This window comes from Prunus dulcis, chromosome 5 (genome assembly GCF_902201215.1).
Source record: "Prunus dulcis chromosome 5, ALMONDv2, whole genome shotgun sequence".
In the NCBI taxonomy this organism is placed as follows: domain Eukaryota; kingdom Viridiplantae; phylum Streptophyta; class Magnoliopsida; order Rosales; family Rosaceae; genus Prunus; species Prunus dulcis.
The window spans coordinates 15,422,077-15,552,242 of NC_047654.1; the positions used below are offsets into that span (position 1 = coordinate 15,422,077).

Below are 130,166 nucleotides of genomic sequence, written 5' to 3' on the forward strand. Positions count from 1 at the left end.
ATGAAGTTTTCTTGGTCTACCACTTCCGTAAAGGATCCTCGAAATTTCCTCCAATCTTTAAGTTTTGAAGTAGGTTATATACGAGCTTCTTGACGTCTTCCACACACATGGTCTGCCGGTTATGTTGGTGATCTTCGTAATTTGGGCAAAGATGGTTGACTTCCTCATTGGCTGGCAAAGGCTCCTAGGTTGTCTTGCCCGTGGGGCGGATTAGTAGATTGAGCCAGCAAGGATTCCTTCATGGCTTGTCGCCATGAGTTGTTTCTCCAGTGGGTTGGTGAGCATCGGTCATTGCGTTTGTCATTCAATTGTTAACGAGCTCGTTCGCCTTGTGGGCCCAGTCTAGAATTGATGCTTCCTTGTGGGCCCAAGCGAGCATGGATATTGGGTTGTGGGCCCAACCTCTCATGCACATTGGTCATTGGACCTAGCCTCGAATGGATTGTCAACCGACACAGAGTACGGGTTGCAGATGTCTGCATTTCTTCAACATAATTTTGTTCTCTCCCTGGCTTTTTGTTTTGTTCAACCAGTCTGGGACCTCTCAAAATGATTGCTGGTATGCTCTTCCGTCCTTCTCAAGGCCTTATTTCAAGTTGATCTGCCTGAGTAGCTGGCCAATTAGATTATTTTGGTCTTCGACCCTCTCTGTGAGTTCATCGACCTGTGAGTTAAGGCCCACTTAACTGCGTGAGTCAGGAAGAGAGGTGTGGATCGGGCCCAATGGCATATGGGCTAGGGCTCCATTAAATGCGTACACGGGTGCATATGTCAAGTGTGTTTGCAAAAGGGGGAGCGAATGGATTTGCTCCAAGACCGGAGAATGGCCCAAGAAGTCCTTAAGGTAGCCACGAACAGTGCTGTGAACGGCGCCGATGCCTAGCCCTTGCTATTGCTTGACGGAGGAGGCCACGTGGCCGCGTGTCTGTGCTTTAATTTTAGTAGCCATATGGCTTGGCTGTGGCTTTATTCTGATTGTTACAGTAGCTGTTTGGAGCAGTTGTGAAGCTCTCGGAGGTGGCTCTACGGCATGGGCAGCCACGAGGGGCTGCTAGAACTCGTTGGCAGCCATGAGAGGTTGCTGGAACTCGCCAACTATGTTGAACAGACACAGGTACGGCAACACGGAAAATCTCAAAAAATTAGGACACTGACACGGCTAGGACAAGGCAATTAAAATAATAATTCATTCTCAATATTTCAATATATTTCAATGTACTATAATTCCATTATAAAAAAAAAAACAAATAACTCATGTTCATCATCCATACATAATAATTAATGCACTACAAAATAAAACGTAAATGATCTAACTCTCAATCTTCTTCAAGCATTTATGTCTTCATTGTTGTTGTTATTAGAAAACAACACTCCCTCTAATTCCGGTTCATCAAGTGAAAGGTTTGCAATTTCAAGCACACCCGCATTTTTCAAGTTCATAGTATCAAATCCATCCCCACCAATATCCTACATCCTACTCTCACCTTCGGTCTAAACCGGCATCTTTCTTGATAGAAGACGGAGATTATTATGCACGAACACCAAATCTTTGGCTCTTTGTGGTGCTGTGTTATTCCCCCTAAAAGAATATACAAAATCATATGTACTCCAATTTTTTTCACAACAAGAGGAGGAACAAGGTTGGCCAAGTAACTGCAAAGCCAAATGTTGAATGATTGGAGAAAAAGCTCCATAAAAAAAGTATTTTTCGATTTTTAACCCATCTTTTTAAAAATATTTCAAATCAGTCCACCAAAGTTTCAAAAATCACGTTTAGACCCTAGCTTTTATTTTCAAAATTTCAAACTAGTCCCTGCCATGACTTGACCGTGTCGAAACTGTGTCTTAACCGTGTTGAATCCGTGTCTTGATCGTGTCCCAACTGTTGACCTTGTCGAAGGCATGACGGGGGCGTGTCGAAGCCTTGTCGACGTATCAGATACTCCGACACTCTAGTAATTTGGAGTGTCCGTGCAACATAACTAGTCAGGGAGCTGCTAGAACACACTGGCAGCTGTGGGAGGTTGCTGGAATGCGCTGGCAGCCATGGGAGGCTGCTGGAACTCCCCGGGAAGTTGCTAGAGCGCGCTGGCGGCCATGGGAGGCGGTTGCAAGTCGACGAGGAGCTGCTGGAAAGCACTGGCAGCCGCTGTCCCATGAGGTTGCAACAAGAGGGAGAGGATTGCGAACGTCCGCCTCATGAAGCGTCGGGGAACCATGCATACCTCCCGGGCCTCTTCCTGCTCTTTTGACTTCTTCGACTAAGCTATTGTTTTGGACTTTCTGTGTCTGACTCATAACAATCTTAAACTAAAGATTTAAAGCACCTGGCTGGTCTCTGATCGTTGTAGCGATTCCTACTGGAAGTGGTTATGGCCGATCGAACCAAGTATAAGCAACAATAGCTAGGGAAAAATACAGTAGCAGAACAATTCATTGGAGAGACAGACCCCAAAGCCCAAAAACGTAAGGGGGAAGGACGCCTAGGCAGGAGTGAGTGAATGACCCAATGTGTGTGGCGGTTGTCAAATAGAATGTATAAAATGTATAACAATTTAACTCGAGTGGATATCTAACAGCGAAGAAGCCTATCGCTAAATGCCATATTCCAGAAAATGTCATTTGATTAATAGAAATTCTTTTATGTTGGTAAAAAAAAAAAAAAAAATTAACTTGCTTGCACTGTGTTGGAAAAATGCCCAAAAGTGAAGAAGTCAGATCTTCTCTCACCGAGAAAAACGTCTAACCGCTAGGCCCCTAAGAATGCTGCTCTTTCTGCTATATGAAATGAACTTTTTCATTTTTAAAGATTGCACCGTCTCGGTTTAGGCCAAAGCCAAGAGAGGGGCCCAATGTGGTGATGTTACTCTTCGTACGTCTTGCATCAACCATGGTTGATTAAAACAAAGTGTGGAAAATGAATTTGGAGACGCTTTGAGTATTATTTCACACTCTCAATGAAAGCACTAATTTGTGGGAATGATTTTCGTCCCTTAGAATATTTGATCAATAGATTCCCCTTTCTCCTTCCTCAAACTCGTTCTCCCTGCAAAACCAATCGGAGCCAAAGGCCCTCCGATGCTTAAGTTAGTTCAATTGATTCATAGAGAAACAATAGTTAAAAAGGGTATGGAGCTCTCGCGAGGAGAGAATCGGGTGGCCCGAGTAGTGTATGGTGGCCGGAACCTTGTGTAAGAGAGAGAGGGAGGTGGCGGCAAGGAGGGGAATTTCTACAGTAATTTGAGAGCTTAGAAATGGTTTACTTCATGCCTTGCATAGCCTCGTATTTATACAGCCTCGAAGGGCTAGGGTTTGGAGAAAAATAATCCTTGTTAGGAAATGAATTATTTTTCCTAATTTTAGGAGATTTAAATCAATTAGGGATTTGATGAGGATCAAATCCCTAATTCAAGGCAAGAATCCCCAAATCAAATAATCCTTAAATAAAAGGAAATATTTGACCTAGGATTTTGCTAAAATTTGGTTCCCACACTATTCATGCCAATAGGGTTTAGCCTAGTGGAAAAGGCCCTTGACTTGCATGTCAGAGGTTTCAGGTTCAAACCCTCATAGCATCATAGTTATGTGTGTGTGAGAAATCCCCCTCCTATAATTTAGACTATCGTTTGTACTAATATATATAATTATTCTCTTATCCGAATGTGCCGCACGTTTTCATTGTGCGGATGTCATTGTAAACAGGCAAGAAAATAAAGATGGGTAGTACAAAATACATGACGTCCGTACGATAATAATGTCCGGATGTCCGCATAAGAGAATTTATGTGTATATATACACATACATACATATGCTATTCATATAATTCTGTCATATGTGCACAAAACCAACTACTATTTAATCTTTAATCTTCACAGTACTTGCACGCAACAAAAACATTCATATAATACGGCATGCATAAATAGAATTGCAAGTTTTATATATTGGAAAAACTCTCTAAGCTTTTTATTCATAAAACAACTAAAAGTAAGAATTAAAGTCCCACTATTCAATTGCATCTAACAAATCAATATTATATGCGACCCTTAGCATAATTTTGATCCAAATAAACTTTTAATTAGGGAAAACCCTATAAAGAATGAACCAGTGAGTGCAGGATCTTGCAAAGTGATTCTGTATTGTGGACTGAAATATACAGAAATAAATATCTCAAAACTGGAAACGTTTGGTTGCTACAGAAAAGTAAAACGAGTGTTGCTTCCCAATTTGAAACTTTGAAGGAAGGGTTGCAATTGAAAGGACATGATGGAACCAATACATGCTCAAGTTTCCTGATGAGTTGGAGGGCAACATTTGGGGCTTTTGTGGAACCTCAAAATTAGACCAAGGATTGAAACTTTTCTCTGGATTGGTGTTCAAAATACACACTCCTTACAAATGAGCAGCGGCGAGGAGGCATATGACTGATGATGCGTCTTGTAGGGTATGTAATGCTTGCAGTGGAGAGACTCATACTCGTGCTCAAGATTGGTCTCCTGCCCCTCCTGATGTGCTGAAGTTGAATGCAGATGGGAGCCAGGAAGTGCTCATGGTGCTGGAGGGCTTATCAGCGTTTATGGCTTAAAGCTTGCTTGGGACCAAGGTATTTCCTGGCTAATGGTATAAGCTGATTTTGCCCTTCCGTCTCTCATTCAAGGGGAGTATTGTCTGACTCATCCCTCGCCAGGACCTCTGAATGCAAGAATCTGATTCTTGGTAGTTGGGATTGCTCAGTAGTTCATACACATGGAGAATAGAATGAAGCTGCTGACAGGTTAGACAAACATGACACGGGAAGTAATTTAGGCTATTAGATTCTCCCTCTAATTGCCTAGCATAGCACAGGCTCTTCAGGATGACAAGTCTGGCAGAACTAGACAGACTTGACCATGTAACTGAAAAAAAAAACAAAAACAAAAACAAAAAAAACAAAGTTCAAGGTTTTTGTTAGCTTAAGGATTTTGTGGCAGCTTTAACGTGACCAAGAAAAAATAAATCCAAATGACATGACAGTTAATTAAAGCACAAACACGAGTTGGGTTTGTGACAAGAACATTGAACAATGAAGGAGAAACAAACAGTAGAAACTTTACTTTCAGGAGTATTGAACAATGAAGAAGAAATAAATGTCAGAAAACTTACTTTGAATAAAACATTAGTATTGCTAATGATGAATAGAATCCGTCAATAAGACTGTAAAGCGATCAGTGGGCTCCAACTGACTGAGCATGTTTCTCAAATCTGTTGAGGGAGTTACTACTTCTAGATTTTTCAGGCTTGTGAGGCAACACAAATCATCAGAAGACATCATTAAGTCAGTGCACCCTTTGATGAACAAACACTGAAGACTGCACATTGCACCACTCCCAACTCTACAATACCTGGCATCCAATTTCACCATATGCAGGACTCGGAGCTTAGGGAAACCACCATTGAAACAAAGATGCTGTCCAGTGACGGAATGTTTTTGTAGTTTAAGTATCACAAGGTTTGGAAGCTTTTCCAGGGTTTGGATATCAACAGATTGGAGCTCAGTTTCTTGCAGAGTAACCTTGGTGAGGGTCAATGGGAATACAATTGAATCTGGAAGATCAACAGGTGACACTATCTTCAATGTCTGAAGGTGGTTCAGATGGTCAAGACTTCGCAAAAATTCTGATGTTACCTCTCTGGAAGGGCCATTGAATCCTATTTTCTTTACATTACCAAATTTGGCCTTCACCATAAAACGCCTGGCTGCTCTGTCGGCATATAAACCTGACAATGATTTGAGAGGGCAGAGAGTACTATTCCTACTACCTGGGCCAGGTTTAATTCTCAGTTCTTTGAAGTGAAGATGTCGAAGCCATTGCATCTTCCAAACCCCACCTGGTAGCTGGTGTATACACGATTCTCTCATGTCTAATGTTTGCAAATTAAAAAGCCCACATATGGAGAACGGAATGTGTTGGAGTTTTGGAGCGTTAATCCGCAAGTACCTCAGATTATGAAGCTCCCAAAGTGCAAGTGGAAGTTGGAGCACTACAAGAGAACCTAGATTTAACACCATCAGCATCTTTAACTTCCGGATAATTAAGTGCTGCTGCATCGTGGATAGAAAACTTCTAGTGCCATATAATTGAAAAGAGCGAATGGTAGAAGAAATATGATCTAAGTAGTCAGAAAAATTCTCGGGAACCGTTTCGCTGATGGCAAGTCTTCGTGTCTGCCTCCAAAACATATGTTCTCTGTTGAAGGTGGTCTTAAAAAAGTTATAAATCTCATCACCCTGCCAAATGCAGAATTCTCGCAAAAGACCCAGTACACAGCATGTTTTCACCCCATCATCTGTCCTCCTCGCAACCACCTGGACCAAGCCCAAATTGATGAGCTCCTCCAAGTAACTTTCCCCAACATTCTCTATGTCTACGCTGTCCGTTTCATGAACAAATCCCTCGGCAATCCACAACTGAATTAATTGCTTGGCAGAGATCTCATAATGTTCTGGGAACATTCCGAAATAAAGAAAGCATAATCTCAACTCACGGGGCAAGTAATTGAAGGTCGAAGTCATAAATGTTCTCTCACTACCCTCAATTACACATTTAGGTGTATTATTATACACCCAGCTGTAACGTGCCCAAGTCTCTTCACCTGCCAATAAATTCCCTACGATCACAATTGCAAGGGGTACTCCATGGCAATTTCTTGCAATTTGTGATCCAATTTCCTCTAGTGTCGAAGGGCATTCTGATCCTCTGAAGGCCAGATCAGATAGAAGTTTCCAGCTATCTGCATCACTGAGAGGATGCATAAAATACAGAGGGCCCTTGCTTACATAAGAAGCTACTTGTTGATGACGTGTAGTGACCAATATTCTGCTCCCATTCATATTGTCTGGAATAATGCGTTTTACATAATCCCATGCTTCTACTGAATATAAATCATCCATGACTATCAGATACCTCTGCTGTTGTAACTGTTCATACAGCATCTTCGTGAGCTCATCCTCGGGCATTCTAAGCAATTCCTGGTTATTGCCTGGCATGATACATTTTGCTATGCATTCCAACATATACTGATCAGAGCTGATTTCCCGTGATACATCAACCCAAGCACTCACATCGAAATTATTCTTAATAGATTGATCATTGTAAATTTTCCAGGCAAGAGTAGTCTTGCCTATGCCTTCCATTCCAACAATTGAAATCAAATCCAGCTGTGAATTTCCGGATGTGAGCTGATTTACTAGTTTACTAGCCTCATTGTCCAAGCCCACAGTATTAATATCATACAGATGAGACTGATCAAGCAAAGGTCTCCGGATTTCCGCAATTTCACCCTCCAATCTGCCCATATATTTCTTGTACTTGTCTATTATCCCATTAATCTCATTTCTAATGCTATTTATTTTTCTGAAGGCCTGATTCAGCATTGCTGCACATTGACGTTGATGGAAATATTTTGCCAGTCCCGTCGATTGCTTCGTAATATTCTTGAACAAGGAGTTAACTACATTCTTTTCCTTGGAAATTAATTCCATAATTTGGATAAAAAATGTATTCCTGACATCATTTTTGTTCTCTGGCTCGTTAGAGATATCAAGAAAATCATTAATCCTTTCGAGCTCAGAGATATATGAGTCTAATGTATCTGCCTTTTCGAGAACTTCTTTTTCTCCTAAAAGATTCTTCAAACTCAGTACGTGGCTTTTCAAGTCCCGCATCACAAGTTGGTAAAACATCTCCCAATCAGGTCCCCCACTCTTGGATGAACCTTGGCCTTCATTATTGTTTTTGAGCCATATACTTGAATGCATTTCCTCGCTTTCATCAATGTCATACTGAATAATGGATGAATCTCCACCATAGTTCTCACTAATTTCAAAAGGAGTTACAAATTCACGAGCCTTCCTTTTACCCTTATAGAGCTTATCTCTCCCAATTAATTTGCCAATCTCAGTTTCAAATTTCTTCTTCCTTGGACTTAGGCGAAGAAAATACTTGACTTTCTGAACGTTACTTTCGACCTCATTCTTGATGTGCTCTAACTTGATAGAGGCTTCACGAAGCACCGCATAATGGTAAGTACGATGCAGAAGCTTGCTTACTCCACTGCTCATCTGTACCTTTATTTTACTAATGACAACCTTGTCAATTGTATCCTCTGCATCATTCATTAATTTTGTGATATTGAAAATGACAAACTTGGTCGATGTCTTGTCTTCCTTGCTAACTTCACGATCCCTAAACCAGGAATCTAACAGTCTGACATCAGCATGAAACAATCTCACTCTTTCCTCAACTCCAACAAGTAGATTTGTATTTTGTGCAAAAATCTGGTTCAAGTGCTCACCAAACAAAGAAATAACATAAAAATCCATTCCACTGCTTCTCTTATATTTTGAAACCCTGCTGCAAATGCTTAAATTGGAAAACGATCTGCAGCAACTTTGTGACTAGGAGAAGCTGTTCCCTACCACTCTGAGTTAAGTGAGGCCTGGGATGAATGGTACTCAAGATTTTTATATTGAAATTTAGGTTTCTGCGTTGCCACAAGTGAGTGAGTTAGCATGGTAGAAGGGTTAATTTCAGTTTGGTACCCTAAACTCTCACCCTTAAGGGGTGTTTATCCCAGCACTCTCAATTTTAACAATAAAGTACCCTACGTTTGTAAATTTGTTGCAATGTGGTTCTGCCGTTAGAATGGTTGCTAAAGAATCTGTTAAGTGATGATGTGGCAAACGTGGGATCCCCTTCTTTAAACATTCCCCCCCCCCCCCAACGAACCCAGAACCCCAGCCCACAACCACCCAGGCCCCTCCCCCCTTCTGTTTTCTTTCCTTCAATTTCATAATATTTTTTTTATATATTTTTTAATTGGATTTTAATAAATCGGGTCCCATGTTTGCCACATCATCACTTAACAGATTCTTTAACAGCCATCGTAATTTCTAAGCTGAACTACATTGCAACAAATTTACAAATATAGGGTACTTTATTGTTAAAATTGAGAGTGCACGGACAAACACGCCTTAATAGTGCAAGTTCAGGGTACCAAACTGAAATTTACCAGAAAAAACATCAGAGTTTCAACGTGCTAGAGAAACTTGGGAAATCCAGAAGGCAGTCCAACAAATTATGAGTTCTTTATACATCATTGTAAGTCTAGCACATAAACTCTCTCTTGACTACAATATTTCACAATGAAACATTTTTATTGTTTAGTACAGACACGTTAAAGAAATGAAAGAAATGAAAGAAAAATAAACAAACAACCCATCACCATCCCCAACCCCCAAAACAACACAGAAATAAACATGAAACCCAAGTAATCAAAAGCCAATAGCCAGTAGTCCAGCAGCAATCAGTTTCTACTTTGTTGGAGGAGATCATGAACCACAATTGTTGAATAAAAAGTAATCAAAGAAAGCTGTGTAATCAAAGGTCTAGTACAAGAATAGAAAATATATACATTAAATTGTATTCTGGAAAAGGATGGGATTTGATTTTCGAAACATAAACAACCAAATAAGTTAACAAGGCAAACAAAAATAAGAAATACATAAATTTCAAATAATTTATTTAATTTAGTTATTCAACCTCAACAATAATTACAGATTCATTCAAATATATTATATCAAAGTGTTTTTCTATTTCTATCAGTTAATCTACTCATATTGCCAAAACCAGGATTCTCTTTAAATCTTTCTGTTCATCGCATGTCATATCTGTACATCTACCTTAACTAAAGAAATAGTAGAACAGACAATTGTGCATCAAAGAAAGCTTGTGAAAATTACCCGGATCTGGGAAAATTGCCGAAGTGATATCCTCATGCCTGCGCAAAGGTGGAAGAAGCACCAATATTTCGAGCATTATCACAGATCTGAAGTAAGTGGAGTGGAGCAGACTTTGATAATTAGAGTAGTGACGAAGGAGAAAGAGGCCCCCATTCAGAATGGTTGTGTGATGTGGGATTGAATCATTGAAGGACTTGCCTTTCCTAAATTGTCCACAGCTCGCTCTCCTGGACCGTATCGGATGAGAAAGGCTTTCCTGCCAGCCAAATAAAATAATAACACGTGATATAACTTTTTACGTGTCATTGTATTATTTATTAGATAATAAAATAATATTATTTTTGTTATATTATATTATTTATTTATTAGATAATAAAATAATATTATTTTCGTTACATTTAAATTGTCGTAGTATTATTGTTGGGATACCAGCACTAGGTAAGTTTTTTTATTGCTTGGACCAAAATTAGCGCAGCCCAATTTTTACAATCAATGGGCTGATCCTTTGAGCAATTGGAGCCCAGTTACCTATGTCAAATATCAAATAATCGGACCTCGACAGAATTTAAGGGCTGACTATAATGAGTGGAAAGTTACAAGGGGTAAGTTATAAGGGGTTCCCTTTATAGCCATCAGATGAATCCAAGGGCTGGGGCGAATTGAGATAAAGTTTCACAATTGGGTAGGTGGGCAACCCAAACCCGAATTGAATATCCAACACGTCCAAAGTGAAGAAGAAGAGGGAAACACGTCCGAAAAAGAAGCAGAAGAAGCAAGTTCGAAGTCTGTCCTGAAAAAACTCTCTCTCTAAAACCCAGAGGTCTGAGCAACCCAAAGAAGGCAACGGCTAACGACAGTTGAAGGCAACGATTGGCCACTCACGTTCTCCAGACCTTGCAAAAGTAGTTATTTTGAGTAGAAGGGGAAAAGTGTGGATTCTAAATCAGTGAAGGGGCGAAGCAGTGGAAGGGGAAGGAGAGAAGCTGTATTCGTTGGAAGTGGTAGGTTCCATTTGTGGAGCAAAGAAACAGAAACACCCCACACAACGGCTTGCAATAACCAGCATTTGGTGAGTAATTTATGGAATTTGAGTTTAGGGTTAGAGTAATGGTTTTCCCCAATTTGTACCATAAATTTTGTTAGATTTGGCATCTCTTCGTTGTGCTTCAGTTGCATGTTAATTTTTGCTTGGGTATATGTTAAAAAAAGAATGAAAATCAAGTCAATAACAAGTGAATAACATGTCAATAATGATCTGAATAAGATAATGGGGTTGAATTGGAGGAGGCCGTCAAAACCTTCCACATTTGAAGCAGTGCATAGTGCAGATTATCTCTCTGGGGCTATAATATGTATATATAACTACTTTTCAAAATCACTTAGTCTTAATTCTTAGCCCAGCTTAACCCTAGATCTTGTTCACCATTAACGGTCCAACCCCATTTTCTATTGTTCCTCAGACACCCAACTCAACCCAACCCAACCAATACATCAAGGTAATTACAAAGAAGTTTTAACTAATGGTTTTTCTCCTCCTCCGTTCACAATGAGATAGGAATTATAGAAATTCTCGTCGGGTCAGATCCTCATCGAGTCTCTGGTCCTAATGGAGGCAAATTTTGAGAAAAATCAGGGCGAGTACGAGGTTTAAAATCCCCAATCGGGTTCAATTTCTAATTTGCAAGAAAATTGAGCGGGGGTAAAATTAAGAGTGAAATTCTTTTTCATGTTGACTGTATCTGTAGGTGCAAACTAAAAAGTGACAATTATTAAGATTAATGGCTACCAATGACACATCAACTAGTATAATAATTAGGAAAATACTTCCCTCCTTATCAGATAAGTAGGAACTCATACATTCTTGCCAATAGCAGTGTGACATGTATGCATAAATTTTTCTTTTTGTGTTTTTGATGAATTATGTTTTCATATATGTCAAACTGTGATTTGTAGGAATGAGGAGTATCTCCTTACCGATAAGGAGGCAAGTAGTAAAAAAAGAAACCAGAATGAATTCAATTTGAACTAACAGCTGCTGCAACAATACAATTATACAGGTTACAAAACTCTGTTAGATTCTCAGCTAAACAACCCCAGGAAAATTGAAATTAGAGAGAAAAAGCACTAAAGGGAAAAAAAAAACTAAGAAAAGAATGGTTTCCTTTGAAGTCTGAGGCGTGATGAGCCTTTGGTTATAAGGAAGACATAGGCCTATGGCATAAGACGGGGCAAGCAATTGGAGCAGTAAGACTGAATTCCAAGCAAAAACTTGAGCCTTGAATGTTTGATTTGTAGGGTTGGTTTTTTCTTTTGTTGGAGAAGATGAGTCTCGGAACCAAATCACCCACGTTTGGGCTTGTTTCTCAATATAAAAGTCCATGGGTCAAAGTTGTGGCTGCTACCAATTGAGTCTGATGAGTGGACGTTGGGTTGGTTTTTGACAATAGTCACATGGGGTTTTAATATTTACCCTTCAAGACCACAATCAGAGAATTCATATGGGCCTACGGCTGCCAATAATGGTCCTTTCCATATGGATAAAAAGGAGGGGCTCAATGGGAGGAAAAAAAAAAAAAACTTACTGTTTTATAATTTTCATAATGACACGTGATAAAATTATTATACAAATTATCGTGATATTGATCAGACATAGCAAAAAGTGTTAGAGAGTTTATCTCCAATGGAAGGGGCCTTTTGGATTGATTGATGGGCAATTGAGCCTTCCACCATACCATCCAATATAATTTAATCAATTCAAGACAAGATGCTATTTGTCCACCTTTCTTTCACTCCATGCACTGCTTTTCATATTAAATAATTTGAGTTTGTTCATCTCATTAAGCTGATATGTGGACCCTAATTTGTTTTAAGATCTCATTATTGATGAAAAAAAACAGCATAAAGCAGAAAACAAAAGAGGGGGGTAACTTCACTTTATTTGATACTTGTTCACAAATCTTTTGCTAAATATGGATTGGTTTTTGGACCTCTAGACTACACGCAACATGGAGCTATTCTTTTTGTTTGAAAAGGAAATGCTTCACCATATATACACGGTGGTGGTGGTTTAGGTGGTGGTGGTGGTGGTGGTGTGTGTGTAAGTACTGAGAGCTAATAGCTGATGAAGCTACAAAGCACAACTTTTTTTCAACTAGCTGGCTTGATGTGGGATTTACTTTTCTTGGCAAGCTTAGGATTCTTTGGTGAGAAAGGCTACATTTCTTGTTTTCTATTACAAACAAAGGAATTCGAAGATCGAGTTTCTTGTCTAAATGTGGTAAAACTATGTCTCAACCTGTGTATTGTATATAGATCTTTGCTTTTCATAAAGTCGTAAGAAAAATATGTAAGGTGTAAAACCCACTAAATCATTTCCAACTATAGTCACATCAAAATTCAAAATAAATAAATAAAAAAATACATCCACCCAAAAAGGAGGAAGAAGAAGAAAAGGATAAAAATATTAGTAGGCTAGTAACGACAAAAATCTTTAGTGTACATATGCTTCCATTTGTGTTAAACAAAAACATTGTCCTTCCATTGCTCGATCATAGCATCATCAAATTTTTCGTACAACTTGTAAACTTTATTGTTACCTCAAAGGTTAAATCCTAAATCTTCGTTTCCGAAGTCATATTTTGAACACAAAACTTCAGAATTATATGTACTCAAGATTTGAAACTCCGAACTTTAAATTTTGAAAATCGATTTTATTATTTACTTGATTCTGTTCATCTTATTTCATTAATCTATCCATACCACCAAACGTTATCTAATTAAGAGGTCAATGTCTAAATCATTTCAAAACAACCCTTGCAAAGTAGTGATATCAAATCTTTCAAAGTTTCAAAGCAAGGCATTATATATGTGTTTATACATGTGGATGTGGGTCATGTTTATATAAGACCCAATAACCAACGGATTACTTAAAGCCAAAACATATCTGTACAATATTAAGAGTGCTGTGAAAGCCAAAGCCAGCCGATAGCTGAATGCCACCAACTTAACTCCATATTACCCTACAAATAATTACCAACTTCTTCACAGGCACAATGATTATATTGCAAAATAGAAGTTTGTAGTTGACTTACTCCAACGTACACAAACCTATTCCTTCATTTCCTCTAAATTTGTTTTAAGCGCGTATGTTTTTTTTTCACGAAATGATCGAAAGTACTTGAATTTAATAATTTAATTGAATAGTCACATGATATCAAATTCAAGTGACTTTTTTATAGAGATGATCTTTAAATGAATATTTACAAAATATACTATTTAAATTAGTAACATACAATATGTTATGAACCTACAAATAAACTTATTTCAACATCTCTCAATAAAAACTCTCTTTTATATATATATGAGCTTTATATTTTATCTGTGAGACTGTGACCATTTCAATTTATATTGACTTTCTGATTGACAACCACATGTGTCTTTGTCCCTCGGGTCACTTTAATATTTTAGAAGGTGGCAAAATATAGGCACATGTTATCGCCCCACCGTGTATCTGTCTCAGCCTTGTTTCCTCACTTCGATAATTTCATACGGTGGAGGCTCGTCGTGCTTGCTTCTGCATCTCCATTACTCATGCTTTAATTCATCAACTCCACCATCATTCATCAAAAGCGAATAATTGTTTGCATGAAATACATATATACATATATATATATATATGGTGGTTTTCATTAGCTTTTAAAAAAGTTCATGCTACCACTTCATCTTCAATATTCATCGATATCATAATGTATTCTTTTGTTTGATAAAAAGTTAGTGGTAAGATATATCTCAGCCATTGTATTATATTAACTCCTTTCTACATAATTTAAATGAAAATTCTTCTCCACAATATATCTTTTTCGATATCCCTTGATTTATTTTTCAGCTGGAAAGTAGGTTAGATTTGAAGAGCATCTCTTTGATGTTGAAATTTTATAAAGTTATGATGGTCCTTGATTTGATACAAAGAGAAGAGAATTGTGGTCATTTTCTAGAGCGTGGGCTATCCTCTTAATAATTAGATCTTAGGTATACACTTAGACGAGTGGTTGTCACAGTTTCAAGGGCCATAGCAACCTGTCTTTAAGTATCAATTTGGACCCACGGAAATATAAAACTTGAATCTCCATTGGGTTGGTCATTCTATGCTAAACTATCATCGCTAATTCCGGCCATAAAATCAATCACCAGCAATATCTACTCAAATTGTTGTCACATCTCTTATAAATGTGCAACTCACATAAAATTTCTTCTATTCAAATGAGTTTTGTAAATGTGAAAAATATCTCAATTCTCTCATTACTTTAACTACAAATTTTCAGTGATGTATAACTCAATTGGTTAAGTTCTTTCATGTCCACCTATGTAGGCAGAGATTTGAAACATCGAGTGATCACCAAATGAATATTTGTGTAAACTCCCCTCCCCCAATCGTTTGTACTAAAATTAAGGTCAAAATTTACTTTTGGTCCCTGTAGTTTGGCACTTCAACTACTTTTTGTCAAGTTGTTTCAATTCCGTCAATTTTTTAGCTTATAGTTTCGTATTTGTAGCAATTCAAGCATAAGTTAGTATTCCTGTCAATTTCTTTGACAACATAAGGGGCAATTTCGTCAACCCAAAATTCTTGACCGTTAAAAACTCTCCCCATTTTATATTAGGGCACGAAATTTACCAAATTTGAATATAAAATCCTATAGAACCCTAAACTCAAAAGGTCAATTTCGAGGGGGAAAAAATTAAGAGCTGGAATTTATTAGGCTTATAAGTCCGGCAGGACAGTTGAGATATCATTTCCAAAGACCAATCGAGCTAGGTTTTCAACTTTTCCTGGTTTATGTAAGGACAAGAGTTTTCTACTTTGAATTCCACTATTAATTGTTGATGGTACCTACAATTGATATGAGAGTGAGCCACGTTTACAGAATGGACTTGAAACTTTATTTATATATCCAAAAGAGCCTAACCTTTCTTCAGTCTTCCTCCTTTTTATTTATTTTGGCAATAGTATAATTGAACTTCGCGATCAATTTTCTAGTGACGTGTTATGCAGCCATTAGCCGACAACATGAATTCGACTGTCGATCGATCTTTCTTCTCTTAGTAAACCCAAACATAGAAAATTTCCCTAGTGGGTTAAACAAAGGTTGCTCAATGCTAGCTCATGCCCTCTTTTTTTCTTCTACACTAGTGCCTGCTGCCTATATAGCTAGTGCCATTCCACGCAGCACCTATATAAATATACCTACTAGGGTTAGGGTTAGGCAGGCACCAAACAACCAATCCAAACGTATCCCCTCTTTTTTGATTTTACCAATAATCCTTACTTGGATGATTAAGCTTTTGAAGAGACTTGTTGCTCTGAGGTCCAATTCCACTGACACAAAGAAGAATTAGGGTTTTTGAAGCATGAAGAAGCGCCAAGTGGTGGTGAAACGGGACAGTTCGGGGAGGAGCTCGAGCACTTCGTCTTCCATGGTGAGAACTGTGAGGTATGGTGAGTGCCAGAAGAACCATGCTGCAAATTTAGGAGGGTATGCTGTGGATGGGTGCAGAGAATTCATGGCAAGTGGTGAGGAGGGGACAACTGAGGCTCTTACATGCGCTGCTTGTGGCTGCCACAGGAATTTTCACAGAAGAGAAGTGGAAACTGAGGTTGTTTGTGAGTATTCTCCACCCAACACTTATCGGTAGTCATAGTAAAATTTGAAGGGCATTAATGAAATCGTGTGTATAGGAAGAAGGGCCTTTTAATTTCTGAAATTAACTGATTGTGAATTGTTCTCTCTACTTGTATATCATTGTCAACAGATATGACTCTGAAGAGATTATCAAACTTTAATTTGATTGTTCAATAGAAAACTGTTCGTCAGGTTTTGAACACTGCGATGCCCTTGACCGCTAGCAGGCTGTACGTTGGCAGCTAGCGGTTGTTAATTTTGGTCTGAACAAAAACAAGTTCCTATATATGTTGATATATTTTGTGTACATGTTCTTGAGAGATATGGCCATGGCTTCAGTTATATATTAAGCTTTATTAATTAGTTAAGCTTAATCTTTTTGGTTACATTGGGAGGAAAGAAACCTTGGGGTTTCGATTCTAGTGCCAATTCTGGTGCCAAGCATGGGGCAAGGGGAGGGCCACAACCACTGTGGTAACCTTGCTCGACGTTAAGTTTAGCCTTTCATGTAAGCAAATTTATGATTTTTTTTTCTCTCTATTTGTTTGAATTTCTTTGAAAATGAAAGAAATGAAAATTAACTATCATACTTCAAGCTCAACTACGTTATTTGCGTACATAACATTAGTTTGAATGGAATATAGACTTTGAAAAGAGCAGAAGCTCTTGCATCTATATTATTATACACCAAATTGGAGGGGAAGGGTGACTGAAACAAGGATGAAATTAATGTTTGTAAGGATATAGGTGTTGTGTATATCAGCATAATCTCCTTCTTCATCAACAGATTATAATTATTTTTAGCTCCACAAACATATCACATTAGAGTGACTTTTCTTTCAACACATACTGTAACATGTTCTAACTTGTGAAAGGCCCACACATCCAATCATGTTATCATATCACATTTTAAATTTTATATATATATATTAAAATCTGTTACTAAGATTAAAATTACAGAAATTATAGTGTTATATAGTACTGCGAAGTGTCCCTTCTCTCTACTTTTCGGTGGTCTCATGAGTGGAACTTGTTGGAAGCCAAATGAAAGACAGATAATAAAGGAAATTCAAAGCAACATTATTATTAAATAAGTTGAAATAGTGGAAGCTATGCTTCAATGTCCATGGAGAGATTTGTCCCCACCCACTTAACCCATATGTTTAACGTGGATTTGTGAGATGCCCTGTTAGGTAATTCGTAGGGGGGCTGCCGGCCATGTCAAGAAATTAAGGAAAAGATCACCAACACACACACACACACACACCCTTTTACCCTTTTATGAAGGAATTTATGAGAGGATGGCATCATTTGCAGCTCAAAGGGTTAGGATATATAGGGGAGAGGTCAAATTTTGAAAGGCTAGTGGAAGATGTTAGTGCGTAGATCCTAAATTATTTATTAATCAAGAAAATATTAAGAACTTTAGGGCATCATAGTGAAGGAAATGGAATGAAATGATCATGTGTCTTAGCAGAAGAAAAGATTATGTTATCTCATGTGGTAAGATCATGATGACCAAGTTTTTTATTGTCCTTAATGAAGATATAATAAGGTTTCCTTTTATTGATTAAGTGGAACTTTGAAAGTTGTTCTTCGACACGCACATTGCGATCCGATCGATAAAAAAGAATGAATATTTCATTATTATATCAAGGCCAGGAACAGAATCATTGCCGCAATAGTATAGTGATTAGATTGGTTGAGTCATGTCCATTATGAAAACCATTTCAGGATCAACTAGTCGTTACAATATCCATCGTTGCTCATCTTTTGTTATCTTGGTTTTATTTTCTTTCTTTCTCCTTCTCACTTTTCGAATGAATTTTTCATTATAAATTCCTAGTGTCGTACTATGTTGTGCACTTTTTTCTCATGACCTACAGGCAAATTGGATGGTGGCAAAGCCTATCCAATCCATGATTGTAGTTTTGTTTATTCATGGAGTGTTTATTGTTTACATGTTCTGGTGACCCACCCCCATCATCCCTTGGACAGATTTATATTGTAATTAGGGTACATATCGTATGTTCCAGTATGATCAATGATCATGAGTATGAAATAGAGATAATGCACAAGCTTCTGTAACAGATCAGTCAGTCTATTAAACAATTCAAATGATTTACTCACAACCAAAATATATGTATATATATCAGCACAACACAGCAGGGAAGCTCAGACCAATCGCATGTGGGAAACCTAGCCAAGTGTAGTAAATTGCACATTTTTTCTGCTGTTATTGCATGTTGATGCTTCAAGCCGATTCAAAATTGGAGCAATACAAGATACGAAAGAAATCAAAGCTGAGCTACTTCTTGTTTTTTTTTTAATCGTGAAGGAGAGGGAATTGATACAAATTCTCGAATGCATTGACAAATACCTAACACATTGCCCGTAATTAAGCTAGTTGAGTTGAAATATTGATTGGATACAAATACAATGACCCCATTGCATTCTAAATTCACTAGAATAGTATATTAACAAAGAAAAGAAAACGAAAACGAAAAACCCAGACCTATTTGAAGAGAAACACTTATATGAAACGGAGATAACACTATTTTATCATCTCCGATCCATTACTATGTATGATAATTTTTTCACGTAGCAATCTGTGATTTGTCAAAAATAACAAAACAGTAATATCCCCGTTTCATATAAGTTTTTCCATATTTAAAAAGGACGAAGTGGCCGAGTGTACAACTTACATTATAACTGATTGAAGGAAACATGACATCTCACCAGACGCAAAGAAAGAGCATTTATATGATTATGGGAGGGATCAAAAAATGATAGGGGCGCACAAGCAGACAGTCCAAAAAGTCTAGTGGGGCCCACCTTTGGGCCTAACTTACAACGGGGCCTGCATTGCCCCTGACCTGATCTTTGAGGCCCAATCTCATCACCACGCCCATCCACCATGAGACGAAAAAAAACACAAAATAAAAAACAAACACAAGTAGACAGGAAGGGATGGATTTTGAATCTTACAGCGCATTGTGCGTACTGGCGGTGTCGTTTTGGGTAAAGTCATGTGCTCGTTTCAGATAAGGTCACGTATAATCACATGGCTCCCAATCTCAATCACAATCACAATCACAATCACAAACTCCTCCTCCTCCTCCTCCTGCTGTGGAAATGTGGGCCCGGACCCACCCCATTCAATTATTAGGTTAGGTCCCCTACCTCCCCTTTAATTTTTTTCCCAGCCCCAATCTGGCATGCACTTTGCCACACCAGATTATTCTCACACCACCTACCCTCAGATCTTGCCACGTCACCAATCTTCCATCTTATTCCCTGCTCGCTCTGTTTTTGTGGACCACCTACACTACAGTTGATGACATTCCCATGTTACTTACTGCATTTTTGAGAAATTACCTGCAAGCCTTTCCAAAAATTATCATAAAGTATATACTAGATAATAAAAAATTTGTTTCAAATCAAATAAAAAATAATGAACTTCGGAATTTTCTTTGTTTTCTGAACATGGACAATTTTGGAATATGAGTAACATTGATAAAACCAGGTACTTTAATATTTGTATTTTTGTATAAAATAAGGTAATCATACAATTCAATTCATGGCAAAGAGATCTATATAAAGCCAATGCTTACACTGCATTCTAAATCAAGCCCCACAACTCCTTCCATCCTTGTTTTGTTTCTCCTTCCAAAGAGGCAATGGCCATGGCTAAGCTTGTCTGCTTTCTTCTTCTAGCTCTCCTTGGGATTTCCATGGTTGCAACACAGGTGACCATTTGAAACCCTAATCTCAACTGCACTATTTCTTACTCAATTGCTCTCTCTTATTTTTCTTTTTTTCTTCCAATGTTTGCAGGTTAATGCAAAACAAGAAACCCAGTATCACTTGGACAGTGTAAGTTGTTCCTATTTTTAATGAAGCACGATTTGATAATTTTGCAGTCTGCATTATGGCTAAAATGGTCATTTTCTGCATTTTTTTTTCTTTCTCCAGGGAAGGTATGGTCCTGGGAGTCTAAAGAGCTACCGTAAGTACCATAACTAGAACATCCCTCCCATTTTCTTGCCTAAAATGAAGATTAATTAATTTTCTGCCCTTAATAAATGATGTGTTTTTAATTAAGCTCACAATTGAATTACCAGAATGCCCATCACAATGCACAAGGAGATGTAGCCAGACACAGTACCACAAGCCATGCATGTTCTTCTGCCAAAAATGCTGTGCTAAGTGTCTCTGTGTTCCTCCTGGTTCCTATGGCAACAAAGCTGTGTGCCCTTGCTACAACAACTGGAAGACCCAGCAAGGAGGACCCAAATGCCCTTGAGCAACCAATTTTGTTTGGTTTCTTCTCCTTAAGAGAGCTACCAAAAATAATCAATATTTAAGCACAATTTTATAAAGCATTTCTTCTTCTCTAGGTCATAAAGTTCACTGACCTGTTGAGAATATTAATTTAATGGTAGTCCATTCCTTTGGGATATATGGTTTTATAACACCCCCAAATGAGAGCGTTGACAGAATTTATGTTTTAATTGTATTAATAAAATGAGATTATTCTATGTTCTCCATTGCAAACTAGTGGTCTTCGGTTCGAACTCACATAGTACTATTAGTGTGTGTGTATGTGTGTGAAACTCTCTCTCCCTGTAGTTTAGACCATCACTTGAAGTTTGAAAAAAGAAACTAGCAACAAAAGATAAACATCAAAACTTTAAAGGGAAGAAAAAAGAATACTATAGTTGCATTGCCCCTTCACACAATGTGTTCATCAAGCTTCAATTTCTTACTTGGGATTTTCTAATGGAAGACTACCTTCTAAGTAAGAAATATTCGGCTCTGTTTTTGACTCTTGAAAAGTGTTTTAAGTTAAGTGGGTTGTTCAAAGTTGAACTTTCGGCTAAGCCCAAGACTTTCCTCCTAATTAAAAAGTCTCTTTACTTCGATGCAAATTTCCTCAACCATTTTGATTGGTGAGAAATGATTTTTATCAAATTCTTCATAAGAATTGCACATCACACTGTCATACGGTTGATTTCAATATTGAAAGAAGGCTTTTTGGACCATTCATAAGGTTAATTAAAACAATTACTATAGTAGTTGTTTTTCTTTTTCTTTTATCATAAAAATTCCTTTTTTAACTTCTTATTAAAATCAATGTTGCACCAAAGGAACGCCATTTTGGTTCGAAGTTTTATGAATCCTAGATGTATATGTTATTTTTGGTAAGACGATAACATTTGGTAACTATATTTGACAATTGTAAGGGATGCAAATCATTTATCAAACTTAACATACCTTATTAGGCAAGCAACTGAAGTTAATTTTGGGAGTGTAATGAGTAGGAGGATAGGGGGATATATTGTAATAAATTACATTTTTTATTGGTTTCCTCAATAAAATCAGCTTATTTCAACCATATTTTTCGCAACGTTTTCTGAGCCAACAGAAAAAAGCCAGGTTTTTTGCAATGCAATCTGGCTGAATACTTGATAATTTGACGAGTGTGTTGATCAAAGCAATGAGCATGAAAACCTTATTAATAGCCATGAGGACGAGCGCATCATAGCAAGGCTCAAAAATCAAAATGACGCGAGAAAGGTTCATAAAGTCATGAGCTTTCTGTTCTCCATCGCATGAACAACCAAAAGGATTAGTATAAAGTTTTTTATTTGTTATTTTTATTTAGTTTTATGATAATCAAATGCCGTAGCCCACAGGACAGGTTAAGAAATTTATAATAAAATATTAATGGACTTTGTTCAAAGGCCCTCTGTGTATTAGAAAAGCCTCCAACTTGGTCCCTTTGAAGCCTGAAAATATATTAGTAAATTTGCATGCCATGAAGTTTCAGAATCCCAGTTCATCAGGTACGCTCTTTTTTCTACTTCTAATCGACCCATTTCATGAAAGCATAACTCTTTGAAAACCCAGATGAGAAATTTCTCATTTTTGTTTGTTCATGCTCCTTTTTAGTTTTTCTTTTTCTTTTTTCACTTTTTGCGGCAAATTTTCATGTAGCTCAGCTGCTCAAGAATCCAAATAATGCGTTCTAGTAATCAGCTGCAAGAAGTACTCTACTTAAGTGTTTATTCAATCTCTGCAGATTTATCACTTGCTTTTGCTCAGTTGCTCTGGCGATGATTTCAAGAGAGAGGCTCGTGGATTTTTCAGAAACTCAAGGTTTTGTGTGCAGTAAGTTCACAGATTATCCATGGCCTTGAGAAAATAGAAAGCTTTCTCCTTGAATTGATGGTTGTTGTTTTCGTTAGAGATAAATAGTGTGGCAACCTGTTTTGAAAGAATTACAAAATTTAGGCTTCCTATTCAAGATGGGCGTCTCTCTGTCCATGTTTCTGGAAGCAAGCTGCTCTGTTAAGAGGCTGAATTGATGGGCATTGCCTTGTTTTTCCATTTTCCTTCTGGACAATTGATGGGGATTAATGTTTCAGAGCAATAAGATGGTTTTTGATCTCTAGGAGAAGTAACATAGATTGCATACCTTCTTTTTGTTCAATTGCAGTTGTTATCTTGTTCAACTTGAAAAACTCGGTAAATTTCATCAATGTCAGAAAAGAGTAGGCTTCCCTCAAAATTTCTTTTCTACTTGATAACAGTTTCTGTGTTCCTTTTAATCCTTTCTTCTGTCTTCCTACTTCAATTTAGTAAAACTTCTTTTACACCCAGTTCAGTGTTTAAGCTTATTCTTGTTAATGGCACATCAGTGTACTTTGAGCCCCTTGTAAAAAGTAGGCAGAAACAGCTTCCTTTCCTGTCCTCTGAGGTTTCCCGAGTTGATGCTATAAGATCCTCAAAAACAAGTGAATTGGCCTGTCAAGTTTCCAATTCAAGCAAGAAATTGGGATCTTTAAGGAAAATGAAAACTATGGCCTGTGATTCAACTCAGGCACTCTTGAGGGTGTTCATGTATGAGTTGCCTCCTGAATTTCACTTTGGGCTTTTGGGTTGGAAGGGAAAGGAGAATCAGACATGGCCAAATGTCAGTATCCCAAGTCGCATCCCACCTTACCCAGGTGGCCTGAATTTACAGCACAGTATCGAATACTGGCTCACCCTTGATCTTCTGGCCTCAAATATCCCAACTGTGGTCAGACCTTGCACGGTAGTTAGGGTGCACAATTCAAGCGAAGCAGATGTTATTTTTGTGCCATTCTTCGCATCTCTGAGTTACAACAGGCATTCCAAGCTCCATGGAAAGGAGAAAGTCAGTGTCAACAAGATGTTGCAGAACAAATTGGTGCAGTTTTTGAAAGGTCGGGATGAATGGAAAAGAAAGGGTGGGAAGGATCATTTGATAGTTGCTCACCATCCAAATAGCATGTTGGATGCAAGAAGGAAATTGGGCTCTGCCATGTTTGTGCTTGCAGATTTTGGAAGATACCCAGCTGAAATAGCAAATCTTGAGAAGGATGTAATTGCTCCTTACAGACATGTGGTGATGACTGTAGACAGCAGCAAATCAGCCTCATTTGAGGAACGTCCTATACTATTATATTTCCGAGGAGCCATATACAGAAAAGATGTATGTATGTTTTTTTCTTCTTTTACCTCTTGTCATGAATTATATAGTCTTTTATATTCAATTTGTTTTCAATTGGTGATAAGATGCATGATGAAATTTGTTTTGATTAGCTCATATTACCCGGAATTTGATAGTGGAATGAGTTGTCTGGAAAAGGGCTATCTCATATAAAGGAGCAAACAAGTCATTTCATTATAGGGTATACTAGTGATTTGCCCCCTGAACTTGTGCCTCACTTTCAATTTACCCCTTATCCTTTTTTTTATATATAGAAAATTAAGGATATGAACTTCTTTTTTTGGCCAATTTCCCCCCTCCGTCTAAATGCATAAATTAGTCCTTTGATGCAGGGCAGTCTCCAAAACTGATTGCTAATTTGATATGCTAATATATCCTTACTCCAATGAAGCAACAAAGTGTTTGAATTATGACTGACATGATCCATTTCATAATCATATCATTTATTCTGAATTCTGATGCGCTCTTCTCATTATTGCCGGCTCTTGTTTCCAAAAGGCAGGTTTTTTTTTTTTTTTTTTTTTGGCCGAGCTTCCCTTCTTCCTTTACATCATACACTATTGTTTTAGCAATAATCAGTTTTAGAATTTCCAGATAACATGTTATTAAAGTAATCTTTACTTTGAATTCATCCAGGGAGGAGTAATTCGCCAGGAATTGTATTATATTCTCAAAGATGAGAAAGATGTACACTTCACTTTTGGTAGTGTTCAAGGAAATGGTATTAACAAGGCAAGCCAAGGGATGGCCTCATCAAAGTTTTGCCTCAATATTGCTGGTGATACCCCTTCCTCAAATCGCCTATTTGATGCTATTGCTAGTCATTGTGTCCCTGTGATTATTAGTGATGAGATTGAGCTACCATTTGAAGAGGTCTTAGACTACTCAGAGTTTTGCATATTTGTTCACGCGTCTGATGCTGTTAAGAAGGGTTACCTACTGAATCTTCTTCAAGGAATCAAGCAAGACAAGTGGATCAAGATGTGGGAAAGGTTGAAGGAAATTGTACATCAATTCGAATATCAGTATCCATCCCAGCCTGGTGATGCCGTTGATATGATTTGGCAAGCAGTTTCTCATAAAATATCCTCTATACAGCTTAAATTTCACAGAAAGAAGAGATATGACAGGTCAACTTCTGGTATAATAACGAAATAACAGTCACCATTTGAAATGCGAGTCACTAAGATCTCATGACCTTGCACCCCAGGGGAAACATGAAAGTTTTGCTGAAGGTGGCATATAAGAGACATAGACTAGTTGAGAAGATATCTGTAAGGGATTTTGTCTTTGACAATATATATCCGTTCCCATTGGTTATGTTGATCTACTTTGTAGATAGATAATAATTTTCAATCAAATTATTTATTTTTGAATTTTAGAGTGTAGAACTAGTTCTATTTTTGTTGTTACTATATGTGAAACTTTGATTGTATTGCACGTGAGAATGTGAAGGTGAAAAATGTCTCACTAGTGTGGTTGCAAATCAAACTGGAACCTAGTTTTAGAGAAATGACAACCTTCAACCTCATGGATTGAATTTTTATAAATGCTTTATTATAATTATTTTCCTTTTACTTGAGCATGCATGGAAGAGCTCAACAAATAAATGAGGATGCAAAGACAGCAGCAACATGACCTGTGAAACACTCAAAGTTGTGGCTATAAAATGCAAAATCACAAACATAGAATTATAGCAGTCCTTTCTTTTATAGAGAAAATTCAGAAAATGCATGTAGTCTGTGAGTGCCAGCATCATCATTCTCAAAGTATTCGGCTATTGGTTAGGACCTATGTTTATACAATAGAGATGATGCTAGCTCAATGATTGGTTTTTCAGCTGCATTTCTTCCGCTCAACAACAAAAACTTTCGACTAAAACAAACGAAAATATATAATTCTAACCAACCAACTTTGAGAATCTATAAAGGAAGAGGATGCCCACCACCCTGTTGAACCCTTTTGTATTAGTTACAGCACAGCTGCTTCTTTTGCAAGAAAAAACTTAGTTGCCTTCTTCTCCCCATAGGAAGCTGCATCAGCATGTCAACATCTGTTGTGAATCGGGTCTGATCCTTTTCGAACTTTTCTCTTGTTTGATTGATTTGGATCAAATGTCATTGAAGGTGCAGGCGCCAAACTCAGCTTCGCTTGCAAATCCTCTACAGCGACAGCCTTAACAAGATGCAAACTTTTAAGAAATGACATGTGCCCTTTGTCCCATCTGAGAGCCAAATCCATGCTTCTTAAGCCAGAAACCTTTTCTGGCTGGAGAGCTAAAAACCCAATACAGACAAAAAGAACAGCACTCCTATAAGCCAAAAAACCCATGCTTTTAATGCTTGTGCTCTGCAAAATGAAGAAGTATGTATGTGTAGGAGGTATCTGTGTTTCAAGCAATGATAAGAGAATGAGTAGTGTGCCTGAAACTTTGTTCCTCCCTGTGGTTCATTTCCTGTAAGAATAAGCCAAGGGTATGTCTTTTATGGGATTTGGAAGGCTAAAAGCATAAAGCACAAAGAGGCCCCAGAAGGCCAGAATATGTAGGGAAGTTTTAGATTCACCTCAATCATAAGCCTGCTATAGAAGCAATATAAGGCTGTTTTAGAAGACTCTGACAGGTTTGAATGAAAAGTTAAGTTGGAACACTATCCTTGGGAAGCCAAGTATCTTTTTTCTCAATCGGTTTCCCTACATCTCTCCATCATCTGCATTGCTCTTTTTTACCAAACAAGGACCAGTTTTGGTCTCTTGAATACTTTTCCAACTTGCCACATCATCTGCCCATGCTGATGTGTACATTTACCATGCTGATGAGTCTGATGTGTAGAATTATGAGAACTTGGTGAAGAAATCCCAAAGGCATATGCTAAATGCTTTGCATATGTGGCTCAAGCCAACCTACAGAGGTGAGATGAAATGCAATCATTGAAAAGAATTCCACTCTGGAGGTTTTGAGTTATAAAACATCACAAAGCAATAACATCAATAAGCATTAAACAAGGATCAGGCAGTTCCAAATTTGGATAGCTAATGTAGCAGAAAAGCCATCAAAAGTAGAGATGTTGGAGTAATGGTGGGGAATGGTAATCCCTTCCACCAAAAAATACAAAAACCAAAAAAACCCAAATAACCAACCAACCAACCAACGCTACCAATAGCTTTATACACCAAACACTTGCTTTAAGCTAAACTAGCTTTAGAATTCCAAGCTCTTCTCTCCATGCAGCAAAAATCAGAGTCTTGGTTTCTTGTGCTAAATGGAATTCCTTTATGCTTTTCTTTGCTCTCTCTTTGGATTGCCCAGTCCTTAAACCCCCATTCAAAGCTTCAAAGGAAACGCATTTTGGGCTTGCATATCTGCCCTCTTCTTCTTTTTTTGTTCTTTATATATATCTCGTTTATCCATGAAGACCATCTTTCTCTCTCTCTCTCTCTCATTTCCTTTTTTTGTTTCTGTTCTTTTCATTTTCAAGAACTACAAGCCTTGAACAAAAGCTCTTTGCTCAAAATAAAAACCAAAAGAAAACTATTGTAAAAGGCAATCACCAGTAGAGTTTAAATTGAGACAAGCCAAAGGCAGGTCTTGAGGAGGACGTGGACTGGTCATGGTCCAAGCTGGACATAAGCTAAGATACTCCAATATCATGGATCTCTGCTTTGAGAGCTGTATTAAAGTAAAAGAATTGAATGGAACGTTTGCTTTCCAAATCATCCTTCACCATCACATTTAACTTTAACAACTCCAACACAGGGTGATAGGGTGACAGGGTTTCTTGAACTATCACACAAAGGCATGTCATCAATTAGAAAACCAATGGCTCACGCTTCAAGAAATCAATGGTGTGATGCATTTGAATTTAAGGCCTGAAAGCACAAAACATCAAATTTCAAGTAGACTGGCTTCAACATTAGCTTCCGTGATGATTTTATTCAATTTGTATGATAGCATTGTGTCACCAACCAGCAAAGTGCAAATAGCTACACAGATCAGAGCATTGCCAAGAGCAAAGCAAACTAGCCGGTGGTGGAGACTCGTCTTTGTTTAGATTGGGACTTCAAAACGGAAAATGAAACTACAGGAAATAAGAAGAAAAGGAAGGCTGATACATGATGCATGTAAAGTTGATGCTTGGCCAGAAGTTACAGTACATGATCATCAGGATGAGAAAGCGAAAAAAAGATAATGAATAAATAGCAGGCAACTGAAGAAATACATTCAAGATAGTTTGCAAATATAATCTGTGAACAATAGCTCTTTCGACACTGGTTTATCATGCAGCAGAACTGCTGCTGTGAGAACCAAGATTATGTACAAAACATGAGAAAGAGATTAGTAAAGAAAATAGTGAACTTGTACGAGTATTTAAAATAATTCGATTACAGATACATGACAATCAGAAAGCTACAGCCTTCCGATTTTCCTCTACTGCTAATAGCATAAACAGAAACAATACACTCAGATTTCCAGCTGCAATGTATCCTCTTCGCCAAAATAGTACATGCCAGAATTGAGGAACACCGTATTATTGAATTGGCTCCTGATGGGGAGTCACTGCAGGTCCTGGAGCTATTGTGAACTGCAAGCCCCGGCGTTGCCCTGCCTGCAGCATAAATGCAACCTCAGTTGCCGCAAGTGCTGCTGCCTCCTGGCTCAACAGTAAGATACAAACAAATTAGCATGTAACCTTTTTTTTAAAAAAAAAGGTATGCATTTTACCAACTAACATCAACAACCAACAAGTCATTCTAGATGGTAAGCATAAATGTGCTACTCCGAATCAGATGCACCAACACAGATAAAGAAAAAGAAAAGTGAAGCCCCATCTTCTAGGTAAACATATAGACAATATCCTTGGCAAAACAGTTCTTCAAAAAGACAATTAAAAAAATTCAGCATTCAACCATCTTCCAAGAGCAGAAAGCTTCTAGTAAATGGCAAACAAAAGTTGGTTGCAACATGATTCCTACATTCTTTTTGTGGAATATAAGAAGCATGCCAAATAGCAGGTGTTATCTCGTCTCATTAAGAAAATATAAGGAAAAAAATGATTCTTGGGTTCCTCCAAAACAGCAGAACCCAGGAACTAACCTGTCTTTGCCTTCGACGTTGTAATATGCTGATGGCCCAAGCCATAATGTAGCATGGGAGAAGAAAACCAGCGGCCCGGAGCAAGAACAGCTGTTAACAATAGATCACTAGTTAGATGGAGCAAGAATCTGAAATGTTATGAGACACATCCAACATCCACGTGCCACTTACAGAAAAGAAGGTTGAAGCATCATCATCATCCCCATCTCCATTGGGGAGGGTCAAAGCATGCCTCAAGAGGAGGAGAGCCATTAACTGCCAAGGAACAAGAGAGAAGGATTGACATTAAATTTTCTTATTCAACTGAGAGCAGACCATGCCAAGGTATTAAACTGGGAATGTACATAGGCAACAAGTTGCAGGGCCCAGAAAAGCATCTGCAACTAGTTACACCAATTCAGAATGACCAGAGAAAAAGGTATTGAGAAATAAAGAAGTAAATAAAAGATAAAGTTAATGATAGAGATTTTGTTAAAGCTGGAAAACGTGGGAAAAAAACATTGAGCTAGGTTTTGCTCATTGTCTGATAGACCCATAAACTAAAATCATAAAGAAAATGAGAAGAAAATATGTCATTCCTACATGCCCTACTATTAAATCTTATAGAAAAAAAATATAATTCCAACACATTATAAATGGCCTTTGCTAAGGCTTACAATTAGAGCAGCAGAGCGGCAAAAAGCTGCTCCACTAGCATTTGTATCAGCATACTCATCATATTCAGCCTCTAGAAAGTGACGTTCAGCCGCTGCCATTGCTAATAGTCGAGGATCACGCAAATCCAAAGGGGTACCAGAGATTGTCCAACCCTCACTGTCAGGCAAATCCAAGAAGCAAAACAACAAAACAACAAAACAGATAAGGGTCTTAAATACAACCTGTACAACATAACCTGACAAAATAGTAATACAAAGAGAACGATGGGCCTTCAGTGCTCAATATAATTAGAACAAATAGACATTCTCACATCTATCCAGATGTTAATTTTAAAGATAAAAAGATAAAAATAATTTCCTCAATAACAACATGAACCAGGTTGCAAAGCATATGTCAATTTAAACTTGCCTGATGTCAATTGTGGTATCTTCAGACTGAGGCGGAGGTGGTGGGGCAGTATAACCAGGTTGGTATGGCTGTACATCCAAGAAACTTTGCATGAAAATTCACACAATGACTTTGCACTTGTGAGTGGATGAAATTCATATTAACCAATTGAAATGATCAAGAGGTTACCAGAAAATGCTCACATGATTTAATATATCACATGGATGCATCATTATAGTTAATTGATTTTAAAACCAAATATCTTCTCATGATGCAACATTGCATTTCATACTTCCCAAAACAGAAAAGGCATGTTTATGATGGCTTCTAAACGAAGAGAAGTTGCTTGCTTATATGAATATAAGGAACATCTTTAATAATTATTAATCTCAAATATATAAATGAATCTAGCAGATTCTCCACCGAAAACAATCATGAAACATGGCAATTGCAGATGCAAGGGATTCTAGAAACTTACCTGATGACAAATTTCACAAGTTATATCTCCCTTCTCATTGCACCATCGCTGGACACATTTTCTATGAGCAAACTGAATTGTAAAAAGAGAGAAAGAAATCATTGGCTTTGCCTTTAAATTCATAATATAGTCTAACAAGACACTGCAATTGCTTCACATATATGAGACTAGGAGAATAATATTGGCTTGCAGTAAAAGATTCATACAAAGATAGTGGGTAGTGAAAAAGAAAAAGAAAAAGAAAATAGAAAGAAGAAAACAGAAAGCTAAGATCTCTCAACAAAACCACATAACCAAACCGCAAATAAAAAGGAATCAGCAGCACATGTCATGATATAACTTCAAGCCTATGAAGCTAATTTGAGCATAATAGCGGAGACGAACTACAGGGGTAGAAAATAATCTCTGAACTAAACATCAAGAAATCAGACATACTTTTAAGCTGCCACTGCAAGCACAGGGGACTTCCAAATTCTTAACGCTATCTTCTTCCTGGCAAATGCGACATTCAACCGTCTGAATCAGTGGCTCTTCTTCTTCAGATACAACCTTCTCCCCTACCCCCTTAACATCAATGGCGCAAGTGGGTAGCTCAGCCGATTGGGAGCATGAACCCTCTGAAGAAGATCCTGGGGCCTCATTCCCTTGCAGTGATTGCAAGCTTTCAGGTTTTGTGAAGCGGTCAACGCACAACACCAGGTGATCACCCATTCTTACTCAAATTAAAGCTCCTGCATCAACAATATAGAAAGAAAATTCATCAACACAAAACAATCTCCTTTAAAATTCAATAAAATGCACTAGTCAAATTTAAAGTTGTGAAATGTACAGATAGTGATTCTGGGTTTCGTGATCAGGAAAAACAATGAAATAGTCCTGCATATAAGTGCAGGAAAATACAAAATTGGATCTTAAATCCAAATTCTTTCAATATCTGGACCTAAAAGGAATGGCGAGGAGTTGACCCAGATTTAAGGTTTTAATTGGACTTCTCTACTATCTTCCTCAGTTATACAAGCAGAAAGCAAAGCTTCAGAATTTCTATAACAGCTCCAATTTGAAGTTCCACTCAAAAGGTTCGAATTTCAAAATTGGCTTTCCCTTTTCTTTAACCACCTTTAGGTCACAAAGGAGCTCCTAAACTACAACAAAAAGGCATATAACCAAACATTAAAGCTTTAAAATTTCCCAAACTACCCTGCATTCAAGCCATTTCAACTGCGTGTTTGGATGCTAAGAACAAGAAGGCCAAAGAAAAACTAAAGAAATCAAGGGCCTAACATTATATACAATTGAACCGATATGTCATATGATCAGTGCTTCACTGGCTCCAGCTAATTTACCCCGTATAACCTAAACAATAAGAAAACCAAGAAAACAGAATCTCCTCCGGTCTGAGCTACCAAACAAAACTCCTGTACTTGCCGAACCCCAAACTAAATCCCCAACCTTTCCCTAACCAAACCCATAAATTGACACCAAAATTTGACAAAAACTTACCAATACGATCAATCGGTGATACAAAACCCTAAAAGAACAAAAATTCACACCCACGATCGAAATGTAAGAACTCTATGATTTTCTACACCTAAAAATGAAGCATTTGCAGCAGAAATGCATTACGCAAATTGATAAAACAAATTTAGGAGAGAGAAAAATACACAAAATCAGGAAAAGAACAAGAAAGAAAAGTACCTGGAAAAGACCTAGAATTTGAGCTTTAGAACTCTGAAATTGTTCTCTTGTGAAAAAGTCTTTTAACCTTTGCCTTTCCACCAAACGGATTTTAATTTGATTCAATTTGAAGGCATCAGGTTCGGATTGGACGAGCCTAGTTATACTAGGCTCGGTAACGCCCGTCCATACCTATGAGAGATCGTCTGTGTTTTCTGTACCAAATGGAGAGTATTAGTTGAATCAAGACCATTGAAACGCTCATGACCGTACGTAGACGGTCCAGATCGAATGATTTGATTTAGCGCGTGTTTTAACAGTAGCGGTCTTTAACGGACGTCAGAATGTCCGAGGGTCATTGGTTCGTTTGGATTGGTGACTGCATATGTAATGTAATAATAGTTTCGATTCTAACGGTGATCCAATAGGCTTATGCCACCTCATGAAAACAATTTGTTCAAGTATATATTATTTTTGATATATATATATATTAAAATTGGTAGGGTCAGAAAGGAAAAATTATTTTGTGTAATTTGTGATATCTAGTCTCAAACACTACAACCAATCTTATTTTATTAGCATTTTTATTGCTTGCAAAATTGAGTATTTAAAATCCAAGTGGTGCCCCATTGAACAGTTGATGAACATGTGAATTGACTCTCCTAGAAGCACCATTCACTTGACCTTGCCCATGTTCAAAGAAGTGTCCAAGTCTTGTGCCTACCACGGCCCTTTACTTTTTCTTGTCACTTCCAATCTCGTACCTACATAGCAAGATTAAAACATTAAAATTCGGCTTTTGATAAAACAATGCATCGATACGTCGGACGTATTGCGTAATTGGACAATGCCTAGTGCAACAACCTATGTGTGAATAAATTATTTGTTTTGTCAAAACAATAAATTTCAATAAAATATTTAAGAGAAAATTTTCGAACCGAATATTAAATGAAAATATCAAAGAAGGTGAAAAAAAATAAGAAAGTTACTCTTTTCTTATTTGTTAAACTGTTAGTATATGCAAAGGTTTGCAGGGCAAAAACAAAACAAAAAGATGAAGGGGGTTTGTTGGAAGGGTGTCTTTTGGTAGAGTGGTTTTAATTAGTTGGTAAATCATTGATTTCATTGTAATCAAGGAACATGGAAGAAACTTATATGTTTGGCAACCATGAAAAGTTGTTCAAGTCACTTCGCATCAAAGGTAAGGTTTAAAGTAAATCCCGCAATTACTTGTAGACTAAATGCATTCGGTAGATAATTTTATACTCAAGACTTAGACCTAAAAGGTATTAGGTTTTAAAAAGATGAAAATATAGATTTGCGCCAGTTAGCTAAGTAAACATTTTCGTCCATTTGCACCAAAGTTCGATTCTCATCCTCGTACGTTAGAGTAGTTTAAAATATCACTTTGTAAAACATCGATAATTAATTTGATATCTACTAGCATGTGCCAATTGGTTTTCTTTTTTATTTTATTATTTTATTTTTAGAATTAAGAAAAGATAACATGAGTAGTTATATTCCATAAAAGTAGGACCTATTATCTGAATTTGTTTTTAATATGAAAAAAAAGTAAATTTACCATATTATCATTATTTAATTAATAATTTCAATTATTAATGTTTGAATTCTGGTATTTTGAATGTTTCACTATTATCTGTTTTTTGCTTTTTATATATATATATATATAAAGCAAGATAAATTCCCGTGCAAAAGTGATATATATCACGATTCCTTTTTTAATTTCTATTATCACGCCATATGAATACTAACAAATAAATATTTATACATCCCAAGCAATGATGATTATTTATTTATTTATTATTATTATTTTTTACAGAAACATAATAATCCCCCTATTACCAAAACACTAATATATTCATTTTTTTAATGAGAAAAAGGGAAAGATAATAAAATAACCGGATTCGGAACCGAAAAGAAAACCCGTTTCTTAATCAAAAAAGAAAAAAAAGAAAACCCGTTATAGATATATAAGGAGGCCCAAAACCTAGGGTTTAGCCTCACAAGCATACACAGATATACGATCATGGCAGAGAAGACAGTCTCTGAACTCGCCGAAACCAACTCGGAAACCGCCGCCGCTGCCGAGGACATGGAACTAGAAGCCTCAGAGCCCGCCCCGGCCGAAAAACCCGATGAGGGCACTGACGGCGAGGCTGAGGCGAACGCGAAACGGCTCAGGGATGAGGAGGGGAGTGAAGGAAACGACGCCGTGGCGAAGAAGACGAAGGTGGAAAAGTCGCCGGAAGAGGAGCGGTTGGAGAAGTTGGGGGAAGGAAAAGAGTCGGGTCGGGTCAGCCTGGGCCCGAAGAGTTTCGGGTCGTCGGTGGAGATGTTTGACTACTTCTACAGGTTGCTTCATTATTGGCCGACTGATCTCAGTGTTAATAAGGTACCCAAAGAAAGCTATTTATTTGCTCTTGATCCTCTATGCACTGTTTGCTTGTGCTGAAAGTTGTATGGAATTCAGATAGAATAAAAATCGGAACTTTTTCTCAATACATAACTGTATAATTAGCGTTATAATATGGTGTCCCGTGGTTGTGGTGAATGTGGTTATGAGAATTTTGGTTTGGCTTGTGTCTTCTCCCGTTTGGTCGATCATGAACTGTTGGAAAGAAAACAAAAGGCAAAGAGTTTTCTTTTCTCAAAGTCTGAGACTTTTGCGGTTTTGGTAAATATTAATTGGTTGAAAATTGTTTTTTTGTTTTAATTTAATCAGTGAAGTTGGAGTTATTTGTTTGATCCTGGTGTTTGGCATATATTGATCAAAGGAGTCCTGGTGTTTCTACATTGGGTTTTCTAGAGATGGTATTGTTAATTCATATATTTAAAGATCTTATTTATGTGTGAATTCTCTAAGAATATGGTAGGAAACTCGATGGTGGATAGTTCATGTTCAATTCATTACCTTAAAAGGAGCAAAATTTCATTCCTATGTTAATTGTCTGCCTACTCTCTTATATTTTTATTAGCCTTTGGAGGAATTGGAAGGGGAGAGTATAGGTATGTTGCATGAGAATATACCCAAAAAAAATAAAAATTTGAAAGTTTCCCAATATCTGAAGATAGTTGCATTAAAAGGAAGATCTAAGTTCACCAGAAAATTCAGCATCCCTAATTTTTACAAAATATCTAGCAACCCTGCTCGATATCCCCTGTTCATAAATTCAATTATATTAAGGCAATGAGATTGGTTTTAGGAATTTTTAACTAGAAAAGAGATTGATTTTAGAAGACTTGTGTAAGTTGGCTGTGATTGTTTCATTCAGTGCTTTCATTTTGAGATTGCTGCTTCCCTGCAATGTTTATCTCTTGTTATTTGATGACATATTTGGCTGAATCTCATGTTATGTTGCAGTATGAACATCTGGTTTTGCTGGACTTGCTTAAGAAGGGTCATGCAGAGCCTGATAAGAAGATTGGTGGAGGGGTCCAGGCTTTCCAAGTTCGAACCCATCCATTGTATAAAAGCAGGTGCTTCTTCCTCATTAGGGAAGATGAAGCTGTTGATGATTTTAGTTTCAGGAAGTGTGTGGATCAGATACTTCCCTTGCCAGAGAACATGAAAGCACACTCCGACGCCAATAAAGCCTTAGGTGGGAAAGGTGGCCGGGGTGGCGGCGGTGGAAGAGGAGGTTGGCGTGGCCGTGGAAGGGGTAAGCCGAGAAACTGAATTGTAGTCTCCAGGTTTTCCTTTGCTGGAGTTTGAGTTTCAGCATAGGGTCAAAGAAGAAAAGTTATGGACCTTGCTTTATATTCCTTCTATTTTATTGAGATAAAACAGTTGTATTATCCAAATTTGATTGATAAGGGTTTCTTCTGGTTTTTTCCATTGCGTTTTATGTACTTGTGCATAAGTAAGAATTCGTTTCATTCTAATGCATATTTAAGGAACATTATAATTTGGGTTAATCGTTTTATTAGTCCCTGAACTTTGAATCGATTTGCATTTGAGTACCTTAATTTTCAAAATGGTTCTTGTGGTCTTATAACTTTAGTTTTGTTTGGACAAATGGTCTTGTCGTCAATTTTATTAACTTTTTCTGTTAAATGCAAGGGCAATATGATATTTTTATATTAAAACAAAAAAAATGAATAAAAAATTATATCTTTAAAAAAAAAAAGATAATCAAATAAAAAACCAACAAAAAAGAAGAAGAAAAATCAAGTTTTGGGGCGTAGAAATCGAGATAGAGAGAGAGAGAGAGTGTTTAATTTTAATAATTTTTTTTTCCATATTTTAATCAATTTTGATACAAAAATATCATTTTGGCCTTGCACTTAACAGAGAAGTTAACAAAATTGACGACATGATCATTTTGTCTTAACGAAACTAAAGTCAAAGGATCACGAGAACCATTTTGAAAATTGAGGTACTCAAATGCAAATCGAGTCTAAATTTAGGGACTAATAAAACAATTAACCCTTATAATTTCCAATTGCAACCAAAAACTTTTAACCAAAATATTGACAGAAGTATTGGTACTGTAAAATGCTATATCACCATTAATTCTTACTCATCATCATCAGCTAAAACTTGGCGTTAAGTAAGAATTATGATTTTTCTGGATTCGCTTGGCTGAGCTTTCTCCATGGAAACCTTATTTGTGGATTCTGCAATGATTAGTACTGTAACTCTTCTCAGTCATTTTCCACCACTTGGAAAAGAATAAATTATTTTATTTTATTTTATTTTATTAAAATAAAAAAACCGTAGCTTCTCAGTCTTTAAAAGACGAAATTATACTATGCATGCCATGGCAATAATTGGCCACCACTCATATACATTAACTAGATTACATGATATAGAAGAATAATTGGTCTGATTATAATTAGCTTAATTAATCAAAATATTTCTAACTGATCATTGATCATTACTTCGTAAATGATTATTTATCAGTACGTTACATGGCATCCATATTAAAACCGAATCCACAATCTCAAAATGAACAACAAAAAAGAAGTGGGCAGAAAATCTTGTGCCACAAAATAATCTCTTTTCAAATTTAAAACTACTTTGTCCCAAAAAAAAAAAAAAAAAAACTTAAAACTACTGCGGCCAGCGAGTACATGTATCATGTATTACTTTTGACTAATTATCAAAATAATATTTACCCAAATTTTATCATGCTTAATATTGATTACGAGGATCAAAAGGATGATTGATACTTTGCTTATACCAAATAAGAAATTATCTTAAAAATCATTACATTTGAGGTCATATTTTCGAATTCTCCCTCTCACAAAATCATTACATTTGAGGCCTTGAGGATGATCCAAACTTCAAAGGGCGAGCGACATGTAATAATTGCAAAAGGTGAACAAATGTGACAAGGAGCGATAATGATTGTGAATTGCTAGTAAGTCCAAGTTTTTTAGTGCCCCATAGTAGATTATATAGATGTATGTAGATGATCCAAACTTGGCAAGGCATGCAGGCTAATGATCAAGAAGAAAAAGGATATAAAATTAATAATTGTGGGAAGGGAGAGAGGAGGTGTGGCGGCGCACGTTCATGTAGGCTCATGATCATGAAGCCCCTCCTAGTAAATGAGATATTATCCTTAATTAATACATCTTGTAACTCTCACTAAGCAATAATTAAGCGCACACAGCCATTTTTATCTGTGTCCCTATATATACCCACTATTGGTCTCTTCTTCTTCCTCATCTCTCTCTCTCTCTCTCTCTCTCTCGCTCTCTCTCTCTCACAAACACAAAACACACATTGATTCGTATGTGAGTGCAATCAAAATCAAATGGGTGGTCATTCACTTATGAGTTGGCTGGCCAACTATGATGTTGTTGAAGACCCATTTTGCTTCACAAACCAAATAGTTCCTCCTCCTATGGATTATTTGAGGTGTGTGTTATTGATTTTCTTTTTCTTTTTCTTTTTTTGCATAAATTTAGCATGCATTGTTCAATATTGTGGATGTTAATTGATCATTGTTTGTTAGTGGAATGAACGGGTATGGTCCATTTGATTGGCAATGCGAATGGACCCTCCCACAAGTACAAGACTCTTTTCTTGATGCTGCTGTTCCTTTCATGGATCAAAGCTGTTTGAATCTTAATCCTCTTTACTCTTCCCTTGATATTCAACCAATCCGAAGTGCGTTTCAAGGTGTGTGATTCTTTGTAAAGCACCATTCAATATGTATATATTTTAATTTTCAGCTTTTTCTGTAGTTAATTTAATTTTTCAACTTATATATTTTATTCTCTGTAAGCAGGTGATGAAATTGTTTTGGGAAATGGAAATGGGGTTTGTAATGATTTGTTCGGTGAATTAATGGAGCCTAGCAATAATCAACAAAAACAAATACAACATCAACCTCCATTGCTGATGTGCAAGAATGAAGAAAATGGCAGTGCTGAGAATGAGTTGGAGGAGGAGACGAAGGTGATTAGTAAAAGGTCTCACCTCAGCACAAGGCTAAGATCATCAAACTCGACGTCGCTCAACTCATCAAAAATGTTGTCGAGGGAAACAATATCAAACTACTTCTACATGCCTATAACTCAGGCAGCCAAGGAACTCAATGTAGGTTTAACCCTTTTGAAGAAAAGGTGTCGAGAGTTGGGGATTCACCGGTGGCCTCACCGGAAGCTGGCCAGCCTCCAAACCCTAATCAGAAACATTCAGGTTGGTTCAATAAAAATAACAACTTTACATATACACCAAAGTTGTAGAAATGACTTTTCACTTATAAACTCATAAATTGGCGTTACATGTATTTATGCGTATGTAGGAGTTGGGAAAGGAGGGGGAGGAGAGTGAGGAGAAGCTTCGAAATGCAATACAGTTGTTGGAGAGGGAGAGGAAGCTGCTGGAGGAAGTGCCCGACATGCAATTGGAGGACAATACCAAGCGATTGAGGCAAGCTTGTTTTAAGGCTAATTACAAGAAGAGAAAGATCATGGGGATGAATAATATGGATCAATCACAATCCTCTTTCATCTGCAGCAACAATGAAATTCATGAATATGCAAGTATTATGGATGATGGTTATGAGGAAGATGAAGAAATCAAGTCTCTTTTATCTGACTCTTTTTCCTCATCAAATTCCAACAACATATGCCTGTTCTAGTTCTTCATTTGGCTGTTTTTTTTTTGTTTTTATTTATTTAAAGTATCTTATTTTCTTATGTTAATTTCTAAAATTTAACTCGTATTATTTGTACTTTTTCTTTTATGATCTACAGAAGCTTAAGAGGCTTTCAAGTTTCAATGAGGCTCAAATAGGTAAATGTATGCGCAACCATGCTGAATGTGCTTCTCCTATCGAGCATTTCCAAGTAGAATTAATATTCAAAAGGTATAACAATTATAAAGAAACCAAAAACTCCCAAAGTATTTACCCCAAATGCATAAAACACACAAAACTACGACTATCAAGTTTAATTTATCAAGTACGAATATATATTATCTACGTACCTTAATTAAGTACCAAGTCTTTGCAAGGAAGGAGATGCCTTCAAGAAGCTCCAAATGCTTAAGATTTTGGTAATGTAGGAACAGGGAATGCATATCTATACTGAAAGAAAGCAAACACAGAGTAAGGAAACTCCATATATTAATCCAACAAAAACATAAGAAAACCAACACATGATAATTACAAAATACACACTAATCTTGAAGCCAATATTCAACATGAGAGTCTCTAGTTGAGAGAGACAACATGGAAGTTGGGTGAAGGCATGACTCATGAAATCAGCAATACTCTTGGAATAGACCGGAAGCTTGAAAATGGATACCTCAACAAGTGATGGCACATTACTGAGACACAAGTTTCTCTTGTATCTGGCATAAATAAATGACACAAGGTTTGCGTCACAAATCTCACTGCTTTTGAGGCGAAGACAATATCTTATCGATAAATATTTGAATGAAACTGATGGACAAACAACTTTTAAATCAACCAAATTTGTGGCATCAAACACTGATAACCGTTCGAAAACTAGACAATTAGACATGAAGTACTCAACAACTCATCAACATTTTCCAAATGAAGAACCCCGAGGAACTCAAAACCAGTGTGTCCATAAGAGTGTGCCCTTGGAATGTCGCATCAAAAAGGCGTCAAGGAGGATCCCGTTTCCTTTTCAAGACCTAATAGTGTGCGGGGAAGAGTATAGGAATCTTCATAAATAACACCATAGTCTAGTAGAAAGTCCAACAGAAACACTCGAACTCTCTTTTCCATTGCAAACTGAATCCATTTATCAATGGAACTTGCAAGATGAGGATCTAGATCAAAGCAAACTCTGAATTGTTCAATATTTGAGCCTCTATGTTGTTTCAACACATGGTTGACCCAATTGACGTATCTACAACTTTTTTGATTTTTTATTAATTGCTGTATGAGGGCACGAAATTCACACAAAGTATCATTACCATCAAAATAGAGATTTGTAGTAAAGCACCACTCATAACAACGCCATCGCTTAGAAAGAATACTACCAGTTTGTTGACTTTTTAGTCAACATAGTTTTCTTTCCCTTGTTTAGGTCCGGTGCACTTCGGTGTTCCAGTTTTCCGATCTTGACGCGCACCTCTATTATTTATTAATAAACTAAATTAAATATCAGACCTGCCCGGGCTGCCCATGGGCCTGGCCAGCCCATAACCCAAAAGATGGGGCTGAATTTAGCCCATATGGCCTGGCCATATTTACATTCCTGGTTGTAAGAATAATTAAGGTTTCGAATTTCTCGGTGCTCAAAAAAGGTTTTCGCACTATGGTTAAGTTCGAAAATTGACATTAAATTTCACATATTTGTAATAAGCAAAGGGAACTAAAGAGTGAAAATATGAGAAGAGCAGCAGTCTCACATCACCTAAGCTCGCTCTCTTCTTCTCAGGCTCATCACCCCAACGTTCCTGTTTGTTTTACCACCAACATCTCCCACACTCAAACCCCAAAACAATCCCTTCTTGACCTCATCAAATCATGCACCAGAAGATCCCATTTGCTCCAAATCCACGCCCACATCGTCCGAACATCACTTGTTCTGGAACCCACCATTTGCCTCCAGTTCTTGTCCCTCGTTGGACTTTCACCACTGAAGAGCATCTCCTATTCCCGCCGATTCTTCGATCAGATAGCAAAGCCGACTGCTTTTCAGTACAACACCATGGTAAGAGCTTACTCAATCAGTGATTCACCAGAGGAGGGGTTTTCTATGTACCGAGATTTGCTACGGCGGGGCCTCTGTGCCGACGCCTTGGCATCGTCCTTTGTGATCAAATCTTGCATTAGAGTTTCGTCGTTGTTAGGAGGGATTCAGGTGCATGCTAGGATTTTGAGAGGTGGCCATGAATCCGACAGTCGTTTGCTCACTACTTTGATGGACTTGTATTCAATTTGTGGCAAGTGTGATGAAGCATGCAAGTTGTTTGATGAGATGCCTAAGAGAGATGTTGTTGCTTGGAACGTGTTGATTTCTTGTTGTTTACATAATAACCGGACGAGGGATGCTGTGAGCTTGTTCGATATAATGCGGAGTGAAACTCATAGATGTGAACCCGACGAAGTTACGTGTTTACTTATGCTCCAAGCTTGTTCCAACTTGAACGCGTTGGAGTTCGGCGAACGGGTTCATAAGTACATTGAAGAACATGGTTATGATGGTGCTTCAAATCTGTGTAACTCTCTAATAGCGATGTATTCACGGTGTGGGTGTTTGGATAAGGCTTATGAGGTGTTTAAGGGAATGAAGGATAAAAATGTGGTTTCGTGGAGTGCAATGATTTCTGGGTTGGCAGTGAATGGGTATGGTAGAGAAGCTATTGAAGCATTCGGAGAGATGCAGAAAATGGGTGTTTTACCAGATGATCAGACTTTTACTGGAGTTCTTTGTGCTTGCAGTCATTGCGGTTTGGTTGATGAAGGAATTGTGTTTTTTGATCGTATGAGCAAAGATTTTGGGGTAGTGCCTAATATCCATCACTATGGATGCATGGTTGATCTTTTGGGTCGTGCTGGTCGACTTGATCAGGCCTATCAGCTCATACTGTCAATGGATATCAAACCGGATTCGACAATATGGAGGACCTTACTTGGGGGTTGCAGAATTCATGGCCATGATGCCCTTGCGGAAAGTGTTATAGGTCATTTGATTGAACTCAAGGCTCAAGAGGCAGGGGATTATGTTCTGTTGATGAATATTTACTCTTCAGCTGGGAACTGGGAGAAGCTAACAGAAGTGAGGAAATTTATGAAGGAAAAAGCAATTCAAACTACACCTGGCTGTAGCACAATTGAATTGAAAGGAGTAGCACACGAGTTTGTTGTGGATGATGTTTCACACCCAAGGAAGGATGAAATCTACAAGATGCTGGATGAGATTAATAGCCAGCTGAAGATTGCTGGTTATGTTCCAGATGCATCATCTGAATTGCACAACTTGGGGACAGAAGAAAAGGGGCATGCACTCTCCTATCACAGCGAGAAATTAGCTATTGCTTTCGGTGTCCTAGCAACTCCCCCTGGCACGCCAATCAGAGTGGCCAAGAATCTTCGGATATGTGTTGATTGCCATAATTTTGCAATGGCTCTCTCAGGGGTTTATAACAGAGAGGTAATTATACGAGACCGCACCCGGTTTCATCATTTCCGGGAGGGGCGCTGCTCTTGCAATGGCTATTGGTAGGAATATTCAAGATCTACATCATGTGAGCCAACTGGGAACATTTTCTGCAAATGAAATGCCTGGGCAGAAGCAACACTGTGGGTTGTTTAGATGGGAGTAGACAATTCTAGTGAAGTAATTATTAGTGCCCTGGCAGTGGCCGTCCTTTGGTTTGAAAGAGAAAATGTGGAAGGAAAGCTGTGAAAAGGCAGTTGTAGCAGCAATCTGTTTGGCTGATTGAGCACTGGTGCAGTTACTTGGTGTGCAGGGCAGGCAGCCACCATAAGAGATGAACAAAAGAGGATACTAAAAAGCTACGGTTCAGATAAGCTTTGTATGCATCCAGCGAATGGCTTGATTAATAAGTAGCAAATCTGATAAATTTGCTGAATTAGCTATTGGACGTCAAAAAGGAAAAATGTATATTTTTTTTTTTTGGTGAAGAAAATTTGAGAATTTAAAACCTTTAGAGTTTCACTCCACTGGAATTTCTTGTTTTAAAGTAATCAGTGTTATAATTATCTCTTGTATTTGATCTGTGTTATAATTTCGTTTTCCAGGTAAAGGAAAAAGATGGTCCTTGGTGCGCAAGCAAGCCATTAATCATCTATATAATTTAAAGAAACAAAAACAAGGATACAGTGTTCAATTTGGAACTTGAATTAGAAGAATTAGAGATGAAGAAATCAGTGCCACTGCAAGTGTGTTTCACTTTCACGAGGGTTCTGAAAGCAATGGCTCCTCCTACTCCTACAATTCCAACTTCAACAACTCTTGTTACCTGTCCTCCTTAACTGCTCTCAAGAAGATTAATGGCTTCCAGCTCCAACGGTTAGGACATGGCCAAGAAGATCTCCATCTCCCCTACTTCCTCCTCCCTCTATTCCTTTGGTGATTCCTGCCTTGATCTGTTTTTCCATGTGAAACCAATACTTCACCCACTCGAAGACAACACCATCCAGCAGCAGGCTGATTATAATCATTTTGCCCTTAACTATCTGAAGCAACAGCTGCCTGTGGCCTGGTCCCACAGTCCCCCAATCACCCTCAAGCTCATCTTCAATAACCATCCCAAGACTCTATTATTCAACCTCCCTTCCCTTACCAGTTAGTTTTGGGGTTTGTATGACCTTCTCAACATTCTCTACTGGGTTCTAAGGCCAAGACGCTTCGGAGAGGCTCCACCATGACCCAGACTATAAGTTGTTACACGACCGGGTTATGGATCTCTTGGCAGAGGAGTTGAAGTCTGATATTGACTTATTGAAGCAGCAGCACAAGCTGGAACTGAAGCCAGATGAAGATGGCGACGAACTTGATGCTGATCTTTTGGTACGTGGGGCTGCAGCGTTGTCATTAACGAAATCTCAGACCACCTCTCCAGGGCCATTTTGCTGCATGAAAGCATTGCAAGGAGGCTTTTCCCACCAGAATCAGATCAATCAGAAGAGTGGGAACGGCTAAGGAAGGCTTTGGTTCCCCTGACCAATTACTACAATCATTGAATCATGTACGGGAATCCCACACAAGAGGTCTCTGTGGTTAAAAAGTGTTTGGAGGAGGTGAAAGCAGCAGCAGAAGGAGGAAGCAATTTAAGAGGCGGCAATGGCATAATAAAGCTGGATGCGCTGCTTCCAAATGAGATCATAAAATATGTAGAAGATGAGGATTTTGGGGAAGCAGCTGAGCTTCAGTGGAAGGCAGTGGTGGAGGACATGTACCTAAAGCAAAAGCAAGGGGAAGAGAGTTGGGCAAATTTAAAAACTGCTTGGCAGTGTGTAACATCACCACCGATTTCATGGCCATACCAGTCATAGAATTGGCAGTGTGTTTTGGATTTGTGCTGTCTGAACTGATTACAGATCTGGCATGGAAAGGAAAGGTGATCAGTTTTGGTCATTTACCTGATCAGCCGCTGCTGCATTTAATACAAGGCGATGATCTCAAGTCCATGCGCGAGTTTATGATGAGGACATGCTTCAGGGAGTCCAACGAGGGTGTTGATTTGCGGAAAGTGTTTGATTTGATTCTGGAAGTGGTTGTAAATGAGAACTTGAAGGCAGAGCAGATTATCAAGAAAGTGTTTGTGTTCACCGACTTCAAGGGATTTTTTAGCTGCACCTCGATGATGCCACACATTTTGCTTTGGAATATTTGTGACTGGAAGTTTCCTCATTCCAAAGAACATCATCCAGGGGTGACGATGGTGAGTGGCTTCTCCGACAATTTGATTAAGTCCTTCTTGGACAATGGTGGGGAAATTGGCCCGCAAGCTCTCATGGAAGGATCCATTGCTACAAAGAGTATCAAACTTTCTCTGTGGTTGAGTGTAACTTTTGCACTTTGATCAAAGATTTACAGATAAGCGGCAGGCCGGTTTAATAAGTAACAAATTTGATCAAATTTGGTGAATGAGCTATTTTTTTGAATTCCATCTTTTGTTCATCTAGCTCACATCATTTTTCTATGATTTGTGATTCTTTTTAATTTCCAAAGATCCAAGTAATAAACTCTAAGAAAGCACGTAAAAACACCAACATAAAGAGGCTGAAATTTGAAAACATTCTTAGAATTATTCGACAGTGACTAGCTCAAGTCTAGCATACACGCCAGAGGAGAGAAATACATGATATTCCTAACAACTAACAATCGACCAGCCAAGTTATTTCAAAACCGTCACTACATATTCCCCAAGAGAGAGGCAAGGCTAAATTCTTCAATCTACAACAACAGAAGCAACTCTATATTTCTTCCCAACAGTGCTTCAACATAGAAAAATGAGAGGATATCAAATTCATTCTACAAAACTTAAAAGGACCGATGGAATGCTAAATCCGGGCAAAAAAAATAACCAGGTTCCAGGTTTCTTTATAACCCTCTATAAGGCATTCATTAGAATGAGGTTTTACGAGCTTCAGATGCTATCTAAGCAGTCACTGCTTGCTTGTTGGCAAATGCAATACCTTTCTCAATGCTGGCTTTCAATTCTGGCTTAAGTGCTTCCAAAGCCTTCTGCTCATACTCTGTCAAACCTTGGAGGTCAGATGGTATCAAAGCTTCAACCCCTTTCCTTCCAAGCTTCACCCTTGATGCAAAGAAAGGAAGCTCGGTCAGATCAGACTCTACATAAGAGCACTCATAGACATCCCCATCTCCATCCAGTGCACGCAGAGATGACTCGACGAATCTAGCTGCTGCATATGCCATTGACAATGTTGCAGACCCAGCACCAGCCTTTGCCTCTACAACCTCAGTTCCAGCATTTTGAATCCTTACAATTAGCTTTTCAACTTCTTCATCAGTGAGGCTGACTGAGGGTTTTGTCTTTGATAGAAGGGGTAGAATGGTTATCCCAGCATGTCCACCAACAACTGGGACATCAACATCAATCAGTTTTAGATTCTTCTTCTGAGCAACAAATGTGTTTGCCCTCACAACATCCAAGGTAGTAACACCAAAGAGCTTCTTTGGGTTATAAACACCCTTCTTCTTTAGAACTTCTGCAGCAATTGGCACCGTGGAGTTCACCGGATTACTGATAATGTGGATGAAGGCCTCGGGGCAGTTATCAGCCACAGCCTCAACCAAGTTCTTCACAATGCCGGCATTGATGTTGAAGAGGTCATCACGGGTCATACCGGGCTTTCTTGGAACACCAGCAGGTATGACCACCACATCCACACCTTTCAATGACTTGGCTAACTCAGAAGCTCCGGTGAAATCAAGAACCTGGGAGGGAGTGTTGCAGTGACTGAGGTCAGCAGCAACACCCTTGACATTCGCTATATCATACAAATGCAGGTCAGAGACCAAAGGGGACATCTTGATCAAAAGAGCCAGGGGCTGACCTATCCCTCCAGCAGCTCCAAGAACAGCTACTTTATAAGAGGCCTGGGGTTGAAACGGAGTCTGAACCACCTGGGCTCCCTTGTGGGCTTTTAGAGCAAAAGAAGCTCGAAGAGCTGCGGTGGTTTCTTTGCCCAAGAAAGAGGTCTCAGATTCGCAAGCGAGAGATGTAGTTGCCTTGAGGCCATTGAAAGAACTCTTAAGAGGGTTTTGGGAGTTGAACCTCAAAGAACAAGGCTTTGACTGTGGAAATGAGACTGCTTTGTGGCCAAGGGAACAGGTGGTTCCAATGGAAAAGGTAGCTGCTGCTGATGTTGCCGCCATCTCACAAACTCTGCGCCACAAAAATTTAAAATTGCATTAAAAAACACAAACAAAGCAAAGATTTTTACATCTTAATCAACATACAAGTTCCAACCCAATTCACCAAATAAAAAAATCTCAATTATTGGTTATTGACACTAAAAGAAAGTCCAGAAAATCAAATAACATGAAATTCTATGTACAAGATTCCAATGAAAATTGAACTTTCAGAAACAATAACTGAATACACAGCTGGGAATTGAAAATTCTAAAGAAGCAACCAGATCTGATAACACAACCAAAAGATCCATGGATGCTTGAATTGAAATAAAAAGCAATTGGAAATCAAAGATGATGAGAGAGAGGGTGCGGAGACTAACCTTGAAGATGCTGAAGGCCACCGACCACAGAGCTCTCTGAGACGCGAATTTGGAAAGACAAGAGCATTGAGAAGAGAGAATATAAAGGAGTGAGAGAGAGAGAGAGAGTGGGGCTTTGACCCGTCTTGGGTTTTGCTCGTGAAGTTCGTTAAAAACTCCGCCAATGGGCCTCGGACGAATCCACACCTTTTCTAAAACAGCTACCTCTTTTTTAATGTCAGTCGATGCGTGCGGAGTGGACCCAAATATCACCGAATCTACCATTTTTGTTCGCTTCCTCCCGCCGCTAATCTCTAATTATTTTCAACGGCCACGATTAATCCAAAATATATGAAAAAAAAAGTAGTGACATTTTTTAAGACTAAACTAAACTATGTTTTTAGTCCTTATAATTCATCATTAAATTCCACTTTCACCCTTATATTTTTAATTGTCATGATTTTAGTCCCTATAGTTTACCAACCGTTCAAATTTAAGTGAAATTTGCCTCTATTTGGATGAAAGAAATTATTTGGATTTAATAATTAGACTAAATTTGATGCAAAGACAAGAAAGAACTAGATTAAATTGAATGTATTTGAAATAACTACATTAAATTGAATGTATTTGAAATAACTAGATATATATTGCATTTGAAATGACCGTGTGCAATGAATCATTGAAACGGACGTAGAATTTGTATCATCTAAATTCATAGAATTTGAACCCTAGAATTTGAATTATCTAAATTCATAGCATTTGAATCCTTCCATCCAAACATATAGCATTGTATGACATAATATGAGGTAATGTTTCTTTATTATTCTACACGCATTTTGATTTTTTCTTTATCCCCCAATTCAATCCAATTCAAGCATTCTCTATTTAACACTAACTTATTCACAATTTCACATACCATAAAACCATTAACACTATATTATATCATAACTACAAACTCTCTTGGTAATCCAATGGGGAATTCCCACTCAGTCTGTTGGTTCCAAGAAAACTGTTACCTCATTACAGAAGTAGGGAAAAAAAAAAAAAAACAAAAGAAAATTACACAGCTGAGAAGGCTTCCTCCTTTCATACATTAAGTTTTTCCATCTCCCTCCTAAGTGCATTAGCCCTCACCAGGCTCCCAATGGTATTCACAGCCAACTTCAAATCCTCCCAAGGATTCCCAGGCACCACCCTCTTATACAAATAGCTGTCAAAGGTCATCTTCTGCACATACTCATCTCCACACATCTCCACAAAAGCCTCCCTCGCCGGGTTCGACCTATAAAACACCTTCTGCAACACATCCAACACCTTATAAGTAGGCCAGTAAGTCTTGTCCCACTTCTCCAAGTACTTCCTTAAATCCGCCTCATTTACCATCCTCTTTCCATTCTCCGACCCCTCAACTATTGCCTCTGCACACATCCTACCACTCTTTGCTGCAAAGTAGATGCCTTCACCCGAACATTTTGTCACATACCCCGCTGCATCACCAACGAGTGCTACTCTGCCTGCTAACCTTCGGGGGCGGGGGTGTTCGGGAATTGGATGCGCCTCCACTCGCAGGATTTTGCCTCCTAGGATCTTGTCCTTGGCTCTGTTTCTTGTTGCAAGTTGGAATTTCTTGATGTCTCCTTTGTGAGTCACAGTGCCGGTACCAACTGCTACATGGTCACATTTGGGGAACACCCACCCGTAAAAGTCCGGTGAGACATCATCACCAACATACATCTCAGCAAGATTCTCATAGTACACCATTTTATCATCAGGGATTTTGATTCTCTCCTGCAAAAGGCAGAAACCAAGAATTTAATTAGAATGGATCAACACTGAACTAAGTGTAAACATTTAATCATATTTCAGCAATGCACCCGGGGTTTAGCCTTTTACCAAAATTTTGACCAAGTATAGAAGATACAACTTTAAACTAGCTAATCATTCATTAACATTTTCTCTAAAAGGGTTTTTCTTGTTCTGTTTGCTAAGCTAACTACGTTTTTCAGGACAAATTAGAAATGCATACCAAAAACCATGTCTCAATTTTGAGTTACTCACATAGATACAGTCATTTCAGCCAAATAAATACCAAGAAAAGAAAATACTTTTATGCAGGCAGCCAGAATGTTAGAAAACAACTTCAAATCAAAGAATGTGCCTAGTACGTTAACACAAAGCACAACAATTGAGTGCAAATTGAATTAAAAGTTGCTTTCTTCCTCTAAGTTTTATAATCAAATTGCAATTTCCTGCGAACAACTCCCACATGCAAAGCCCGCAGAGCAAGAATTAACTGATAATTTAAAACAAAGCAAGTTCATAATTTACCTGAAAGGCAATGGCATACTCATAATCACCAGCGTCAATACTCTTAGCCACTCTAGAATTAGCCCCATCAGCTCCAATCACAGCATCAACCTCCAAACTCTTCTTCACACCAGCCCCACCGACCTTCCCATCATACTCTGTGTAATGCAGAACGTACGGCGCCTCCCCATCTCCCGGTTTCTCCATCTTCAGAAACAAACCATTTATCACAGTCGCCCCATTCTCACTCGCCCTGTTCCTCAAGTACTGGTCCAGCACCTCACGCCTCACCATCCCAATGTACTCGTGCGGCTTCAGAGTTTGACCAATGTCAACGGCCACATTGGACGGCGAAATCATCTTCATCTTGGTGACCCGGCGGTCGATGATGTCCAATGGGAGGTCAAATTCACCCACCATGCAGAGCGGGATTGCGCCGCCGCAGGGCTTACAGTTGTCCATTTTTCGCTCGATTAGGAACGTCTCAATGCCGCCTTTGGCGAGGGTCTCAGCGGCGGAGCCGCCGGCGGGGCCGCCTCCGACTACGGCGACCCTGAGGTTTCGACCCGTGACTTTTGGGCTGGTTTTGGCGGCATTGACCTGGAGCCTCCGGTGGATTGAAGGGTTTAGAGAAATGGGTTTTGCTTGGATTGTGAAATGGGGCTTTTCTGCGGAGGCTTGGCGGAGTCCGATGAAGGACTTGAGAGCAATGGAGGCCATTTTTTTGGGGTTGGAGCTGAAGCAGAGGAGGGGCAGAGTGTGATAGTGGCAGAGAGAGTGAATTTTTATGTTTTCGGAAGATATGGTTTGGGATATGAGTGGGGAAAGTGGCCGTTGGATTAGGAGAATGAAGGGCCAGGATTTTTTGTGGATAATGAGTTGGATTTTTTGGATTTTAACGATTTTTAGGGGGGGTTTCGCGTATTTGTGGTCTGGCTGTGATTTTTGTTTGGCTTTAGAATTTGGAGAGGCTTATGTTACGCCACGTCGTGTACTTTTGTAATGAGTTTGTTTGGTTGTGGACCTTCTCTTCTAGGATACAAGTCAGATATCTTTACATGCAGCAAATGATGCTTTGCCACATCAGTACTTTTAAACCTCTTTTCTATGGCACTGATATATCGTCATTTGTGAGTCATGTTAGAGAAATCAACTTTAGATATCAATTTGTGTACTATTTTTCTCGTAGAGATAGAGCTCATCAATACAATAGGTTTCACGCCCTATTAGAGAAATAGTACACAAATTGGTATCTAAAGTTGATATCGCTAGCATTTTCCTTTGTTGTAATAATATTACACCCCCAACCAAAAAAAAAAGGTTTCCTAGGCTCACAAGACTTGCGGATTGAACTTTTAATTGAATATGTTAATCAAGAAGTAGAAGCAAATGTAGTGATTAATTTGTTATTTTGAGATATGGACATAATGTCGGTCTGAAATTGAACGAGTTGTAATTAAGCATGTTTATATTTTATTTGTTAAGAAAAGAACACGACTCATACAAGTTCAAATTTGAATAAATCAAACATCACTGTATGATCACGGGGCCAAAGTTACACCAGTCATAGTATGAAAAGGACAAATTTTGATCAATTTGGTTAAGCTTGTTAGAAATCTTTGTCTTCAAGTCCAAGGCAAATTTAGGGAAAATATTTGGAAAAGTATTTTACTTGGCTAGCTTACTTTAGAGATTGCAGATGCACCTATATGGTTTGCCCAACATGTTGAAATAAAAGGCCAATTTGTGTCTTGATAAATTGAGGTGAAGTAATTTAGATGGGTAGGTGAACCCCCCAATATAATTTCCTTTAAACATTTGTTCACACCAGCAAAATCATAGCCCAAGCCTCCTTCCAAGAATTCCACTTTTCTCCTCTTTCAATTGCACGTCAGTGTTTGGCTTTCACCACCCACCTTGATGCTTTGTAAAATCATGAGAGAATTTTCAAATCCAAAGTGCATTCTAAAATATTAAAAATTATGGGACCTTTTTTTGAGACTCATACCGTTGCAAAACTTGTATATTAATATAACTTGTAAAACAAAGACGTACTCATGGTAGTTGCATTAGGTAAGAACGAGCAACGGTTGGTTTATCAAACAAGCTAGCTAAGCTACCCTCTCTGTTTTTTCTCATCTCAAATCCGAACACATTCTAGTGTTTGTGCACGAAATCTTAATTCTACTACTTATAAGTCCTTGTAAATTGTGTTTAAATCCAAACCCAAACCTTCCATTTTACTTTGGAAGACCTAAAGAAGCACATTTTCATCTTACCAAGTACCAATCAACCATGAAGTTCATGGTGGCATTAACCATGATGGCTGTGACCATCTTTGGCCTCCTCATTGATGGTCACAACTGCAAAATTGTGCAGTTTATATTCGGCGACTCCCTCTCCGACGTCGGAAACAACAAGTACCTAAGCAAGAGCCTTGCCCAAGCAAGCCTGCCATGGTATGGGATTGATTTTGGCAATGGACTGCCTAATGGAAGGTTCTCTAATGGCCGCACAGTTGCTGATATAATAGGTAACGAATATATATGTAAAAACCCAAAAAAGCATAAAGTTTGTTCTGCATGAGTTTCTTTTGCAATCCAATTTTCGTTAATGTATATGCTTAATTTGTTGCCTTTTTTTGTTTTGTTGTCTGCTGAACATGTTTGTTTATTTAGGTGATAACATGGGCCTCTCAAGGCCACCTGCCTTTCTGGATCCATCTTTAACTGAGGATACAATTCTAGAAAATGGAGTAAACTATGCCTCCGGAGGTGGTGGAATCTTGAATGAAACTGGTGGCTACTTTGTAAGTTGCAGCAACCTTAATGTTAAAATACTAGCTTTAAGATTGATCGCATGCAATTTGATCATCAAAATGTCATTTGCAGATTCAGAGGTTCTCGCTCTACAAGCAAATTGAGCTGTTTGAAGGCACACAAACACTGATTAAAAGCAAAATTGGAGCACAAGCAGCAGAGAAGTTCTTCCATGAAGCTCGTTATGTGGTCGCTTTAGGCAGCAACGACTTCATCAACAATTACTTGATGCCAGTTTATAGCGATTCGTGGACTTACAACGATCAAACTTTCGTCGACTACATAATGGAAACCCTACAAACACAACTCAAGGTTGTGATCTTTAACTAACCACTGATTATTGATATAGTTATAATTATCAAAGTTTCTTAATTTGTATTAATTGTGATCATGTTTTTGAGTAGCTTTTGCACGGCTTAGGGGCAAGGCAGCTGATGGTGTTTGGTCTAGGACCAATGGGCTGTATCCCACTCCAAAGGGTTTTGAGTACATCTGGAGATTGCCAAGATAGAACAAACAAACTAGCTCTCAGCTTCAACAAAGCTGGAAGCAAGCTATTGGAAGACTTGTCCAGCAAGCTTCCTAACGCAAGCTTCAGATTCGGTGATGCGTATGATGTCGTCAACGATGTGATCAGCAATCCAGACAAATATGGTATGTTAATGTGCTCTTCAGGATTTAGCATGTCATAGAAATTAAGACAGAACATGTTCAGATCTACTTGTTTGTTTCTCTATTGACCTTTTCATGTTTCTCATTTATTCTTTCTGCATCTTGATGATGATTTCATTCAAATTCAACCAACCATGGTAGGCTTCAGTAACGCAGACACACCATGCTGCTCATTTGGAAGAATCCGACCGGCTCTGACATGTATCCCTGCATCAGTATTGTGCAAAGACAGAAGCAAGTATGTGTTTTGGGATGAGTACCATCCATCAGATGGTGCAAATGAGCTAATTGCTCGTGAGCTCATCAAGAAATTCGGTTTTTCGCGTGTTGATGAAACAAACGGTCCTTCCCCTGCACCCGTCATTGCTCCATCACCAGAGGAATAAATTGTGCACTGAAACCAGCAGGGTCTGCTACTTACAATTGCTTCCTAAAGCAACTTCTCAGTGATCATTAAATAGAATTTTCATATACCACTAGGATTATGGTTTGTGAACTCAAATAGTGTGTTTCTGATTGTTGGAGATTTTGCCCATAAATTTTTTTACACTGTCTCTATTATACATATTTAGCATCAATGGCCATGAAGTTTTCCACTCACACATAATTGTCACCCATAATGATGATAATATAACTCTTTATGTCTCTCTTAAATAAACAAGAGGTCTCCAAATTGATATCTCCAAGTTAATAAGCTGCATATTGTGGCCAATATACATATATTACATATATATATATGTATGTATATATATATATATATATTATATTTCAAGCATCTACTCCTAGAGGCCTAGCCCTAATAATAAACTCAAATGATGAATGATCTAAGAACAAAATTCTTGTATACAATAGTCCATATATAACATTACATTGTAAATGCTAAAACCAATAGTAGCAGGAGAAAACTAGCAATCCACACATCTTCCAAATTGCGGCTTTGGAGTGTGGCGGTTGTTGGCTCCAGATCCCGGGTAGTCATGAAGCTCCACATCCATTCTTTCAGTAATAGTTTGCTCATAAAAATTATTCTCTGTGGTTACCTGTTCTAAGTCCCATCAATGTAAGTCTCATGCAAAGTTTCATTAAAATATAGAGAGTATATAAATTCTGGCAATCAGCTTTACGGTAGGTCATACCAGTTCGTTATTTCCTGCAATTTGATGAACCTGAAGACTTCCAATTCCTGCATATTGGGTACAAAAATTAATTCAGATTTAGAAGGAGAATAATAATAAGAAGAAGAAGAAGGATTAAGAAGTAGAAAGTTGTTAAAATCTTACTTGTAACTGGGACGGCATTCAAGCAGATAATAAGTTGAGAAAACCCCAAGAAGATCACAAGCAGATGAAGGAGAGTGCCTGCCAATGCCATCTTCTGTAGCAGTCTTCAAAAGGGCAAGTTCTATATGCAAAACTGAATGTTAATTCTGATATAGCCAGCACAACCCAATTTATACAATTCACCAACAAAGCTGTCCAGACCTTGTTTGTGTTTGTTGCGTCTTGGGAAAAAGCAATGATGTGATATGATATGATATGATAGTGGTTAAAGTCAAAAAGGTAAAACAACAGAAGCGTTTTGCAAGACAAAGTGTGAACCATAAATGTGGAAGTGGAAGTGGAAATTAGCCCAAATGCAGTGAGGTTCAGGTGGGGATGCCACGAAAATGATATTTTAAGTGAAAATGGTGGTGAGAGAAAAGAAGGGGACACACTATAATGCAAGTGGAGGGTGACACAAGAATGATGTTGTGGCAAAACTTGAGCTCATGCACTAACTTGTAGGTTAGAAGGTTCAGTGGAAATCATCATCATTGGAGCTCAAGGACATATTCAATGAATTTCCGAGAAGAAACTGAAAAAGCAACTAGGCACTTAACATTCATTTTTTGTGATTCAATTTGAGTGGCATACCAACTAGAGAGTTGGAAAAACAAACAGCAGCCACCAAATGTGGCAGCAGTTTTCTGCACTGCAAGTATGACTTGGTTGAATAAAGTTTGTAGAAGATAAATATCCCTGGCCTATAATTATATTTTGTGTCTGTTTTTTTTTTTTTTAATTGGCAGAAAGAAGACATGATGATATGGCCGGATGATAATTAAGGTTGGAAACACAATCAGTTTTAGCAGGCAACTTTGTTTTACTTCAGCAGACATATTGGTACCTACCTGTCCTGCTTTTAGTTTAACTGTTTTGACTTTATAAACCACCAATTAAGTTGCATTTGCTCCTCCATTGTTTGGTGAGTCATTGCACTTCATATGGTTACAGACAAACAGAGTGATATGGCTGTAAAACCCAGGTGTTGACAATGAAGCAAAGTAGCTGATGTAACAGCCAATTCCAAAAGGTGATTAAATTAATTAACTAGTTTCAATTGTGAACCACAAAAGCCTAAATATCCGAAATGGGATGAGAAAGTAAAAAAGATAAAGCAAGAAAGGCAAGGTCCATACTTTACTTTCTGCTACTTTGCATGCTGCATTATGACTTTTTAAGTCAACCCTTTCAGATGGGATCCTGTGTATTCATTCATGCTCTGAGTGTATGAACGCACCCAACTTAGTCAAACTTTTCATTGCATATGAGCAACTTGCTCATCTTTCCCTCCATATATGAGACCACAATACATATATAATATATGCGTCTATATGCACTTGTTTAATTCTCGGCTACCAATATGTAGAAAAAACTCACGTGATGGGAGAGATAAAGAGAAAGGTTACATGAATCCGTGATAGGCGAATGAGTTTCTCGGGCCAGGAGTTCTTTTTTCTCTATTGGGTCTGAATCAAGATTCAGTTCATACATAAATTAGGGCAGTAATGGGCCAGCCTCACAGGAAGTTTGTCATGTGCTTTATGACTTGGGTTTCTGAAACCCTAATGCAAAGCTTTCAATGGGCTTGGTGTTGCTTGCGCTTCGGTCAAAGCCCATATTACAATCATTTTCAAGTTTCAAGTTTCAAACTTCAATGGCATTGACAAGTGGCCTCCATGAATTTTAAAGATGATTAACAAGCACTTGCAGCCTAATCATTTGCTGGTATTTCAAAGCAAGCTTACTTTAATTATAATTAGGAAACTTCTTCTCAAATTTCCATCCTAATCTCATCCTAATCTAATTTTTTGTTTATTAATCCTGTCCAAATCAAATTGTGGCATGAGCTCCTAATTGAAAAACATGTTAATTAGCAAAATCCTTAACCGTCCACGGGGCTGCCCCACAACTTTAACTTCCAAATTACTTGTTTAATCAATAGTTTAATCCATATCTCATGTATTTGATTAACCTAATCAAAACCATTTGACCATTACACCGAAAGACGGAAAAGTTATGCTCATCAACTTTTTATTTTATCCCCACGTGTATTAGTATGGTCTACGCGTGAAGTATACAAATTGTGGATGCTCTACGCGTGTCCTCCACTATGACACGGGTTCCTTATCTACGGGAGCTTATGTACAGACTTTGCAGGCTTTTAATCTTTTGATTCTTTTCTATAAAAAAAACAAACTTTGAGCTTTTTGGGTGGGACCCTATTGCAAAGTGTCTGCAGCTGATGTGGCAACAAATATTTTTCTAATCTGAAATCTGAAATTAAGATTGTATTCTATGACTCGATTCGAAATGAGAGTATTTTTACTTACCACTCGATTCAAAATATTTTTGATCTGAAATAGGCATAATTAGAAAACAAATTGAGTTAGTTTAGAGTCTTCATACACGGCAAATTAAAAAGATACAATTATAACAAAGATTTTGTAGCTCAAGTGATTAATAATACGCACTTAATATGCTGGTTCAATTTATTTTTCTCCAATATTACTTGTATAAAAGAACAAATATTAAACTATATGTTAGTTGACATAAATTTCAAATAAACACAACATAACTGTAATAGAATACGTAGCAAGTGATGCATGATAAATAGAGTTACGCGAAGAAAATATTGAGAACAGAAGTTGGAACTAATAACATTTTCCATATCTAGTAAAAAAAAAAATGTTTTTATTAGAAGAATATGCACCTTTAACCTTTGGCATTGGTTTCAAATGATTTAGACATGTAGTAATTAAATGAACGATTGTTCAAGGATATTATATTGTGCAAGCTATGTGTCATAGAAGTGTATATATGTGAATGGTTCTTGTACATAAAAAATTAGAATTCAATATCAAAAGCGAAATCCCAAAATATATTCTTAGCAACACAAGCTTGTCCAATAACTATGTAACACGTTAATAGACGCATTGGCGGAATTAGGTAGAGGTCTACCATGGGCTCTAGCCCAGGTAGCCTTTTTATAAAATTAAAATATATTACATATATTTTAATGTTATTCATCTTATAAAAACTTAGTTGCTCACTCAAATGTAGTTTTGTAAAACATTGTCTACTCAATTTTTGTAGTCATATAATCATATTATATTTAATTTGTTTGCTCAATTAATAAAATAATCTCTTAATAAACACTCATGATTTTAACTCTCAACCTTTTACTATTTTATCCCAATCTGTACTTTAATATATTTCTAGAAAAACTACAGAAATAGTAAGTACCCAAACGAAAATTGGTCATTAGTTTTTAAACTATAACAACTTTAGCTAGCCCACCCATTGAAAAATTTCTGGTTCCGTTCTTGAATAGATACAGATAAACTTTTGATCCCCAAGAATATAGGGTTTAAATTAAAATAAATATAGTGGGTTGGTTCGATTTAACAATTTTCCTATGAGAAATATGTAAGAGTTAAAACAAATACAATTAAATTTGATCCAATATTACACACTTTTTAATGTAAAATTTGACTAAATTGTTTAAATTCGTTAAGAGTAATTGTCTATACACTCAAAGTTATATATATATATATATATATATATATAAGAATTTCATTAACTGGACTCGAAGTCCGATATTTAAATTCTCCTCTATGAATATAACTATAATAAAAATATATTGAAATTGGATTTTTTCAACTGTTGATACAATCAATAATTTGTTTTAAACTAATCTCAGTTATAAAATAAAAAAAAGAAAAGAAAAGAATTCAAACTCGAAGACATCTTAACTAATTTGGCTTTAGTCCGTTTAAATCATTCGAGCGATTTTTGGGTCACCATGGAAGTCAAGTTATCATAAAAAAAGATAGAAGATATATATGTTTGGGTAGCACCGAATTTCCATGCATCAGAAAGAGAGAATCCGGATGCAATTTGACAAAGGAAAATCTGGAGGCCACAAGAAGTTGTGGCTGAGAATCATACCCACGTTCTGACGTGGCACCCACCTTTAGTTTAAACGGATTAAAATCGTAGACGACGTTTTACTACGCCCAATGCCAACCGAGACACCACCACTCAAGACACCCCAGAAAACCTCTCAACAAAAATACTCGCGCGTTTTTTCAACACTGTTTGGCTGCCGAGAAAATGCTGGAAACTAAGGACCCTGCGATCAAGCTCTTCGGGAAGAAGATTCCCCTGCCCGCGGACATCGAGGACCTGGGCTTCACTCAGCCTGAAGAGAAAGAAGTAGATGTAGAATCAGAAGAAGAGGACGAAGAAGATGAAGAAGAAGAAGAGGCAGAGACAGAGCAGGTACAGTTTTTACACTGAGAGAGAAGGTCTTGTGGAACTTGTTTATTTGGACCCTTTTGTTAAAATGCTGAGACAAGTTTATTTTTTTTATTTCACTTTACATTTGGTGGTTATGAGCTATGACAATCTTGTTGGTTTTTCCCCTTTTTTATTTCGAGGGAGTCGGATTTGGGGTTTTGAGATGTTTGTTTGATTCTTAGTTCTATTTTGTTTGATTTTCTGATCCTATTTAAAACGGGGATGATTAACTTTTATGTCTAGAAGATGAAACTAACCAGGAAAAGAAAGTGGAAATTTTGAACCTTTATTGGTCATTTGAGAATTGGAAAAGCAATTTTTTTTCGCCTTAGAGGCTTGTTTCCTTCAAATTTGTTACCAATGAAACGATTGTCAGTCAATGAATTTCAGACCAGCCTTTGGAAAGTATAAAATTTGATCACTTATGTTACTTTTCTTTTTTGGTTACCTAAATTCAACTTACATATGCCAGTAGCTAATTAATTTTTTTGAAAGTTTGTTTGTAGATTTAAAACTGTGAAACTGTTCATGCTGCTTGATATCTTTCAGAGTCAATAGTCTTCATCTGTGTCGTTTAATTTATTTTTCTCTCAATATGAAAGGGTGTTTCCTGTTGATTTTCTAAATCTGTTATTTTCATTAAATTTCTAGTCTTCGTGGTAATAATTTTCTACGTATCTGGGACTTCATGTAACAGAGTGATTGAATTCTCTAATTGGGTAGAAGTTTCAATAGATTTGATTGTGTCAATGAAACTATAGTACAACCAAACTTATAATTTTAACAAAAAAGGAGGCAAAGATTATTGCTTTTCATTGAAAGATGAAGAAAACTCCTTGTAAACATATAAATTTACAATATTTCTTGTTGCTTGATTTTGTTTGAAGCTGTCATCACACTGATTACTTATATAATGATTCAAGTTTATTTTGCAATACTTGTTCCTAAAGCTAATTGTGAAAATTTCAGGATCCACCATCAAGAAAATCCCCTGAGAGCATGGATCAAGATGATGGTCCTCCAAACACTGAAGACCCAACAAACATGGGCATATTATCAGATTCTAATGTGAACCCAATGCCACCCTCTATGAATGAAGAAAGTCCAAAATCAAACACTGCCAAGACTGAGAATACTGAAGCAACCAACTCGCAAGAGAAAACCCTGAAGAAGCCTGACAAGATACTTCCATGCCCCCGCTGCAATAGCATGGACACTAAATTTTGTTACTACAACAATTACAACGTCAACCAACCACGGCATTTCTGCAAAGCCTGTCAAAGATACTGGACTGCAGGCGGTACCATGAGGAATGTGCCTGTGGGAGCGGGACGTCGCAAAAACAAGAACTCTGCCTCACATTATCGCCACATCACCATTTCTGAGGCTCTACAAGCAGCTCAAATTGATGCTCCAAATGGAGCTCACCATCCTGCATTGAAAAGCAGTGGCAGAGTCCTCAGCTTCGGAGTGGATGCCCCCATTTGTGATTCCATGGCTTCTGTTTTAAATCTTGCAGATAAAAAGGTTTTGAATGGTACTCAAAATGGCTTTCATAAAAGCGAAGAACGGGTTATTCCAACTCCTTGCAAAGGTAGAGAAAATGGTGATGATAGCTCAAGGGCATCTTCTGCAACAGTTTCAAAACCACAGTTGCAGAATGTCAATGGCTTCTCTTCACAAATTCCTTGTCTTCCGGGTGTTCCTTGGCCTTATCCATGGAATTCAGCAGTTCCCCCACCGGCCTTTTGCCCTCCAGGTTTTCCGTTGTCATTTTGTCCTGCACCTTATTGGAACTGTGGTGTCCCTGGCACTTGGAACGTTCCTTGGTTTGGTCCACAACCTGCTTCTCCAAACCAAAAGTCCCCTAGCTCTGGTTCAAATTCTCCAACGTTGGGGAAGCATTCAAGGGATGGGGACATTCTAAAACCAGAGAGTTTGGAGAAAGAAGAACCATCAAAACAGAAAAGTGGTCGTGTTTTGGTTCCAAAAACATTAAGAATTGATGATCCAAGTGAAGCTGCAAAGAGTTCAATATGGGCAACACTTGGGATCAAGAACGATTCCATCAGCGGGGGAGGGCTGTTTAAGGCCTTCCAATCAAAAAGTGATCAAAAGAAAAATGGCCCTGAAACCTCTCCGGCCTTACGAGCAAACCCAGCAGCCTTGTCTAGATCCCTCAATTTTCAAGAGAGCTCATGAAGTAGTTGGCCATGATGGACGATTTTTTTATAAAAGCTGGAAGAGTTAGGTTGAGTTCAACCCATCTTGTATGAGTTTTGACAGCTAACCCCATCCAGCTAGGCCATTTTGGTTGAGCTGGTCGAAACCAGGAGGTAGAAATGGAGGGGCACTCTTTACTCCCTAGGTTCCTCGGTGTGGTAGGGGAACTAATGTAGGATAAAGCTCTAGTGGCAAATATTGTTGCCTTTTTGTAACACTAAGCACAAATGTACTTAGTTTCCTATGTTTATGTTCTTGTACATATCTTTGTATTTGTGAAATACTATGATAGAATTGGAGAAAAGATCTTTTCCTTCCATTCTCTTTGGTTCTTTATTCAAATACCAAAAGTTTCTTTGACATGATACAGAGGCAGTCTTGTTCTTGTTCTAGACCTAAATTGCAGATCATCTGTCGAAAACCAAGAAACCTAAATTGCAGGTCATCTGTCTAAAACCAAGAAACACATTCTTAAAATCCGAGACTGCAGGTCACAAAAGGTGAAACTTGAAGATTTTTCTTCTGAGAAAACTAAAAATGCCTTCGTGCACTGCTTGCATAGTGCCAAGGAAGCATCAGTCATACCTTAGATAATGAGTTACTAGCTATTATGATGCTGATAAAGAAGGGAACTATGTGGGGCTAAAATGGAGATGGCGACAAACCAACAAATTGGCTCTTGTTTAGGTCCCCCTTTTATTAGATAAACTTTAATTAAATTCCTGAGGGCCAAGTGCTTTCCTTTTCACCCTCAAAGGTCCTCAGCAACTTGCACAAAAGTTAGGTTGAAAACTGGCGACACTATCCTTCTCTCTTTTATTCCCTTGTTTTCTTCTCTATTTTAGTATTTACAGAAAAAGCAAATTATGTTCAACCATAAAAAATAAAACCAACACTATGTTAGTTCTATATCGAAAACTTAACAAAAGTAAAATAAAACGTATACGTAAGAATAAATTTTTGGAAAACTTTTTTATATTCGGCCAAAGAGTTTAGGTTCATCACATCAATTGTCACAATATGCGTTCATAAATTGTGGTCTCTCTAGAAAAAAATCATGTCACATACGTGCATGGAAATAGAAACTGAAATAAACTAAGAAATTATGCCTTTCTTTTTGTTTATTTTGTTTTTGCCCTTTTCTGCAGTGCCGCTTTTCTGATTTCACTGCAGCATATGTCCCATGATTGATGAGATTGGATTAAACTCATAGGGAATGTTTCTCATTTGATAAGAAAATATGGATATTAGGATTACCTAGTGAAATGTATCTACCTAATTTTCTCTGTAAAGCACATCTTTCGATGCATCAACATCAGATAAATAAAAAAATATATCTGTGTCTCAAATCAATCACCCAACAAAAAACACACAGATATTTTGGTGCAACAAGCAAATACAGGCCACATATTTTGTAAAGATGAGTTGTTATATGGGACCCCAAATATGCACATAATGCCATAAACCCTTTTGGCACTCTCTCTTACTTTTTTACCTTTTTTTTCCTTTTTTTGGTATTTTTTCCCTTTTCCACACGAAAGCAATTGCCCCACTAATTTCATCCATATACCTAATTTTAATGCAGTTGGGGGGAGACAAAAGAAGATAATAATAATAATAGTGACAGTGTGTTCAATTTCTGGATCACAAATCTCTAGCCATCTGATATATATTTGAATGTCAACTAAATCTTGAACGCAACCTTACATGTTTAGCTTTTTTGAGATTACAACATCCTAATGGCTAATTTGGTAATATTGCTAATGGTATGTTTGCAGACGTCTTGGCTCCCCAAGTCCCTGTTATGTCGCCTGCCCTATGAGGAAATTGATCTATCTTTCTAACAAATAAGACATAAAGGCCACTTTGTACAGAAATGAAAAGAAAAGAAAAGGGTTTGGTTAAGGCATGTCATCCCACTGCTCTAACAGACTAACATGAAGTTGTTCCATGCTTGTTTCTACAAATAGCAGGGAAAGAGCAAAAAGAAAGGAAAAGGCTTTCCCAACTCTCTCTCTCTCTCTCTCTCTCTCTCTCTCTCTCTCTCTCTCTCTCTCTCTCACAGCATGCATAATGAGCCTAACAGCATGGAAGCAATTCATTCAAGTATTCAATCAACTAATTAATAGACTTATTATTATTATTTAATACAAGCGATATTGATATTGAAGGAAAGAAAAATCGAACCTAAGACCTCATCAGGTGCAATGGTAAATACTCTTAACCATTAATTAAATTACAAATCTCTTAACTTAAAGAGCAGATTAAGCAAAATATATTATGACTCGAATTATTCTTTTCTAAACCATGGCGGCGGTGGTGGTGGATTCTTAGCAAACCAACCCAAACTGTGCATGTTAATTATCATTATGGCACCACCAAGTTATGAGGTTTTACCTTGTCCCATTTGGCTCAATTAATGAACTCTGTGTGGCCTTTCATTGGCTCCATCTCCATGGTTGAATTGAAGATTGATGTAGAAGATGAGTTTGGTCAGCGATTTTGACCTCTAACTTGCCACTTTGTCCATGATTAAAGTAATATATTGGATTAGGTGTGCTACTAATTAAAGTTGAGCTGCTGACTTTTGCTCGTGGAAAAGTAGCTTTTGGTTTTGGAGTCAGAGTCAACCTCCCACTATAACTTATCCCCTCTGCGAAGTGCATAGAAAGAGAAACAAGATTGCAATTATTTTGACTAAGCCGAAATCAGTTTCAAAGCTACTGATTGACACTGTTAACTGACCTAGATTAATGCACACATACGTAAATAATTATTAATTGTCTATAAATGCGTAAACGATTGTGTTTAATGAAACAGCAACAGAAAGAACATGTGAGAATCGTAGTATATCTTGAATCTTGGTTCAAGTGCATAAAAGAGTTGTAAGTCTAGGCCTCGTGATGAAGTATCCAAGTAAACAAACTATCGCGTATATATTAATCATCTTCCCCGTTATATAGATTGAAGATTGATTTAGATTATTGCTTGTATTAATAACTAAATAGAAAAAAGGGGAGGAAAAGTTTAGTTTTCAATGAGAATAACAAAAATCAAAAGTGTATGCCTCTCCTTTCTTTAACTTTTTCTAACATTTGAAATGCCTAGTATAAGGAAAGAAAAGAAAATTGAAAAACACTAAAGAAGAAAGTGCGGATGTGATGCTTTACTTCACATAGAAAAGCAAGAAAAATGACCCACTTGCAACTTTTTTTCTTCTTCTATCTGTTCTTCTTCCTCCTATGACTTCCAACTTTGGAACTAGTTAGGTCATATGATGGGAGATTATGGGCCGTCCATTGTCTTGTAAAGCCCATTTACACTACTTCACTGTAGAGCCCTTTTAGGTTCAGCCCTTTTTCTAGAGGAAAGGGATGACAGTTTGTCAGCTTGATACAAATATTTCATATCCAATGAGCGCGAAACTCCAACTGGGCAGACAGACATGCAGCAATGCTAGTCTTCGATTCTATGTTAATGTTAGAATACACTCTGAGCAAGTTACAGAAGAACGAATTGTTATTGGATTCTACATCCTCCCGAATCTTGTGCACGACGAACATTGCCATAGAATACATTTTAATTGCTGGCTACAAGAGGAAAGACAAATGGTTAGGATTATCTGAATGGGTTGATCTACCTGATGCAGGAGTGTGTTGGTGACCAATGTCCCGACCTCGATCCCCATCATCTACAGAACAAGTGTAGAAATCACTATACATTCCAAACTAGGATTCCAAAAACGAATATATGACTCTGCACTGCACTGCACCCCTCAATCCAGTCATTTGGAATATCTACCATTCACGGGCTCATCAAGCCTGTATTGCATTCAAGTATCACAACAATCTGGTCTAAATTAAAAAAAGAAATACCACAACACTCCAAGCTTCCATTCTCTAGGTCTATGATCACCATCTAATATGGCATTTGCAACCTCATCGGCATCCCGACCAATTAACTGCTATAACAAGAGACTCCAGTTTACCTTGTATGCCTTTTGCACCATAGGAAAACAAGCTGAGTTCTTTTACCTAAACCTAATATTATTCTAATGTCTCTCAGCTCCAGTAAAAATATGTTTATGTTGTCTGCAAATACATATTTAGGCTAATTTAAGCAAGTCCCCGATTTTCCAACCAATAAATCAGCTATAAGTTCATAAAGGCCACAAACAACTGCTGCTGCTTGTAGATGGCATGGTTAAAAAAATCACGGCTCGTTGACAAATTTGTCTCACAAAAGAAACACAAGTTGTCCATGTTGGCAATCCACCACGACTCACTAAAGCAGCCAATGAGGGGCTAGAGCTATATTTTCTTGTACAACTGAAGTGAATATAGAGACCCCAAGGCAAAGCTTGATAGTACGTAATGAGAATCTTCTCCTTTGTTTTGGTTCCCGTTTTACTCTCAAGTTTCTATATATTCAACCTCAGCCCCCGCCCCCGGCCCCCCCTCCCCTACCTCTCTCTCTCTCTCTCTTCAAGCATAAAACCGAAACCACCTCCCTCCCCCTTAGCAAATTCCACACCACACACACAACACCTCAAAACTCCAACCATCTCCTAACTTCAGGTAATTATACCCCAGATCACAGAGGGCTAGCTATAAAAGGATATTAACACAAGGTGGCTACCACTCCAACGGCGGTCATGGTAAGCATTTTCACTACCCCGGATGGTGGTTTCCACTTTCTGGGGTTTGGTTTCTCTCTGGTTAAAACAAAAATTACCTTTATGTTTAGAAGAATTCGAATTTACCAAGATAGCCATGTAAGTAGTACGCGTGAAATACGTCTCCGGCTTGGCTATTTTGGTAAATTCATCTTTCTTTTTCTCCTTTTTTGTGTAAAGTGTGTGTTACTAGAAAAATGCTGCAATTATTATAAAAAAAAATCGACGGCTATATAACATGAAACCTATAAACCTTCTTAAATATCCATATATGCAAGAGAAGTTAATGAAGGATAGGGTAAATGCCCTATAATGTGCTGTACAGAGAGCCCACCACCCAAAATGATACATGAATTCTTGTATAAATGCTAGGTTTACATAAACGTTTTGCCCTTTTTTGTGTATACGTTGCAATATTATACATGAATTCTTTCCTTTCATTTTTGACATTTCTTGCTAAATACTGATGTCGTAGGTGAGGTGAGTAGTTAGTTCCTACAAAAAATGAATAGCCGCATGCTCAATTTTAAAAAGTTGATACGTATGGTTGCATATACGTCACATCAGTACATCAAGTAAGCTAGCATGATTGTTGTTGTTGCTTGATGTGGGCTTGTATTTGAGATTCCTACTAAGGTTAAAATGTTGAACATTAAAGGTTGGCATGCCATAGATGAGAGTCTTGTCTTGTCCCATCATTTGTTGGAATGTGACACAAACATACGCATGCTCTTGAAAACTATACTAGTTTAATTAATTAGATCGAGGTCAAGGGCTGATGCCTTGCACTGCAGAAAAACAAATTTATAACGGGAATATCATTGTTTTGTTATTCCCAGTCAATAATACAATGACACATGGAAAAATTATTCTACGTACTATTGCGTTATTGGTCAGGAATAACAAAACAATATTATCCCTATTTCATGAAAGTGTTTCTCCTTATATTAAGGGTTGTGTGTGCCCTGTTTACACGTGGCAGGGAAGAGAAAATAAGTAGGTGGAAAATAGCAACATGCAACGCAAAATAGCCAAAGGGAAGAACGAAGAAAATACCCATCCAAATTTCTCATATATTCAGAGGTAACATATGACAGTCTGTAAGCTTGATACAAATGTTTTACATCCCATGAGGGCAAAACTTAGCCATGCTAGTTTTCCGCTCTATGTTAGAATCAATTCTAGAGCAAGTTACACAACACCTTAAATTGTTATTGGATTCTGCATCCCCCCGAATTTGGTGCATGACGAACATTGCCATAGGCTGACAGTTCAATAAGATCCATGTCACGACCTGCATTTCAAAGGAATACGCTGTCACTAATTTGCTACTAAATTAGTTGAATTCATCCCTGCAAGGATTTCCACACGTATTGGGGTTTCTTGGGATTACCTGAAACCCGACAGTAGGAACTTTTCTGAATGAGCTCAGCTCTAGAAAACTCAGTCCGGTTTCCTTTTGATCGATTGACTGTTGCCTACAGTATGAGAGAGAAAATATTCTACTATGAAGAAATGTAAGATGTATCTTCTACAATTATAAGCAAACGGCGGGACTATATTCTTTAATCAGCATACAAAAACTAGACAGGCAAGGTGAACTTCAGTTTCAATAATGATTTGGATGCAAATGAAGAGTACGTGCTTCATCAAAAGGAAATGACATGAAGATGAGCAGCCTTAGCTGAGAATTAAGTGGAGCCATATGTATTTTGGCAGCCTTTAAAGGCCACGATATATAGCATACCAATGCACTGCATGCTTACATATACTGGTGGTTTGGTTTCTCTGGCTGGAGATTATAACCAAAAATAAGATACAACATTCATGTAATAATCCAAGGTCAAGGGGAATGAAGTTCATACCTGTAAAACTTGACAGTTATCAAGCGTACTTTGTCCTCCCTGAAATGTGAAAGATAAAACAATCAAACAAGCCTCCAAAAACAATACAGGGGCCACGGGCCTGGGGGAAACAAAATAAAGAAATAAATGTTCAGCAGTCAAGATCATTATATTGAATTGGGATGACACATAAGCCCACTTCCTGAACTCCTTTCTGGTTTACTGTTCCTCTCCAAGCAAAATCAGCACAATAGGCATGACAAAACACGTTCAAGTTGGTTATTAAACTTTGTCACATATCTGCCACAACATGCCTAGCAGAATGAGCTTCTTCCTAAAACATGCTAAGTCATGCTAAGTAGCTCTCCTCTTTGGAAACTGATGCCTTGGCCAGTGCATTTTATATTCAGGCTTATGTTTCCAGTGCCCTATCAATCCAGTCATTTGGATTTACCTGAGCCTAACATGAGCCAAATTGGTAAACAATTCACAGGATCATCAAACCTGTATTATAGTCAAGTATAAATACTCAGACAAAAGGTATTGTACCTCACGGTTGCTGAAAGGCCTAGACAGTCCTTTACCTATATCTATATCACCATGATTAACCATATTCTATCAGAATCTGGTTTAAATTTAAAAAAAAAAATCCCACAACACTATTGCATGCCATCTCCAAGCTTCCATTCTCTAGGTCTATGGTCACAATCAAATATGGCATTTGCCACCTCATTGTAGTCCCGACCAATTAACTGCTATAACAAGACTCTAGTTTACCTTCTATGCCTTTTGCACCATAGGTAAGCTGAGTTCTTTACCTCATCTTATCCTAATGTCTCTCACCTCCAGTAAAAATGTGTTTATGTTGTATGCAAGTGCATATTTAGGCTAATTGAAGCAAATCCCTGATTTTCCAACCAATAAATCAGCCATAAAGTCCATAACGTCCACAAACAACTACTGGTTTCACACCATGCTTGATTATGGCAACTAACATTATAAACAATGGCACACTACATAGCGAAAAAAGAACTCAGCTTTTAAGTATTACTAGATGGATGGAATTCAACAACACAAGCATTTCCAAAAATGCATCGCTTTTTATACAGAATGCTACCAACAGATATAATCCGATTCCATGGGAAAGTCACCAAACAAAAAAGGAAAGATATATATCAAATGCATCCTAAACGGAGCCTTAATAGCCAAAACCATAATGAACCAAATGCACAAAACTCCAAGCACAAATCAAAGAATCAATGCCAACAAAAGCACAAAAAATCATAAAAATGGTGAATTTGAGAGAGAACAAGGAATTACCTTAGAGTAAGGCACGATGTGATCATAATCATGACAGAGGCAACCTGGGCAACCGACGAGCTTCCGGAACACGGTGTTTCCAAGAGAGTCTCGACGCCACCGGTCTGGGTCTCGACCTCTGATCTTCTCGGCCTTTTCCCAGCATTGCTGCTTCACATTGTACGGAAATATTCGTGGGTTGGTGTTAGAAGAAGTCGCGAGCTCTTGAAGCTCTTCCAAGTCCCGATTGAGAAGAGAGACCGGCGATGTGAGCCGGGAGGCGCGAGACTTGGGCGAGCTGCTTCGTTCGAAGCCGGAGGAGGGCGCTGTTGTTCGGTCCCTGAGCGGAGACGAAGGGCGGCTCCGCCTCTTTGGTTCTTTGCTTGGTCTCATCTTTTCTCTTCAGCTTCTCTCTCGCTCGGCCAATCGAATGGTAGAATGGATATCTGGTTCTGGAGACGAATTTTGGATCGTTGGATGTAGAAAGGATAAGAAAATTTAGTGAAAAGGCAATAATACCCTCAATCCATGAGAACAGAAGCAAGCAACCCCTTCTCCTCTGCTGCAAGTGCAACATCACACGCCATGTCTCTTGTAAGCGCCTATCTTTTTCTGAAGTAGCAATCTTTCACTCTATAATTCTCTCTTGATCCCTCCAAATGTGCTATGGTTTTCTGGGGCATGGTTGGGATTCAATTTCATGCTTAAACATCCATACTTTTTTTCGTCTTAACAGCTCTCTTTTTGGTTGGTGGCAGAGCAATCCAATGGAAACAAAAACAATATTTTTGACCCATAAATTAGTCATCTACTCTGAAGTGTTACCAAGTTTCAAGTTTCAAACTTTCAAGTGTTATTAAGTTTATTGCTTTGATCTGTCATGAATTACTTTTTGTTGCTTTCATGTGAGAGTCGTGAATGATTGTTGTGATTTCCAGACCATCTGTGTTATGTTGGATAGTTTGTACAGAAAGATATGATTTTTATTTTGACACTTGTTACAGAAACTGAGTTGGACTATGAACACTGGCCATTGTGATACACATGGATATTAAGGAAGGGTAATAAAATGTGAAGAAATTAGTAACACGTGAGAGGCACGAAATCCGTGTATGTGCCTTCGGTTGTTTTCTCGAGTCTTCCCTGGGTAGAAGACTTGGAGAATAATGAATAGTTTTGCTTTCACACTGAAACTTCGCTGCAATTTGACTCTCTCACTTTCTTTATACATATGAAACATGACCTGGAAATTTCCATGTGATGAGGACGGTGATGCTGAATAAATTAACAATGGAGACGAAGTAAGTCACCAACTCTTTTGATGGAAACAAGGATGGCATTGGATTGAATTTTCCTCATCTTTTACACAATGACTTGACAGGAACTCTCGTGGCTGCTACTTCTATATATTATGAACCCAAGTGTGGTTTCCACTCACAAGTCTCAAGACTCTTAACCTCCTAATTAAACAATATTAAGCACTCTCTCTGCTCTCTAGCTACTTTGTTTTTGTGTTTTTGTGTTTTTTTTTTTCGGGCACCAAATATGGAGAAAACAGTGAGTGAAGCATTTGGCTGCCAAGCCATTTCAGTTGTTCTCTTACTCCTTATCATTCTTAACTTGCTCCTTATCCTACACTTGCTCTCCAGTTTCTGGTATGTTCTAGTGCCCTTGTTTATATGCGTCCTTTGTGATGTGTTGCAAATTATTGTTTGTTCGGAGAGCAGCAAGTGCAAGACCATCCAAAAAAGAAGTTGCATTGCCAAGAAACAAGAAGTTAATTGCCTTCATGAAAATGAAAATGATGTAGATGACAAGAAACAGCTGTGTACTGGAGAACTTGGACAGATGATGGAGAAACTAGGAACATTATTTGATGCAGATGGTGGTGAAGTAGTTGAGGGGAGACTTGAGTCAAAGGAGATAGCTGACTTGTTTGAGGAGGAACCAAGCCTGGAGGAAGTAAAAGAAGCTTTTCATGTGTTTGATGAGAATAAGGACGGGTTCATTGATGCAGGGGAGATAAACGAGGTTCTCTGTGCATTGGGTTTTGTTGGAGCTTCAGAAGTGGAATGCAAAAGAATGATCAAAGCCTTTGATCGTAACGGAGATGGACGAATAGATTTCAATGAATTTGTTCAACTCATGGAGAAGAGCTTCTGCTGAGCACAGCATAAAATCCTCAATTATATTACCACCCTTTCATTAGTATTAGATAGTGATCTCGAATCAACATTTCGGAAAAAATGGCTTAGGCCGCTGATGCCTTTCTTTCTTTCTTTCTTTCCCCTTCTGCTTCCAATGTTTCAAAATCAACTAGACTACTTCTGTCATGACCCTGCAAACATTTGAAAACTGGTGAAATTGGAAACAAATATCTTTCCAAAAGCGTTGACCAAGAAAGATAAAGCCATCAAATGTCAATAAGTTTACAACAAGATACATAAAATTAGATTCAACTTGCTCAGAAAGCAAACTTATAAATGTTATCATAAATCAGTTATATGAGAGACAACTACGTACTTTCTAATTGAAGGGCTTGGTACCAAGCTTCTTACACTAATTTCGCCATCGTTCTGAGAATTTTATCATCTGCAGCTTTTCAGAAAATATTTATAAGCCTATAAACATAACACAATCAAAAGATAGATAGCTTAACAATAAGGGCATGTTTACTAACCTAGAATCGGGATAAAGAGGAATCGGAGTATTCAGAAATTGGGTTAACATAACACAATAAGTTTGCTTAAGTCTGCATCTCTCTCTGCTGTTCTATACTGCTAAACTATATTTCAGTTTTATGAGTAATATTACTTGCAGCAACAAAAAACTTAAAGCCCTGCCCTTGATTATAATATTCCAAGGCACGAGGAGTTGAGTACAAGCATTAAACTTAACATTGTTTTATACAATCACCAAGTTAAGAAAGAGTTTTTTGTTTTTGTTTTTTTTTGTTTTTTGTTTTTTTGATTTTTGTTTTTCTATTTAAACCCCACACTTCTCTTTGTTCACCGCTTATTCTAAGTTCACCCCAACTTTTAATTCAAAATTTCAAAGAAAATCCCACTTTCTTCCCAAACTACCTTTAAATACACCCCTAGCAAAAAAATAAAAAAAATAAAAAACTCGTCAACAACTTCACACCCCCACTATTTTGCCCATCACTACTCTAAGTTCACCTCAACCTCACATGGTAAAAACAATGTTGTCAAATGTGTAGCAGCATTATTTTATTATTATTATTATTAGGCAAAATTGTAGCAATGGTCCTTGAACTAAGTGTAACATCCCACATCGACCAACGGAGAGGGGGTGATGTGTCTTATATGTACATGCCTACCTCCATCTAGCAAGAGGCCTTGTGGGAGCTCACTGGCTTCGGAGTCATGAGAACTCGGAAGCTAAGTGACTTGGGGGCTAGAGCAATCCCAGGATGGGTGACCCACTGGGAAGTTGCTCGTGGGTTCCCAGAAACAAAATCGTGCTGGTAGAGAGGGGGGCCCAAAGCGGACAATATCGTGCTACGGCGGAGCCGATCCCAGGATGTGACACTAAGCCCCAACTTTACTTTTCGTCGCTCACATTGCTAAATTGTTACCGTGGTACTTTAATTATGTGTCTTGTTTCAGAAACAATCCTTGCCGTCATCTCTATCAAATTTTCTGTTTAATTTAAGGACATATTTGTCTTTTCAAGTGATGGATTCAACAGAGGCATGTTCATATCAGCAACCTCTCAAATTTATGGCGCTAAACTTGAACCCTAATGTCATGTCAGTCATTTCTATTAATATTAAGGCATCTGGCGAAAAAACAAAATTACATAGGGAGAGGAGAAAAAGGAGATGTCGCAGAGTTATGAGAGCAGTAACACATGGAAGCTTTGCGATTATGGGGGAGCTATTAAAAGATGGACTTCCTGGACTGATTCCAATCCTGGGAGAAGATTTGAGGCTTGTGAGAATAATTGGGTAAGTCACTTTGTCTGGAATTTTGTGTTTTTTGGTCCATGGGTTTTAGATCTAACCCTGGATATGGAAAATTCTTCAGAAGAATAGAGGCAAAGGTCATTATTGGGAGTGGGTGGACGAGGAGATATGCCCACAAGGAAAGGAAGTTCTTCCTGGGTTGCTAAGAAGAATGAGAGGTATGGAGCAGGAACTGAATCAAATAGAAGAAGATAATGAAGGACTGAAAGATAAGCTCAGAGCAATTGTGCAAGAAAACAAGGAATTGACTGCAATAGTTGGAAGACTAGGAAGGCAAAGAATGAAGATGAATGAGAAAATTATGGTGTATCAACATATAGGGAAACTAATGTTTTTTTTTTGGGGGGGGTGTTTGTGGCATGGGTTCTTGGTCTCATGATTGGATTGTTGATGATTAAGATCCTAAATTTGTTTGAAAAAATTCCAAAGAATTTGATGATCAAATAGTTAAATGTGTAATGAGTTTGGTACATTTGTGTCATTGCATAACTTCAATCCAAAGTGGGGTACATTTGTGCCATTTGCATAACTTGAATCCAAATTTGAGTACATTTGTGCCATTTGCATAACTTGAATTCAAAGTTTGGTACATTTGTAGTTTACCCCTTTTTTAAATCAAAACACTCCCAGTTAAACGACGTCGTTTCATTTAGAATTTTTTTTAAAACACTGCAACCGAAACGACGTCGTTTCATTACAATAAACCTAAAAAGAGAACACGCGAGTCGTCTTCCTCGCAGAGTCGCAGCCAATTTGCATACTCGCAAAATTTCTTCAGGTTCAGAAGTGTCCAGATCTGGCACGCCTCGCTCCGATGCGCTCGCCAACGGGCGCGAAGGCATGCTTTTAAAAACACTGGTTTCAATGACTATTCCTCAAACAAGGAACTTTGGGCTTCCATTCATGAACCTTATCAGATTAAAAGGAATTCCTATCCTGCAGCAGCTTCATTTAGAGGAGCAATTGCTTCGAACCTCGTCTGATAATTGGTGCATTATGAATGATGGAACAAAGGATCCTACTATTGTAATGGGTATTTCAGGGTAAGATGACTGACTAAGCTAATAGGTTGCACGTATTTCTTGGTCAATATTGAGTAATTTTCCGAATTATATGACAGTTTTCCATTCTCTTGGTTGTGGCTCTGTTACTGACAGAGTATTCTGGTTTTTCCATTCTCTTGGTTGTGGCTGTGTCTATTTATTTATCTATTTTTTGCATTGGAGATTGTAAAGGGTTCCGTTTATGTTGTGCATAGAAAACCTGCAGAGCTTCTTGAAATTGATTTGGTGTTACGAGATCAGATTCCTGTCATTAGAAGGTTCACCGGAGGTGGTACTGTTATTGTTGATCACAACACCGTATTTGTTACTTTCATATGCAACACGGATGCGGTTGCTGGCCTGCAACCATATCCTCGACCTATAATGTCCTGGAGTAGCCTTTTATACAGCAGAGTGTTTGAAGGACGTGGTGATTTTCAACTTCGTGAAAATGGTACCTGAATGAACCTTCCCTCTTCTGTTCATCTTATGTTTTCTTGCTATTTTGACATACTTGGTCGCATCTGATTTTAGATTATGTATTTGGTAACCGCAAGTTTGGTGGGAATGCTCAATCTATTACTAAAACCCGGTGGATCCACCACACTTCCTTTCTATGGGACTATGAGGTTAGGAACATGGCATACCTCAGACTTCCAAAACGAATTCCTGAGTATCGATTGGTATGAACTCTTCTAAGTTTTATGTGGTTCAACCTGTGAATTTCACAGCTTAAATAGTCTATTACTTGTTATCAAGGCATATAGTTTGATGCCTATGCTGTCTATTTCCTTTTCAGGCAAGAGACCATTTGGAATTCATATGCTGCCTCAAGGACTACATCCCAAGATCGGTTTTTCTTGACAAAACTGTGGATGCACTTAGAACCCAATTTTCCGTGAGATCCGAGCAGTTGGATGCCTTTGAAGCTACCTCAAACACAAAGTTTGTACCCTCAACTAGGCTGTTGACAAGGCAGGAATTGGAGGAAGCGGCTTTTGGCTCTCATGCTCAGACCACTCTCTCTCAATCATTGTCATTGTAATGAATGTTATATTTTTTTTTTGTAAGTCCAATTTTGTCAATGAGTGTTATAATTTTTTTGGATAATCAATAAAATGTAAGTCCAATTTAAACATGATTTTAGTAACCAAACTCTACAAAGAGAAAGGAAGACTAATTCCTATATTGATTGTTAATTTGCAATAGGCCACCTTTGCCTCTGTGACTCGACACCCCCCCAACCATGTTAACCGCAAATAAAGCCATGTAGGCTTTCTTGGTGGAGAAGCTCCTCACAATCCCAGCCCAAGAATTTTTTTTGTTCCTTTTGTCTTCGGTGTAAAAACCCCGTGCCCATTGTCCAATACTGCAAACTCACAAAGCGCACCGTTCATTACTCCTCTCTCTCTCTCTCTCTGTGACACACTCTGTTTCTCTCCCTGCGCAGTAATTTTCTGCTGGTTGGTTCTGCTCATTTTAACGACCGAAATCACAGCTTGACCCGTCGTGTGCAAATCTGTAAGCTTCAATCGTACAGCCATTTCTTTCCCTCCATCCTTCTCTGCTATTACTCTTTCTGGGTTGGTTCCCTGTTTGCCTTATTGAATTGCCGTTTTCCCGTATTCATATAAATATATCGATTTTGTTTTCTTTCTTTGTTCATATTTCTCATTTGAGTCCTACTCTTTTGCTGGTGTTTGTAAAGATTTTGTTTTTCTTTCATTTTATATCAACTTTCAAAAGTTGTTCAATTCTTTTTCATGTTTTCCTAAGTGGGCGTTGTAGAATTTTGTTTTTCTTCGTTCAGGTGATTATTTCCCTTCTGGGATTTAAGGCTTCGTTCATATTCATAGGATTGTATGCTTTTATGATAAATAGGCTCTGTTTTTCTGCAGAAAAATTAAAAAGAAGGTGGCCGACATTTATCAGTGCCAACCAAAACTGGATGGTTATTTTCATTTCCCAGTCTGTATTTGTAGGCAACTTCAATCAATCTTCTTTGTTCATTATCGGGGTAAATTTTTTAATTTTGAACTTTTAAATATGTGCTTGTCAAGTTCCGGTGCGTGGGATGAAGGCTTCCTTTGGAGAAGTGTGTTTTTTATGTGTAACTAAAGTGAGTCAAGGCGCATTTAAACAAGAAACAAGAACCTGTTTTTTTTCTTCTTTTTTTTTTTTTTTTTGTGTGGCTAAAGTAAGCTCTTTCATGACATTGAGAAATTTTCACAGTTGGCGTTTCATAAAGCTTTGGCACGGTTTGCTTATTGGATTGCAGGATGGGAAGGGTGAAGTTAAAGATAAAGAAATTGGAGAGCAGCGGTAACCGGCAGGTTACGTTTTCGAAAAGGAGAAATGGAATCTTGAAGAAAGCAAAGGAGTTATCAATACTATGTGATGTAGATATTGTCCTTCTCATGTTTTCCCCGACTGGAAGGCCTACATTACTCCAAGGGGAGCGCAGGTATCGTAACCCGAAAGTTTTCCATCGTACTTTGTTTTGATGATGATGTTTTGGTGATACATTGGCATTTTGCATGACTTTGAGGACAACCCAACATAACAAAACTAGAATGAGGCTGAAATGTAGGGTTGATAGTTTATCCATATCATATGTTGATATAGTTTCTTTGTTTTTTTGACTTTGTCAGTACTGTCGAAGAGATTATTTCAAAGTTTGCCCAATTAACTCCACAGGAGAGGGCAAAGAGGTAGTAAAGTACTTGCAATGAAAATTTTTCATTCTCATTTTCTAGCTTGATTGAATTTGGAGGGCATTACAGCTAACTGCTTTTCCATTTGATTGGAACAGGAAATTGGAGAGCCTTGAAGTAAGACTGTCGATAATAGCATTTCAAATGGAAACATTTTTTTTTTCTCTCTCTTGCTTTTGTTGTATTGAACAAAATGTAACTGCTGTCACTCTTGCATTTTGGTGTTCCTTTTGAGGATATAGGCACTGAAGAAAACTTTTAAGAAGTTAGACCATGATGTAAATGTACAAGAATTCATGAGTTCAAGGTATGTGATTGTGTTCATCAGATTTGTCATTTCCTTTTAGTAAAATATGTGGCCCTTTTATAATGTTTTTTTTCCCTTCTGTTTCTTGCAGCACCCAGACAGTTCAGGTATATATTCTTTACCAGCATTACCAATTGTTTTTTTTTTTTTTTTTCAAATTATTATTCATGACAACTAATGTTTTGTGATAAATTGCTCTCGGCAGGATCTGACTACTCAAGTAAGGGTATTGCAGGCCCAACTTACAGAAATACATAAGAGACTGAGGTGCACCTTTGGAGTTTTTGGTTGTTAAAGTATTGCTTTTTTTCTTTTTGGACTTGGTGGTCATCTTAGTAGCATTATACCGTTGTGTATTTTATAAAATGTCTATTCTATATAAGGCCATTTCAAGGAATTAAGTTGATATTTAACCAAAGAAAGAAAGTGATCAAGTTCTTTGCGAGTTTAGGGATTTACTGACGAATTTTGGAATCAATTTGGGTCATATTTGTGACTTTCATGTTATATGTTGTGTCATTTGTTTTGAAAATTTTTGTGCCTCGGCTTCTATCAAAAATTTAACACTTTCATTCTGGCTGTTCTTTAGTACCAACCAAGATGAAGCATAAAAAAATCTATGTGTGAATTGTCTTGTGTGTTCTTGGTAATATCATTTTTATTTGGACCTGGTTTCCTTATTCAGGTTGCCACGAGAACAACTTAAATTTACAAGTGAAAAATCACAATCTATATATTGAACTATGTATTGATCAGTAAGGTATGCATATAAAGCATTCATATGATAGTTTAAGCTCTTGTCACTTTTTCAGCTTTTGGTGTAACCCAGATAAGGTTGACAATCTTGAACATCTAAGCCAGATGGAAGACATGCTTAAGGAATCAATCAACCGAACACGTCTACACAAGGTATCATTTCGTTTTTCATGTTACTGCAGAAGAAAAAATACCAAGAGTTTATGGTTTCGTTTACCAAATAACTGAAAATTAATGATGAAATATGAACAGTGATAATATCATCAAATATATGGGTTTGGTTGGTTTTGGTGTCATGGTGAGTTTAGTTTAAGGTGCACTGACTCACCCGAGCCACCTTAAAAATGTTAAGCCAGAGGATGGATGCTGCTATTTTGTTTATCTGCTTAATAGATCCTTATTAGGGATTGACTATTGAATTGATACTAATATACTGGATACTTCTCTTGTTAGGAAAATTTGGGAAAACATCAACTAACGTCACTAAATTGCACAAGCCAGGTAATAAATACTTTAGCTGATGAGGAATGCTCTCTCTCTCTCTCTCTCTCTCTCTCTCTCTCTCTCTCTCTCTCTCTCTCTCGGACAAAATCTGAAGATTGACTTTTCTTGCATCGCAGTTTCAAAATGGAATGCCTTCATCTTTATTAGTGGGTGGTATGCCAGAAGCTCAACCTTTAACTTGGCTTCTCAGTAATGACAATCAACACATGATATTACCCAACGAGTCGAACTATCTGCCACATAGGTTAGTCTACTGCTGTTATGCATCTACCACTGCTTCCCCCAAAGAGCCCAATGCCTGAGAACTTTCTTTCTGATAGATTACTTATGCTATGATCTTCTACTTTATACAATATAGATGATTTGATTTGTTGAAAGCATTGTTATAGCTGAACAAAATTTGTTTTCTTATTGGCTCTCTCTATAGAGATGTAGATGTGGAGTGCTCTACAAATGCCTCAGTTCCACAATATACTAGTTACTTTGGCACTGGCGCTAGTACTAGCACTGGCAAACAATCTGAGGTTGGTGATCCAGTACAACTAGATAATATGGGACAAATTCCTAATATGGAAGGAGGTGGTGGCTTGAATGAGTTTGACATAAATGCTTGTTTAAGTACAGAACCTGGCCAGCAATATGTGTATCCATCATATTGTAGTTCTAATGTGGATGATAAGACATCGAAGCCTGAGATGGAAATGAACTTACCTACAAATCCGGTGGGTTATCAAGTAAGTAGCGACTTTGAACTGCCTAGATCGATGTATGACAATGAGCATCATGCTTGGCTTTCTTCACCTGGGCCAAGCGGCATTGCTGTGTACAAGGAGAATACTTACCAGCAGGTGACCATTCTTTGATTGATTTTAATCACTCTGTTTTCCCAAGCTTAGAAGCAGGTTTCAAATATAATGAAGTGAATAACGGTCTTTGTATTTCATCATTCCATTGATGCCTTGTGGCTCTATGTTTGCTTTTGTTCTCTTGTAGCAACCAAACGTGGGATTGTAGCTGAAAAAATCATGGAAGGATTTACAGGCATCACACACCGACCAGACGATGTGAAACGGTCAGAGTTGTCCAAGAGAAGTATTGATGTCCCTTAGCCAGTTGGGGCGTAGATTAAACCTGTATATATACTGTACAAGACATATAGGATCATTGTTCATCTGTATATTAACTGTTTTGGTTCTCTCAACTCAACAAAGTTGTAACATGGTTGGGTTGGGTTCCTGAATTCAGAGCATCCCACATTGTAAATTATTACTGATAGAAAATGAAATCAAAATTATATCTTGAGCTACTTTGTGATTTATATCAATCCACAGCCTGCAACATTAGATTTCATATCAGCAATTAATTACTTAGTGTAGATGTAATGAGAAAGATAATATTAATGCCACCATGGTTCCTGTACACTGGTAAAACCGTTGTCTACTACATTGATGCTCACCATCTCACTCAAATACCATTAAATCATTGTTACAAAATAAATGAAACATGCTTTTCCACTTCTTCTCTTTTAACAGATCTAGTAGCCTCTTAGTGTCTGGACAATGGTGTTATGCCATGGGTCTGAGAGGTGCTGCAAGAGGTTGTCAAATGGTCCTTTTCCAGTCACATTGTGTTGAACCACAAAACCCAGGAATGCCAACATTGCCAGTCTCCCTGCACACACATTTCAAACAACACATTAGAGCTCATTTCAAACATAAGCATTTCAAAGCCTTTTCAAGCAAAATTGAAGTGAATTTTTGAACGCATACCATTGGCAATTTCCTTCTCCTTGGCCTCAAGAGTGGGTGCAAAGTTGAGGGGGTTGAAGATGCCACCTGGGTAACCCACCTCGTTTGGAGGCAAGCTGTATTGCTTGAAGATGGGGTCTTGGTTCACACTTCCTGGGTTCTTGATGTCTTGCCACCGTCTGATCTCGACGTAGTGAAACAAGATGAACTCGATCACGAAAAGGGTAGATGAAGATGCAAAGTACTCAGCCTTGCCAGCATCATACCATTTAGGAACATTAAGGATCCCAATGCTTGTGAACACTTCAGGCAACAGCATCCCAACAACACCCAACATTGCCCATCTGCCATTCACGAGCTCAGCTTGGACATACCACCTGAGGTTCTCTGGGTCCTCAGCAAGTCCCAGAGGATCAAATCCATTGTCACCAGGAAGACTGGCCACAGAAAAGAAAACACATCTCAGCCAATCTATGATATTTCTCAAATTTTCAGCCTACTTGTATCACAAGGCAGAGCAACATGAAACATTCAATGTTATATGAGTGTGAATGAGAAATTCTAAACATACCTGCCAGTGAGGTAGCCTGGTGAGGCCAAGCCTGGCAACCACTCACCCTTCTTGGCTTCAACTTTAAAAGAAGTAGCAGATGGAGAAGCCATTGGCCTAATGAGAGATACTTCCCTATTTAATTTAGTAGAAGAAGACCCAGTAAGGAACCTGGATTTTGAGTTGATGCATGGCCTGAAAACAGCCGCTGAGGCCTGTGTTGTGACCGTTGCCATATTTTCCCACCTGAATTTTGGTCAAGAAAATGGAATTTCAGGTGGAGGAGGAGACTATTAGATGATGGTATGGTGCTAAATGGAAATGTAAATGCGTAATGTGAGTCCATGGCTTTTGTATATTTGATGTCAAATTGTCAATGAGATTCTTGTGGTTGTTGTTCTTTGGTGGAACTTTATCGTTGGTTTGCAAAGATTTTTGGGATCCAACGGTGAGGATGAATTCGAGGCTATAGATTGGCCAATGGGAACTCTTGAGCCTTATCGTTTTATCTCTAGCGTTGTATCCACAAATCTATATCTTTGTTGTTGTTGGCTGAAAATAATGTTGTAGGGTCCACTTTTTGGCCACGTAGGAAGATTTTTTCTTTTAACAGGATATGGATATGATGATTAGAATCTCCTTCCACGTGGAATCTATGGAAACCTATAGTTGCATGACAAGTGGCTGGCTCAAACTACCCCTTAGGCTTAGCAATTGAGGTGAGCGTGTTAAATTCACAAAGAAAGTGCTCAGGCTGAGCAAAAGTGTTAATCTAAAAGGTTTTGTAAGACAAACTTGGCATTCAATCAAAGACCTTTTTCTCTCACTTTGGAGGCCAATTTCATGGTACCCCAAAACCTTGATGAGCCTCCAACTCAAAAAGACTCAAATATAGGATCTCTGTCTGGTTACTTTGGGCAAGGCAACAAGGATTGTAAACATCATTTACCAACTTGGAGCAACTGAAACTTGCATATTTACTTACCCCTTTGATTTGATCTAATTATTTTGGAAATGCAATGTACAATATTATTATTAGGCAACAGGGTGGCCCGGCTGTGACAGAAATTTCATCCTAAGAGAAAATAGATTTTGGGCTTGTTTTAACCTCCCAAATCCATTTGCCCACGTCAAAGTCCATATCTAGTCAGAATTTGGGCTTAGCCCAATTCTTCATGGATATTGAAGAGAGAGGTTACAGATTCTTGGCCCAAGATTCTCAATTATGACAAGTTTAGGTTTAGACTTACGTCCAAATTACATTAGTTTGCCTATTAGAGTGAGCCTGTAACTAAGCATGACGTTAAAGTGATTAGTTGTTTGATTGAAATCTTGTCAAATATGGTATGGTGGTCCTGACTCTTGGACTGCTCACCTTGTGTGATGTCGCACAAGCACACCCCTACCCTCAGGTTAGTAAGGTCCCCCAACCACAAAAGGTGGGTGTAGCAAACCAGAAAATTATATTAGTCTTAATTATGAAGCAGGAATTTCACCTTCAGATTAAATGAGAATGGTGATGAATTAAAAGAAAACATCTACAGTCATAGATAGATAGAATGAATGAAAATTTTGGGCAACTATTTTCACCCTCATGAAGAGAGAGGAAGATTTTATTCACCAAACCATACAAGTAATTCAAAATAAAACTGCGTTACAATGAAATTAAACCAAAACAAACTTAACCTAACAAAAAAGTGGCGGGTGGTTTATGCCCACCGCTGCCAAATCTCTCTCTCTCTCTGCCTGCCTTTCCCAAAAAGAAAGCAGAACAAAGCACAATGACCCCATAACCCTTTAATTTTTAAATGATAAAATGGCCATCTTGAAATAATAAGCCCTTTTTTTCTCATTTCGACTCTAAAACTAACTCTAGACAGTGTGACACCACCAAACAAGTCGTTTTTAGGCTTGTTAAGTCTTGTGTTGTTTCAGAATTGTACGCCACTGAATGTCTGGCCAAATGACCAGCCGGCAGGAGCAACGTTGTTGGCGACGACGGTGCGGCCGTCGCTGGTGGTGACCTTGAAGGAGAGACTCTGGCCATTCAGATAAAAGTTGCTTTGCCAATTCTGCCCCCAGTTCCTAGACATGGTTTGCCAACCAGTTTTTGACCCTTTGATGGAAACTGCGTGAACATCTCCGGCACCTCCAACGTTTGTGATCAGCACCAGATTGAAGTATGAGTGGCCGTTGATTGTGAATCTTATGCCACCCTTCTTTATGCATGGGACCCTACAAAAAAACAGACATTGAAAAAAGATAAATTGAAAGCTGATATATATTGGGGGGTGGGGATCGAATATGGAACTTATGCCAATCACTTTAACTACAAGACCCTTGCTATATCGCCTATCCCCGTTTCATTGCCCCATTTTAAAACTTGCCATTTAAATGTGGCGAAACTAAAACCACTAGAAATTATAAATTTGTTTTACTGAATTACAAAAAAAAACCCCTGTTACTAGGGTGGAGTGTGAAAGGAAACATAAACATAAACAAACAAAAAATTGTGACAAAAAAACAAAAACAAATGAGGCATGAGACCTGAAATTCATACCTCCGGTAAGACACAGGCACAATCCCAGCTCTGTATTGAGCAATCCGCTGGAAGACTGGCTGGGCAAGATCAAAATGTTGCTGTGGAGGGTTGCACCAACCGCCTGCATTGTTGGGGAGGGCATTGTTTGGAGGGCAGAAGTTGGTGGCTGTGACGAAAATTGAGCCTGGGAGACACCATTTTGGATCACTCGCACACCTAATCTCAAAGCAAGCCCCGCAGCTCAGCCCATTGTTGAACAGGGCTGTGCTCAGAGCTGCTGTGTTGGTTCCATACCCTTGGCTATACAGGTTGCCATATCCACAAGCCCCTCCTGCAATTTGGGCATCAAAAATTAATTCATGGGTGGGCACTCAGAAAAATTACTTAACCAATTGGTTTTCAGGAGCTTTTGTGCTTACCCATTGTGCCAGAGGCATCACCTCCTCCATAGAAAGTGGCATGCGCATTAACCCAGCCCCCATCAGAGCCATAAGCAGAGGAGCTCAGAGAAAGAAGAAGAAAACCAACCAAGGCAAGCCCAAGAACTGCCATGTTTTGAAGCAGAGGCAGACCTTTTGGAAGTGTGAGAAAGAGAGCAAATGAAGAAAGAGAAAGAAGGGAAGGAGGAGCAGAGGAGGGCTGTGAGTTGTGAGGAGAAGTGGAGGAGAGTTGGGGGGGATAAATAGATGGTGGGAGAAACAGAGCTTTGTTTGCTTAGGCAGACGTCACAGCAACTAACTGACACTAAACTTTTGAGGTGTGGGGACCTTAAACCGCCATGTGTAAGAGGTTTAGTGTATGTGTCTGAGGAACCAAAGCACACTTCTTTGAAACCACGTGGTTTTGGAACCATTCTCTGTGTGTTTTGGTAACTTTTTCTGTAAAATTCATACAGAAATTGGTTAGCTACATACATCATCCATGCCCACTAGAACCACTTAATTGAAGTTGAAGTATTATTAAGGTTCAAGCCCCAAAACTGGTTTTGCAATTTGCATTCAAAACTGGTTAGCTACATACAACTCTATCATGCCCACTAGAACCACCATTAATTGTGTCTGTTATTTACTACAATTGCAGCTCAGAATCATTTTGCCAGATTCTGCCTTTTACTCTGTTTTGCTCTGTTTTTTTTAGCAGCTTCAGCCTCTTCTGCAAGATTAAAAAATGCACATGCATATTCAGATTGGTCCCGTGAATGTCCAGTCAAAAAGGGCAATGCGGCTATAGTTACTTTGAAAAATCTATGACCTATAAAGTTTTCCAGAATTTCTAAATTATCTTTCAATATATGTCCAAATGGATGCATGTGGAAACTACCAATAAAGTACACTAAAGTCTCTTCTTTTTTTCTTTTTCTTTTTGTCAAAGATCGGAGAGGGCGATTTACTCATACACACTGACCACGATCAGTAGCTAGCCTAGGAATGCCTAAGGCTTCAGCAGTGGCATTGAAATGTTGGTATTTAGCATGGAATTTTTGGGTAGATTCAATCTGGAAAATTACATGATATCTTTAAGCCGACAAATTGCCAAATAAAACATGGTAGGGCTGTTGAGTGTTGACCAATATTTTACAGGTCCTTGTCTTCAAATACATTAGAAACTTTGACCCGGTTATTGTGCAAGGGGCATCATCTTCTAGACACAAAACACAGCGTTCTCACTCATGCATTCAATCTTATCGGTTTGACACTAGTGCTGCAGACACTTGGAGAGCACATGGCTGATGGAAAAAAAACGTTTCCTTTTCTTTTCTTCTTGTTTTTGGTAACGTGGGTGATGAAATGTTGATGATGATAAGCAGGCTCAGTCTGTTACAAAAGGAGAGAGGAGGAGGAGGAAGGGGGAGGAGGAGTAGGGCCAGGTGAGAAAACTCCACAACAACTCCATGTCTCATTTATTATAAAATAATTTCATTCAATTTATTGCAACTGGTTTCTGCAAAAGCTGCAAATTTATTAAACCAATCCGAGAGTTGCATGCATGTGAAATATTCGCAGTGAATTGAAAATAGCAATCATAAGGATGCATATGTATATCTGCATCCGCCTACTTTGCTATATAGTAGATTATAGATATACTTGTTCTCCAATGTTATTCTTCTTCAAGGTGCTAAATTAAATAATTAAATAGTGTAATGTAACATGTACGTATTAATTAGTTATGGTCAACTAATATATATATAATATATATAATTTTTGTGTTTTTCTTTGAAGTCATGGAGGGTTGCCATGCACGATCTCCCAGAACATGATTCATTTGGTGTGGTAAACGTATGGTATGTACTCTATCTTATCTTCTGAATCCATTATATAACCAACATCAACCAGAATATATATATAACTAGTGGTGAGGGACATCTTTGTAAAGTGTACTTTGTATTGTATTTTACTAATTCAAACCGTTTATTTTATAAATATTTATTTAAAGATCATCTCTATAAAAAATCAATTGAATCCGATATCATTTGACCACTCAATTAAATTATTGAAATTTTAGTACTTTCTTGAAGCACCATGTTTATTGATTTTGTTTGACACAATTAGATGTCTAAACGGTTTCCGATTTATTTAATTTTTTGCAAAGATAACCTATGAATGAAGACCAAAAAATAGATAGTTTGGATCGTTGAAAAAAAAAATCGTAGAGTACCCTAAATGGTGTTTCTCAAATTTTACAAGCTTAACACTGGGGAAGAAATCAACTTTAAACCCTAATATATTGGCCCCTCCACACATAAAATCCCGACTCCGCCACTGCCTGAATGAAAGGGTATATAAATATACAGTAAAATTAGACCTGAATAATTAATTTATTTATGTAGTCAATATTAAGTAACATATATTAATTGATTCAACGACTCAAATTCTGAAGTTGGATCTATTCAACATAGAAACTTTCCAATGCACAAAGTCATACTGTCACGTAAGTTGTAGAATGAGGTCGCTGGAAAGAAATGGAGAATTCAATTTCTAGAAACGAAAAAGGAAAAAGCAAATAAAGATAATAAAGAGAGTTGACAAAAAAGAGATTGGAGTAGAATGGTGGTGCCAGCCACATATAGCTATCTTAGCTTACGTCGGCTCTCCATGGAAAGCAACTTGAAGGGTTTTTATCAAGGAATGGAACACGTACGTTCTGCACTCATTTGGCTTCTTTCATGGGATACTCGATCGTCATTTCGAGCTGTAGCTTTACCAATCAGATTGTCTTTTCTCTCTCTTCTGATCTTTCCTTATCAATCACGGATTCTTTCCTCACCAGAAAACCCTACTGATCGAGCCCAACACCTGGAAAATCATATCATGAAAATCGTAACACTACTTTACATCTAATCATGTAAATTGCCTAATGTTGACCCATGCATGCATGTGTAATATCAATCATAAACAAACCGCTTTCAAGACTTACATTTATATTAATTTGTGTAAATTATTGAGATTGTTAATGTTAAAACCGTGCCCGGTTGATTAAAATCGTGCGTGATTTATATTTACGTTCTGACAATAAAAAATTTATGCAAATATATGAAAATTATGGCAGTACGTGCATAAAACATCAAAACGTTGGTGTCCAGAGAGAGCCTGTGACTTCTTTCATTCACGGCTACTAATTTTTTGGAAAAAAATATGAAATCATGCGATCCATATCATTACAGAACTGGAAGAAAAAAACAAGTTCGAGCATGTGTGATAGCTAGCTAATATAAACGGCAAACAGAAGGAGAGAGTATATATACATAATATGAAATTGAATTCAAGTGATTTTTTTATAGAGATGATTTTTGAATGAATATCTATAAAATAGACGGTTTGCATTAGTAAAATACAATCCAGAGTAGGCCTTACAATAGTGTCTCTCAAATAAGCTTATTTGAGAGATCCCTCAATGAAAGCTCTTTATATATATGTAGCTTATTTGAATTTATATGTAGCGAAGCGGAAAAGTTTACATAACCTTCTAATTTTATAAAATTTAATTTATAATGATAGTAGTTGCTGATAAATCGTATAGATGGTCAATCCTCTCCATTGACTCTATTTACTTAGAGAGGCAAACTATAAGAAAAAAGAAAAGGTATATATAGATTATTCTTTGTTAAAAACTTTCGGTGTTAATTCAGGAAAAGTAAGGGAAAAGACGTGAGCAATCCACATCCAATGTACTTGATGATCATGGATTACTTACTATATTTAGTTCCTAATTACTTGTTTGTTTGAGCACGGTAAAGTTAACAAACATATACAAAAGTGAAAACAAGCCGCCCGAATTCAAGGAATAATAGGCAAAGAGGTCTGAATGAAATCGTTGGCATGCAGTTGGAAAGTTGATTAGTTTGTCTGTCAAACCGCTATTAAAGACATTAGAGATGAAGATAATCAAAGTTTAATTTCCAGACAACTCTTCAGTCTTCTCGGCGGCCCCTCTCTTGTCTTGCTAAAGCTGCTTTATGGGGAGATAGATACCAATGCCATTAGTCAGATGTGTAAGACTGAAAATATGGGAATGGATAATACTAAGGGTGCACCTCCTTGTGTATATCCTAGTGATATATGAATTTCATCGTACATATGTTATAATCGAAATCATTCGTATTTTAAAGATCATCTCTGTAATCGATTAAATTTGAGAGTATTTACTCGTTCATATGTATTAACTAAACGGTTTTAACGGGATATGTTGGGAATACATTCCTCAGTTTTAGTTGGATAGAATACAACTACCAATAAAGTGTTAGTTGGATTGACCTGCGTTTCTAGTGTGCTTCCAATTCCAAGTAGTCATGGGTTCAAATCCTCATTATACCCGTGTGTGTGAGTTTCCTCCCTTCCATTCATAACATTGGCAAAATAAAAAAAACTAGGTACAACTCGTATTCATTCTGGATCTCGGCCCAAGTCATATTTCATTCCGTGGTACAAAAATTGTGCTACCTTAACACTACTTATCAAAGGCCCAAGTCTTCGTTCTGAAGGCCCTTTGGATTGTTAGGAGCTACCAGGCCTTGGCCCATTTACTTGGTTCCTCAGTTGTGCCTAGACATTGGGCCTCTGGCCCATTTTAACCTGACCCATTACCAATTTCTGCCGTGCCTTTACATTAAAATCGACGGTCCTGATCAAAGTACGGCCTTCATGTTGTGCCCTAATTTGCTGTACCCAAACTATATATATATGATCACTATCGATCAAAACCCTAACTCAGAAGTCTAGAACCCTCTCCTCTTCTGCACCCTCCTCCTTGTATGCCGTTTCTCACCTGCCACTTTGAGTATGAGATTCATAGCCAATTCTCAGTATTGCGAAGCATTCTCATCTTGTATTGTTTTGATCTCTGTGTTTGTTTTCATTGTTTAAGGCTAGTATTAAGAAGTATGCCTACCCATGCCTGTGATGGTGTTAAATATACTTTGAGATTAATTTCTATGAAACAAATTTACTCTGAGGCATGAGGCTTTATGATTACTGTACTGTTTCTGTTCTTGTTCTCTGAATTTTTTCCGAATTGTAGCTGAAGAAAACTTTGGAGTTGGGTTTAGCCCAAAACCCTGGTCCAGCAAATTTATTGCCTGGTTTTGCTGAAATTTCTTATCTTTTGTTGTTATGCCGGGAAGGTTGGATTTTTACTATGCAAACTTGTTTATGCAAGTGAAGGTTTTGATAATAAGAATGAGAATTGTTTGTGTTTGGGATTGCAAGTGACGATAAAACAGACAGGGACATCTGCACTCTTCGGAGGGTGATGACTTAGTCTAATGGGAATCTCTCCGATGCATTTTCAACATTTTTGCACTGCACTGGATTTGTATTCTTGTGTAATTGTTTGCTTATTTTGTGCTGGTAGGATTGTTGGTAGTAATTTGTTTTGATTGTGTTTAATGATTGTGCCATTTGATCTGATGATGTGTATGTCTTAGTTTTCTGGTTTTGAACTTATTTGTGCAAGTGACGATAAACAGACAGGGACATCAGAACTCCTTTGGGAGGATGGTGATTTGTCAATGGGAATCTCTCTGATGCACAACATTATTTCAGTTGAATGATTTTCTTTTCTTGAAATTAAAACTTTTGCCAATGATGCAGTTAAAATGCACGTATTATCAGAGATAATTATGATGATATATGCTATTGTCACTACCTCTGAGGCAAACTCTCTGTTTTCCGTTTGAAAATCTGATTTCTTTTTGCTTGTTTGAAACATTTGTGGTTCATAAGTTCAAATGTCATCATCTTTTTAGTGTAAGAATTGGTTTTGAGAAAAACAGAGCCTAATGATTGCAACAAAAGAACGGAGATTTGAAGGCTGCTTTTGTGGAAGCTTAACGTAGTATTGGGCTCCAAAAGCGCCTCATGAAATAATCGTTCACGCTGGATAGTATATGAAGGCTTTCACACGATTTAATTTCTGTTGTTTGGTCCTTGTTTTTGTTTGTCGTATAAACCAACTGAATTTTTGTGTTCAAGTATCAAATCTAAGCATCATATTAAGTTTTCACAATCCGCTGATTTCAGTGACTCTTTGAAGAAGAGATGATCATCCATGTTCCCCATTTGTCACCTCCTATAAGCACCCAACGAACGTTTTTCGACACTCGGTCTCGGACTTAGAAAGGAGATTTTATTGACAAGCCTCTCTCAAAATCACTTAAATTCACTCATTTATAAGCTTAGTAAAAATGATTAAGATTGAGAAGAATGTGAAATGACTTAATTAATCGACAAGCAATAATATAATTCTCATGTGTTTTATTATGTAGATGGGTCTCGACCAAAAAAAGAAAGAATGTCAGTAGGTTCTTTGTGGGCATTCTTGCAGCCCATTCTTCATGAACTGGATTACCTGGAGCCCAAGGCTAACCAGGCCAAGTGGGTTATTGTTTCCTAAGCCCAGAAAGAGTACCAAGAATTTATGATTAGGTAAATGCTTCGATTTAAGTTGATGTTTGCAAATGTACCAACTAATTGAATTCTAAATTTACATATGGAGTTGCAGTGGTTATTTTTATTTCTACTTTCTTGTCTGCAAGAACCCTCCTACCCTAAACCCTGTTCCTCCTGTGTAATCTTGTATCTGTCTTCATATCAATAAAAAAAAAATTTGAATTCTAAAATGAGAATTAGATTATATGGGCTGGATTAATAATTTTAGATGCGTACTGCATTTAAAATACAACAATTAAACTGACACATGCCACACCTTATCCGATAATTTTATCCACCTTTGAAATTAAAACCATCCCTTTATCCAATAACATGGAAGTGGAAACTGGAAACCGTGTTGGAATGGATAGCCTGGTTTCTGCTAGATATTTCCTAGTATGTAGCCAGCGTAGCCGTAGGGACTGGATGGTGCCCAACCCACTTCCCTGGGACCCACGCAGAGTTGGATTCTTGGTAATCCACGTCAGTGCCACCGGTATGTGACCCCACTGACCAGCAAAAAGCATTATTTGGTTCCCTATTTAGTTTTGTCTGAATGCCATTTTTGTTGGTTCAAAGTGTATGACTAAGTTTACACTGCAAATAAACAATTCAAAAAGGAAAAATGATTTTTTCATGTGAAACGTTTATTCAACTTTTGGGAAATATATTACTATTTTGGAAATTGAGGGACAAGATGTTGAAAACAATACAAACTTTGGAAAAGCCAAGTCCAGAGTCTCCTCTAGAAAAAGCCAAGTCCTATCAAAATCCAACCTTTGAGTTGAGTTTTCAAAAGCAATGAAGTTTAGCTATTGTCAATATTCAAGGGTGGCCACAAATGACCAACTGCCTAATTTGATGACCCATATGATTATAATTTAATTTAATTTTTTATTACTTAGCTGTAAATTATTGACTAAATCTTAAAGTTTGGAACTTGGCAGGACCCACTCAAGATTGATGGATTATTGCCAATACACATCTTGGAAAAACAAAGCATTGCCCATGTATTTGTAGGTGAATGGAAGGGCTCTGGACAAATGTAAAATTGTTCTAGGTACCAAATCCATAACTCCATATTCTACCATAAGCGAATTGGAAGAAATAACAAGCTTGATCTGATTAAAAATCATTAATCAGATCACAATATCCAATCTAATAATAAGATTAACCAAACTTGCAGGGCTCAATGTAAAAAAAGCCAGAGCCCCTGCTTATGGAAAACCCAAAAAATTAAAAGATATGTACAACACCACCACCAAGTAGGAACTGTCCTAGAGATAGAGAACTGCTTTAAGCTTTCACCATGGAACTTTCTTCTTGAAGCTCTATATTATGGCTTGCATTGCTCCAAACACCAGCCATATCTATAATTTCTGTGACTAGATCCTCCACTCTTTCTTCCTTGATGGAAGGTGATGATGATGTTGTTGATAATTCACCTATTGAAGCTAACTTTAACATCTCAGATTCATCTAAACCTTTTGCTGGGCCCCCAAGATTACAACGGCCAGTCCCATGTTTTGCCATTGCATCTTTGAATTTCTTAATCTGTCAAATAAGAATTTTAACTTAGTATTTTGATCCACAAACACATCTGCTAAATGCGTTGATATTGAAACTTAAGAAAGAAGATTGATTTAGGGAAATACTCACAGTGGCATTGGTGCAGCTGAAGCTACATACACGACCTTCTGCACCTTTGTAGAACCTAAAGAATGGTAGCACATGAATGTTGAGGGCATGACACATGGTCTTGAGCTCCTCATAGTTAACTTTAAGAAAAATTGCACCTGGGTTCAATTCAGCCAGCTGACAGATCTGTGAAAATGGATAATTGTTGGTTAACAAATTTCACAAAATAAATTAGATTGCTAGGTTTTCTCTATACAGAAATATATGAATTGGTAATTTGGTCTCTAGAACATAAACTGAAAATAAAATATACCTTGGGATGGAGAGCTCTGCAACCACCACAACCAGGTGAGTAGAAGTCAACTACAACCAATCTATCCCCAGCGTTCTTCAAGGAATCAACAAGTTCTTGAGCAGAATGGATCTCCACCATGTTGGGATGAAGGGTCTTCTCCCACCATTTCATAGCTCGGCTTACACAGATAGATGCTTGGGCCTGAAACCAGATATTAACTATTATTTGTTGAAGGCCAAAAGAATAATGCAGCATGGAAACACAAAAATCTACAAATGCGAAAAGCCAAAAGCCAAAATAGAGAAAGGAAAAAAAGAAAACTTTACATACATGAACAAAGAAATTGCTTGACGTTTTGACCTTCCAATTCTCAAAACCCTTTTGATCTGAGACAATAATGGGTTTGCCCAAGAAATCACAACTCAACACAGGAATAGCTCTTGAATTTGAATCCTTATATTGTGAAGAATTGAAGGGGGTACAAAACCTATAATCCCCTTTGGATTTGGAGCCAAGTGTAATCTCATCCAACCCAGAAAAATAGAAACCACTCTGTGATGAGAATGCCATAGCTAGGTTAAATCAGACAGCTTTTCTGAGAGCAGGAAACAAGAAAAACCCACTTCAACCTTTCCAACTTTCTGAATCAAAATGGTTGGAATATGGCTGAACAGAGATCCCTTGCAATAAAACCTTGAACAAGATTTATGCTTTTCAACAAAAAGTGCAAGCTTTGAACAAAAAGGTGTGATCTTTTTGACAAGTAACCTATCTAATTGTGGCTTGAGAGAGAGAGAGAGAGGTGCCTTTGTTCTTTGAAAACTTTGGAGAGGGAGAGGAGAGGAGAGGAGGAAGAAGAAGAAAGAAGTGGGTATTTAAAAAAGGAAAAAAGGGTAGGTGGGGTCTTTCTGATTAGGATTTTACTCTTATCCACATTTTATTTTCCCCTTTATAATTTGGATAAATGACACTGAATTGTAGCTCTGTCTTGAATGTTGACGTGTATATCCTCTTACCGGAATTAAAGATTGATTTGTGTTATATTTTGGGGTTTTTTTCCTTCTTTCTTTGTAATTTTGGGTTGAGTTTTGGAATTTGAGCTGGCCATGTTTTAAACAATTTGCTATATTATTACCGGTAAATGTTTCTGTTGTGTATTTGCAATGGAATATTCCCCATGAAATTATGAAAGCGGATAAAACGCGTAGCTGACTGTGTCTGCCTCTTCGAATTTTGGATAAGATGACGAATCCTCTCTCTCTTTTTACACTGCACGGAACGAGTAAAATCGCTCTGTTTATTTGACTCTTTCTTTTTTCCAAATACTATTTTGGTAAATAAAAGTATTTTCTGATGAAAATTTTCGTTTTTATAAATAGTTTTGAGAGAAATAGGATTTATGTATAGTTTTCTTAATACAGGATTTATATATAGTTAAACAACAGGTAAAAGTCCTAATTACAAGAAGCAAACCATGCAAGGGGGATGAATTTTACTATTATAAGGAAAGCTATTACCTAGAGCGCCAAAGCTACTTTGTTTTTTCTTCTCTCCTATCAATCTCACCTTAATAAACAAATAACCATGAGATGCTCTGTGCTAAGTGCCCTGATTAGGCCTTAACAAATGACAAGTCGCAGCATCTAACAACCACATGGTCATTAAAATATTACACAGAAAAAAAAAAAAACATCCATGGCAAACACACTACGGACATGAGAATTTCAAACGCAGAAGATATTTTTCCCATTAATAATCATGAGTGATGAGTCATGGTACAAGGAACCTAATCCAAAACAAAAAAAAAAAACAAAAAAAATAGAAACCAAGTTCAAGTAGTTCCAAAACTCTGCACTTCACTCAATCGAAGTCTCTTAGAACGTAAGTCAGTTGTTTTTTTTTTAATCTTTGTTTTGGTGAAATAAGCCAGTTGTTGGATGAAGAGACTATTGATTTTAAATTGGATTGAAAGAGAACAAAAATAAAGAACATAATGGACTCAAATTCATCTTCCACCATCTAATGGATAAATGTTATAAGATTGCAAAAACAACTTGGGATTCCAAAATTATTGCCCTTCGTGTTAATATGTGGTGCATTTGATTAAATCAGAAATGCCACCGAACGTAGTTGTGGATTAAGGGATAGTGTGTCCGTCCCTTTACACCAGTGTTGGAATTCTTCTGCTCATAAATTAGAGTAGTTTATGAAATGCCACCGAGCAGCAATAAATGTAGCTTATATCTAAATGTATAGGACCAAAACCACCCACATTCATTTTATGATTTAATATTATGGGAGCGTTATGCATGCAAGTGCGCCTTTTCTCTGGATGAAATGGCATGACAGTGAGAGCACCTGGGCTTCTATTCTTGATGATGGATAATGATAAAGCTTGGTTACATGTGCATGGGATCTGCATATTAGCACACAGATTTTGGACCAATTTTTCTGGTCCTTAAATATAGCCCATAGGTTTGGATTTTGGAACACTGGTTTGCCACAAAACCAAGGCGGAGGTATCTTCCAGAACAAGTCCATGAGTTTGGGAACAGCTTTCCTCGTGTCTCTTTTTGTCCACCTAACAAAGAAATAAGAGCCACAACAATGCAATCATGCAGCATTGTTCTCCATAACCTCAATAATCATTCAATTTACCAACTTGTTTCTTTTTTCCTTCTTTTTTTAGTTTGTTGCAGAACTAACTGCAAATATAAAAAACAAAAGATTAAAAAGATTAATTCAAACATTCAGAGGTTTGAATTAATATATAGTATATATACATATTATAATAACGTCTGGATGTTTGAAGGGGTGGAAGAATATTAAACAATCATTTCACTTGACAAGCTCCTCCTCCTTACCAGCCTCTTCCAACTCTCTCAAGCTTCCAACCTTCTGCTCTATCTCCTCAATCAGCTCCTCCCTCCACAACTCTGCTCTTGCAGATTCTTCAATGTCTGCTTGCTGCATCACCAACCATTAATTATACCTCAATCAGATTTTTAAGTTGCTGGTGCTGGCCAACTACAATTGATATGGGAGGGGGTTTCTATACATATGGAGATACTGTTTGTACTCGCCAACAGTTTGAAGTTACATATAAAGTGCGACCCAGAAGTGCATGGAAAATAATGAACTTAATTAAGTACCTTCTCATAAATCCAATGTCCAGTACCATCACCTCCATCTTTTCTGTACGTTTCTGAATCATAGTATGGATCNCTGAAACATTCTCCAACATTTCAGAATGTTCTCTAAACTAAACTAAGCTAATGAAAATATTACACTTAATGTTATAAACTAAAAACAATGTTATGTCTCGTTTACATTTTTTAATGATTCATTTGTTTTATTAATCTAAAAAATTCCCGGTAGAAGAAGAGATTTTGCTAATGAAAAAGCTTTCAATGCTGCCCGATATCATACAAATTCACAAAAACTACAAGTGTCCAAAGAAAAGAATGAAGTGAGACTAAATGTAGCTACCTTCATGGAACCAAAGAATAAGCATCCCCAACAAGTGAACATGATGTAAAAAGTATCTACAAATAGGAAAGGGAGGGGTCAAACAAAAAATCTGTCACAATTTTCATGCACCCTAATCCATCGCAGAGTACATAGAAAAACTAATCCAAAAAAAAAAAAAAAAAAAACCTTAGGAAAGGTGTACTTACAGACGTTCTTTATGGATTCATCACTGAGATGCACAATAGATTTGTGGGTTATAAGGTCTCTTTGGCCTTCTATCTGTTCAACTAGAACTGCCATCAAAGGCCAATCTGGGAAGGCATTTGTTTTGCATAAAGAGGCTCTTTTGCTATTCTTCCCAACTACAAGCTATTGAACAAAATATAAGACATGAAGTTAATGCAGTAAATGGTTTAACATATTCATGATTCTGTTTTTTGCTAATTAAGAAACCAATAAAGGAAGAGAAATTCACAAACTGCTTAATTACCTGCTTGGCCCCACTGAAAAGTTCAGAGCTTGAACACTGCCTAAGCTGAAAAAGAAGGGCACTCTAAGCATTTCCATGTACCATTTTAAAAATAACAAGAAAAGCAGCAAAAAAAAGTCATTAACAAGGGAAGGTTGAATTTTTACCAATCTGGTACATGAGCTCGTGTGAGTCATGTCCAATTTAGCTGTTTGGAGAGAGGAGCGGTGAATATGTGGACTGATAATGGTGAAGCCCATGATAGCTTCTGCCATTGTCTCCAATGAGTCGAAAAAAAATGCAGTTGTAAATTGAAGTGCGAGAATTTAGGCTGCAGTTTTTGTTTTGTTTTTCATTGGATTGGAGGGAAAGTGGATAAGAGAATCATTTGCGTCCACCCTTTAATCACCCTATGAAACATTTCAAATATAATACTATAAATATAATATGTAGAGAAAGTTTACCAACTGGCCTATTAGCTCAGCTGGTTAGAGCGTCGTGCTAATAACGCGAAGGTCGCAGGTTCGAGACCTGCATGGGCCATATTTTTTAATCTTTATCCTTTTTTTTTAATCCTTTTTTTAATTTAAAAAATATAAAAATTTTGATGTTCAACTTTAAAGAAAAGAAACCAATAGCCAACATAATAATCAATCACAATCAAGGAAAGTTCTGAGCTTTCGATGTGCTATTAGGCTCTTGTTTCCTACGAATTCTGTCTACTTCTTCGTCCTCTTATACACACTTTGTTTATTTTCCTTGTCTCTTTTTCTCGGAAAATCTGTCTTCTTTCCAAGAAATTTTATGGGGAGGATTGGGTTGTTTGATCTTGAAAGGCACTTCGCCTTCTACGGCGCATACCACAGCAACCCAGTTAACATTTTGATACATACTCTGTTTGTGTGGCCGATATTGTTCACCTCTCTGGTTCTTTTGTACTTCACACCTTCTCTGTACACTTTCCCAGCTGGGCTCAGTCATGGTTTTCTGTTGAATTTTGGGTTTGTTTTCACTGCGATCTATGCCTTGTTTTATGTCTGCTTGGATAAGAAAGCTGGGTCTTTGGCTGCTTTGCTCTGTGTTCTCTGTTGGGTTGGAGCCAGTTTGCTTGCTGGTCGCCTTGGATTTTCTTTGGCATGGAAGGTAAGCTTCTCTGTTTTAGCTTATGTCTTTTTTGTTGATGATATCATTTTGTGGGAAACCACAAAGATAGCAAATTGGAGATAATTTCAAAATTCAGTATTTCCTGATTGTAATTCTAAGCATCAAAATGGCACTTGGATGGTTAAGTTTCCTCTCTTGTTGCTTAAGTTTACTTAGGGTTAGGAATTCTGATTAGATGAATTTGAGGAACCACACGGCACTTGGATGAACTCTGCCCAAAGATTGAAACTTTAAACTAGAAATTTGGGCAATAGCATTTTCCAATTGGTATTGCAGGTTTTTTGAGGTTGAAACACCAATTACAGGGTCTTTGCAATTTATAAGTTGAGCTATTGATTCATTTTGCCATTCATCAGTTGAACAACTGTTCATCTGTCTATCCATGCGCAGAAATTTACAATGCATTCTAAGAGTTATATGTTGAAAACTGAAATCCTAATTGTTTGATGAAATACTTATTCAGGTTGTGCTGGCTGCTCAGTTGTTCTGTTGGACTGGACAGTTCATAGGCCATGGCGTGTTTGAGGTGACTAATTTTGGGCCTTTGAAACTTTATGCCTTGTTCCCATGTTCCTAACATAGTATGCATTTCCCTGTAATATTTTCATTAGTGAAAATGAGCGGAATTTATATATATATATATCTCATGATAATTTTTCGTTTTAGAAACGAGCACCAGCTCTTTTGGACAACCTCGTTCAAGCATTTCTAATGGCGCCTTTCTTCGTGCTGCTTGAGGTACATCCTTAAATCCCATCTAGATTGGAGATAGCTTCTCTATGTGATGATGAGTGAGTCATGTTTCTGTTTCATCGTGCAGGTTCTTCAAACAGCGTTCGGCTATGAACCTTATCCCGGGTTTCATGCAAGTGTGAAAGAAAAGATAGACGCCAACCTCAAAGAGTGGTGCGAGAAGAAACAGAAGAAAATCTCTTAGTGTAGATCAGCCACATGAGACTGTACTAGTGTAGTTTAGCCTCCAGCAAAGAATGAGATGAATGTACTGGTCTGTATCCATATCTATCAAGTACACAAACTTTAGATGGAAATCTATAAATAAAATTTCCCGACTTGAGCCGGAACTGAGCAATATAGTTATCCATTTGAAATGATCTCTGAGCTCTAAATTGCCCAAGTAAGCCTCCCAAGTAGCAGTATATTACACAGGCGACAACTTTCAACTATAGTAATTGCTGTATCTATTTCTTCATAACAGGCTTCAGTTGAGTCCATTTCAAACCTCATATCATATGAGAATATGCTCCAACCAGGCTATTACCAGGCTCTGGTTTTTGAACTCCCCTGTCCTTCATTGATTTCCTCACACTCATAACTTCGTTCCATTGGCCCACGCTTGCATACATGTTAGCCAGAAGAACATAGTCGCTGCTATGACCTTGATCTGGTTCCAGCTCCAAAACATGGCTCCTCACCTTTTCCCCAAGCTCAACGTCACTGTGCACCTGACATGCTGCCAACAATGTCCTCCATACAATGGCATTACACTCCATTGGCATGCTCCTGATTAAATTGTAGGCCTCCTCCACATACCCAGCTCGCCCCAACATATCAACCATGCATCCATAGTGCTTCATTGTTGGTTGAATATGATACTCTTTGCTCATAACATCAAAATATCTTCTTCCTTCATCAACCATCCCTCCATGACTACAAGCACACAAAACTCCCAAGAAAGTAACACCATCTGGTATCTCAAGCTTTTCCTCCAACATTTTCGAGAACAATTCCATAGCATCGTCCTCATGGCCATGCATTGCAAGCCCCAGAATTATCGTGTTCCATGACACTATGTTCTTCCCTTCCATCTTACTGAATGTCTCATATGCTTCTTCAAAAGCTCCACACTTTGCATACATGTCGATGAGCGAATTAGACACCGTCACAATATCGCCAAGATTCACTTGATCAATACAAGAATGAACCCACCTCCCAAAATCTAATGCCCCCAGTGTAGAACATGCCGAGAGGGTCACAACCACGGTGGCCTCGTCAGGCTCTACGCTGCTCTGTAGCAGTCGTAAGAACAAGTCAAGTGCTTCCTTGCACTTTCCACAATTGACATGACTATCAATGATAGTGTTCCAAGCCACTAAATCTGGACTAGGTATTTCTTCAAACAGTTTGGTTGCAGTTTGGTCATCCCGCAACACACCATATATATGAATAAGAGTGTTCCTTACAAACACATGAGACTCTAGCCCAAGTTTCAGAGTGGCACAATGCATCTGTTTGCCCAACAAATATGAACCCAATTGCCCACAAGCTTTGAGCAAGAAGGAGAGTGTGAAATTGTCAGCCACCTCTCCTTTCTCTTGCATTCTCTTATAAAACTCAAATGCCTTTTCAGGCTTCCTGGTTTTTCCAAACCCCCTAATCATAGAATTCCATAGAAACCCATCTGGGTTTTCAATGCTGCTGAAAACCGAGGCCGCATAGTTCATGTCTCCACGCTCCGAAACCGCGCAAAAAGATATGATCTTTCCAAGAACAAAGGGGTTTTGATCGACCCCATTACGGATGATATGGCCATGGGTTTGCTTGACCTCTTTCATGGTGGTGCACTGCTTGAAAAGGGACATAACCTTATGCACCTTTTGAAATATGGCGTCACGCATTTTATGTTTTGGTTGGGGCCTCTGTATTCTTGGGGCTTCAACTTGTAATGCGCTATTTTCACTTTCCCCTTTTCGGGCTCCTCTGAAAATTGTCTCAGCCGAAAAAGGAAAAAAATGAAGAGAGAAAAGTCTTTTGGATGTGTGTCTTACGCATGCGGTTTACCTTTTCTTTGTTTGTTTGGGTGAATTCTTTTGGTTTGGACTAAAAAAGAAAGTTTAGTTTTGCCAAATGTAAATTTCAACCTGCAATGTGGTTGCCTTTATATTTGTAAACAATAAGTAGGTTTTGCCTTTATACTTAACCAATGCCAAATGAATTTACTTGGTGGCACAAACAGGATTTGCTCGTTTGTCTAACATGATCTATTCGTGCGAGTGTGTGTTGTTGGGCCAAAGCCGAAAGACAAAAGAAAGCAACTCATCTAGATTAATGCTTGCGGTTTTCCTGAAAATTGCAAGGACAACATAGTTCTTATGCTCACAACAGAAGGATTAAGTTTTTGAAATTAAGGGTAAGGTTAACTTGTACAGAACAAAATAGATTACACATGTTCTCTTCAATATAGTACCTCCAAGTAACACAGATGCAAATTTGGAATTTGCTGGAAATAAACAATTTCTAAGAATTTTTTTAAAGGGTTAAATAGTAACAATCATAATTTCAGCTTGTCCATGGCATTAGATATATTTGTACACATAGTTCATCAAATAATCTCACAACGATTCATTCATTTAGGTGATAGTACAGAAGGGAAGCTTCCTCTTCTCTGTCCGCACAAGTCACTGCTCCTACAACTTTCTTTTTGGTAATTACAACTCCACAAGTCCTTGCTTGTAATAACCTACCTCATCAAAATATTCACAAAACCTCTCATTCTGCAGCCTACGACAATGTTCATGTGTGATCTAAGATTTATATTTGTTATCTGAAAAAAAGACTTGTTATTAAGATTTATATTTGTTATCTTCATGGTGCAGGCTTGCTAATGCTCTATGAACCAAAGCTTTTTCACATGATCAACGTCAAAGTGGTTTAGTACCAACAACTGAGACACTGAGAGGAAAGCCTTTACGGCCATTTCAAATTTTGAAAGAGTCTTGTTGAAGGCTTCGAGAGCTTTATGGAAAGCTGATTCAGCTTCACGGGACTCTCAACTTCCTCACGTTTTAGTACTAGTTTTTGGTGGGCTTCCAACGTGTTAGTTTTTAGTACTAATTATGTCTCCGGATCATAACATAATTATGTCTCCGAATGCAACCACATGGCTGCTGTACACATGGATTTGAAAATGGATAAAAACTCATTCCAAAATTGTAATATGACAAACCAACAAACGAGAGGTTCTTGGTTAAACTAGAAACCAATTTCAACTCTAATATTAGTTGGGGTGTCATGATCTCATCTCACAGTTCAAAGATGGCGATTAAGATTGCTCATCACAAGCTTCATCCTTAAGTCATAAGAACAGTCCTCCTCCAAGTCAGAGGATTAATTCTCCTAGTCAAACAATGCGATGGGTAGATTACCAAGATGCCCAAGACCCTTACTATCTCAATGAAGACTGAAGTAAGTTATCCCCTATTACTAAAGTACACAGGTAATATTCGAGACAATCCGTCAATAATTCGAGACAAGTCATCCCATTAATGATGGAATCTACGCATGCCTCAACAGTCATCCCATTAATAATGGAATCTTATGCTGCCACAGTGATTTCCCGATGATTCTCCTCAGTCACTTTTCTGTTCTCAGTTTTTGCTACGATTTCTCTGAGTCATCTTCCTGCTCAAAGAAACACTTGTATAATTATGTATCTCTTTCTAGCTACTGCATGCAATCAATAAAATGTTCAAGTCAAGATTTTTCTATAAGTTTTATGTTTGATTTATAAAAGCTTCAATTGAGTCATTAATTTATTGCATTATTTTCCGCAATAGTTTTAAAATTTGATACTCTCTGACTGCTCTAATGAATCTGGCCTTGAAACCCTCCTGTATCAGAGCCGTCGTATATATATATATACCTAGTCAAGTATATATTATACAATATGTACTGCGACTGTATATTTCAATTGTTCAGCACATATATATATATATATATAGAACTTCACTTGAGGAGTTGTAAGCCTTGCATGAAAAGATATGAGATGTTGGTCTCAAACCTATCGCAAATTAGTTTTGGGTTGGATGCCCTGTAACTTGTACATTTCTATATTCCATTAAATTGTAGGAGTCATGATTCATGACCATGAATAAAATAATGGCTTTTTTTTGTTTGTGGCAAACACATGATTTCAGATGCGTTCTATATATTAAATTGTAGGAGTTATGATTCATGACCATACGTGCAGAAATCCAGCAAATTAACTACATAGTATATGCTTGTTTTTAATCTCTTGTAAAAGCCATGTTTTACCTATTAAGTACAATCCAAAATAATATCACAGATATTACAAATTCCAATCAATTTTAACCGAAAATCATATAAAGAAACGATTAATCTGATAAATTAAAATGATACACAATTAATGAAGTGAAAAAAACACTCAAAATGAATTGTGCTCTTTTAATCATAAATATACAATTAACGAATGCGGTGAGTATTCTAAATGCATATGAAAGGTCAAAAATATGACAAATGGTAGGGGTTAGATTGCATAATCTGACAAGACCCGCCCCGGAATTTCCCGGAATCCGAAGTGGATCCCGTCTTGTTACCAACATCACCCCGATGTCTGGCCCACTTACTAAAAGCCGGGACTCTACCAAAATTTTGGCGGAGTCTCTCTTGTAAATTGAGCAAACTCAATAAAATTCAACCTGCATAAAATACATAATATAATCTCAACCAACAGCATGCTTCCAACATACAACAAAACATACTAAATGGCATCCGACCTCACAAGTAAAATTTAACATGGGTAATAACAGAGCATCTACTGAATATAGTTTACAAGAGCAGTTGAGTAGAAGGAAATTACTCGAAGCCTAATCTACTGATGTAAACGATTCGGCCTTCGAACACCGCTTGCAACCTTCCTTGAGAGACTACTGGCTGGGGGCACAAAACAGAAAACATGTGAGTGGACAAAAACCAGATTTGCATTTAAAACAACATAGTAACCCCACCGTGTAAAAGTAATGCTCAAGACATGTAGGTTCACAATTCATAATTAAATGCTCAAAAATATATTTCATTGAAAACTCTTTAACCACAAATCACTCCATCCATAAACCTCATGCCCACAATTTTATTGCTCATACCAACCAACTGTATAGACTCTAATTTCTTCACACTCACAACTATATTTACATAGATATAAATATAACTATACAATATACTCATCACACTACCTAGGTACCAGGGAAACAATCCAACCGGGGGATTGTTTGACTAGCAAGTAGGATTTCTAGGTGCTATCCTGCGTCTAGAGATGAGCAGTTCAACCGGGGGACGAAACTTCATAGCTCACACACTAGAACATCCAACGCCATGTGTAGCTCCAATACTAAGTCCTACGCTCGCAGACTATGACACACCGAAACATCCAACGCGCGGTCGGAACATCTATTTCGAGATACAAACCCTTAATTAATATAAAATTACTTCGAAAAGAAAAATCACAAAATTAATTACTTAAATCCCCAAGTTTTCAGTGCGTGTACGTTGAACGAGGTATCCTAAGGTCCGGTTACAGGTTTAGGAATCGCTCACGGTTGGACAGTTATCGCTAACCCACAAACTTTGAATTATTGAATTGGAACATCCGGGGCTTCGATTCACGATCCGCAAATTCCTATACAATTCTAAGAGTACCTAGATTAACATATTTTAATTGGGAAACGATCCACTATGATAACGCACAATATGCGAAAATCTGTTCGATGTCAAACGACGTCCGAATTGAGATCCGCAAAATCCTACACACTTGTGACAACCTGAGGATCTCATCAGGACCAATTATAGTTTCACCACCCTTGCCCACACTCCACCACACGCGCCGGCAGCGCATGGATGTATAGAGAAATTTCCGGCTATGGAAATTCTCCACACCACCGCTCCTCCTTCCTACCCTAGATACTAATAGAAGCCAGGATCACTTTATTCAACTATGGGGAGGTCCAATTCGGATGGCAACTGGCCGAAATTTCACTTTGAAATCCGGCCAAAACTTAGGTTTCGAAATCGATTTTCTAGACAGCAAATCGATCCAATCCTATCCCATAGATAGCTAGAATAGATAAAAAGAGGAAAAACCCTCACCTTTTTCACCGGGATTAAGCGGTGGAGACGACGACACAACGATGGGAAAAACCAGAGAAAAACCAGTCAATACCGTCAGCTATTCTCGAGTTTTCCGGTGAGGAAAACTAGTGGGCCTTGACTGGGGCGTCGAGACGAAGCTAATGGGACTTGTCTCGCGTCTTGCCGTGGCCGGAGCTGAGAGAACCGAAGAGAGAGAGAGAGAGAGAGAGAGAGAGAGAGAGAGAGTCGGTGTCAAGGAGAGAGAAAGATTGAGGAGAGAGAGATCTGAGCGCGCTCGAGGAGAAAGATTGAGGAGAGAGAGATCTGAGCGCGCTCGAGGAGAGAGAGCTGAGGTGAAAAAATATTATTTTTACCAAACTTTTTGAAATATTTACAAGTTCACCTTCTCGGTTGTTGCTCAGATACTATCCACTTTTTCCAATTTCTTATCCCCCACTTCATTCCAACAAAAAGGAGTCCTACACTACCTTTCATACAACGCCTTATAAGTGGACATATAATTTATGGAGATTTCTTGACTTTCAGGTACAGTTGCCACTCCTGGGGCACTTGTCTCACCAATGACGTTTTCCTTTTCAGGAAGTACCTGTCCCTCTTTGGGGGCATTTGAATTATGAATTGTGGGCTCTCTATTTATTTCATTTGGATTCATTTTGTCCATCAACTTCCTCTTTCGAGGAACTGAATCCTTTGAGCCTAGTGGTCTGCCACGTTTTAGGCGTGCAGCAGATGAACCATTTGCTGGCACATTGCTTTGTCCATTATGGACATCAATCCGTGCGGGTGCATTTGCAGCTGGGATATGAGATTTTGTCACCTTTGCTGCATCATTAAATGCATCCGGCATCTGATTTGCAATACTTTGGAGGTGAACGATCCTTCTCACTTCGTTTTCGCATTGAGCAGTATGAGGATCGAGATGAGACAATGTGGATACATTCCATGATAATTCATGTCGTTTTTCAGGAATGAGTTTGCCTTGTTCTTTAGACACAGATTTTTCTCCCCTAATGGTGGGAAGATTGTCTCATCAAAATCACAATCCGCAAATCGTGCGGTAAAAATATCACCCGTCAGGGGTTCCAAGTATCTGATGATAGATGGTGAATCAAAACCAACATAAATTCCCAATCTGCGTTGAGGGCCCATCTTAGTACGTTGCGGTGGTGCAATGGGCACATATACCGCACACCCAAAAATTCTTAAATGTGAAATGTTTGGTTGATTTCCCAATACGAGTTGTATTGGAGAATATTGATTGTTGGCGACGGGCCTCAATCGCACAAGTGATGCTGCATGTAAAATGGCATATCCCCAAGCAGAAATTGGCAACTTTGTTTTCATTAGCAAAGTGCGTGCTATCAATTGAAGGCGTTTAATTAAAGCTTCTGCCAAGCCATTTTGAGTATGCACATGGGGAACAGGATGTTCAATATCAATGCCTAGTGACATGCAGTAGTCATCAAAAGTCTGAGATGTAAATTCACCAGCATTATCGAGTCTGATTGACTTAATGGGATAATCTGGGAATTGGGCTCGTAATTTAATTATCTGAGCCAAAAGCCTAGCAAATGCCATATTCCGAGTAGATAAAAGACAAACATGTGACCATCGGGTAGATGCGTCCACCAAGACCATAAAGTACCGAAATGGTCCACATGGGGATGAATAGGTCCACAAATGTCCCCTTGAATTCTCTGCAAAAATGATGGAGACTCAACATCAACCTTTGGTTGTGATGGTCTGATCACCAACTTCCCTTGTGAACAAGCTTGGCAAAAGATGTCACTTGATAACATAATGTGTTTAGTCAACAAGGGATGTCCTTTAGAGTTGGTGATGATCCTGCACATCATGGTGGATCCAGGATGACCCAACCTGTCATGCCAAAGCTTAAAAGCATTTGAGTCAATGGACTCTTGGTCCATGACACTATGTGCCTCAATTGTCCGTATGGTTGTATAATACAACCCTGATGAGAGAGCACAAAGCTTCTCCAGTATACGCTTTTGGGTATCACTGGAGGTAATGCAAAGATATTCCATGTTTTCCTCTTTCTTTGTTTCAACATGGTAGCCATTCAAACGTATATCTTTGAAACTCAACAGATTCCTTCTGGAGTTAGATGAATACAAAGCATCTGGAATGGACAGTATTGTTCCATTTGGTAACATAATTTGGGCTATTCCTGAGCCTTCAATCAGATCTGCAGGACCTGATATGGTTGTTACCTTTGCTTTTGTAAGCATTAATTTTGAGAAATACTTCCGATCTTGAAGGATCGTATGAGTAGTTGCGCTGTCTGCGAGACAAATATCTTTGCCATAGCCTTTGTTTTGAGGGCATCCATAATTTACATCCATGCCACCAAATAAGTAAAATAAGCTGAATCAATAAAGAAGAAAACATTACCACTTTTATTGGATTGAAATTTAAACAACACTTCAGCTAATACAAATAGTACATTAAGGAATTTAATCTAATTCGGACTCATAAGCTTCATTCCCTCTTTTAGTAACAAAATCAGAAACATCCAGATGCGTCTTGTTTAGCTGACGCGATATTTCTGATGAGCCATCTGTGGCTGGCGGAGCATGATCAATGTAATTTATCTCCACTTTCCTGTTCTTAAGTGAAGCTTGATAGAGATCCGCCAAATGCTTGGGCGTACGACATGCGCGCACCCAATGTCCCTTTGCACCACATCTGTGACAAGGGCTTTCAACATTTCTAGGCACATGGCTCATCTGTGCCTTTCCCTTATTACGGGATGCATTTTTGCCATTCGTGGATGGACCGCTCCTTGGACCTAAACCCTCTGAACGAGCACCACGATTTTTTCTATTTCCTTGCCAGTGGCCACGCTTGCCCCTCGCCCACGTTTGTGGATATTACCACGAGATGAAGTGGCATTCACTTCCTGAGATGCAGCATTTATTTCAGGAAGTGGTGCTGAGCCCGTTGGGCGAGATTGGTGATTCTTTAATAAGAGCTCATTATTCTGCTCAGCTAACAAGAGGCAAGATACAAGTTCCGAGTACTTCTTGAAACCGCTATGTCTGTATTGCTGCTGAAGGAGGACATTTGAAGCATGAAAAGTGCTCAGAGTTTTTTCGAGCATATCCTCCTCAGATATATTTTCCCCACATAGCCTCATTAATGAGGTAATTCTGTGCATAGCAGAGTTATACTCGGACACTGACTTGAAATCTTGAAATCTCAAGTGAGTCCATTCGTATCTAGCTCTTGGGAGAGTCACCATCCTCTGGTGATCGTATCTTTCACCTAGAGCTTTCCATAGAACCAACGGTTCATCAACCACCACATATTCGCTCTTCAGCGCTTCATGGATGTGGCGGCGAAGAAAGATCATGGCCTTCGCATTCTCTTCAGGCGAAGCATCATTCTCATCTACAATTGTTTGTCCGAGGCCATTGGCTCGTAGATGAATTTTGGCATCCAGGACCCATGATAAATAGTTGTCCCCGGAAAGGTCCAAGGCAGCAAACTCTAGTTTTGCCAAATTTGCCATCCAAAACTTTAGGCTCGAGATCTGGGACATTAAGCCACTTATTAATAGGAATTTCAGGCCCTCATTATTCAGGTATATTAATTGATGATAAAAATAAAGTGCTATGAATTTGCTGGTATGGACGATAAACCCGCACCATACCTTAAATAAAATTAAATGTGCGGTAAAGTAAATTCATAAAGTAAATTGCTTGTTGTATGGACGTTAATTCCGCACCATACTTTAAATAAAAGTAAATATGCGGTAAAGTAAATTTATAAAGTATGAGGGTTAATTCCACATCATACTTTAAATAAAAGTAAATGTGCGGTAAAGTAAATTCATAAAGTATGAGGGTTAATTCCACATCATACTTTTAATAAAAATAAATGTGCGGTAAAGTAAATTCATAAAGTATGAGGGTTAATTCCACATCATACCTTAAGTAAGCGTAAATGTGCTTGTATGGGCACTAATTCTGCTCCATACTTTTAAATAAAAGTAAAGGCAGCTGTGTGGACGATAAACCCGCGCCACACCTTTAAATAAATATTGCCGTATGGGTAATAAACCTACACCATACCATAAATAAAATAAATGTGGGGATAAAAACCTCCACCTAATATATATGAAGTGCATAATATATCATATATTGTGGGCAATATAACTACGCCACTATTCAAGATATAATAGATGGGTTTTAAGATCACACCATCATTTTATTACAATAATTTGTGTTACAACGCGATGGGTAAAAAAAAATTACACCACCATAAAATAACAGGACGGATTAAACAACATAGAAATTACAAATTACGTTACAAAGAAGTAAATTAAACAAGCATGGATTAAACAACATAGAAATTGTGAGAACAACTAGAATAATAAGAGGATGTTTTTGAGTGGCATCATTATTAACTTTTTGATTAATATCTCATTCTTTTCTTCATGTGGGCTTCATTATTTCCTTTACAACATTTGAGAGTATTTAGATTTATTTCTATATGTTATATATATATATATATATATCTGAGTTTCTATAAGAGAAAATAAAAATATTGCATGTATGTAAGAAATCATGATGTATGAAAACATGATGATACTTCAAATATATAAAAGTAAATTCATAAATTTATAAAACTTATAAGCTTACTCTCATACTAAGGTTGTTCTTCAGAACATGATCTCTGAAAAAACATTTTTAAAACTAAGAAAAGAACTAAAGAGAAAAGAAGAGAAAGAAAAGGATTGATTACAACTGAGGTCGAAGCCTCCTTTTAAAGACAAACATTGAAAGTAACTCAGGTTTACAACAGTAACTCAAGTAAATAAATTTAACTCAGGTAGCTTGCTTTAACTTAGGTAACTTGCTTTAACTCAGGTGACTTGCTTTAACTCAGGTAACTTGTCTGCAGTAGTCTAATCAGAATTCAAATCATAAGCTTTATAGGCTTCATCATAAGCATCATTAGGATCTTGACCATGCAGAAAATCAGCCCATCGCGCAGGACGCTCAGGAGTTGGCTGTGCAGGTTGACAACTAGAAGAAGTTTCAGACTCAGCATCATCATCATGCATTTGAGAGGCTCGAAGAAGGAGCTGCTGGGCTAAGTCCTGTAACTCAGTCTTAGATTTACCTTCAACTGTAAGGATAGTATCCGAAGAGGAAGAGGGCTCATGCTTGGGCTCAGGGGTACGATTAGGAACTTGGGGAAAGTCTTTATAAACATAATCTGTAATACGATGGACTTCGAAACGATCCCACCATTTAACAAAGAACTGACGGGAGAAGAAACGAGTCTCCCAATTAACAGTATAATTCCATTTCATTATCCAAGGGAGTCTGTATTTTGTGAAAAATAAGAGATCAATAGGAAAAAATAGATCTCGCTCAGAAATTTTGTATTTTTGGGTAAAATAAGTGATTAACTCATGAACTGCAGAAGGGATGATATCAGATTTGGGACCATGGGTGTCCCACCAATGAAGGAACCAATAAGGAAGCTCAGTATTTTTAAATTTGTTATCAAAATTAATGAACCAAGAGTGGGAAAACTCAGGGGTTTGATGTAAGAAGATGTAGTACCAGGCTTCAACATAGTCTGCATAATTATATTGATATTTAGAAGGAAGGGTACGGAGCTCATGAGGACGAGATCCCCAAGACTTAGGATGTAAAATTTGGTGAATATAAAGGGAGTGATAAATAATTTTTGTAGGATCAGTTTTGTCTCGAATAGGCTTAATTTCAACAGACTTGGTTTCATGAAGAATTTCTCTGTAAAATTTTAAGGACTTGTAAGGGCTATGGGGAAGATAATGGAAACCAGGAGGAAAATGATAAGCTGCAATTTGGGCAGGACTCATGGATGTAGGGATATGAGAATCAATAATGACAAGATTAGATGTATTTTTTGAGACGTAAGGAGAAGATTTGGCAAAAGACGGAGAGGATATAGGCGATGCAGTAGGAGGTAATTGAAACGGATCATAACTAGAAACTAGTGCAGACTGGTAGTTGGGTCTTGCAGGGGTGACTGTAGATCCTAAGGGGCTAAATCTATTGCTCATGACTGGTATGGGTGTATGACCAGGATAGGGAGTAATTGTAAAGGGCTCAGATTTAACAGAAAAAGATCCAGGCTCATTTTTTATGAATTGAGAAGGCTTTTGGCTCAGGGTTGCAGGAAGAATTCTAGGAGGAGGATTATGACTCATTTTTTGCTTGTCTTTGGATGATCCAGCCATTGCTTATCCTGTAAAAATTCTCGAGTAAGAAAATCAGGAATAGAATTCTCACTACCTCTCAAATATTCAATATCGAAATCAAAAATACTTAAAAGAGCTTGCCAACGTGCAAAAATCTGTTTTGATGCAATATTTTGAACATCTTTTTCTAAAACATGCTTGGCAGATTTGCAATCAACTCGGACTAAAAACTTTTGATTTAATAAATCATCTTGGAATTTAGTAATGCATAATACAATAGCTAATATTTCTTTTTTAATAGTACTGTAATTAAACTGGGAGGAAGACCAGATACCAGAATGAAAACGAACTATTTGCTCAGAAGAATCAGACTCAGATTTCTGTTTAAGAATACCACCATAACCTATATCAGAAGCATCAGTCTCAACAATTTTAAAAGAAGTAGAAGTAGGAATGCCAAGACAAGGAAGAGTCTTAACATGACGTTTAATCTGTAAGACAATATCTGTATGGATGGACGACCAAGGAGGAGGATTAGTCTGCAATCTATCAAATAAGGGTTTACATTGTTTTCTCAAATTTTTATAAAAATCAGAAACATAATTAAGAGAACCTAAAAATCTCTGTAATTGATTTTTATCTGTAATTTGATCAGGGAACTTATCTGCAAAATGGATAACTCGATCTGACTTATATTGTATCCTAGAAATCTAATAGGTCTGAAATAATTTAATCTTAGCAGCATTAATGATATGCAGGATGCAAATGTTTCCAGTGTTGTTCTCAGAAAAAATTAAAACATCATCGATGTATAGAGAAATGACTATAAGTATTGAAAATTTCATTCATAATATTTTGGAATTCACTAGGAGCATTAAGACCAAAAGGACTTATATTATATCCTAGAAATCTAATATCAGTCTGAAATAATTTAATTTTCTTAGCAGAAACAACTAATCCATTAGTCTTAATGATATGCAGAAATGTATGCAAATGTTTCCAGTGTTGATCTATAGACTCAGAAAAAATTAAAACATCATCGATGTAAACAATAGAGAAATGACTATAAGTATTGAAAATTTCATTCATAATATTTTGGAATTCACTAGGAGCATTCTTAAGACCAAAAGGCATAACATTCCATTCATTGGATTAATATCCAACGGTGGGTGACCACAATCTCTTGGACTCCTGTGGTCCAAAAGATCGGGACTATATATATATATATATAAAGAGAGATATATATATATATATATATATATATATATATATATCTGAGTTTCAAAGTGTAATATCACAAAGCAATAAACGAGAGATGTAAAAAATTTATACCTCTTTTTACCGATTCCTCCCATTCCAACTTTATGCTAACCCACGATACCACGCCTCTTTTTTTTTCTTTTTCTTTTTCATGATCTTCATCTGCAAAATACAACATCAATATTCCTTTTCGTAGCAAGAAATGTCAAAAATGAAAGAAGAAAATTCATGTATTGAAATTAATGTATAAATTATGTACCTCAAGTTGATCGTTAGGCATGATGGTTGAGAGTTTTGAGGTGTTGTGTGGAATTTGCTAAGGGGTAGGGAGGAGGAGACTTGGTTTCAGTTTTGTGCTTGCTAGAGAGAGAGAGAGAGAGAGAGAGAGAGTTTTGATCTGGAGGCAGTGGGGAAGTAGGGGTGGGTGAGGGTTGAATATATAATTATTGAGGTGCCTTGGGTCTTGTTAGTATAGCATGACTGTGATTGGGTGTCACATGTGAATAATATATTTCTTTCACTTTGGCATGTAGCATTCATAGAAATTAAAAACACCGCATGTGATGCCTGCTTGCTTTTGATTTAGTGAAATGGCAGCCTTCTTTATGTTGGATTTATTGGTTGTTCCCATCCATCACTCATGGCAGTAGTGACCAATTCCAAACAAAAAAACAAACCAAGTGCCCTTTGCTTTTGGCAAGTTTCTCTCTCTATATCTGCCTAGCTCTCTTTGCATCTATTTAGTTCAGGTACGTGTATTCAATTTATTTATGCAATTATTTCTGTTTTCAACCATGTACCATGGGCTCCTCCTCATTTATATGTTTGGTGGGATGATACTTATATGGTCGCAAGCAAAGCAAGGACAACGTTTGTTTTTTATTTTGTAGTTTTTTCCCAATTATGTTTACTTGTAATGTCAAAAAGAACAAGAAGAAGAAGAAAAAAAGAATTTATTTTATATTAATGTTTTTGGATGATATGATACCATACAAGTTACATTTATCTTCAAATTAAAATCGATGTCCAATTTATGTTCTCCCTCATTTTTTAATAATAATAATAATAATAATATCAAATCAAATATGTGTGAGAGTGAATTAAGGCACAAAAGAAGTTGTAACACATGGAAAATCACTTGGACAAAACCGCATTCTCTAGTCAAAGCAAAAGTCTGATTTGGAATCCATAGACAGGGTAGGAAAGGAAAAAGAAAATTTTATAAAAAAAGTGAAACATTTGCAGCTGAAATGATTTCAATGGAATATTGCATATTATTTTATTTCAATAATTTTTGTTTTCTTTTCTGATGATGAAGGTTTCACCAAAACCCTAGTTAAGTATGCACGTATGCATGATTAACATATTTTATAGATTTTGATAGGATTGAAAAAAAAAAAAAAAAAACCACTATGTAGGGGCAACATGTGATGATGTGATGTGAGGAAGAGAAAGAGAGAGAGTGAACTCGTGAAGTGGGCAACGAATCTATGAGAGATATTGGTGGGGCTTTTGCTATTTTTATTTTATGGTTTTGTTCGCTCAATCCCATTATACTACAAAAATAAATATACAAAAGTCATTACTCTACTTTCCCGTTTTACCACACTCTCTCTCTCTCTCTCTCTCTCTCTCTCCTTGCAGATTCTAGTCTTTATAGAAATAACAGCTTACATTAAATTAAATCATATAAACCACATTAGATTGTGAACAAGATCAAACTCAGTAGATAATAGCCTTGACTTATAGATTATTGGTCTTAGGTTTAAACTTTTACGATACTTTGATAGTGTGTGTTTGTGTGTGAGAAACCCACACCCCCCTTATAAGCCAATACCCCATTAAGATATAAATGAGAAGCAGCCAACTAAGCGCCGTGGGACAATGATGTTACACATTTGAGGAATTACTAGGGCCTTTCAAACCGTATTTTAGCCAACTAAGTTTTCTTCTATATTTTAGCCTAAACTTATTGTATGAAAATCCTCTCTTGTTCTAGTCATTTTCAACCGTATTTCTGCAGTCCCTCTATCTCTATGCCTCGCACATGGTAGAAAGAAAAAGAAAAGGTCTACTTGTTAAAAGATATAGCTAGGTCAAGAAAGAAAACATGAAAGTTGATGTCGTTCTATTTACTTTTGCATGAGATTCTTATGGGTAAGACGAACATGACTTGACAACTCTGAGAAGAGCAATTTCAACTTTGAATTTAACATGTGCTAGTGCAGCTGAATTTAAGACGTATCAATGATTTAGATTAAATTGTTATGTGTTTATAACTACAAGTCATGATAATAGCAAATCACCCGCAGCAGATGACCCGCAACATAAACAACCTGCATCAAATTTATAATTAGGTCAATCCATGACTTGTACATTTCTATATTACATTTTATTATAAAATAAAATAATCAGAGTATGGGAAGTACCACTGAATATTGGGAGTGAAATTATATTTAGCTCTTGTGGTGTTTACACGGACAGAATTTCTTCTTCTGATAGAACTCTTTCTAAGATAGAGCTCTCACACTCTCAAATTCTTCTCTCTCTCACTCTCTCTTGTTTCTGGATCGGTTGTACATTTTTCAACTGAAGGGGAGTCTATTTATAGGCAATTCCAAAGACCTCCGTGGATGTACAATGCATCTCCAAAATCTTCTTTTTCTAACACAATCATTTCCCTTTTTGACTATCATTCTCTTATTTACTTCATGTGAGCTCCATCTATATTATTTACAACACATTTTAATATATAAACATTTTTAAAAAGAAATGCACGGAGAGAGGCAGAGTTAGATAAAAGAAAAGCAACATAAAAGGTCTTTCTCTCTCACCCACCCAACATTACTTGCTGGAATTCATTCTTTTTGTTTAGTTTAAAGGACCTTCTTTTGTTCTCTTTTTATAAATTACATGTCCCAAAGAAACACCATATTTTTTCAGTTCCTGTTTTTGCACTTGCTAATTAAAAATAATAATAATAATCTGTTTTTACCACCAATGGCAGACCTGCCAAAACCATCACACTCCCATCTAGCCCCCAACCCTTTCAGTTTTTTTTTTTAAAGTTTCAAACAGAAATAAGAAAGGAAGCCAACACCAGCTCTCTTAACCATGGAAATATAGCAAAAATCAGCCAATTAACTTTTTACCTCTTTTACCGATTCCAACCATTCCAAATAGCTGCACGCATGCCCTTTTTTTTTCTTCTTTTTTTGATACGCCTTCATCTGCAAGGTAATACGACATCAATACTCCTCACTTCCTTTCCTTTTAGCAAGAAATGTCAAAAATTAAAGTAAAAGAATTGACATATATGTAACAGATACTAGTACACAGTGATGCAAAATAAACAAATTGCTATCTCATGTCGATACTTTAACTGACTGTAAATACTCTCACCAGATGCTGTAAATACTGCATTTCGAATATGTATTGTCAAAAACTATATTAAATTATGTTTTCAGAAGGAGAGCCAAAAAAAAAAAAAAAATTTGAAAAGTCTTTTTCAAAGATATTCTACTCAAGATCAACAAATTAAACAAGAGCTTTTTTCCAATAAGAAAACATAATTGTAAACACAACAATGAGAAGCAATAAAGCAAAGCAAGCAAACATATAACAAAATGGGAAAAATTATGAATAAAATAAGTACATACTTAAATAAGGGTAGGAAGCCAAACCCAACAATTGTGTGCTTGAGAGAGAGAGAGAGAGAGAGAGAGAGAGAGAGAGAGAGTTTTGATCGGAGGTAGGGGGAGAGGGGGTGGTGAGGGGTTGAATATATAGATAGATAGAGGATGGTAAAACTTGGTTTCAGTTTTGTGCTTGCTGGAGCTAGAGAGAGAGAGAGAGAGAGAGAGAGAGAGAGAGAGAGAGAGAGAGAGAGAGATATATATATATATATATAATTTTTTTTTTTTTTTTTTGATCTGGAGGCAGCCTTCGGGGTATATGGCTGCCTAGGATTCTAGGAACTACTGAAAGAAAGATCTCTGTTTGCCTTGCTGATGGATGGATGCTCCAAGCCAATCCAATCGTACATGAGATGGTATGACCCAACCCCCCCTACCTTTTTTCGAAAAAACAAACCAAGAAAAATCTCATCTTAATGTGAGGTCAGAGTCATGGAACACGAGAAAGTTGATTCCCTGCTGCTATCTTCCCAAGCCAAAACCAGGAAAATAACAGTGACGAAGACCAAATAACCAAAGCCAGTCATAGTCATAGACGAGGACAAATTAATGTGCCAAAACCAAAGCAAAGAAATGGAGCCCAAAGTACGGACGGTACAAACTAGAAAACATTATTGAAACACTCACGTAGGTAGAATCTTAATTAATTAGTTTACTAACCTTTTGTTTAATTTGTTTTGCATTTATGTTAGAAGACTGATTTTCATTTTCTAACTACATACACTCACGTCTTGGAGCAATGCTGAGATACGGGCCATGATGGTCACGTCATCCTACCGTTACCTAGATTTGCATGTTTCATTCGTTCAACACAATGACAAAAACAAAAACAGAAACTATATGTACTGTTATATTATATGAGATAGGGATCATAAGATTCTAGGGAAAAACTAGTGAAATGTCTCTGTCTCTGTCTGCCGAGGATTCTAGGGACTACATAAAGACCTCTGGCTGGTGAAATATTAAAGTGTTTGATTAGCCGAGAAAATTGAAAAAGACAAGGTCTACTTGTTAAAAGATATAGCTAGGTCAAGAAAGAAAACATGAAACTGCCAGTGCAGCTGAATTTAAGACGTATCAGTGATTTGGTTTTCTTTCATGAATCATGATGATGAAGTGGTTTCACTTGGTACAAAAATGATTTGGTTTTCCTCCTGCTCTTGCTCTTGCTCACCTACATGTGCTAGTCTCGACAAACAAAGCACATGTATTTGATTGATTTGGATGACCTTCCTTCACCACCTCATTTCACAACAAACCTAACCAATCCTCCTAAATGAAACAACTAGCTTCATTAGAACTAGCAATTTAGAAACTTCAACATTTGATTGAAGTGAACCCAAGATGAAACATGCGTCAATATTCCTATAAATAAAAAAAGATCCTAAATTCCTAACAACATCACATACATTATCAAAGAAATAAATGAATTGGATGATATAATACCATACAAGTTACCCTTATCTTCGAATTAAAATCGACATCCAATTCATGTTCTTCATTTAATAATAAGTGTAAGAATGAATTAAGGCACAAAAAAAGGTTTCAAACATGTTCTCCATGTATATTGGGCCTTCAGCTTTTGATGTCCATTCTCTCTTTCTGGGTTTGTATGAAATATGTTTCAGCCCCAAAAAAAGAGAGGAAAGACTTGGTTTTTGGTGGGTGGGTACGTGTTACGCATGTTTCTAAGTGGATTTACCTTTTTCTTGTTTGGATGAATACTTTTTCCTTGGTTGGGAGAATTATTTTGGGTTGGACTAAAAAAGAAGGTATAGTTTTGCAAATGTAAATCTCAACCAGTAATGTGGTCGCCTTTATATTTGAAAACAACAAGTGGGTTTGGCCTTTATACTTGAAAACAATGAATGGGTTTTGGTTTTTCTCAACTATCTTCCCTGCCTGCCTTGAATTGATTTTCTCACATGGAACTGCACTTGAAAAGCTAATGCATAAATAATCTGTATTGGGTTTTGCAGTTGCGGTGTCAGGTGAGATCTCTGAGCCTTCATTAGAATGGCAATGGAAAACAAATTGACAGTACTTTCTCTGAAAAAACAAGCACTGGCTGATACAAACTAAGAATACGCGCACACACACTAAAAAAGGGTGCTCAATTAAGCCATTTCTACTTTGGCTTTTGCAACATTTATTAGCTCCAATTGTGACATTGCCTTACACCCACATGCTCAAAGTAAAGAATTAAGCTCTGTAAGTGTGTGTAGGAGAAGCACACAAGTGCTTTTGTATTTACTCCTTCCTTGTTTTGGTAGTGTTAGGCTGTTTTACACATGGGGGCCTTGTGCTTCAAACCCAAAAGCACAACTTATATTGAGACTGTACTTTGCTGCATGCCAAAATGGGCTAGGTAGCAGCCACCAAAGCCACCTTTTATGGCAATCTGTGCAAGCCAATTCAAGTTCATAGAAGGTGATCATCTTCTTCATATAAATTGACTTGACTTGATGAATTATTGATCATCACTTTATGTCTTCATCAATCATAATTAGAGCCTAATTGCAAAACATTTCACTTCAAGCATTAAATTTGTTTGAAGCGAATCTACATTTAGACACACTGGGAATCATTTAGCCTACTCTACTCGAATTAAATTTAGTGGGCCGATGAAGAAGACTATATCGTGATCATTTTCGGCACATTTGATAACGTGTTTAAGAATATAATTAGAGAGAGAGAGAGAGAGAGAGAGAGAGAGAGAGAGAGAGATGATAAATGGCTCATTAGAGCATCTCCAAGGGAGATGTCAAATACCAAACATCAAATTTAAATGAGTGCTGCTATTTCCACATATCTGTCCTATTTTCCCACCCACCTTATCTTTAAACTTTAAAAGACAAATTTAACCTTATTGTAAAATGACTTAAAAGGACTTAAGGAAAAAGAAAGAGGAAAAAAAAAGACGCAGACTTCTGTTCTCACGTAACCCTATCGTTTGACAGAAAGAAAAAAAAAACACAAGAAAGCTATGACTCCTTGCTCATGATTCCTCTTATGACTTTTCAGTGCTCAGAACTCAATTATCAAAATAATTTTCTTCTCTTTTCTATTCATTCAATCAAATTTTTTATGAAGAAGAAAACAATAAGAGAATGGATGTTGAAGAGAACGATTTTGGCGAAAAGATAAGGAAATCATATTTGAACAGAATTTCTAAGATCTTTACGATTACTTAGTATTTTTTGGACTCTGATTTTTTTTTCCTTAAATAAATTAAAAATATAAAAATCTGAGGATGAACAAGTTTCTGTCAGCAAACCAGAAAGTTTGGAAGGTGTGTAAAGAGGTTGCTGGGTATGTTCAGAAATTGGGGAGCGTGAGCCATGTTTTGGTTTCAAGGGCTGGTCATCTTTTGCCTGCTAACCAGCCATTGTCATCAAATTTCGTGATGTGATGTTGCTTCTTTTATCATTTTATTGCTATATTACTTACTATTGTTTGTTTTCTTTTTTCAGGGAGATGAATTTTCTAGTTGTAGTAACGTGGACTTTGAACATGGAGCGTGTGAGATGGAAAATAAGATGCAGCAAAAATGAGAAAGAGGTGTGTGGGCGTCAGAGAGAGAGAAGACATGAGCAGAGAGAATAAAGAAGAGAGGAAATGAGGTAATAATTAAAAGGATATTTTAGGAATATTGGTGGGTGGAAAAATAGGATTGTGTTTTTTAAAATTTATATGGTGGATGAGAAGATAAGGTGGGTGGGAAAATAGGACAGGTGGGTGGAAATAGTAGCACTCATTTAAATTTGATGGCTGATGTGGTAATTTGACATCTTACACAGTTTTACACTCCACCCTATATGTCAAATTAAATTATTATTTTATTACATTTTAGTGTTGATTTATTTTTAATTAAAAAGAAAAGAAAAGAAAAAATAATAAAATATTCATTTGACATCTTTCTTTTGGAATGTCAAAAATAACATCTCAACCTCCAACCTTCATTCTACATCAGTTTTGACACATCAGTTGGAGTGATGTGAGATATTATTTCTAGCCGTTAAATATCTATGTGGCACTTTTGACACATCGGTTGAAGATGCTCTTAAATCAGTCTTGTTAAAAGCTAACTGCCTTTTCTTTTCCAATTAAATGGCTCCTTAGCATTTGTTAATTACATGACCTTTAGTTTAGATCCTTTCTTTTCTTTAATTATATGTCTCTTTCTCTCCTATTCTCAACCACTTCCCCATCCCCCTTTTTAAATATATTTTATTTATTTAAATCAGAGCTACCACTACAACATGATACCTATCATATTTAATTTGTAATTTAAAAAACTATAAAATTATAGTTGTGGAATGTTCATTATTCTTCTTCTTTTGCTTCTACTTTAGCCTACAGACACGTCCATAAATAGCCTACTCCTCCATATCAGATTCTTGTGGGTCTAAATCTGTGGTCATCAAAACTATACTGAATAAAATATTAAAACAAGGAATTGTTTAACTTAATAATGATCCTCTCTTGATTATTTTATTAATTACCTTGCTTCTATTTGACCATCACTGAGGGTAAGAATAAAATTTATGAACATATTGTAAGGTAAAGTGTCATATCTCCGGATAAGTTTAATTGTATTCGTTGCTACTTGGGGACACTTACAAGCTTCTTGTTGTGTGCATTATTTCTGCCGTATTATTAGCCAACATGGATTGCTTTATCAAATCCAAGTTCATTTTCAAACAAATCCAATTAAGAAAATGGGCAAGTTTGTCAACCATAAAATATTGAAAAGATGCATCTGTGAATGTAAAGGAGCCACGTACAATCCGAACATAACCAATTGAAATCGTTGCATGCATGGTAATGTCATCACTACAATCACATCCCAAAAGTTAGGCAGCGCCATGAAAATAGTCAATCCTCTGCTTCAAATGAAAGCGCAGATTCATGGAGGAGGAGGATCTTCATCTTCCCATCTCAATCCAATTACTTGGCTGGCTGGTCTTCATCACCCGCCTGAGACCTTTGCCTAACCCAATTCCTATATTCTCCATCAGCTGGCTTATGGACCAACCACTCCATGCCATGTGCCTGTTTCTCCTCATCACCTCATGTTGGAACAAAGGAAACAGGACCCACATAGGCCGGCGTCAACCCTAGACCTTTCTTTTTGAAATTTGGTGCAAACCCTTATAAGTTATACCGTATTACCTTATAACATGGTTTGGCCTGTGATCAGGTGTGGCAGCACTGCTCGTTCATTCTATCTTCAGACATACGTGGACGTCGCCTATTCGTTCTTTTTTTAGGGTACCCATATGATTAAAATCCCTAAGACAACCTAACATCACAGGTGTCCAGTCCTAACTGGAATGATGGAATTCTTTCCTGAAAAAGAAAGATCAGTCTCCTTGTAATTGTAGCCAAATTGTGGAGTGTGACCGAGCATGCATTCCATATAGAGATGATGACCCAATTTTTTTCATTCACTTTTCGAAATAATTCTTAATATGCAAATTTGGTTGGTCAATTGCAAACTTCTTTTCAGGCCCGTTGTAATGAGCCCACATTAAAAAGATATTTCGGCCACTTTTGAAGTTGATTTTAATTGGCCAGTTAGTTTTAGGTAGAAAGACTGGAAAACAAAAACTATATTTGTCATGGAATTTTGGCTGATTTGATTTGAGCCTCATAATTCAAAAAAATTGACCTAGTTAGCGGAAAACTAAACTATGGTAGTAAATAAATTAATAAATTAATTCACGAAATACTAACTCCGAAAGAGATTTCGAGTTCACATTCCACACGCTCGTTGCTCAAAAATAAAATAATATTGAATCATCAGAATGTATTAGCTAGCTAGTGTGAGATTGTATTTAATTTGACATGCATGCATGACTTGCAAAAGCATTATTGTAATTAAAAATAGGCCCCTAGAAATGAATTAAAGTCAAATGGGGACTCAAAAAGTAGCATTTGAAACCCGCATTCAACCATAAAGAAAAAACACCAACAAACGTTACATGTTGAAATTACACTATTATTGTTAATGGAGAGGACAAATTAGCTTAGATACATTAACAAATTCATTCCAAACTTTCTTTCACCTAACCACTAACCACTTAATGGCTTTAATCACTCACTACGCACATTTGCATACACCGCCCTTGCAACTTTGATTAATTGGTTTCGTCAATCACACATATGCTTTGATTAATAAGAAAATTCCTGTATATGAGTTAATATAAGCACTGCCGTGTTTAAGTGTTTAAGACTTTTTTATTGGCTTATTTTTTTTTTCCATAACTTAATTCGAGCTTAATACGAAATTAATGAGTTAAGGTTCATCATTGCTTAATGTCACACCCCGGATCCGGCTCCGCCGTAGCACGATATTGTCCGCTTTGGGCCTCCCTCACTACCCGCACGGTTTTGTTTCTGGGAGCTCACGAAGCAACTTCCCAGGGTGGTCACCCATCCTGGAATTGCTCCAGCCTCCAACTCGCTTAACTTCGGAGTTCCTACGAACCCGAAGCCAGTGAGCTCCCAAAAGGCCTCCTACTATTTTGATGCGAGGTGTGCCATATAAGGCACATCACCCCCTCTCCGTTTGGACCATCCTGGGATTGCTCTAGCCTCCAACTCGCTTAACTTCAGAGTTCCTACGAACCCGAAGCCAGTGAGCTCCCAAGAGGCCTCCCACTATTTTGATGCGAGGTGTGCCATATAAGGCACATCACCCCCTCTCCGTTTGGTCGATGTGGGATCTCACACTTAAAAAAACACAATTGTTAGCATGAATAATAATAAAACAAATTGGACTTCCAGTCATGATCTTAGGGGACCGAGAGGAGTGGTACTCTATCAGTGGTAAGGCTCCCACTCCCACTTGCGATTGAGCGGATAAGGTTATGTAGTTAGACCGACGACTGAGCCTGCATGTGTAAAATAAATTGCCTAATCCCCATTGACATCGTTTTTCTCTCAAAAATAAACAAACTGCATTTACGAACACAAATAATACAATTATAATGAGAAAACAACATCATTGACGGACAAAATGGCAAAAAAAAAATAAAGAAGAAAAAAAAACTAGTTTTTTTAATGTTTTTCTATGCATTTCTTTTCCTATTATAATTTGGTATTTTGGGTCAACCCTATTGTGGTCACTTTCCAGTGATAATAGCATGAAACTCCATGCAGTGTCGACTTCGTAACCATTTCAAATGTCCTCAGTTTTTTTGGATATTTGTTTCGAAAACAACAGGGTCATGAAGGTCATTTCGGCGTGAATAAAGTGGGCTTTAACTAATTTTTGAGAGCTGGACACAGCAAAACTTCTGTAATCTTCTATGCATTTGCCACAGCTGTTCTCACTATATTTCATAAAGCCTCTAATTTTATTTATTTTCAACACACCCAAAAAAATAAAAAATTAAAAAAAAAACAGATTATATTTATTATTATGAGCTTCTTCAAACTCTTTATGACGTGTGTGCCGATGATTCAGGTGTATACAAATAAAACCAACACCATCCAATAACATCAGAGTCCCATCCACCGTCTCACAGAATGAATATGATTGGTTGAACTTAAAATATAATTAATTAATAATCAATCCAAAATATGGTATTGACAAAACTGAAACATATTATAATTAGTGATATAATTAAAAAAACCATGCACAGTATTTGGATGGTGTTGTCCATGGTCAAATTTTTAAGGGGGCAGAAGGGAGGAATTATTACAGAGAAAGTTGAAGAGAAGCTAAAACGACCAACCTAAGTTGCCTTCCATTCCACGTTTCTTTCTCTTCCGAAACACCAGTATTTAGGGGCTTCTGTTTCTCACACTGCTTTTTTTCTCTTAACACCTCATCCATCTGATCCATCTTCCAGCTCTCTCAACTTTGTTCCATGGCTTCTTTTCTTTTCCTCTGTACGCCTACCTCTTCTTTCCACTTACCTATCCCTTTTCCTTGAGCTTTTCTCTTTTGCTCCTTGGAAACTTACTTTTTTGTTTGAATCTTTCTGGGTTCTGTTTTTTTCTCTATAAATAAAGTGTCTTGGAATTTTGGGGAGTTGAGAAGCTGTGTTTGGTTTGTACCCATTGAAGCTTGAGAGATTCTAAGTCGTGTTTTGAGGGTGGTTTGTGAAAACTATGCCTTGTTGATCAAAACCAAGATTCTGAAACAGGGGTTTTAGACACAAAAATTCATTGGGGTTTTAGGGAAAAAACAAGGAATTAATGGAAAACGTTCCAGCTGGAATGGTCGAGCAATATGAGCAGATCGATTTGCCACCGGGGTTTCGGTTCCACCCAACCGATGAAGAGCTTATTTCTCACTACCTGCATAAGAAGGTTATTGATATCAGCTTCTCTTGTAAAGCAATTGGGGAGGTGGACTTGAACAAGTCTGAACCTTGGGATTTGCCTGGTAAGCTTCTTCTGAAACACAATCTGTTTTAATGTCTGCAAATGGTTGGAATTTGATTTATATTGATTTAATTTACTTTCTATTTGGTTTCTGGATGAAGGGAAAGCGAAAATGGGAGAAAAGGAATGGTACTTTTTCTGTGTGAGAGACAGAAAGTACCCAACTGGTCTGAGGACAAACAGGGCAACTGAAGCTGGATATTGGAAAGCCACGGGGAAAGATAAAGAGATCTACAAAGGAAAATCCCTAGTTGGCATGAAAAAGACCTTGGTTTTCTACAGAGGCAGAGCCCCCAAAGGAGAAAAGAGCAATTGGGTCATGCATGAGTACAGATTGGAGGGTAAATTATCTGTTCATAACCTCCCCAAAACTGCAAAGGTATTTGCTTTTCCTCTGTTTTCCCCTGTTTTTAAATCTGTTTATTTGTTCATGTATTTGATGCTAATGGAAATATATTGTGTCTATTTTGCAGAATGAATGGGTGATTTGCAGGGTTTTTGAGAAAAACTCTGGTGGCAAAAAAACCCATATTTCAGGATTTGTGAGATATGGTTCTCTGGGAAATGAAATGGATCCTTCTGGTCTGCCACCGTTAATGGATTCTTCACCTTACAGCTCCAAAACCAAACTCGCCTCTGAGTCCTCTTACGTGCCCTGCTTCTCCAACCTTGATCCCACTGATGTTCAAAGAAACCAAGGGATTGTTGATTATATGAACAACCCTCTTTTTGGTGTTTCTTCAAACACCTCCAACTTTTTCCCCAGAGCCCCATTTTCCAACTCATTCTACTCTGCTCAGTCTGCTCCAGTTGCAGCAAATTTCCCGTTCCCAGGTTCAGTTTTAATGCAAGACCAGTCCATTCTGAGGGCCTTGCTTGAAAACAATGGTTCAAACATGAGGCAGAGCTTCAAAACAGAGAGGGAAATGGTCAGTGTGTCCCAAGAGACGGGGCTAACAAGTGAAATGAACACTGAAATCTCTTCTGTCATGTCCAATCTTGAGATGGGAAGGAGGCCATTTGGTGATCAAGAGGCCCCAGCAGCAGCCGCTGGAGCAGTGGACCTGGATAATTTTTGGAATTATTAAAAATTTCAAATAGCAAGCATTATATATAAGATTGAATGAGTAGTAAAAGAAAAGAAAAAGCAGCTTCTGCCTCTGCTTCTGCTTCCAGTATTATTGTTGTGAGTTTGAATATTGATGGTAAGAAATTGAATATTGTGGGTGGGTCTGTGTATTGATTTTCTGAATCCAAATGAAAAACTGAATGAAAGTGAAGCATCTGTTATGTACTGTAAGAAATTATATCATGTATTCCTATTTAATTGTATCATGTATTGGCCTCATTGTTGTGAAGGTGCTCAAGTACAACATTGGTGACATGAGAATGAGATTCAGTTGGTGGAAATGATTTTCTTTTCTGTTTTTTACTCTTTAAAAACTTTGTACCTTTAGTTACATCATGAGTTTGGATTTTCAATTTCTGGTGTGGGGCTCAGGTAAATGTGGTGTTGACATTCTCTCTCTCTCTCTCTCTCTCTACACACACGTGCATGTCGCCCTCAAACACACGGAGGATTTTGATAAATGAACATGCAGTTAAGTTCCCAGGTAAATCATTGGCCTAGCTAGGGTTAGCTTAGATTAAAATTTCGACCTCTGTGATTAACTTTGACTTAAAATGATGTGAAATTTTGTATTAATATATTTGACAATGCTCAAGAAGGCCTGATTATTTCATGGGCATTACAGACAGTGTTTCACAGCTAATTTAGAATCAAATTACAAATAAAATTTCTCTAATAACCATTAATTCAGATGGGTAATGTGACCGATGATGCTGAGTGATTAGCAAATGAACTATTACTTCCATGATTATTTGACTAATCCTTGCTTGCATAGTCAAGATATGTTCAACCAAATCATGAAAGATGTGGAATGAAATGAAATATGAAGTTGACATATCGAAATCATGGAAGCTTGGTTGAAAATGAGCTTTGGAAGAAACTATTAATTGTAGAGAAAAAACACAGCTGTCTGAAATCAAGTTCACATTTCAGGATAAGAATTATGGAAACAATAAAAGTCTTGTCACATATAATATATATTATTTTTTTGAGTTATTTACACTAACACACCATTAAGTTTTCGTTTTTTTTATATAAAATTTTCACAAAACCCCCTAAAGTTTTAAATTATTTTCCCAAAATCCTTTTTCGTTTATTTTTTTGTCTAAAGATTAATGATTTTATATATAAGAAATTTATCCAAATAATAGAGTGAGCCTTTGAGATTAGATAGTACATATATTTATTGAGATTGATTTTGTCATTTGCACACGTTTTTTAAAATGAAATCACTAAGTTTTGGACGAACAATCAATGAAAAGAAGTTTTGTGAAAACAATATAAAACCTAATAGGTTATTCGTATAATTTTCAAAACCTTAAGAGTTTTGTGAAAAAAATAAAAAATATGAGAAGATGTTAGTGTAAATAACTCTCTTTTCTTTTTCTTTTTTTAACGGGTACTAAAAGTCATTGTAGTTGAAGGAAGGAAAACGGGATCTTATATTTATACCCATTATTATATTGTATACCTTACATTTTCATGGAGGCTGTCACACCAGATTCATTCCTATGTGTTGGATCTTCAACGCTGTCCTCCAATCCAATATCTATGAAGTATGATGCAGGCAATCCGTTATCAAGCTGTAAAGCATGATGTTATTGATGTAAGAATATTTACCTTTATTTTATTATGATGTGTTTATTTTTTTGTAACATGTGGGTTTTAGTTTTTGACACATGCATGCATGATCCAATCACGAAAGAATTTGAGTCCTGCACGACATGTTTCCCATCAGTAATATTATTATTGTGCATATGATTTTTGTCTTTTACAGATTCATTTTTCTTGACATCAAATTAATAAACCTCCAATCCCAAAGTATCAAAAGTCACCCCTAATTAATCACCCAACAATATTAAGGTCCCCCATATGCTTAACAATATGATCTCAGGGCTCAGGCCACCCTTCATCAACACAAACAATATTTGTTAGAATAACTTCTTATACATGCTCAGTACATGAGCAATGTCATAATATAAGTTATCGCGCAAGAAACTTGTAACTTAAGCGATAAAAACAGTTATTTATGTATTTTTTTAAGTTATGCGCATTAGGTATATACACCGAATATCGAGTATTTAAAGGAAATATTTCTAATTTCTAATTTTGTACACCAGGTATATGCACCAGGTGCCTTTTTCTTATTAAGCATTCTACTTGTAGGAGAAAAAAAAAAAAATACTGGATCTTCAATAAGCTATCATTTAATTCAAAAAATTATTGGATCTTCAATTTGAAAAAGTTTGCAATTCTGTAATTTCAGAAGATCGCCGTGGGTGTTTGTGTCAATCGAACGTGAGAAGAAAAGCGACGTAACGGAGTCCCATCGGAGTTAACGTTGAATGTTGTGAGGTAAGATTCGGGCACCGAGTTAGGCCTTTCTAACGGTCGACACGTACCCCGCGCTAATCCGACACGAGCTTCAGGTTTTGCTGGCGTCACCGGGTAGCCAACCAATGCGAACGCTTCCCTCTACTCAAAGCACGCCACGCGGCCTCAGGTGTTATGGGCCTCCCTCCATCTATGCTCTCTCGTGGAAACACACAACCCTCCTCACATCATAGACTGACTTTTGTCACCAAAAAATCTTTTTATTTTTTCCTTCGCAAAAGCTTTGATAGTGAACAAGAAATACAAAACACCATTTAGTGCTATTTGTCTTTAATTGGTTAGAAGAAATTTCGATTTCGATTTATATGAATGATTAAGAAATTTCAACTTCAATTGATATGAATGATTAAGACGATATGTATTTATGTTGAATTTGACATCTAATCGTCGCTAGCTTATTGCAGTGGTATTGTTTGTTGAGAGTATATTAATCAATCCTACCAATATAAAAATTTAGCAAAAACAAACAAAAGAATAAGAAAGAATGTTTTGTAAAAGAAAACTCTCTCATCATAACAAAATATCGAAATCAAAATTCATTTATATATTTACATATATAGGAAGTCGAAAATCAAGTTGCAAATTCCTTAACGATAGCATTATCATGTGTAACTTGGTTGTATGGTTTTTATACATATTTTATTTTAGGATATTTTCTACTGAGAGGGACGATAACATACTAAACTAACACACACTGCACGGATGTTAGGATCCGAATTTAGGATCTTTTTTAGAGGAGCATTTGCTCCAAACTACTACACTAGTTGAGTCTTTTACCTGATCGCTTGGATTTTTTAGAGAGACGGGCCAAATATAGGGCTTTGTAAGAAGAAAAAAAGTGAATATGAATGAAGTAAAACTAAGAAGTAATTTTTATTTAATTTTTGTTACACAAAATGAGTGCTATATGTCCTAATGGGATTCTGAAAATAGTAACTTCACCCAGTGCGTGATGGTGAATGGGGGAATGAATTGAAAGACGATTTTCAATTGGTTAGTTTGGATAGAGTATGATGTGTGGGTCAATCAATCTTATCCTTCTAACCTCTTTTGTAAAGTCCATTGTTTTGCTCCAAAGCTAGATAAAGAATTAGAGATAAGATGGAGGCATTCGTACTATTTATGATTTTATTTCCATTAGAAGAACAGATTTGGAGGATTATCCCTTTCTATTTTATTTCATTACCTTAATGCTTGCGGTTTTTGTGAAAGTTGCTAGGGCAATTGTTCTTATTCTCACAATAGAAAGGGTTAAATTGCTGGGGCATGCACGATAGCTGGGATGTGGAGACATACTTGTCTGGTTTGGCATGCACGATACGATAGTGCTTTCTCTTGGTCACAAAGTCAACATTTATTTTCTCAGTGTTTGGTATATTTTAATTACGATGTAAATGTGACAAGTTTCCATGGTTATCTCCTAAGTTCGTGATAGATTATTTTTAATACAAGTTCATTTAAAGGAGCGAAAACATTTTCATTTTCCTTTCCAAGCATTAAGATAAGTCAACCCATTAAAGGCGTGTCTAGTTCGTGCATGTCACGATCAAAGAAAGAAATGCAGCAAAACACTTCAAATTAATATTTTGCATTAATTCTTTCATTCAGAATGCATGGCCACATGAACACTTCAATAACATGAATTCATCGTTAATGAGTAGTTAAGCGGCCAAATCACTAATTATTTAATCATCACAAGAACATAAACGGGTTGAAAAGCCCAAATTATATGTGACCTATATCAAGCAAGGCCCAAGAAAACATAAGAAGGCCAAACTATTGACTAAGCAATGACAAAGCATAACAATTTTTTTTCACAAAGCGATATTCTAACCACTCTTAATGTACGAAAATAAGAATCAAACTCGGTTTAAAGGGGTTGCAAGTCACACTGCCTTGACCAACTCGAGTAACATTCATATGTATCATTATATATATTTTTTAATAATTGAAATAAAAAATTGATCTAGTGGTTGGTGTTGTGGGCATTTGTCAAGGGCTTATTATGCACAGCACAAGTGAATGACGGGCCAGTGGCCTATGCAAATCCTTAATTAAAGAGAGCTTTCAAAATAAAATTCAAACGCCTGTCTGTCTGTCTGTCTGTCCGGATCTGCCTGGATCAAGATTGTATTTGGGGCTCGATCAGTATTGCAGAGATGTCATGTGAGGTCCCATGTATAAGTATTTTCCACATTTAACTTGATGGGGCCAAAACCAGCTGCCTCAAGTCCCCCACCCACCATTTGTTTATGTTCAACGTTTCCTTGGTCATTATAACAACCCCAGTTTTCTAGCTACCTATAGGTCATGACTCATGATTGAGTCCAAGATAGTTGGCATTATGTATATGCATGAGTGTGTGACCTAGCTAATGTTTACAAATCATTTCAACATAGTTTTTTAGTGTGCGTGTCAACAACATGTGGACTCACGTCTATCATCAGTTACAATATTCATTGACATTCCACCCTTTTTAAAGAAACGAGGTCAACGGAGTTTAATCTAATGAAAAATAATATTTATTTGTAAATTAGAGTTCTTATATTTGCACCTTCATGCTACATTATATAGTCTAGACTCATTTGTGTTTATTTTTTAAAAAGCATGACGGATTGAGAAAATCTCACTTCCACTTAAAGCTGTATATATAATAGAAAATCTCTTTTATTTCTCTGCTTCCATACAGTATATCTGCCCAAAACTATTTCTCCTGCTTCCATACAGTATATCTGTCCAAGACTATTTCCCTGCTTCCATACAGTATATCTGTCCAATTCATGGCAAGGGTTTTGTTGTGTACATTTGTTCCTGCAACAATCACAATAATTAATCTGAAACGTTCTGCCCTTAATTTATTTGTTTGAGATGAGAGAGAGAAGTTATGTCCTTAATAAAGAGCTTAGTGTTGCACGTACAGTTATGATTTACTGTGGGTAATAAAATGTAACCGCGCTCTTTACTGTGGTAGGCCAGTGGAGCTAAGTTGAAATTTGTGTACAATTCACAGCCACTCTGGTACTTTTGCCAGATGACCAGTAATTCACAATTTGAAAATGCAATAAACTCAGCATGCACCGAACGGGCTTTGGATGCTTTCGCTGTTATTACGGACATCCCCATAGGAAAATGCATCA

The 130,166-nt window shown here is 37.5% G+C and overlaps 25 protein-coding genes, 1 long non-coding RNA gene and 5 other non-coding genes across 39 annotated transcripts; 19 read left to right on the top strand and 12 right to left on the bottom strand.

Moving 5' to 3' along the window:
* Positions 1–4,118: 4,118 nt before the first annotated feature.
* Positions 4,119–10,035, bottom strand: LOC117627973 (putative disease resistance protein At1g50180). 2 transcript variants are annotated; one of them, XM_034360302.1, is made up of 3 exons: positions 9,779–10,035; positions 5,140–8,475; positions 4,119–4,892 (listed from the first exon to the last, which is right to left on the bottom strand). In XM_034360302.1, exon 2 carries the CDS (start codon positions 8,357–8,359, stop codon positions 5,162–5,164), a length of 3,198 nt encoding a protein of 1,065 aa, XP_034216193.1. In that variant the 5' UTR covers positions 8,360–8,475; positions 9,779–10,035; the 3' UTR covers positions 4,119–4,892; positions 5,140–5,161. The 2 variants fall into 2 exon arrangements, with proteins under 2 accessions (XP_034216193.1, XP_034216192.1); XM_034360301.1 differs by having other exon boundaries at positions 5,140–8,520.
* Positions 10,036–16,048: 6,013 nt separating this feature from the next.
* Positions 16,049–16,906, top strand: LOC117628551 (mini zinc finger protein 3). Its single transcript, XM_034361029.1, has one exon. It carries the CDS (start codon positions 16,187–16,189, stop codon positions 16,469–16,471), a length of 285 nt encoding a protein of 94 aa, XP_034216920.1. The 5' UTR covers positions 16,049–16,186; the 3' UTR covers positions 16,472–16,906.
* Positions 16,907–20,005: 3,099 nt separating this feature from the next.
* Positions 20,006–20,996, top strand: LOC117628496 (gibberellin-regulated protein 6). The gene is made up of 4 exons (XM_034360970.1): positions 20,006–20,207; positions 20,296–20,334; positions 20,434–20,467; positions 20,583–20,996. The coding sequence occupies exons 1-4, from the start codon at positions 20,139–20,141 to the stop codon at positions 20,762–20,764; spliced, it is 324 nt and encodes a 107-aa protein (XP_034216861.1). The 5' UTR covers positions 20,006–20,138; the 3' UTR covers positions 20,765–20,996.
* An 881-nt stretch (positions 20,997–21,877) lies between these two features.
* LOC117629252 (probable arabinosyltransferase ARAD1) lies at positions 21,878–25,379 on the top strand. Its single transcript, XM_034361785.1, has 3 exons — positions 21,878–22,307; positions 22,544–23,980; positions 24,635–25,379. Exons 2-3 carry the CDS (start codon positions 23,003–23,005, stop codon positions 25,154–25,156), a joined length of 1,500 nt encoding a protein of 499 aa, XP_034217676.1. The 5' UTR covers positions 21,878–22,307; positions 22,544–23,002; the 3' UTR covers positions 25,157–25,379.
* Positions 25,380–28,191: 2,812 nt separating this feature from the next.
* LOC117627414 lies at positions 28,192–32,412 on the bottom strand. 6 transcript variants are annotated; one of them, XM_034359506.1, is made up of 8 exons: positions 32,308–32,412; positions 31,048–31,343; positions 30,613–30,684; positions 30,156–30,223; positions 29,747–29,903; positions 29,262–29,345; positions 29,091–29,180; positions 28,192–28,647 (listed from the first exon to the last, which is right to left on the bottom strand). In XM_034359506.1, exons 2-8 carry the CDS (start codon positions 31,321–31,323, stop codon positions 28,525–28,527), a joined length of 870 nt encoding a protein of 289 aa, XP_034215397.1. In that variant the 5' UTR covers positions 31,324–31,343; positions 32,308–32,412; the 3' UTR covers positions 28,192–28,524. The 6 variants fall into 6 exon arrangements, with proteins under 6 accessions (XP_034215397.1, XP_034215401.1, XP_034215398.1 ...); XM_034359510.1 differs by lacking the exon at positions 32,308–32,412 and adding an exon at positions 32,113–32,292; XM_034359507.1 differs by lacking the exon at positions 32,308–32,412 and adding an exon at positions 31,553–31,901.
* Positions 32,413–34,268: 1,856 nt separating this feature from the next.
* Positions 34,269–36,209, top strand: LOC117627407 (protein EMBRYO DEFECTIVE 514). The gene is made up of 2 exons (XM_034359495.1): positions 34,269–34,699; positions 35,669–36,209. The coding sequence occupies exons 1-2, from the start codon at positions 34,334–34,336 to the stop codon at positions 35,981–35,983; spliced, it is 681 nt and encodes a 226-aa protein (XP_034215386.1). The 5' UTR covers positions 34,269–34,333; the 3' UTR covers positions 35,984–36,209.
* A 1,860-nt stretch (positions 36,210–38,069) lies between these two features.
* LOC117629120 (protein RKD2-like) lies at positions 38,070–39,404 on the top strand. Its single transcript, XM_034361627.1, has 4 exons — positions 38,070–38,173; positions 38,271–38,437; positions 38,547–38,959; positions 39,066–39,404. The coding sequence occupies exons 1-4, from the start codon at positions 38,070–38,072 to the stop codon at positions 39,402–39,404; spliced, it is 1,023 nt and encodes a 340-aa protein (XP_034217518.1).
* Positions 39,405–41,120: 1,716 nt separating this feature from the next.
* LOC117627409 (pentatricopeptide repeat-containing protein At3g47530) lies at positions 41,121–45,377 on the top strand. Its single transcript, XM_034359496.1, has 2 exons — positions 41,121–43,282; positions 43,509–45,377. Exon 1 carries the CDS (start codon positions 41,128–41,130, stop codon positions 42,967–42,969), a length of 1,842 nt encoding a protein of 613 aa, XP_034215387.1. The 5' UTR covers positions 41,121–41,127; the 3' UTR covers positions 42,970–43,282; positions 43,509–45,377.
* Positions 44,427–45,377, top strand: LOC117627411. The gene is made up of 2 exons (XM_034359498.1): positions 44,427–44,700; positions 44,736–45,377. The coding sequence occupies exons 1-2, from the start codon at positions 44,457–44,459 to the stop codon at positions 45,293–45,295; spliced, it is 804 nt and encodes a 267-aa protein (XP_034215389.1). The 5' UTR covers positions 44,427–44,456; the 3' UTR covers positions 45,296–45,377.
* A 96-nt stretch (positions 45,378–45,473) lies between these two features.
* On the bottom strand, positions 45,474–47,658 carry LOC117627410 (malate dehydrogenase, chloroplastic). The gene is made up of 2 exons (XM_034359497.1): positions 47,478–47,658; positions 45,474–47,128 (listed from the first exon to the last, which is right to left on the bottom strand). Exon 2 carries the CDS (start codon positions 47,116–47,118, stop codon positions 45,874–45,876), a length of 1,245 nt encoding a protein of 414 aa, XP_034215388.1. The 5' UTR covers positions 47,119–47,128; positions 47,478–47,658; the 3' UTR covers positions 45,474–45,873.
* A 711-nt stretch (positions 47,659–48,369) lies between these two features.
* Positions 48,370–50,611, bottom strand: LOC117627412 (geranylgeranyl diphosphate reductase, chloroplastic). Its single transcript, XM_034359500.1, has 2 exons — positions 49,785–50,611; positions 48,370–49,244 (listed from the first exon to the last, which is right to left on the bottom strand). The coding sequence occupies exons 1-2, from the start codon at positions 50,481–50,483 to the stop codon at positions 48,543–48,545; spliced, it is 1,401 nt and encodes a 466-aa protein (XP_034215391.1). The 5' UTR covers positions 50,484–50,611; the 3' UTR covers positions 48,370–48,542.
* Positions 50,612–52,058: 1,447 nt separating this feature from the next.
* Positions 52,059–53,647, top strand: LOC117628731 (GDSL esterase/lipase At1g74460). Its single transcript, XM_034361243.1, has 5 exons — positions 52,059–52,296; positions 52,442–52,572; positions 52,655–52,894; positions 52,987–53,236; positions 53,396–53,647. The coding sequence occupies exons 1-5, from the start codon at positions 52,059–52,061 to the stop codon at positions 53,638–53,640; spliced, it is 1,104 nt and encodes a 367-aa protein (XP_034217134.1). The 3' UTR covers positions 53,641–53,647.
* A 308-nt stretch (positions 53,648–53,955) lies between these two features.
* On the bottom strand, positions 53,956–54,719 carry LOC117628648. The gene is made up of 3 exons (XM_034361140.1): positions 54,535–54,719; positions 54,391–54,437; positions 53,956–54,294 (listed from the first exon to the last, which is right to left on the bottom strand). The coding sequence occupies exons 1-3, from the start codon at positions 54,623–54,625 to the stop codon at positions 54,160–54,162; spliced, it is 273 nt and encodes a 90-aa protein (XP_034217031.1). The 5' UTR covers positions 54,626–54,719; the 3' UTR covers positions 53,956–54,159.
* A 3,830-nt stretch (positions 54,720–58,549) lies between these two features.
* LOC117629212 (cyclic dof factor 3) lies at positions 58,550–61,417 on the top strand. Its single transcript, XM_034361724.1, has 2 exons — positions 58,550–58,857; positions 59,845–61,417. Exons 1-2 carry the CDS (start codon positions 58,690–58,692, stop codon positions 61,075–61,077), a joined length of 1,401 nt encoding a protein of 466 aa, XP_034217615.1. The 5' UTR covers positions 58,550–58,689; the 3' UTR covers positions 61,078–61,417.
* A 5,396-nt stretch (positions 61,418–66,813) lies between these two features.
* LOC117626880 lies at positions 66,814–69,478 on the bottom strand. Of its 2 annotated transcripts, XM_034358668.1 has the most exons (5): positions 68,938–69,478; positions 67,639–67,677; positions 67,540–67,565; positions 67,167–67,251; positions 66,814–67,067 (listed from the first exon to the last, which is right to left on the bottom strand). In XM_034358668.1, exons 1-5 carry the CDS (start codon positions 69,307–69,309, stop codon positions 66,894–66,896), a joined length of 696 nt encoding a protein of 231 aa, XP_034214559.1. In that variant the 5' UTR covers positions 69,310–69,478; the 3' UTR covers positions 66,814–66,893. The 2 variants fall into 2 exon arrangements, with proteins under 2 accessions (XP_034214559.1, XP_034214560.1); XM_034358669.1 differs by lacking the exon at positions 67,540–67,565 and having other exon boundaries at positions 66,815–67,067; positions 68,938–69,468.
* An 891-nt stretch (positions 69,479–70,369) lies between these two features.
* Positions 70,370–71,193, top strand: LOC117628475 (probable calcium-binding protein CML46). Its single transcript, XM_034360942.1, has one exon. The coding sequence runs from the start codon at positions 70,462–70,464 to the stop codon at positions 71,080–71,082; it is 621 nt and encodes a 206-aa protein (XP_034216833.1). The 5' UTR covers positions 70,370–70,461; the 3' UTR covers positions 71,083–71,193.
* A 2,439-nt stretch (positions 71,194–73,632) lies between these two features.
* On the top strand, positions 73,633–75,085 carry LOC117629309 (putative lipoate-protein ligase A). The gene is made up of 4 exons (XM_034361855.1): positions 73,633–73,947; positions 74,163–74,401; positions 74,482–74,630; positions 74,747–75,085. Exons 1-4 carry the CDS (start codon positions 73,745–73,747, stop codon positions 74,990–74,992), a joined length of 837 nt encoding a protein of 278 aa, XP_034217746.1. The 5' UTR covers positions 73,633–73,744; the 3' UTR covers positions 74,993–75,085.
* Positions 75,086–75,249: 164 nt separating this feature from the next.
* Positions 75,250–79,546, top strand: LOC117629306 (agamous-like MADS-box protein AGL65). 2 transcript variants are annotated; one of them, XM_034361852.1, is made up of 13 exons: positions 75,250–75,468; positions 75,846–75,964; positions 76,226–76,411; positions 76,599–76,658; positions 76,760–76,778; positions 76,904–76,968; positions 77,060–77,075; positions 77,174–77,235; positions 77,781–77,877; positions 78,178–78,225; positions 78,345–78,472; positions 78,656–79,076; positions 79,222–79,546. In XM_034361852.1, exons 3-13 carry the CDS (start codon positions 76,227–76,229, stop codon positions 79,240–79,242), a joined length of 1,122 nt encoding a protein of 373 aa, XP_034217743.1. In that variant the 5' UTR covers positions 75,250–75,468; positions 75,846–75,964; position 76,226; the 3' UTR covers positions 79,243–79,546. The 2 variants fall into 2 exon arrangements, with proteins under 2 accessions (XP_034217743.1, XP_034217744.1); XM_034361853.1 differs by lacking the exon at positions 75,846–75,964 and having other exon boundaries at positions 75,457–75,530.
* A 53-nt stretch (positions 79,547–79,599) lies between these two features.
* Positions 79,600–80,882, bottom strand: LOC117629310 (chlorophyll a-b binding protein P4, chloroplastic). The gene is made up of 3 exons (XM_034361857.1): positions 80,548–80,882; positions 79,998–80,413; positions 79,600–79,899 (listed from the first exon to the last, which is right to left on the bottom strand). Exons 1-3 carry the CDS (start codon positions 80,760–80,762, stop codon positions 79,763–79,765), a joined length of 768 nt encoding a protein of 255 aa, XP_034217748.1. The 5' UTR covers positions 80,763–80,882; the 3' UTR covers positions 79,600–79,762.
* A 1,208-nt stretch (positions 80,883–82,090) lies between these two features.
* On the bottom strand, positions 82,091–83,736 carry LOC117629313 (expansin-A1-like). The gene is made up of 3 exons (XM_034361860.1): positions 83,488–83,736; positions 83,087–83,399; positions 82,091–82,761 (listed from the first exon to the last, which is right to left on the bottom strand). The coding sequence occupies exons 1-3, from the start codon at positions 83,618–83,620 to the stop codon at positions 82,458–82,460; spliced, it is 750 nt and encodes a 249-aa protein (XP_034217751.1). The 5' UTR covers positions 83,621–83,736; the 3' UTR covers positions 82,091–82,457.
* A 4,716-nt stretch (positions 83,737–88,452) lies between these two features.
* LOC117629439 lies at positions 88,453–88,524 on the top strand. The gene has a single exon (XR_004586100.1). It is a non-coding gene; the product is annotated as a small nucleolar RNA Z267 (small nucleolar RNA).
* A 238-nt stretch (positions 88,525–88,762) lies between these two features.
* Positions 88,763–88,848, top strand: LOC117629441. The gene has a single exon (XR_004586102.1). It is a non-coding gene; the product is annotated as a small nucleolar RNA R44/J54/Z268 family (small nucleolar RNA).
* A 161-nt stretch (positions 88,849–89,009) lies between these two features.
* LOC117629440 lies at positions 89,010–89,094 on the top strand. Its single transcript, XR_004586101.1, has one exon. It is a non-coding gene; the product is annotated as a small nucleolar RNA R44/J54/Z268 family (small nucleolar RNA).
* Positions 89,095–89,140: 46 nt separating this feature from the next.
* Positions 89,141–89,219, top strand: LOC117629423. The gene has a single exon (XR_004586085.1). It is a non-coding gene; the product is annotated as a small nucleolar RNA snoR122 (small nucleolar RNA).
* A 1,763-nt stretch (positions 89,220–90,982) lies between these two features.
* LOC117629308 (thioredoxin-like 1-2, chloroplastic) lies at positions 90,983–92,726 on the bottom strand. The gene is made up of 4 exons (XM_034361854.1): positions 92,255–92,726; positions 91,943–92,125; positions 91,651–91,815; positions 90,983–91,545 (listed from the first exon to the last, which is right to left on the bottom strand). Exons 1-4 carry the CDS (start codon positions 92,492–92,494, stop codon positions 91,288–91,290), a joined length of 846 nt encoding a protein of 281 aa, XP_034217745.1. The 5' UTR covers positions 92,495–92,726; the 3' UTR covers positions 90,983–91,287.
* Positions 92,727–94,661: 1,935 nt separating this feature from the next.
* On the bottom strand, positions 94,662–96,224 carry LOC117629312 (photosynthetic NDH subunit of subcomplex B 4, chloroplastic). Its single transcript, XM_034361859.1, has 6 exons — positions 96,032–96,224; positions 95,886–95,930; positions 95,602–95,764; positions 95,414–95,469; positions 95,077–95,148; positions 94,662–94,891 (listed from the first exon to the last, which is right to left on the bottom strand). Exons 1-6 carry the CDS (start codon positions 96,137–96,139, stop codon positions 94,763–94,765), a joined length of 573 nt encoding a protein of 190 aa, XP_034217750.1. The 5' UTR covers positions 96,140–96,224; the 3' UTR covers positions 94,662–94,762.
* Positions 96,225–96,333: 109 nt separating this feature from the next.
* On the top strand, positions 96,334–96,407 carry TRNAI-AAU. The gene has a single exon. It is a non-coding gene; the product is annotated as a tRNA-Ile (tRNA).
* Positions 96,408–96,478: 71 nt separating this feature from the next.
* LOC117629311 (2-hydroxy-palmitic acid dioxygenase mpo1) lies at positions 96,479–98,140 on the top strand. Its single transcript, XM_034361858.1, has 4 exons — positions 96,479–97,007; positions 97,492–97,554; positions 97,695–97,766; positions 97,849–98,140. The coding sequence occupies exons 1-4, from the start codon at positions 96,669–96,671 to the stop codon at positions 97,963–97,965; spliced, it is 591 nt and encodes a 196-aa protein (XP_034217749.1). The 5' UTR covers positions 96,479–96,668; the 3' UTR covers positions 97,966–98,140.
* Positions 98,141–98,237: 97 nt separating this feature from the next.
* Positions 98,238–99,708, bottom strand: LOC117629305 (pentatricopeptide repeat-containing protein At4g21065-like). The gene has a single exon (XM_034361851.1). The coding sequence runs from the start codon at positions 99,662–99,664 to the stop codon at positions 98,270–98,272; it is 1,395 nt and encodes a 464-aa protein (XP_034217742.1). The 5' UTR covers positions 99,665–99,708; the 3' UTR covers positions 98,238–98,269.
* A 13,807-nt stretch (positions 99,709–113,515) lies between these two features.
* On the bottom strand, positions 113,516–115,247 carry LOC117629314. Its single transcript, XR_004586055.1, has 3 exons — positions 115,071–115,247; positions 114,564–114,641; positions 113,516–113,747 (listed from the first exon to the last, which is right to left on the bottom strand). It is a non-coding gene; the product is annotated as an uncharacterized LOC117629314 (long non-coding RNA).
* Positions 115,248–122,823: 7,576 nt separating this feature from the next.
* Positions 122,824–124,988, top strand: LOC117628813 (NAC domain-containing protein 100-like). Its single transcript, XM_034361341.1, has 3 exons — positions 122,824–123,507; positions 123,608–123,885; positions 123,980–124,988. The coding sequence occupies exons 1-3, from the start codon at positions 123,318–123,320 to the stop codon at positions 124,592–124,594; spliced, it is 1,083 nt and encodes a 360-aa protein (XP_034217232.1). The 5' UTR covers positions 122,824–123,317; the 3' UTR covers positions 124,595–124,988.
* The last annotated feature ends 5,178 nt before the right edge of the window (positions 124,989–130,166 follow it).

Bases quoted from the DNA above. Each gene is read 5' to 3' on its own strand.
- LOC117627973 (XM_034360302.1), bottom strand. From the start codon at position 8,359: ATGGATTTTTATGTTATTTCTTTGTTTGGTGAGCACTTGAACCAGATT.
- LOC117628551 (XM_034361029.1), top strand. From the start codon at position 16,187: ATGAAGAAGCGCCAAGTGGTGGTGAAACGGGACAGTTCGGGGAGGAGC.
- LOC117628496 (XM_034360970.1), top strand. From the start codon at position 20,139: ATGGCCATGGCTAAGCTTGTCTGCTTTCTTCTTCTAGCTCTCCTTGGG. The intron at 20,208-20,295 runs GTGACCATTTGA...CAATGTTTGCAG, and splicing joins TTTCCATGGTTGCAACACAG to GTTAATGCAAAACAAGAAAC. The intron at 20,468-20,582 runs GTAAGTACCATA...TTGAATTACCAG, and splicing joins TGGGAGTCTAAAGAGCTACC to AATGCCCATCACAATGCACA.
- LOC117629252 (XM_034361785.1), top strand. From the start codon at position 23,003: ATGTCAGAAAAGAGTAGGCTTCCCTCAAAATTTCTTTTCTACTTGATA. The intron at 23,981-24,634 runs GTATGTATGTTT...GAATTCATCCAG, and splicing joins GAGCCATATACAGAAAAGAT to GGAGGAGTAATTCGCCAGGA.
- LOC117627414 (XM_034359506.1), bottom strand. From the start codon at position 31,323: ATGGGTGATCACCTGGTGTTGTGCGTTGACCGCTTCACAAAACCTGAA. The intron at 30,224-30,612 runs GTAAGTTTCTAG...TTGGATGTACAG, and splicing joins CTTGTGAAATTTGTCATCAG to CCATACCAACCTGGTTATAC. The intron at 29,346-29,746 runs GTAAGCCTTAGC...GTTCCTTGGCAG, and splicing joins GCCGCTCTGCTGCTCTAATT to TTAATGGCTCTCCTCCTCTT.
- LOC117627407 (XM_034359495.1), top strand. From the start codon at position 34,334: ATGGCAGAGAAGACAGTCTCTGAACTCGCCGAAACCAACTCGGAAACC. The intron at 34,700-35,668 runs GTACCCAAAGAA...GTTATGTTGCAG, and splicing joins CTGATCTCAGTGTTAATAAG to TATGAACATCTGGTTTTGCT.
- LOC117629120 (XM_034361627.1), top strand. From the start codon at position 38,070: ATGGGTGGTCATTCACTTATGAGTTGGCTGGCCAACTATGATGTTGTT. The intron at 38,174-38,270 runs GTGTGTGTTATT...ATTGTTTGTTAG, and splicing joins CCTCCTATGGATTATTTGAG to TGGAATGAACGGGTATGGTC. The intron at 38,960-39,065 runs GTTGGTTCAATA...ATGCGTATGTAG, and splicing joins CCCTAATCAGAAACATTCAG to GAGTTGGGAAAGGAGGGGGA.
- LOC117627409 (XM_034359496.1), top strand. From the start codon at position 41,128: ATGAGAAGAGCAGCAGTCTCACATCACCTAAGCTCGCTCTCTTCTTCT.
- LOC117627411 (XM_034359498.1), top strand. From the start codon at position 44,457: ATGTACGGGAATCCCACACAAGAGGTCTCTGTGGTTAAAAAGTGTTTG. The intron at 44,701-44,735 runs CAAATTTAAAAA...TGTGTAACATCA, and splicing joins GCAAGGGGAAGAGAGTTGGG to CCACCGATTTCATGGCCATA.
- LOC117627410 (XM_034359497.1), bottom strand. From the start codon at position 47,118: ATGGCGGCAACATCAGCAGCAGCTACCTTTTCCATTGGAACCACCTGT.
- LOC117627412 (XM_034359500.1), bottom strand. From the start codon at position 50,483: ATGGCCTCCATTGCTCTCAAGTCCTTCATCGGACTCCGCCAAGCCTCC. The intron at 49,245-49,784 runs GTAAATTATGAA...TGCCTTTTGCAG, and splicing joins AGTATGCCATTGCCTTTCAG to GAGAGAATCAAAATCCCTGA.
- LOC117628731 (XM_034361243.1), top strand. From the start codon at position 52,059: ATGAAGTTCATGGTGGCATTAACCATGATGGCTGTGACCATCTTTGGC. The intron at 52,895-52,986 runs GTTGTGATCTTT...GTTTTTGAGTAG, and splicing joins CCCTACAAACACAACTCAAG to CTTTTGCACGGCTTAGGGGC. The intron at 53,237-53,395 runs GTATGTTAATGT...CAACCATGGTAG, and splicing joins CAGCAATCCAGACAAATATG to GCTTCAGTAACGCAGACACA.
- LOC117628648 (XM_034361140.1), bottom strand. From the start codon at position 54,625: ATGGCATTGGCAGGCACTCTCCTTCATCTGCTTGTGATCTTCTTGGGG. The intron at 54,438-54,534 runs GTAAGATTTTAA...CCCAATATGCAG, and splicing joins GAATGCCGTCCCAGTTACAA to GAATTGGAAGTCTTCAGGTT. The intron at 54,295-54,390 runs GTATGACCTACC...GACTTAGAACAG, and splicing joins TTGCAGGAAATAACGAACTG to GTAACCACAGAGAATAATTT.
- LOC117629212 (XM_034361724.1), top strand. From the start codon at position 58,690: ATGCTGGAAACTAAGGACCCTGCGATCAAGCTCTTCGGGAAGAAGATT. The intron at 58,858-59,844 runs GTACAGTTTTTA...TGAAAATTTCAG, and splicing joins AAGAGGCAGAGACAGAGCAG to GATCCACCATCAAGAAAATC.
- LOC117626880 (XM_034358668.1), bottom strand. From the start codon at position 69,309: ATGAGACCAAGCAAAGAACCAAAGAGGCGGAGCCGCCCTTCGTCTCCG. The intron at 67,678-68,937 runs GTAATTCCTTGT...TTCACATTTCAG, and splicing joins ACATCGTGCCTTACTCTAAG to GGAGGACAAAGTACGCTTGA. The intron at 67,252-67,539 runs GTAAGCATGCAG...CTCATACTGTAG, and splicing joins AAACCAAACCACCAGTATAT to GCAACAGTCAATCGATCAAA.
- LOC117628475 (XM_034360942.1), top strand. From the start codon at position 70,462: ATGGAGAAAACAGTGAGTGAAGCATTTGGCTGCCAAGCCATTTCAGTT.
- LOC117629309 (XM_034361855.1), top strand. From the start codon at position 73,745: ATGCTTTTAAAAACACTGGTTTCAATGACTATTCCTCAAACAAGGAAC. The intron at 73,948-74,162 runs GTAAGATGACTG...TGTTGTGCATAG, and splicing joins ATTGTAATGGGTATTTCAGG to AAAACCTGCAGAGCTTCTTG. The intron at 74,631-74,746 runs GTATGAACTCTT...TTTCCTTTTCAG, and splicing joins GAATTCCTGAGTATCGATTG to GCAAGAGACCATTTGGAATT.
- LOC117629306 (XM_034361852.1), top strand. From the start codon at position 76,227: ATGGGAAGGGTGAAGTTAAAGATAAAGAAATTGGAGAGCAGCGGTAAC. The intron at 78,226-78,344 runs GTAATAAATACT...CTTGCATCGCAG, and splicing joins CACTAAATTGCACAAGCCAG to TTTCAAAATGGAATGCCTTC. The intron at 78,473-78,655 runs GTTAGTCTACTG...CTCTCTCTATAG, and splicing joins TCGAACTATCTGCCACATAG to AGATGTAGATGTGGAGTGCT.
- LOC117629310 (XM_034361857.1), bottom strand. From the start codon at position 80,762: ATGGCAACGGTCACAACACAGGCCTCAGCGGCTGTTTTCAGGCCATGC. The intron at 80,414-80,547 runs GTATGTTTAGAA...TTCTGTGGCCAG, and splicing joins CCAGGCTACCTCACTGGCAG to TCTTCCTGGTGACAATGGAT. The intron at 79,900-79,997 runs GTATGCGTTCAA...ATGTGTGTGCAG, and splicing joins GGAGAAGGAAATTGCCAATG to GGAGACTGGCAATGTTGGCA.
- LOC117629313 (XM_034361860.1), bottom strand. From the start codon at position 83,620: ATGGCAGTTCTTGGGCTTGCCTTGGTTGGTTTTCTTCTTCTTTCTCTG. The intron at 83,400-83,487 runs GTAAGCACAAAA...CCCAAATTGCAG, and splicing joins TGATGCCTCTGGCACAATGG to GAGGGGCTTGTGGATATGGC. The intron at 82,762-83,086 runs GTATGAATTTCA...GTTTTTTTGTAG, and splicing joins GTGCCTGTGTCTTACCGGAG to GGTCCCATGCATAAAGAAGG.
- LOC117629308 (XM_034361854.1), bottom strand. From the start codon at position 92,494: ATGGCATTCTCATCACAGAGTGGTTTCTATTTTTCTGGGTTGGATGAG. The intron at 91,816-91,942 runs GTATATTTTATT...CCATTTTCACAG, and splicing joins GCAGAGCTCTCCATCCCAAG to ATCTGTCAGCTGGCTGAATT. The intron at 91,546-91,650 runs GTGAGTATTTCC...CTTATTTGACAG, and splicing joins TCAGCTGCACCAATGCCACT to ATTAAGAAATTCAAAGATGC.
- LOC117629312 (XM_034361859.1), bottom strand. From the start codon at position 96,139: ATGGCAGAAGCTATCATGGGCTTCACCATTATCAGTCCACATATTCAC. The intron at 95,931-96,031 runs GTAAAAATTCAA...CTTCTTTTTCAG, and splicing joins CGAGCTCATGTACCAGATTG to CTTAGGCAGTGTTCAAGCTC. The intron at 95,470-95,601 runs GTAAGTACACCT...TCCTATTTGTAG, and splicing joins TGAATCCATAAAGAACGTCT to ATACTTTTTACATCATGTTC.
- LOC117629311 (XM_034361858.1), top strand. From the start codon at position 96,669: ATGGGGAGGATTGGGTTGTTTGATCTTGAAAGGCACTTCGCCTTCTAC. The intron at 97,008-97,491 runs GTAAGCTTCTCT...ATACTTATTCAG, and splicing joins GATTTTCTTTGGCATGGAAG to GTTGTGCTGGCTGCTCAGTT. The intron at 97,767-97,848 runs GTACATCCTTAA...TTCATCGTGCAG, and splicing joins CTTTCTTCGTGCTGCTTGAG to GTTCTTCAAACAGCGTTCGG.
- LOC117629305 (XM_034361851.1), bottom strand. From the start codon at position 99,664: ATGCGTGACGCCATATTTCAAAAGGTGCATAAGGTTATGTCCCTTTTC.
- LOC117628813 (XM_034361341.1), top strand. From the start codon at position 123,318: ATGGAAAACGTTCCAGCTGGAATGGTCGAGCAATATGAGCAGATCGAT. The intron at 123,508-123,607 runs GTAAGCTTCTTC...TTCTGGATGAAG, and splicing joins TGAACCTTGGGATTTGCCTG to GGAAAGCGAAAATGGGAGAA. The intron at 123,886-123,979 runs GTATTTGCTTTT...TCTATTTTGCAG, and splicing joins ACCTCCCCAAAACTGCAAAG to AATGAATGGGTGATTTGCAG.